This window comes from Sphaerodactylus townsendi, linkage group LG02 (assembly GCF_021028975.2).
Source record: "Sphaerodactylus townsendi isolate TG3544 linkage group LG02, MPM_Stown_v2.3, whole genome shotgun sequence".
Lineage (NCBI taxonomy): Eukaryota > Metazoa > Chordata > Lepidosauria > Squamata > Sphaerodactylidae > Sphaerodactylus > Sphaerodactylus townsendi.
Window position 1 is genome coordinate 152,094,921 of NC_059426.1, and position 101,356 is coordinate 152,196,276.

At 43.3% G+C, this 101,356-nt stretch overlaps 1 protein-coding gene, 1 long non-coding RNA gene and 1 other non-coding gene across 3 annotated transcripts; 1 reads left to right on the plus strand and 2 right to left on the minus strand.

The window, feature by feature from the left end:
• The first annotated feature begins 4,205 nt into the window (after positions 1-4,205).
• KCNK13 (potassium two pore domain channel subfamily K member 13) lies at positions 4,206-72,463 on the plus strand. Its single transcript, XM_048483262.1, has 2 exons — positions 4,206-4,548; positions 71,000-72,463. The coding sequence occupies exons 1-2, from the start codon at positions 4,206-4,208 to the stop codon at positions 71,890-71,892; spliced, it is 1,236 nt and encodes a 411-aa protein (XP_048339219.1). The 3' UTR covers positions 71,893-72,463.
• TRNAA-UGC lies at positions 35,508-35,575 on the minus strand. Its single transcript has one exon. It is a non-coding gene; the product is annotated as a tRNA-Ala (tRNA).
• LOC125425711 lies at positions 69,721-81,061 on the minus strand. The gene is made up of 3 exons (XR_007243435.1): positions 80,993-81,061; positions 72,923-73,008; positions 69,721-70,746 (listed from the first exon to the last, which is right to left on the minus strand). It is a non-coding gene; the product is annotated as an uncharacterized LOC125425711 (long non-coding RNA).
• Between the last annotated feature and the right edge of the window lie 20,295 nt (positions 81,062-101,356).

Here is a 101,356-nt window from a genome sequence, read left to right on the forward strand (position 1 = left end):
TCTGCCTAGTATGCTAAATATTTCTCCCAGGACCACTTGACATTTCCCAGTGCCATTGCTGCCGACAACCACCAAGACTGCTGACTTCTCCCCAGGAGCATCTCTCAACCTATCTGGACAGCATGTGATGTCCACAACCTTCTGAACATACCAGGAAGGCAAGTCACTACACAATCAAAACACCTGTCACACAACCCTTTATGTTTCTAATGATGAAATCACTCACTACCAAAGGCTTGCATTCTCCCAACCCCAGAGGTGATGGTATCCTTGGTACAAGAAGATATTGGTCTATCCCCCAAATAAGGGGTGCCTTCTAAGGGACCACAATCCTCCTCTGACTGATATCCTTCAACCTTGAGAGACTCACTCGCCACAACAGCAAAAGAGCTGTTAGCACAGGCGTGGGGCTGTTCTGGAGATGGACTGATGATGTGATTCAATATAAGGCAGCAGCTTGTGTGTTCAATGTGTAGTGGAACAAGTTCTAGCTAGGGAAGATCACGTAAATCAAAAGTTCTGCACTCTGGCTGTATTTAATTGGGAACAAAATGTAAGTGGTAGCAAGTACAGCAAGAAAATGATAGGATTTCCATTTAAATGATAGGATTTCCATTTAAAACAGCTTGAGGGTATAATATCTACAAGTGGTCTGTGATGGCTGGTTTCAAGATTTTAACACTCTGGATATGCTCAAACAATGGCAGGCAGAGTGATAGAATACCTGTTTTGGGAAAGTAGTTATGAGGAAAATCTCTTTCGCCCCTTGTATCAGGCACTCTCAACAAAAGGGTCTTGTTTAGATTGAACTCGATTAAAGTTTATTTAACGCATGCCCTTATTTTCCAGAGAATCACATATTCTAATGCACGTACTGTCCAAATGTCTAGGTATGATTAGACAAAAATTGTTATTTAAAAAAAGAGGAAGATACTTTGCTGCTGCTACATTTGATATTTTATTCATTAGTAATGTGGGATTTGCCCTGATCTGTATGGCCCAGGCTGGCCTGATCTGATTAAATCTTGGAAGGTAAGCAGGGTCGGCCCTGCTAAGTACCTGGATGGGAGACCACTAAAGAAGGTCAAAGTCACTACTCAGAGGCAGGCAATGGCAAACCACCTCTCTCTGTGTAAGTGGTTAAGAGTGGTGGACTCTAATGTGGAGAACCGGGTTTGATTCCCCACTCCTTCACATGAGCAGCGGACTCTTATCTGGTAAACTGTGTTCATTTTCCCTGCTCTTCCACAAGAAGCCTTCTGGGTGACCTTGGGTTAGTTACAGTTCTCTCAGAACTCTCCCAGTCTCACCTACCTCACAAGAAGTCTGTTGTGGGGAGAGGAAGGGAAGGAGTTTGTAAACCACTTTGAGATTCCTTACAGTAAAGGCAGGATATAAATCCAAATTCTTCTATTCTTCCCTTGAAACCCCCATGAGGGCTCGCCATAAGTCGGCTGCAACTTGGCAGTACTTCCCACCACCAGTGTGGGATGTTGTGCGTTTATCATTTTAATAATGTTAATTTTTATATATCAGAAACACAAGGTTCCTTGGAGGAAGAGGAGGGAAAAAAGTATTAATGTTAACTAGTTTGAAGCTCCATTTGGGGAAGATTAGAGAGAAGTCTCTAAAGCTAAATGATTACAACCACTCTGCAAGGTGGTGATGGCAGTGTTAGAAAATACCTTCAAGATACAGCTGATTCATTGCAACCCTGTAGCGTAATAGATTAAGGTAACAGATTAACAGAGGTGGCTTGCCATTGCTTGTATCTGCGGAGTGACACTGGTAGTTCTTGGTGGTCTTCCATCCAAATAGTAACTGGGGCCAACCCTGCTTCCACGCATGCATGTTAGGTAGATTCTAAGCCACCTACACTGCAACCATAAGCTAGTAAGCCCTTCAGAATTATTTGAAGTCAGTTAGAAGGGTATAACTGTGTTTAGGAGCGCACCATTAGTTAACTGATGGTAGCAGGGACACCATTCATCAAGTCACCCACAAAGTATCCTAATGTAAAAACACAGCAGTTGAGGCTCAATAGGACCAGGGTTCCTCGGCACTTATGGAAGACTAAAAGATCTTGTGGGAAAGGTCATGATAAATGTCAAGAAGGAATGTGTGGCAATTATTTTATCACAGCTTTTCCTGTCAATGCGCTGCTTAACCTGGTCTGGGAACTGAAAATTAAATGCAGTATATACACCTCCCTCGTAACTCATGTTTCTAAGAAACTTGTCCAGAAATGCTCCCCAAATCACACTCTAAATACATACTAATTAACAGGCAGTAGTCAGAACATTTATCCCAGTTCAGGCTTCACAGTCAAGGAATGGTAATTTCTGTCTTTTGAGGACCCTGATTTAGTAGGCATAAAGGGGGAACTCTGTCAACACATATCCTATATTCCTACAAAATTATTATTAAAGCCTCTGGATTTCATCCTTTCTTTGGCTGTCTTTTCCCCTGTATTTTCTCCTTTGCCAGTGGATTTTTTAAAATAATATTTTTTTTAAAAAAACTCTGCATATTTTGTTGAGGACAGTCAGCACCTCTCCACTCGCACTTTTTCACCCCTGGATGGGTGAACTGAATCATGTAACAAAAGAGTTCATTTTCGATTTATTGTCGAAGGCTTTCATGGCTGGATTCAACTGGTTGTGGTGGGTTTTCCGGGCTGAGTGGAAGATCCACCAGACCATGGCCACACAGCCCAGAAAACCCACCACAATCATTTTCGAAATCAGCAAATGAATATCAAAATAAAGAGAAGAAAGGGCATCACTTTCAAGTTGATCCCATGGGTGTGATTTTTTTTCTAATTAGAGATTTATACCGCAGACAACCCCGATCTTGGAAGCTAAGCAGGGTCCGGCTTAGTCTTTGGGTGGGAGATCTCCAAGAAATACCAAAGTCACTGACACAGAGACAGGCAACGGCAAACTGCCTCTGCACGTCTCTTGCTTTGAAAGATAGCTATTAACCCACGGCGACTTGACAGAATCCCCCCCCCCCCCCGTTTTCCCAGGCAGTGTCACTCCAGTTTAAGGCAAATGATTTGAATGCCAGTCTACTGGGCTGCCCTGGAGGAGTCAGACAGTTTCCCACCCTTCCCTTTGGGCTGCAGAAACAGGTGCGCTCTCCACGGACATTCGCAGTCCACTGAGGAAGTGAGTCGGGAGTCACTTCGCTTCGGGTGGAAAGAGGTCGGGCTTTGGCAGCAGCAGAGCGGCGCCGGGTCCAGACGGCGCCCTTTCCCTCCAAGGCGCGGGGGCGGCCAGGCGACGCCCGCAGCCTCGGACGCGCCTCCTCCGGGCTCAGCCTCCCCAGATCGACCACGGCAAGAAGGCGCGGTGGAGCTCGCCGGCACTTTCGACGACGGGGCTGTTGCAGGGAAAACAGCCTAAGAAGCTCCCAGGTGGGTTTCTGCCTGGCGCCGGGAAAGCTGTCAGCCAACAGCCCACTTGGCGAGCGAAGAAGAAGCCGCGGGGGGTGGGGTGGGGGGGGGTGGCTTTTTCTCCACACCGGAGAACCAGCTCCTGCTCGTGGTTCGGCTCTCCCAGCACCGGGGCAAAGTCGCCCGGTTCCTCTTTGCCTTGCCCAAAACGACTTCTGGGTCGGCGAGGGGGAGCCGGGGCTTGAAGGCGGCTGCCGAGGAGCCAAACGCCAGGCGGGCAGCCAGAGACCCACGTGCTGAACCGGGAAAGAGCCGGCAGCGCACCCGGGACGAGCGCAGCAAGATCAGCGCCGGAGGCAGTCGGTGCAGGAGGAGCGGGGCGCCAGTGCGGATCTCGGGGGAACAAGACTGGTTGCCTCCACTAAACCCGGGCAGGAAGCCACCATAACTGCAGTAGGAGGTTGCTGAAGAAGGAACGGGGAAAGACCCCCTTCTACTTGGAGAGGGTCCGGCGTCGAAGCCCGAAACGCACGCGGCACATGGGCAGAGGCACGCCTTAGCTGCCTTCGCCGCGGACGGGGGAAGACCGGCTGGCTCTCGCGCTCAACTCTGCCGAGTCAGTTTCGAAGAAAACCCGGGAAGGCTCCGCCACGTGGCCCATCCAGGCGGGACGGAGCGGGCCTGACATCTTGGACGGCGCGCCTGCAACGCGAGCCAGGCTCCCCCCGCCCCAACCCGGGCTTCTATGGAACTTGCGCGCGAGGAAGCCCACTCAGGCTCGCAACCTTGGCGGGTCCGGCGATGAGGCATGGGGTGCCGCGGGCTGTGCTGCTGCTGCTGCTGCTGCGGCGCCCTGAACGAGGACAACGCGCGCTTCGTGCTGCTGGCGGCGCTGATCGTGGCCTACATGCTGTGCGGGGCCGCCGTCTTCTCGGCCCTCGAGCTGCCCCGCGAGCGGGAGACGCAGCAGAGGTGGCAGGCCCGCCTGCAGGACTTCTCGCAGCGGCACAACCTCAGCCTGGCCGACCTGCGCGAGCTCCTGGGGGACTACGAGGGGGCCTACGTGGCCGGCGTCCGCGTGCACGACGTGCGCCCCCGCTGGGATTTCCCCGGCGCCTTTTACTTCGTTGGCACCGTCGTCTCCACCATCGGTGAGTCCGAAGGGGCCGCTCTGCCAGGTGCAATCCTGGGCACAATCGCTCCTGTCTCTTTCAACCCATTGAAACCAGTAGGCCTGGACCAGTGAGTCCCAAAGTGCGCGGTACTACCCTCTGGGTCTTTAGAGGGGCGCTAAAAGGCAGGGGTTGCTGGGGGTGGGCCCCTTCAATTGGGTGACCCTTCAGTTGTGTTGTTCACTTCTTTGCAACACATCAAGCTATGGAGCCATGCTGGCAAATCTGTTGAAAACTGTCAAGTTTTTTTTTCCTGACTTTGAAAAGCTGGGGTCGCAGGGTGAAGTTCATCAGTTTGGTTGAATAAATTAAATTAAAGGTTTAATTGGATGTGCAATTAATTGCTACTGTTTTAAATGTAGTTGTTATTAATGTCCCTAAAGAGTCATGCAAACCGCTATTTTGAATAATGCTTTTTGTAGGGATGGAGGCACTGAGGATGTGTTTGAGGAACTGAGGATCGGGCCCGAGGAATGTTTGGGAACCGCTGGCCTAAACTCTGCGCAGGATTGCGCTGTCAGTGGTTTTGCACTGCTGCCACATTGAAACAGTTGAGGGGTGTTTGTGTGTGTGTTGGAGGAGGCACGAAACACACAAATACAGACCTCTCTCTCACCAGGTGTGGCTATACCGAATGATGTGTGTGGTGGTGGCTACACTCTGTGTAGGTTCATGTTTTACATGCCCTGCAGTGTCCGCTTGTGACAACGTTCCTGACTGGAAAGATGTCTGCTAGCTTTCCTCTTTCAGCAGAACAAAGTATTTTATGCCAGATATTCCTTTGGATCTTTGAGGCTGCCTCCCCTCACCCCCCTCAAGCGACACTCGGGGCATGAGCCCCGTCATGTCCCACCCTAGTTACACCCTTGGGTCTTCCTCATCTGGTTGGCCACTCTGTGAAACTGGATGGTGGATTAGATAGACCCCTGGCCTGATCCAGCAGGGCAAAACTCATGTTTCTCACTGTAAGGTTATAGAGTACTAGAGATGAAAGGGAAGATCTAGTTGTGAACCTTTCTGTCTCCCCCCACCCACCCCCTCCAACAATGTACTTGCTTTCTTTAATATCTGCCCTGAAGTACCTTCTAGCACATCATGTTCTCTTTCTTCCTTTTCTTAACACTCATCTGCAGGAGTAGTTATTGAAAACTTTGAAGCACCTTTTCAGGCACATTACATTACATGTGTCTTCCAAGTCAGTTTTACTGCCTTGCATTGACAGAAGCTCAATTCTCCAGAGGTGTCAAGACTGAGAAGGAAAAAATATCCAACACTGAAAGAAAGGAGAGAAAAGAACACACTTCTTTGACTTTTTTTTCTCTTGACTGAAGAAAACATGTCACAATATAGCGACTTTTTAAAGCTGTCTGATGTGAAGAATCTTTGTACTAACCACATTTAGTAGATCCAGGTGACTTTGAAATCAGCACAGGTTGCCTGGCCCTCTGCTTTGGGCACTAAGCTCAAGCATTATGCGGTTTTTTTTATAGTTTCAATTCTTTGGAAGCGGGTGTGCCAAAGAGAAATTCAACTCCGGGCGCTTAAGTGTCAGGGGTTATTTTCGCACATGTGCTTCTTGCTTTTTCTTGCATTAAAAAAATCACAATATATCACAAAAAATCACAACTTCCTATTGTCTAGGATATAGAGTCTGTTTGGAAATTAGGCTATGAACCTTTTTGCCATATTTAATTATTTTAAATGCTTATTAGCTGCCTTTCCTCCTTACGCAGCTTACAGTATAAGAGAGGCTCTCTTGACTGTCCCAGACGCGGAGCGCTCGTAAGAACACGTGCGGTCACATGTCCCCGGGTGCACGGCAGCTGGTCATGTGGGTGGGGAGCAGAGAATTGCAAAAACAAAGAAGCAGCCTGGTGGGACCGGACTGAGGAGCGACCTGCAGCAGGCTCCCACCGGCTAGGGTAAGTGGGGGGGCCCCCAGAACAGGTGTTGCCCTGGGTGCCATTCCCTCCCATCAACCTAAGAAGCTCACTTCATGGCTATATGAGATAAGGCCTTTTCAGTGGCAGCCCCACAATTATAGAGGTGCCCCTAGCCCCCTCACTTCCAATCGGTAGAAAGCAGTTGACCATTTAGTCTCTCCCTGTGATCTTGATTCTGAGGCAGGAACATATGGGAGAAGATAGTCCTTCAGATAATCAAGCCGTGCAGGTCAAAACCAGCACCTTGAATTGGGCTTGGGAGTGGATCAGTAGTCCATGCAACATCAGAGGTTACAAGCTCCTGATAGCTGGCCTTGAGCCTCAGAGCTCTGCATTAGCTGCTGCTTTCAAACACTCTTCAAGGGTAGCCCCAAATAGAGTGCATTGCAGTGGTCTTGAATCCGCAAAATCTAAATATGTGAGTGAAAAGGCCATAAATGGAATATCTAGTGGAAAAAGAGGTATTTGTAGCTGCTAGTCCAAAGCATTAATCTGATGAGGGATGAAACCGGCAGCCTGAAGCTGTCTGCCAAGAGTACCCAACAAGGGTCCTCTCCCACTGAACCTTTGCGCCAGCCTGGCCAAACCTCAGCCCCAACAGCATTCCCTAGTACCCTTCTTGTGGCTACTGCACACTCCCAGTTCCAGCTGCTGTGATTCTTTAGCATATAGTTCAGGTATGCAGGTAGGGTTGTCAGCTACCTCCTCCCTCCCATTAGCACATGCTGTCAGGTATTGGTCCCTGGGGCACCTTCCAAAGCAGTGAGCTGACTAACTCGACAGTTGAACTAACACAGCTCCTGCAGAAAATCTTAGAATTGTCTTTGAGTGACAGATAGGAAAATGAACGTGTGCACTGGGATAAACCTGCAGGTGCCTTTTCTGAGGGTTAAACTTTCTCCTGGTTTCTCTGTTTTAATGAAACACCTAGAAATGGGCATTAAGCAAGGCAGGCTGTTGGCCTGGTTAGCCTAGTATTATCCAGTCTCCACAGTGGTTCTCCAAAGTCTCAGGCAGAGAAAGGGAGATCCATGGGATTACATTTGGGACCTGCAATATGCAATAATGTGCTCTGTATCTACAGCCCACTTCTGCCAGAGAGTTGCATGTTTGATCAGCTCTCAATAAGTTGCATGTGTGTGCTCCCTTAACTCTTTGTCCACAGGCTGTTTTTTTCTGCTTGAAAACTCCCCCTCTTTGTTTTTCCTCCATATTATGGATTCTTCCCCATCCACTTTAGAGCATGAGTAGCTTTTTCCTCCATATTATGGATTCTTCCCCATCCACTTTAGAGCATGAGTACCTTAAGGCAGCAATGAGAGCTGGTAAATGGGAGTCAACACAAGCCTTCCATTTGTGCCACTCATCTCCCACAATGCCTGCACAAGAGAGCAAAGCAGGGCTCTTGAACAGGCCCCTGAGACCACAGGGTGGGCCCTCTTGTGTACTTGCAAGGACCGGTTGAAAGGAAGGAAGAAGAGAACAGAAGTAAATGGGCAGCTCTTTCAATTGGTGTGGGGTGAGCAGTGAGGTGGCCAAGTTTGCAGATGACACTGAATTATTCAGGAGGATAAAGTCCAAAGTGAATCGTGAAGCTCTCAGAAAAGAGCCAGGTAAGAGGTCAACAACCTGGTGAATAAGCAACAACCTGACCAGGTACAGGAGATTTTATTTTAATGGGAATAAGTGGGGGTTGAGCCCTGATGACTGACCAGGAAAGAGATCTTGAGATGGTGGCAGATAACTCAATGAAGATGTCAACTTGCTTGCCAGAAGTGGTAAAAGGTGAATACTTTTGTGCAGGTACTGAGTGTTAGAAAAGAGACCAGAATCAAAACAACTAGAATTGTAATGCCTTTGCAGATGTTGGTGGTGTGGCCACATTTGGAGCGCTGCCACAGTTCTGGACTCATTGGGTGTAGCTCCAGAATTTTAAGTGATCACAGAAACAAACCTTAATGCTTAAAATCTTGAACCACTTTTCACAGCACTCTTGTTGATGTTAGGGGAGCAGGAGTTCTTCTCCAGTTCTCAAAGCAGCCCCTCCGAGCTTCTAATCAAATGTTTCAAAAGAGTGGAAGACTTTAATCCTGTAGAACGAGCTTTTGTACAGTTGTCCTCCATTGACCTTAGAGCCCATTTCTTAGACTACGGAACTTGTGATTAGTTCCTGTTCTCGACGGACCTCTCTCACTTCTTTCCCTGCCGTAGCTGCTTTAGGGGCAAAAAATCCAAACTTGATATACACGCTACAGGGGTCAGTGCTATCAGTCACAGACCAGGAAAGGGATTTAGGCGTCTTAGTTGATAGTTCCATGGGAATGTCAACTCAATGCATGGCAGCTGTGAAAAAGGCAAACTCTATGCTGGGGATCATTAGAAAAGGAATTGATAATAAAACTGCAAAGATTGTCATGCCCTTATATAAAGCAGTGGTGCGACCGCACTTGGAGTACTGTGTCCAGTTCTGGTCGCCGCATCTCAAAAAGGATATTGAGGAGATAGAAAAAGTGCAGAGAAGGGCAACAAGGATGATTGAGGGACTGGAGCACCTTCCCTATGAGGAGAGGCTGCAGCGTTTGGGACTCTTTAGTTTGGAGAGGAGACGTCTGAGGGGGGATATGATGGAAGTCTACAAAATTATGCATGGGGTAGAAAATGTTGACAGAGAGAAATTTTTCTCTCTTTCTCACAATACTAGAACCAGGGGGCATTCATTGAAAATGCTGGGGGGAAGAATTAGAACTAATAAAAGGAAACACTTCACGCAACGTGTGATTGGTGTTTGGAATATGCTGCCACAGGAGGTGGTGATGGCCATTAACCTGGATAGCTTTAAAAGGGGCTTGGACAGATTTATGGAGGAGAAGTTGATTTATGGCTACCAATCTTGATCCTCCTTGATCTGAGATTGCAAATGCCTTAACAGACCAGGTGATCGGGAGCAACAGCCGCAGAAGGCCATTGCGTTCACATCCTACATGTGAGCTCTCCAAGGCACCTGGTGGGCCACTGTGAGTAGCAGAGAGCTGGACTAGATGGACTTTGGTCTGATCCAGCTGGCTTGTTCTTATGTTCTTAGGTCCACAGTCTCCCTTCCTGATCCATTCGATTGATTTCCAACACTCATAACTGCACAGGCATGAAATTTGTCTTGAGAGAGATGGATCAGATGTTTTTGCTAATGAGAGGTTTTCCAAGAATAAGGTTGCTTGAGATATATTTTTTTCCTGTGAATAGTAAACCCTTCTAAATCCCACAGATGTCTTGGTAGACGAGACAGCCATTAGCTCAAGCTGGTGTATGGTTTTGTTTGGTTGATAATGAGAGATAATAAAAGCCAAATATTTGACAGAGTATCTGACAATAACCCGCTGAGCTGCTGCCAGGGTTGATCATTAAGGCCTCTAATTATGAGTTGTATTTATTTGTCTTGGGGGGCAAGAGAGCTTCCTAATAATTAAAGTTAAGTCCTGTCAATGTGTAGCCAGAAATCAATGCCACTGTGCTTAGAGGGACTTGTTCCCAAAACAAATATTCATAGCTTATGTGTGCATTTACATATCTTGAACAAACCAGGGTTTGTTCACGACAGTCATAAAGTGGGTTGATTTTCATGCTTGTGCATTCCAGAGTCCTCCACCAAAATCAAAGACTCATTTGACTGTATTGTCCAAATACAAGCTTTTCAGCAAACCAGAGCACGTTTGCCTTCCCACCTGGATCCTGGCTGGGGGCAGGGGGGCAGCCCTTATTTTAAATACACATTTTGCCACAAAGAAGGCCAAATCCCCACTGAAAATTTAATCTAGAGACAACCAAGTTTCAAAAGAATCAGCACCTTTTCATATAGGTTCCAACACCTCACTGCAGCATGTTTCTAGTGAAGATATCTAGGCTGCCCCTTTTGGGGGGTGCCTGCTGTCAGGGGTACAATTGTTAAGCTAGCAGCACCAACGTTTCAGAATATCTTTAGGAGACCCTCGTGATGATACGACCCAGGTTTTGTGAAGTTTGGTTCATGGGGGCCAAAGTTATGGACCCTCAAATGTGTAGCCCCCATGGGGGCCAAAGTTATGGACCCTCAAATGTGTAGCTCCCATCTCCTACTAGCTCCCATTGTCGAAGGCTTTCACGGCCACATTCAACTGGTTCTGGTGATTTTCCGGGCTGTACCAGACCACGGCCACACAGCCCAGAAAGCCCATCCCATTGGAGTATTTTTTTTCTAAAAGTTGCATATACAAGCAGGTCCAGGAAAATCCCATGATAAGGGGGGCGGGGAGCACCAGAAATGGGACTGATCTGTGTTCCACGGTTCGGCTGTGAGGAGATCTCGAGGGAATCTAGATATTTCGGGTGACTATTCCAGGATTAATCGCCAGTGAGGAAATCACCGAAGAGTTAAATGATTGGCATTGTGTGTAAGAGATAGAGGGAGGGATTGCAAAAGCCTGAAAATGAAAGGGTTGTGCTTATCACATAGTAACCTGGGTTTGTTTGTAATGTCTGAAGAGAGCCAGTGGCTACATTCACATATTGTAACAAACCCTTCTTCTAGGGCAGGGGTAGGGAACCTGCGGCTCTCCAGATGTTCAGGAACTACAATTCCCATCAGCCTCTGTCAGCATGGCCAACTCTCCACATCTGGAGAGCCGCAGGTTCCCTACCCCTGTTCTAGGGGATGCAAACATGTCTGTCTATTATGCTTGCCTACGCACTTAATCTTGCATGTCCATCTTCAGGGAAGTTTCTGGTCAGACTGTGGGCCCTAGGAAAGGATAACAAGGGAAGCCACATGAGCACAGGGTGAAGGTACATTTGTATCCAGAGATTTTTAATGAACGTCTGAGCAGGGCCAGTAACTTTGGGGGAGAAGAAAACGCAGTGATGTAATGTTATTGTGGTGATGTAATGTTGGTGATGTAATGTTGGCCTGTTAATTATACTATCTTGGGCCCTAAGACCCTGTTTCCCTCATGCTCCTCTCTGGCCACTATGGAGTCTTTCCTTCACTGCAAATCTCTCTTCATCATCCAGGAGCACTTCTGCATGCTGAAGGACTGCTGGAAGAACACGGATCTTGTACATAGAGTCATGCTTTTTGATTATTTTTAATTGATTTTATAACCCCTTACGTCCCGAGTCGTGCCCTCCGCTCTGTGGAGGCGAACTTACTGGTGGTCCCCAGTCCCTCTATGATGCGGCTAGCCTCCACGCAGGCCAGGGCGTTTACTGCCCTGGCCCCTGCCTGGTGGAACACCCTTCCTCCAGTTAGGGCCCTGTGGGACCTTGGAGAGTTCCGCAGGGCCTTTAAAACGGTGCTGTTCCACCAGGCTTTTGGGGGAGCCGGCCGCTGAGTCCACCCCTTGTCTTGTCCTGCACACTGGCTATTTATTGGACCATCTGCCAATCCCCTCCCTTCCCCGGGTTTGATCATTGGGGGTTGGGTGCCAGACGTCTTCTATTATTAATCAATTATTTATTGAAGGTTATTACTGCTGCCATAGTTTTATAGTTTTAAGGCTTTGCATTTTAACTGGGGTTATTCGATTTGTTTTATTGTATTGTTGTTTGTTGTGCACCGCCCTAAGCCCTTTGGGGGTAGGGCGGTGTACCAAATCAAATAAATAAATAAATAACAACAACAACAACAACAACAACATCTGTAGTACAAAGAGTAGTGCTAACAGGAGATTAAGCAAGCTGCTCAGCAGCTGGAGAGAAGTGCAAGGGGAACAGTGTCCCAGGACCCAAGGCAACGTATCGACAAATATTGAAGTCGAGTATTCAAGTTCAGAAGATGGATCAGCCAGCTTCATTCCACAGCAGTCTTGCAGTATTTGTGTGTTGCTTGCGTACGCACATCTTGATGAAGCGAGTTCTGCCCGATGAAAAGTCTGTGCTGTGCCTCTTTAATGTTCCACAAAGCTCTTTTTTGGATTTGCCAATGTATGAGCCCCATGGTGCAGAGTGTAAGCTGCAGTGCTTCTGTGAAAGCTCCGCTTACAACTTGAGTTCAATCCCGACTCCAGTCAGTTTCTGGTAGCTGGCTCAAGGTTGACTCAACCTTCCAGCCTTAACTCTCCATTAAAATCAAGGGGGAATTGCCAGCTCTTCACTTTGATGGGGTCATGCTCAAGTTAACTTTACAGTGTGTACATTAATTGCAAAAGACCTGGAAGGGTGGAAGGAACTCTATTTAAGATTCTTCTGCAAATTTGTCAAATGCATCTTTCATCTTTTTGGTCTTATTCCTTGTTAATGAATATCCTTTGTGGATTTTGACAGGAAATCACAGTGTTCAGCATATTTCACAATGCTAATTTAAACCAGTAATGTAATGAGCTGTTTGTAGGGGAGATGATGCTTGCCCAAACTTTTAATCTGGTATCCATTCTCAGCTTTAAAAAATGGGATTCACTATTGTACTTGGATATTTCAAGGCTAGGAGATTTTGTTGCCTACATAAAAATGGGTTTCCATGACACAAGGAAATGGCTTATCTCACTGGCATAAGGTACATATGGGGACCACTTCCTGATTCTGTTTGTACTACTCAGAAGGATAATAAATGGCGGTGGGAACTGTGTCAGCTTATGCCAATATTCCCTAGCCCTCATTCCAAGTTAATAAGATGCTAAAGGCAATGCCATTCTTTTGTCTCCCTGTCAATTTGTATTTCAGTGAGAATAAAAGGGTGCCCATCTTGCCGAAAATTATAAACAGGGGCATCAAGCAAATTTGATGGCCTTTACCTTGTGCCAGGAGACCAGCCAGGGGAGGAGGCTGACACAGAAACACCAGAGCGGGGAAATCAGGCCACAGATTTCTCAGGTCTTGATACATCAGGGGTGGGAAGCTGCCAGCCCAACTGCTGGCAGTGAACTCCCTAACCTACTTGTTTGGGGTTACAAGGAAAAGAGAACCAGTTGTAAGGCAAAAGGTGGAAGATGCTGTCTGTCCCTAGCTTCTTTGACGCATAGTCAGCATTATGGCATTGTAGATGGTTAGTGTGTTCCTAGATCTTTAAGAAGACCCCCCTCCCCACAAACATTTCCTTTTTGGAAATTTATACCTATAAGCCTACTCAGTGTCTAAATGCCATCTAGCTGTTGTGATGAAGTGGTGGTGGTGGTGTTTATACCCTGCTTTTCCTTGCATTTAAGGATTCTCAAAACAACTTCTCTTCCCTTCCCCACAACAGACACTTTGTGATGTAGGCAGGGCAGAGAGAGTTCTGAGAGAACTGTGACTAGCCCAAGGTCACCCAGCAGACTTCATGTGGACGAGTGATGAAAACAAATCCAATTCATCAGATTAGAGTCCACCGCTCATGTGGAGGACTAGAGAATCAAACCTGGTTCTTTAAATTAGAGTCCACTGCTCCTAACAACTACACTAGCAACAAAAGATTAAATCTGAGGGAGGGAAGGTGGGATTGCTGGCAGCAGAGAGGGCAGCCTCCTCTACATATCCTCTTTTAAAGACCTGACACAGATCAGAAGGAAGCCTCCTGGCCCCATAGCCCAGCCATCCCACAGCCAGCAGCCAGAAGATGGAGTGGAGCCACTGATGGCAGCTCAGGACTGTCAGACGATTGCTGCCAAGAAGTGGGGTGGAAAATTTTTCCATTGCTGTGTTTTCCCATATAAAATTTTCCATCCCACATATATAAATATATTCAACAGTTGCCAGGGCTATTGTGCTGCAGATCAGTCAAGTTCGATGAGTTAAATGTGGGTTATGAAGCATAGAGAAACCCCATTGCTCGTATACGATTCTGGCTTTCATTTTTACCTTCTTTCACTAACGTTATTTAAATTCTTTATTTGCATTTGAATGGGAATTTTTTTCTGATACAGATTTACCCAGAAAAGTCACATCATATTTCCATTCTAGATTATTGCGAGACTCAGATGAATGAGAGACCCAGAGAGAGGGAGAGAGATTGTGTCATAATTGCAAAAACCAGTGTGATATAGTAAGTCAGATGAGTATGTGGGAGATCCAACTATTTTTTTAGTTGTTAGCAGTGTTCTCTGTACAGTTTCACCATTGCAAAACTCTAAGAATTGAGTATGGGGTAGCAGCAACCTGCAGGAAGCTGGCCAGGATTTTAGGAAGCTGAAATCATAGGCCGCTTCTGCACACGCAAAATAATGCATTTTCAAACCACTTTCACAACTGTCTGCAAGTGGATTTTGCTATTCCGCACAGCTTCAAAGAGCACTGAAAGCAGTTTGAAAGTGCATTATTCTGCATGTGCGGAATGAGCCATAGTTTTTGATGACGAAAAAACATTTAGTTATGCAACTCAGATAAAGGAAAACAGAGAAAATGGAAATAATTCTTAACATTTCACTGTCCAGTCTGCAATGTGCATTCATTGCTTGCTTATTGATAATACAACATAATCCATTTTCCATTGTTTAATAGACAGTTTTTCAGGAATAAGTATTTCATCTATAGCTGTACACTGGGGTTGAGAGGAAATTGCCCAGAATTGAGTTAGAGAAAGTAGTCATGATTTTGATATGCTATCCGCTAATGAGCTACGTTCACCTTTACTCTGTTCGGATGCTCTTAAACACAACAATTATGACTTGTGGCAAAGTGTTTGTTGATGTTATGGTTTGATTTTATGATGCCATTTCTCCTTGTGCTTTCATCTGGCTGCTGCACTTGCTTCCCCTGCTGCTTCGACATTCACCAGTATTTTTCAAGGAGCCCCTTACATAAGGAAGAGCGTGATTCTATGCAGAGGAAGGCAATGGCAAACCACGTCTGTATGTCTCTTATCTTGAGAAGTCCAAGAGGGGTTGCTAGAAATCAAATATTGTTATGCAGGCAGAAATGCCAATAATAGAGGAACCAAGCACCACAGCAGAGGACAGACTTCACAGCAGCTGTAGCGAAGTGTGAAGGGAACGATGTCATAGCATTCAAGCCTATATTTTGTAACATGTATTGATTCTGTTTGGAGGTCTTAGGTGTTTGTTGACTATGCTTGTGGTTTGCAGATCTACCCCCAACCAATGTTGTAAGTGAAGTATTAAATGAGAGTTGGGGTGTTTCGCTAACGTGTCTAGTTATCCAGTTCTTTTCCCTATAATTTTCAATCCTATGGAGAGTCTGCTGAAAGTGAACATAGTACGTGAAGGAACGGTGACTAATCTGGAATCATCTGCTTTGCAGTATCCATAGTGTGGGCAGGGATCCCCAACCCTTTTCAGCCTGTTGGCCTTGGAATCCTGACATGGCATGCTGGGCGCAGCAACAAAATGACTTCTACAAAATGGCTGCTGCAGAAGGTGGAGCCAGCCACATCATTGCCACAGCTTAACTTCAGTAACATGGCGTAGATCATCATGCTGTGGTGGCTGCTGCTATCCAATTAATACTTTAAAAAATCTATCCAACCAGTCAAATCTCCAATAGTCAAAACCTTGTTGGGCAAAACCCCTACCTGGCCCCACCCACTTCCTAAAAACACTTTGTGGGCATCAGAAAAGCAGACTGTGTTAACAGGATCTCATGATTTAAACCTCCTTGCTCTGATCCAAAATGTGCAAAAATGGTTGGCAGGTGTGTCTTTAGAAAAAAATTGTCCTACATTTTTCCAGGTAGGTAGGTGCTGATCATCAGATCTGTGTCCCCCTCGTCAATGGCAGTCACACAATGAGATCGCCTGCAGTCACAGGTGGTACCTGGCTTCCCATTTGGCTTAGAATTTTGCTGTTATGCTTTATGAAGGGGTGAAAGTGCAGCACATCAACATCTGAGCTGGCGCTGGTGTTGGTGCTGTTACACCTTGTAACCACTGTCTTTTAGGGAACATCTTGACCTTGGTCATCTCGGTGGTCTCTCAAGGAAGATAAGTCACGGTGTTCCAGTTCGCTGGAAGATTAACCTGCAAGGGAGCGGATTGCAAAAAAGGAATGCAATAGTACAGATGCAAGCAGAAGTGACATCCAAATTATACCCCAGCAACATCTTTGAGAGGCCTGAAACACACAGCCTCAATAATGAATTCCCAGAGATGCACTTTGTTTTACTATTGAGATTCATTATTTAAAATTCATCCCAATTTTGAGCTCTCTTTGTGTTGCCAGGAAGTACACTTAAGAAATACAGTAGCAGTGCTTGGCAAAATCAGGCTTATTCAAGAACCAGGCTTGGCCTAATCTTCTGATCCTTTAGAATGCACTGCCACCTTACAATGATGTTGACCTGTCATATTTTATGTGCTGAGCAGTTAAGATCAAGAAGGTGACATTGACGTTGCAGGAAGAATACTTCTGAGCACACTTAGCATATCTTTCCTTCCACACTGCATGGCTATTGTCACCTCCCACCCCATGCATTTGATAGTTTAAGTTCCTTCTAGTCAGATACTTTGGCAGGATTATCACAGATAAAAGGTGATCATATGGCCAGTGTGGTCCTCCCTGTTGGTGGGGACCCATCTTCAGCTCCTTGTTGGTCTCATAGGCCTTAGAAGTAAGGGAGGAGGATTCACTGGCTGCCTCTCCATTGTGGCTTGGCAAGTTCCTCAATTCTGCATGGACAGCCAGCCAACAGCTTTCTCCTGCCTTACTTTTACGGGGATGGTCCTCCCCTGAGGCCCCAACCCCCCAACCAGGGCCTCTGGGTCTGGACCAAGCCCATCCTTCCCTGACCTTATGGGCTACCTGTGCTTCCTCTCCTTCTCAGACTGCCTTCCCCTAGACTTCCCTCAGGCCCTGCCTTGCTTGTCTCCACTGATGCTGAGTCTTGTTCCTGATTCCTTCCTGCCATATGTTTTGATTTGTTGTTCTTTTATATTTTAGTATGTATTTTAACTTGATTTTAAGTTTGTGTATGTTTTTGTTTTTATTATGTATTTTTAAAATCTTTTTGGCTGTGATGAAAGCAGGAAGGTGCGATAGCAATTTTGTTAATAACAACAATAATCAATCATAAACAGTGCAAAAGTGGAATTACAGAAGTTGAAAAACGTTCAGAAAGAACAAGATGATATATACAATATCAGTGGTGCAGACTACAATCCCTTTCCTTTTAATAAAGTGCCTCCCCCAGTTCTGCAATATTACAACTCAATTCCCTTTGTAGAAATTGCCATCCTGAGCAGTTCCATTATATACAGTTTGAGGAATGACAGAATGAGAACTTCCTAGCCTCCTCATATACCTCATACAATAATCCTGGGAAGGAAATAATGAGATCTGAAAGACCCTTTAACTAGAGGGAAGTATGTGTTTCAGCTCAATCAAGTATTCATATCTGGATGTTAACCAGGACTCTATACTGTGTGGGAACTACTGCAATTTTAATGGAAATTAGTTTACCTTGGTTTAGAAACCAACCCAAGACTGTGTTTGAATTCAAGAAAAGTGTAGGTGGAATTTAATACACAGCCCTTCACTAGGTACTTCAGTCTTTTGGAAAAATGCCTTACCAATTCTGAATCTCCTCCCCCATCTCTTGCAGATCTGATTAAATTACGCACATTAATTATGGCCACATGGAGCTGCCTTGAACCCCTAAAGAAGATGTGCAGGATATATCCCTTTGGCATTCAGAGGCCCAAATCAGCCACACATTTTGATAGTTTTGAGCACTTGCTTTCAACTTTCACTAAAAGGAACAAAGCTGGGAAACATAAAAAAGAAAAAAAATCAGTTTAGAAGTGTGGATTCATACCCCACCTTTCCCTCCTGTAAAGAGACTCAAGATGGCTTATAAACTCTGTCCCTTCCTCTCTTCACGTGACACACCTTGTGAGGTAGGTGGGACTGAGAGAGTTCCAAAGAATTGTAACTAGCCCAAGGTCTCCCAGCAAGCTGGGAAACAAATTCAGTTCACCAGATAAGCATCCACTGCTCATGTGAAGGAGTAGGAAATCAAACCTAGTTATCCAGATTAGAGTCCACTGTTCTTAACCATTACACCATTCTGGCTCTCAAAAAGCATGGGTAAAGAACTGATTGGAAAAAAATCTATTTAGAAAGTTAGATATAAGAAAAGAGCCTGTTCATACTTCCAAATGCTAATTTCACAGAATCAGAGGCCAAATTAGCGACAGTGTAGTGAAGCACTGTATTCTTTTGTCTGTCCTGAAGCTATTGCCCAATGACGTCATTGAGTGCCCCTCAGTTTTAGCATTATGGGAAAGGGAGGAAAAGGTTATCTCTATCCATTTTCTCTACCCTATGCATAATTTCATAAACCTCTGTCCCGTCCCCCACCCCTGGTATCTTTTCTCCTGAACTGTTTGTTAAAGCTTTTGAAGGAAGGATTGCCATTTTTACAGCCCTCATACAGCTCTTTGTATATTTCAGATGAAATTACATTTTTAGATCTCTTTTTCATTTTCTCTTCTACTCTTGGACTTTAGAGTGCTATTGTTACATTTGTCGCACCTGCTGCAGCAGTACCATCTGACTGTCAGCTCTCTGAGGACTTTAAACTGTCTATAATCTCATGCTCTTTGGGATGTGTTGACTTCACATTTGGTCTGTACCTTAATTTCTTGGTAAAGTTGCATTATTGAGGTGTTTCCCCCCCAACCCAGGGGGGTCCCTTTTTCCAAATGAGCTCTTCAAATGAGACTGTCTATTAATCATAAAAAGAGCATTTAGGATTACCAACAAAAAAAATCCCAGGCATGCTTTGATGCCTCTTAAAGTGCCTCAATTTGCATAACACGCCATGAAGGTAAAAAAATCTGCCACTGACAGAACATCAAGTGGCTGTTAAAGGCACAAGAGCTGCAGAAGTTGGCACCTCTAGGAATTGTTCAATAAATAAGCATATTCATTGGGAAATAGTCAGGTGATATTCCTGCACTGAGTAATCTCTTGGATTAAGGAAGGATAAATATGATATTCGAACCAGAACACCACCAAATGATCATTTATATTGTTTGTGACTGGGACTGAATCTTGTCTCTAGGACTTTTTGCACCTATGTCATCAAGGTAATTTGGTGTTCTAGCCGTAGCTTGAATGATTCTTTGACTATGTGCCAGAGATAATTTAAACTATGTTTACTTTGTATCAGACCATGTTAGAGCTGAGAGTTCAGACACACCCGATGAAGATCATGGATCTCTGTCTATAAAATGTAAATTGCAGCTGCACACGACCTCGGCTTCCCTTGGGGCCGTGCAGGGAAGGGCAAAGGTTTTTAACCTTTCAACCTCCACTTGGTTTCACTAATTGAAACCAGGCTCTCTTATTTTGTTTTTAGCAATTGTAATGGAAAAATCAGATGTGTTTTTTAAGGATGCTTTTTTTAAACTTTAAAATGTTAATAGCAGAGTGATAAGATGGTTTCAATGATGAAAACTGAGCCAAGATTAACCTTTTTGATCACTGAAACCACCTGGGACAAGCACATATCTGTTTTCTAGTCTCTTTTCAAAGTAATAATTCCAGAGGTATAGTCTTTGTTTTGCCTCCAAAAATGAACATGAGTTTGGGGACACCTTAAATAATGTACTTTTAAGCTGTAGTTTTCTTGATTATATTTGAATTTTATATAATTATATTTTTTCCTTGTACTTTCTACATTTCAGGGTCCTTTGTCCCCGCTGTTTAAAATATCCCCCCCTCTCCTTTATAAGTGCGTATATAAATATTACCTTACAGAGAACCCACTACACACATATGATAAAGTGGGCTCTGGTCCATAGAATAAAAACTAGTTAGTGTATTGTTGAAGGCTTCCACGGCCGGAATCATTAGTGATAGGTTGTTTCTGAGTTCTAGGGAAGTATTCTTCTCGATACCTCAGCCTTGTGGCTGGCATCTTCAGAGGGACCCTCTGAAGATGCCAGCCACAGATGCAGGCGAAACATCAGGAGAGAATGCTGCTAGAACACGGCCCTACAGCCCGGAAACAACACAGCATCCCAAAACTAGTTAAGTCTTTCAGGAGCTACCAGTTCATTTTTTCTGGTCAGTGTGCAGTTTTATATAGCCATATGCAGCATAAGGAATGTGACTGGTTTGTTACTTTTGCAAGCTGCCTTTATTAAAATAGTAGTTTTTTGACAAAAGAAAATATTTCTGGTTATGGGGTTGAAGGAAAGGAAGCATAAAACCTGTTTGGATTTTATCCCCCCCCCCCCCCCCACAAACATAAGTTCTGGTTTTACTTAAACGCAGTCTTTGTGAGTCAAGAGCACTTTTCCATGGGACTTATGCCTGGTTGTCAAACAGTTGCAAGTGAAATGCTGTTCCAGTTCAAATCCCACAGGTGGAGTTCTCTTTCCCTGCCAGTGCTGCATGCAAACCAGACCATGGCCCCTTTCACCAAGGAAAGCTTTTGAAAAACCCAAATAAAATTCAAACACATTTAGGTAATAAAATAAATAGTTAATTAGTATACTGCATAGTTATTAGTATTCTAAAATAACTTGCAGGCTTCCTTTCCCAGTCCTTTCTTTCTCCCCAAACCCCTATTTGCACAGTAGTTTCTCGCTTTCCTGTAACGATGGGTTTGAGGTGGCTGTCTTGAGATAGCTGAAAGTAAGTTTTCTTCCCTTCACTGTCATCTTCTCTTTAAATAGAATAATTTGACTTTTCTGAGCTGTACAGTAAAGAGTCCTTTGCATCAGTTTTTACAGCAGACATTTGTTTTGCAACAGAAATTTTTACAACAGACATTTGTAATTGAAGAAAACAGGTTTGCAGCAAATAAACAACTTTAACGGATAGTTGTAATATTCCCTAGAAAATTGCCAAGGTTCTATATGGAGGTAGTAAATATTTTAATAAGACCACAGATGTAAGAAAATAGCCACTCAAATACATAGTGAGCAGCCTTAGAAAGAGAAATGTAATTGCTGTGTTCCTTGTCTTGGCTGTCTCTCAGGCCTTCTAAATGCAACACCATATACATTGAAATTAACATTCAACTACCAGAAAATGCAACCTCCAGTTCATGCAGTGGGAAGGGGAAGGAAGTCAGTTTTGCTAGAGTGTTCAGATCGGGTCTGGGAGATCCAAGCTTGAATCCCCACTCTGCCATTGCTTGGAATGGGGGTATCTGAAGGACTTTCTTCTCCCATCCTGTCCTGCCCTGGAATTAAGATCACTGGGAGAGGCCTTCCTGGTTGGCTCACCAATCAAAGGACTTAATCTGGTGGATACATGAGAAGGGCCTCTTCAGTGGCAGTCCCAAAAAACAACCTCCCCAGGAAAGTGTGCCTGGCCTCCTCAATATGGATCTTCAGGAGGCAGCTGAAGACTATTTTAATAATTTATGACTATATTTGACTAATCTAGTTTTTATTTATTGGTGGTCTTTGTTGAGATTTTGCCCTGACCTGGATAGCTTAGGGTAGCCTGATTTTGGCAGATCTTGGAAGCTAAACAGGGGGGCCACTGGTTAGTAACTGAATGGGAAACCACCAAGGCGGACTAGGGTTGTTACACAGACAATGGCAAACCACTTCGGAATGTCAGTTGCCTTGGAAGCCCCTCTGGGATTGCTATTTGTCGGCTGCGACTTGACGGCATTTTTCACCACCGCTAATTGAGATTTTAAACTGTAGCTTTCCATGTGTTTTATAACCATTGGTTTATTTATATTGAAAGCAGCCTTGATTGCTGTAAGATAGAATAATAAATGTTTTCAACTGAATAAATAAAGGGAGTCTCATTTGATTGACCTTGGACCAGTCACCCTTTCACAGCTAACCCTATCTTCCCCAGCAGTTCTGGGGATAAAATGGAGGATGGGAGGAGGCTGTTGTAAGCTGATTTGGATCCCACTGAGGAGAAAAGCAGGGTATCAATATCTCAATAAAAAAAATCAACTCTTCCCCTTGGTACTGTTTTCCTTATTGATAATCTCCCTTTCCCTGACTGTTTTAAGCTGTAATATCTGGGAGTGGGTGGTGGGAGAAATACAGCCACAATACAAATACCTAGTTTTCTGACCTGGTCACACTGTACTACAGTGGTTCTCAACCTTCCTAATGCTGCGACCCTTTAATACAGTTCCTCATGTTGTGGTGACCCCCAACCCTAACATTTATCCATTTAACAGATGGAGAACACTGATGCAGAGAGTCTTAGGCGACCCCTGTGAAAGGGTCGTTCGACCCACAGGTTGAGAACCACTGCTGTACTGTGTCTTAAAGAAGCTGCAAGGAGAATTCTTGAATTAGGGCACTGGCATGGAAAGAAGTATCCCCGTCCCCCATCCCCCGACTACCCCAACACCCTGATCCAGACCCACTACCTTATCTGCCATGGCTATTTAGAGGTGGGAGGAGGGGTAAATGGCACATGGGCTTCTAATCACAGAATGATACTGTCTTATTTTAAAATCAGTGAATAAACCCAAGGACAACAGTACCACTCAAGGCCCGGTGTACACAGAGGCTGAGTCAGTGATGATGATTTCATACATTCCAATGAAATTCTTTCATTATTAGGAGAAGATGTTTATCACACTTAAACCTCACTCACCGATGCTTTCAATTAAAATTCCCTGTTATATTCTTTGGCTGCCAAGAAAATTTTTGTTGTGTCTGAAAATTAGGGGTTTTTTTTTAGCAATGTAACTTGTTTTTAGTGTGAAATATTTTATCAGTTATCTTTGCTCTGGTGAGATGAATAAATAAAACAAATAAAGAAAATGTGGGAACAACACGCTAAAAAACTATACAGAAGAGATGAAAAGAGGACATATTACTTTCAAGAGGAAACGTTTGAAGAAGAATTTTATTGTTTAAAGCCAAAGGCCACCACAATACAGAATTAAAAAAAAAACAATAAAGCAGAACAGAACAGGCACACAGCAAATATATAACATTTCATTCTATCTCAACAGCTGAACTCAAACACATGTTCTCTGATAACTGATGTTTGGCTTATATTTTCTTGTCAGCCAGGGCAAAAAGTGACAAGTTGTATGTAATCAGAGGATTGGTGTCTGTTAGGAGAAAGATGAGTTTATCCAAACTGGATGATAAATTCTGGTCCTTTATAAACGTATCCAAAAATTTAGCCCTAGGTTCCAAATTCAAATGTAGTGGGGTTAATCTTCCACTTTGGATTCTCTATATTTACAGAAACAATGCCATTGGAACTCAAGAGTAACAACCAGCTAATAGACCATTGGCATTGTCCGGAATTGTAGCTAAGTTCCATTCAAAACTTTTGAGCTGATATATGTGCCCGATAAGGAGATCTGGCTTGGTCTCTTTTAAAAAATTTGAACCAGCGGGCAAATTTAGACTGAGAGATTATGTACCTGTCATACAATGCATCACTTTTGTGCACCCAGTGTCATAAATTAGAGCCATCTATGTGAACCCTCGAAAGGTCATCCAGGATGGAATAGCACGCCACGATGGTATTATAGCAAGTGAGTTGTGTTACATCTTTGCTCAGAAACAACTCAAAATATAGAAGAGTAGAAGAAGAAGAGTTGGATTTATATCCCCCTTTCTCTCCTATAGCAAGAGAGAACAAACACCCTGAGAGATAGGTGGGGCTGAGGGAGCTCAGAAGAACTGTGACTAGCCCAAGGTCACCCAGCTGGCATGCGTTAGAGTGTACAGGCTAATCTGAATTCCCCAGATAAGCCTCCACAGCTCAGGTGGCAGAGCGGGGAATCAAACCCGGTTCCTTCAGATTAGAGTACACTTGCTCTTAACCACTATGGCACTAGATTAATAGATGAGTTGGCAGAGGTGTTGCTTTATTTGAGCCAGAATTTTATCTGACTGATTGATGGCAAGCCAAATTCTGTTCTCATTAGGGCTATGGGAGACGCTTTGGATAAAGCAGGTGTGCCTCTGAGGAAGTAGTTCTGTATTTATTCCAGTGTAGGAATTAGTTGGTCCTTCCAACCCCAGACTTGATTGCCATAAGGAAGATGAGAAAGGGTCTTCCACGTAAATAATTTAAGACAGCTCCCCTTGGTAAAGTGAAACTTAAGAATGACGCCAATTATTTTGAGGGTAGAGGATCTGATGGTAGCTAGGTGAGTACTCCAACTTAGGGTCTCATTAAAGGTCCGTCCTTGATTTCTAAAACAATTGAATTGTTCTATAGCTATTCCATGTATGGTATGTTCCATGTTTGCTTCAAGGATAAAAATGGTTGTGTGTCTGTTCTGGATCCAGTCCCTGTCTGAAAACCAGGAACTTCTATAATAAGGGATATCTCTTGGTTCAAGGGTTTTCCTCATTATCCACATATTTCTTTTACATAGTAGTTCTGCTGAGTCCTTCCAGATTTTCTGGTGAACAACAGCTCAGACCTTTTGCTGCTTCCCTGGTTAATGCAGTTCAAACAAAAGAGAAGGGGCCCTTGAGGTTGCGTTGATAGCTGCATTTGGTAGGAAAGAGAAGGAAAGCTAATTAAACAGGGCAGATTTTGACAATACACCTTTAGGCAGAGATACGTGTAGTTGGCTGTCATAATAAGTGTACTAATTAAGTACTGATCAGGTGCCTTAGACATTCAAAGAAGCAAAAGTTCCCGTTATCTAAAATGTTGACTTCTAAATGTTAAGTGGCCACATTTTCAAAAATTGGAAGAAAACTGCTGTATAGTAGCACATTGTTTAAAAGCCATTGATTCGTCACTCTGGATTTGTCAGAATGTCACTCATCCTTAAATTGGAAGTGACTTAAATCTCTGAATGTTCCCACAACAGTAAGTAAAAGAGAACGGTTTAAACTCAGGGTTAAATATTGGGCAAAGTATAGGGTTCAATGTTTGGTCATTTAGTGGGAAATTCAAGATATTAGGATGGGACTGGACTTATTTTAGGAGCTAAGACATAGCAAAGTCTTATACATATACTACTAATAAGCCTTACCTGGAACATTTAACAGTTATGTGAATCTACTCTTGGAAGACTCATGATGAAAGTAACCCTCTGTCTTAATTCCTGCTCCTCCATTGTAACGTACCTCATAAGAAGTATTTTATTTCCACACATTTCTGAAGAAATGAATAATGAGTCACAAAGGTTCATTCTAAGATATAATTGCCTAAGATTTGGAGCACATGGTGATGACACACACATACCCTGTCACCACACAGGACTCACTTCCAGCCAAGCTGTGTGTGACACTTGGCTGGAAGTGAGTCATGTGCAGTGATTGGCCACTGTCCCACAATGGCCCTGGCGCAGGATTAGTAGCCCCGCCAACAAACACCTCCGCTCATAGCCAGCCTGCCCGAAGGATGAGCACCCCGAACCCACCTTGTTGTAGTATTGGGAGGAAACAGGCTGACAAACGGAGGCCTTGGGTCAGAGTGGCGGATTGACACCAAGCAGAGTCAACTTGCAGCAAGCCCACCAGGCCGGCACAGGATGCAAGGCTCTGCCATGAAACTCTTCACCTAAGCTTCTGTGAGGAGATGGGGACAACAGAGCTGAAGATCCTTGAAAGAAAGGGAAGGGCATACAATGATGGCCCTCAGGTGTTGGGCCAGATGGAAAATGGGGAGTAGTCGGTGGGTGGGGGGAGATAGAGTTGGCATAGGGGCCAAGGGGGGGAAAGGCCTGAGGGGATGGTCTCCTCAGCAGGTGCCCTTGACCCACCAATTTTTGTAATGCCCATTGTATTTCTTCAGTCATTGGGCTTTACTGCTAGTATTGGAATAAATGGCAGCCTAGTGGTACTGGACTTATTTTATTTTGGAATTAAGGGAAGCACTCTGTGAGGACTGCAGCAGCTTTCTCCCTGAAAAGAATTTCTGCTTTCGAGCATACCCTGCTCACAGTACTGCACAGCTATCTTCATTCAGTGCCAACTTTACTAGTAGCTGCTATTGTTGCAAATGGTTTTTAAAAAAATCCTTGAGAAATTTTTGTATAGGAAAGCAATGTTCTCAGCTTCACCAGTTTGCCTTTTGAGTGAGTCACCCACATGAGCTGTTTAGTATTAAAGTTGGAGCTGATTTGTAGCACTAGGAGAAGCCAGAAGATTAAAAAAAAAGACTATGCAGTCATTGGTTGCTTTATAACAGGGGTAGGGAACCTTTAACACTCAAAGAGCCATTTGGACCCGTTTTCCGCGGGAAAAGAAAACACTTGGAGCCGCAAATAATTTTTGACATTTAAAATAAAGATAACACTGTATATATTGGGTTTTTTAACCTTTTACTCCACTCATTCTGAGAAGCGCATGGATGCGTCCGCCCTGCTGCCTGCAGGGCAGGCAAGGATGGGGCCAGCAGCTCGGCCTCGCTGGCCGCTGGGAGAACACGCCCACTCAAGCGGGCGGGATGCAGAGAGCCGCGAGTCGCGGCCCAGTCGGCCGCATGGGCAGTTGTCGCCGCCCTGCTACACCTGCAGGAGGGCAAGGATGGGGCCGGCAGCTCGGCTCGTGAAGCCACAGTGCAAGGGCAGAAGAGCCACAAGGGGCTCTCGAGCCGCAGGTTCCCTACCTCTGCTTTATAACATAAAGTTCATCTTTGTGGGTCTTTAGTCCAGAGCCACATTGGGAGTGCGCATGCACTGTCCCAGTGTGGCTCTGCGCAAAAGACCCACAAAGATGAACCACTGATACAGGTAAATGCAACATTGTTCTTACTGCCTTAAGGATGAGGTTCATTGGGTGAGGGAAATATATTTGAAAAAAAGTCAGAGGAAAAACATAGGAAAAACCATTTTTTAAACTTCAGTGTCTTCCCAATGCTGCTTGCCTATCATATTATTTGTTTGTTTATACTACACCTTTCTCAGTGGGGATCCAACGTAGCTCACATAATCCTCCTCCCTTTTATTCTCACAACAATCCTTTTAGATAAATTAGGCTAAGAGTGTGTGACTGGCCCAAGGTCATCCAGCAATTTTCCATGGCAGAATGGGAATTTGAACCTGGTCCTCTTAGATCCTAGTCTGGAACTCTAACTGCTGTACCACACCGGCTCAGTGTCTGTAATGCATCTGTAAGGCCCATCTTTTTCAATCACACATAACAGGCTTCAATGCATACCTAACAATGTAATGTATGAATACAACAAGCGTGTGTCATATAAATAGGCATGCTTATCAGAGAGCTATGACGTTCTGCAGTTTTTGTGGCGAAAACAGTCTTGCCTTTGTGGAATGTGAGCAGCTTGGTAATATTCTTTGCAGCAGATTAGAGGCATATTTTCAACGATGTTGGGTTTCATTCCCTTCCCTGCTGTGTTCGCTGACAACTAGATTTAGTGTTGCCTCTCAAGACCAGAGGAACATAATGATTTTTAAGAAGTAACAACTGGGTTTTGCAACAGCATTTCTGTGGTCTTAAGAAACCTTTTAAAAAACATGTGTTGAGGTTTTGCTAACGCCGGATGTCTTCAATCAGAAAGAGGAGAGTGTCATCCCTTCAGATTTTGTACACAAGGGGATGCTTCAAATGCTGCCCAATCATCTTATGAACAAACCCCTAAAAATAATTTTTGCTCTGAATGAGACTTCATACCTTGCTAAGGAGGTTATAGTGAAGGCGTGGAGGAGAACATGTGGAGAAGGGAGATCTGTGTGTCTCTTCAGAATATTGATAGACATTTCTTTTTTATGACCAGTTTTGGCTATGTGGACTTCTGTCTAAGGGTCTATCACAATGGCAGCCAGCATTTTTAGCAAATGTGGCTGCATCCACATGGGCATTTTCTCCACATGAACAGCAGGGGGCCCCCACAATAAAAGTGAGGATCCAGAAAGCACTGTGACCAATCTCTGTAACTTGTTGAGCTCCCATTCCTTCTCTTTTATTCCCGTGTAATTTGTTTGTGCAGTAAAGGAGGAATTGAGGGGTGATTAGGGTTCCTGTTTGCTCAGTTATGATGGAAGACCTCCAAATAATTAGAACCCTTGCCCTCCAGTACTTATCTGATTAGCAGGTACAAAGCACAGTTGTCCTGGGGAGAAAACAAGAAAAGAAAAATAAGACTTCATCTGCTTCTGACCATAGAGTTTCTGGCAATTCTTAGAGTTGCCCTTGTCACTTCCAGGTAGCTCTAAGTGTCACTAGGATCTCTGTTGTCAGGACTTCCTATTACAAGCCCTTTTTTTTTTCCTTTTAATTTTTCTTTTGAGATACCTCCTTTTCTGAAACTCTCCGGCTAGTTGCCAGGCACTCTGGCAACCTTAGAGGTGACTGAGGGTGGGGCAATGCCCTATAGCCATCATGAGGAGGAGGGGCAAAAGGACGCTTTCCATTTGTATCCTGCACTTCAGTCCTTTAAAGGACTGTTTTCATTTATTTACTGAGGCATGGTGTAGCACCACAGTAGAACTGGGACAAATAAAAGAAAAAATATTTTACAGGGAGGCTGTTTGGGGCAGGGGGCTATGCAACACAGAAGATATGATAGGAAGTTGTGAGACGCAGCAGCAAAGCAAGTGGTTTAGGAATGCGGTGTGTAGATTCCATTCCTATTCTGCTTGCTGCTGTTGGCTGAGATACATTTTTGCTTCCCTGCCTGAAAACCATGTGTGCATGTCACAAACAACATCTGAATTTGGGTGCTGTGTGGTTTCCGGGCTGTATGGCCGTGTTCTAGCAGCATTCTCTCCTGATGTTTCGCCTGCATCTGTGGCTGGCATCTTCAGAGGATCATCCTCTGAGATCCTCTGGCATCTGTGGCTGGCATCTTCAGAGGATCATCCTCTGAGATCCTCTGAAGATGCCAGCCACAGATGCAGGTGAAACGTCAGGAGAGAATGCTGCTAGAACACGGCCATACAGCCCGGAAACCACACAGCACCCAAGTGATTCTGGCCGTGAAAGCCTTCGACAATACATTGAACATCTGAATTATTAGTATGGCTTGAATGTTCACCATAGAATGTAGAGCCAAGGAATACCAGAGCCAAGCACTGACTTCTGTACGCCCATGATCTAGCCAGCTTTTCTCAGTCTCATACAACTCCACGCCGTATTACGGCCTCCATCCCACATGCTTTTATGCACACAGGTATCCTGATTGTCAGCATATCCATTCTCAGTGGTCAAAGAGGATGCCTCCTACCGTTTTCATCAGTAGAATTGGTTATTTCCCACCACATTGCCTCTTCACATTTGAGGTTTGAAAAGGTTCTTGAAAATGTTTGTGCCCCAGTTCGCTAGAAAGAGTAATAACATAATAGTCTCGTAGAAGCATTAGCCACAAACCTTCCATTTAGACCTCCCCTCCCTTCATTTTTTTTCTTTCACCCAGCATATGCTCTTAGCAACCTGGCAACATTATCCCATTATTTCTCATGACCCTTTCAATCCACTGGTCGGAGCTTGCTGCTCTAAAGGGACAATTAACTACTTAAAATTGTATTCCTGTATTCACGAGCATTATCTGTTTACATCTAAAGCTAACGCCCAATTATCACTAGGATTGAAAGCATACAAGAAGAAAAGGTATCTGGACCTAGTACTTTTGAGAGACCTTCAAATGGTTTGATTTGTTCTTTTTCCCCAAAGGAGACAGCAGTTCTAGGAAGGGCTAAGGAACTGCCAGGATTCTGAGGCTGTTTTTCCCACTTTTTAAAATTTGCATCTTTGAATAATATTTGGAGACAGAAATTATAGTTCTGTGGCTGTCTTGCTTCTCACTGTGGGGCACATATTTGGAAGCTGTCCTGGATTTTGCATAGAACTCCTTCCCACATAGGAACTACCAGGAGCTTTCAAGGGTTTGGGCATGGCTGCCCAGGATATGTGCAAAATTATGTTGAACAGTCTATCCCAGGACAGTTCCAAGATTGTTCTTCCCTAGGAAGCCATGTGATTTTGATTCACTTGACAACCTGGAATGGGTCCAGAGGTGGGTGATCAAAATGGTCAAACATCTGGATTCCATGCCCTTTGAGGAGTGGCTTAGGGAGCTGGGTATGTTAAGTTTGGAGAACGGTCCATTGGTAGACTTACCCTGAAGGGGCCTTCTCCTGGACGGCAACGAGGGCATTGCACTCCCTGCTCAGGCAGGAAACGAACTGGAGCAGAAAGGGCTCCCAATCCCAATCAGGATGCCCGAGGTTGCCTCCAGGAGAAGATAAGGTTAAGGAGTGACATAGTAGCCATGTTTAAATATTTGAAGGGATGTCATGTTGAAGATAGAGCAAGCTTGTTTTCTGCTGCTCCAGAGAGCAGGACATGAAGTAATGGATTCAAGGTACAGGCAAAGAAATTCCACCTAAACATTAAGAAGAATTTCCTGACAGTAAGGGCTATTTGACAGAAAAATGCACTGCTTCTGAGTATGGTAGAGTCTCCTTCTTTTGAGGTTTTTAAACAGAGGCTGGATGGCAGAGGCATATCTAGGGCAAATGGCACCCAGAGACAAATTATCTCTGGACGCTCCCCTACCTGGGGGCAGGGCCCCGCCCGCCACCCACATGACCAGGAAGATGGCAAGGCAGCAGGAAGTCCTGCTGTCTCGTCGTTTTGGGGCACCTGCTCCCCCCCATGCTCTCCCTGCTCCCAGCTGGGGCTCAGGGGTGGGACCATGCTCCCACGCCATCCCTGGGGGTGTGGCCATACTCAAGCCCTGCCCCCAACCTCAGTGCTTATAAAAGCAGCTCTCAGAGGACAAGAGACAGCAGTCACTTCTGGCTTCCTCAAAGGGGAGGGCAGAAGGGACTGCCAGCTGGGAGCCCAGCCGGGAGCAAGGGGGCGGGGGGAGCGCCTGGCAGCCAGGTGCCCTTGATCCTGCCCATGTCAATGATGACATGGGCGGGGTCGAGGGCACATGAAGACGATGAAGCAGCAGGAAGTCCTTGCCGTCTTCCTAGTCACCTGGGGGGGGGGGCGATTTGGCATGCCTCCCACAAGGATTCCCCTTGTCCCTGGGTAAATCACTACTGCTGGATGGCAATCTGTGAGGAGTGCCTTGATTGTGTACTGCTGTATGGCAGGGGGTTGGACTTGATGACCCTGTGGTCTCTTCCAGCTTGATGATTCTATGGCAGAACAGCATGAACTATCTTTGTTATAGCACTGAATCTGCATAACTGTCTTTCTCCCTTGAGGATTATCTGGTCACCTTTCTGTCTCTGTTTTAGTGCCAGGTGAAAATTTGGTAGTTCTACTTTTGAGTGAGTTGTTGTCACTTTGCCTCTGATTGTGAACTTATTATTACTCTTAGGACCAGTTGGTTCCCTTACGTTGCTTTTAAAAGGTCTAAATAGGCACCAATAGCTTTGAGCTTTTTTTTGTTCTATTTTAGTTTCCTTAAGTATTTCATTACTCTTTTTAATAAGTTTGTAAGCTTCTCCTAATACCAGAGCCAGTGTGGCGCAGTGGTTAAAGTGTTGGACTGGCTTCTGTAAGACCTGGGCTGAAATCTCTGTTTTGCTTGGTGACTTTGGACCAGTCACCCATTTTCAGCTCAGTCTATCTCAGAAGGTTATTGGGAGGATAAAATGGAGGAAAGGATAATAGTGTGAGTTCTTTGGCTCCCTACTGAAGAAGTACATGAAAAGCAAAAGCACAAATGTTTCAAATAGATTTGAAAAACTGTAAGTCAATAAAATAAGCTGAAGCGTCAGCCGACTAACAGAACTCGGCAGTCCAAAATCAACCTGTGCCATCCAGAACCACTAAATCTTGTACACTGGAAAAGAAGAAGCCACATGGGCCTCCATCAAAAGGGCCTTTCAGAGTCTAGGTGCCACCACCGAAAAATACTGAGATGGAGGAGGACCTCAGATTTTGATCCAAGAATTCACAAAATGTTAATAGAAAAGGAGACGGTTCCTCAAATATTTTGAAGCTAGACTTTTTTGCCATCAAATCACAGCCAATTTATGGTGACCCTTTAGGGTTTTAGAGGCAAGAGCCATTCAGAGGTGGCTTGTTATTGCTAGAGGTGGTTATTGTTATTGGAGAAGCAACTCTGCAGGTCTTCCATCCAAATACTGGCTGAGGCTGACCCTCCTCAGCGTCTGAGATCTCATGAGATCAGCCTAGTCTGGGCTAGACTCTTTAGGGTTTTAAATATCAAAATCAGCACCCTGGATAGAGCTTAGAAAGATACCGGCAAATGAAAATGACAGAAAATGGTATGGTGCTGGAGTTATACATGTCGTACGACAAACTACAGTTACAGTTCTGACAGCTGTGTTTTATATCAGTGGGAGCTTCCAGAATTCTTCAACATCAGCCTCATGTAGAACACATTAAAGTAGTCTAATCTGGATGTTACTAAAGCATGCATAAGAGCAGCCAGGTGAGGCTGACACAGTATTATTGTTAGCACATGAAACAATCATATCTGTTTCCTTCCAAGGCAGTAACAATGGCCAATTAAAATATAATCTTAAGAGCAAGAATTATTTCAGTACGTTAGGTTTGCCTTGTGTTTCATTTACTGTTCCTTTGGCCTTAGTGGAGGGATCAGCTTTCTTTGGCTTCTGTCCAATCATACAGAACTCAAATGCTAACTTCTCTATTTTACTGTCTAGTCTGACAGTCCTTCCCAACTAGTGGATTGATCATCCCTGGGGTTGTGGGACGTGCACAGAGGTAACAAAAGCACTGTAGCGAACAGAAGAAGGGGGAGTAAAAGCACTATAGTGAATAGAAGAAAGGGAGTAAAGTTGTTTCTTGTGTATTTTTTTGCAAACTGTGCTCCCCTGACAAAAGAAAGTGCCCCACATCTTATGATTCTTCCTTTGTGCAAGTCAGTCAGTCAGTTAGTCAACCTTTAAGGGTATAAGTCAAGTACAAAACTACCCTATGGGCCCAGATCCTCATGATTATAAGGAGAAATCTAGCAACCAAGCTGGTCATAGTTTGGATTCTGGTCAGACAGAAAAAGGATACCCATTTTCCAGCAGGGAACCCTGCCAGTTTATGAAGGAAAGGACTGATATAGAAAATCACATACATTAGCATGGTGAACACAGTCAAAGAGAACATGGCAGATAGAATCAATAGAATATTATTGCAAGGACAAATTCCTTCTAAATAGGAACTTTCTGAAATCTTCCTAAGGGAACAGCTGTAGGAAGTGCATTAAATCTGACCAGTATAAAAGCACATTGATAACTGTGGAGAAGCTAAGTGATAAAAATACAAAGCTATAGACCTCTGCTTTGGAATAATTCCAAAATGTAGTGATGAACAGGATTTCCTGACTGCAGAGCAGAGATTTTGTATTTCTAAATCTAAGAGTCTGAGTTTAATGTCTCAAAAGACTTTATATAAGTCCCAGGGGTTGGAAAGGGCCGTGAGAATAGCAGAGAAAAACTCATGTACCATCTCTGCTTACACAGTTGGATACAGGCTACTATCATATTTGACCAGTGAAATGAACCAACTCCTGAACTCCTTTTCTTCTCCTGTTCCTCCTTCCAGCCAGACCAGTAACTTGGCTAGCAGACCAGTTGAAGAGTGGAGTCATGGAGCCATTTCCCCAGCATTAGTTGCAAAAAAATTGCTTAATATCTAATCTCAAGTTCCTAATAGGCAATGTTGCTGATTCCCACCCCCACCCCCAGCACTTGAAATCTAAATGTCACTGAGCAATAGGAAAGTGTGGTAGTAACGAATTAACTAATTTCATCAGATCTTAGCAACAGACACTGTAGTTGATGGCTGATGATCACCTATTAGACTTCATAGTTTGGAAGTAGAAACCGTGACTCCCATGCCTTAGCAACGGAAATAATAATGGTTCCTCTCTTTTACCTTTTCTCCTGGTACTGTGCCTTTGGGGAAATAATCAGGGGAAATAGCCATAGTGTCCAGAGTAGGGTGTTTTATTGGCCTCAGATGCTTTCACCTGTGGAGCTTCTGGACCAGCGTGGTTTTACAAATTTCAGTCCCTTTGAAGACGTAGCAGCTCCCCAGGGCTATTTCAGGTTGGGAAGATGTCATGGAGAAAATCTTTGACTCTTCTTCCTACATACCATGATCCCAGCCTGAATCAGCCCTGGATCTGCCAGAGCTCAGCTTGTTGACAGGTCTAGAAAGGACACATAAGGCAATGGAAGGACTATGTAATGCATAGTTAGGCCCCAGCTGAGATAAGTAGACTTGTAGCAACTTTTATTGAAAGAAAGGTTATGACGGATTATAAAGACCCAGTCCCAGACACAGTCAGAGTTGCAAAAGATGATGATTCTTCAGGCTTTCTTTAAGACCAACACTAATTCCTTATGGGGAACAAAATTTTCATTATAATTTTACAAATCTCCACCTGATAGGACTAAACCACTCCATTTACATGCCATAGAGGGAAACAGCCTGTTCCACTTTAGACCACCAAAAACGCACTACAAAGCTAGTTCTCTTAAAAGATAGGGCCCAGATTAACATTCAGCTCTTGGGACTTACAGAATCTTAGAAAGGACCTGACAGCTGCTAAAGGAGGGGGCTGCAAACCCCTTTGGAGAGGAGTGGATGTGGTCAATTGAAAGACGCACTTTGTGGACTAGTCTTGGGTCTTGGGGTACATCCTATTGCATTACTACTTCTCGCTTCCTACCAGCTAAATTGGGCATGCTGGTAAGGAAGAGAAAGTGGTGGAGACTGCTCAGGACTGTGTCCCCACCAGCAAACAAACAAAGGACGCTTTATGCAAAGCTCCCTCATATTGAATCAAACATCAAGGACAGTATTGCCGACTTAGATGGGCAGTGGCTCCTGTAAGGGTGGGGGCTAGTGCGCTCACCCAGCCGACTCGTCCTTGGCACATTTCTCGTACTGGGCTTACTGCCCAGAGTATTGACCTTGCTATGCTTATGCTTATCATGTATGTTTGAAGCTCACTTTTGCTTTTCCTGTGTGAAACTTTGCTTGGGAACTGTGCAAGGGGGAGGGGCAGTGTCCTCGTCTGTAAAACGACAGTTCTAGCCGAGGGGGGTCAGTTCTCGCATGGCGTATATTGAGACCGTTGAAGTTTATGGAATAAACGAACTGATTTAAGTTGCTTTGTTTCAAGTCCTTCTGAAGTTCCTTACAGCTCCCCAGGGTCCTGGACAGAGGTCTTTCACATCACCTGTGACCTCATCTTTCATTGGAGATGCCAGGGATTGAACCTGGAACCTTCTGCATGCAAAGCAGAGGCTCTTCCACTGAGCTACACAGACGCACGCACACACCGCCCCAGTATTTTATTGTATCGAAAGGGCTTGTGTTAAACACTTGCCTGACTTCACTGAAAAGCTTTTTGCCAGAAAATGCGTTATTTAATTTGGAGAGATGTATTGGTTCTAGTCAGCCTCCTTCTTAATTGATTTTGCAAGCCAATTAATGTCACAGGTAGTGACTGCGCATGTTTTCTTAGGAGACAGTATTCTGCTAACAGCTTAAATGTTCCACTTGTATTAGTTTCCCTTCAGGGTTTTAATGAAGCAAAGCCTCTAAGGGAAAGAAAACTCTCCACAGTTCATTAATTTTTTTGCCTTATTTGTTCCTTTAGCAAAGGAGTCAAAATTATGCATGTTTGTAATGTTGCCGGATTAAAGGGGAGGAAAACCAATTTAAGGTGCCCCCAGAGATGCGACTGAACAGCGTGGATGGTTATACTCCAAACAGTATGCAGTATGCCGCTACTGTTTTCCATTTTAAATGGAAAGTCCCACTCACAACTGATGCTAAGACAACAGAAAATGATAAATGGGGGTCTCTGTTTCCTATAAGAGAGGTCCAGCAACTTCACTGTGTGTGGTACCTGCAATCCTAGGTTCACTGTCAATAAGCCAAGAACTGCTGAGAATATTACACTATACTCCGAAAACAGAATAATTAGAATGGATTTGGCTTTAAAGGAATAGGAGGATGGGACTCTGCTTAGACTGTCACTAATCGAGTCTCCTTGATACATCTGCAGATTTCTTCCAATGTTTCCTGCAGTTCTTAGACTAATCAGAAACAGAGAGAGAGAGAGAGAGAGAGAGAGAGAGAGAGAGAGAGAGAGAGAGAGAGCAGTACTGGAGTTAATCCAAGGTTTAGGTAGGGCTTTAGTTGTATCCCAAAAGATTGCTATAAAAGTGTACCTGTTTGTTAATTTAAGTGCCTTGTTTTGGTTCTTGGGACAATAAAAATGTCTAATTTTGTTCAAATTTGGTGGGGTTTTCCCCCGGAAGGGTTTTAGAGTTTCATGACAGATGTGGCAGTTATTTCAGGATTATTTTTTTTTTTTTTTTTTTTTTTTTTTTTAACTGAATGAAGGCTTAATATCAGCCATACTTTTGGTTCCTGGACTCACTCAAAGGAATCTCATTACGGAAGCAATCGAGATTTGATTCTCCTTGGCCTGTCAGGATGTAACAGCGTAAGGAGGAGGAGAATGGAAAAAGCTAGAGCCTGGAACGAATCTTAAAAGCGTAGGTGTTGGCTTGGATCCAACAGAACATTTCCATGTGTGGATGGATGTCTGAGCATGATCACAGAGCATGACTTGTCTCCCCCTCCAACTGAAGCCCAAAATGCCTCCAAATGCTACTGAAGAGGGTCCATGTAGGCAAATCCAACCATCCTCCATGGAGCCTTCCTTTAGCCCAAGGAGCTTTCCTCTAATTTTAGTGGCTCTTCCCACAACAAAAAAGCCAATTAAGTTGGGGAAAGGCTTCAAACTGAGCTAAAAGGAAATATTGGATATAAATATTTTAATAATATTTTTTATGGAAAATTTGGATAAAGGTCAGGTCCACTCTGTTATCCTGAAGAAGTGGCATTTTCTGGGGATTATTTTGGAAGGGAGAGATGAGAAAGTCACACTCTTTGACTGGAAATCCTTCTGCATGTAACTGCATCCCAGTTACAAACTGTAATTCAGGGGCAGTCAACAGGAGTGTGTTTTTGGAGACTGTTGCTTTCAGGGATAGAGATTTTACTGCCTGCTCTGTTCTCTTTCCTTCCTTGCTGGAATAGTTTGTAACTGCAAAGTAAATCTGTTGTATTTTTGTATGTAATTATGTATGGCCGGTAGGTTTTGTACATTGTATATTCTGCCTTGAGTCTCCACTCAGTGGAGAAAAGCAGGATGAATGTATCCAAAATAAATACACCTTTTTGAGTTCCAAAAAATCTGCAATAGGTACCTGTGTAGATATTGGTGTTCTGGGATCAAAGGACAGAGAATGTCTGTATTTGGCCAGACACTTCGGTAGCAAGGTGAACCTCATCAGCACTGTCTGTTCCTCAGGTTCTCGCTTTGATTCTTAGGACAAAGAACCATCCCTGCATGTTAAGCTAATCAGTGGTTCTCAACCTGGGGGTCGAATGACCCTTTCACAGGGATCGCCTAAGACTCTCTGCATCAATGTTCTCCATCTGTAACATGGACAAATGTTAGGGTTGGGGGTCACCACAACATGAGGAACTCTATTAAAGGGTCACGGCATTAGGAAGGTTGAGAGCCACTGAGCTAAATGATCTAACATGTTGCTGTTTGAAGGTTACCCCCTGAGGTACAAGTATGAAATTATGTTTTGGTGCAAGGAACAAACCATGGATGTTGGAGACCGTCAGCATTCCCAGGCCAGAGTTCTTGGAAGAGAAGGACTTTACAGTGTCTCTTCGTGTCAAACAAAACAGGAGATCTAGTAAGGTGCTTTGATTGGTTTCCTCTCTATCCTTCCTCTTGTCTGTTGTGCTGCTTTGTTTACTCTCAGAGACTTCCTTCCTTCTCCTTGTCTTTCTGTTTCTTTGTCTAACCTCCACGAGGGCAAGATATGCTCTCAGCATCTCTCTCCGTCCTAGCTTCGATAGTCAGCCATAACTTGCATTCTTCCTTTCCTCTCGTAGTGTAGAGTTTCTTAACAAAAAAGAACATCCACTTCTTTCTAAAAGCAAAAAAGCCTTTTGTTGACTTTATTGCCAAAGCAGCCTGCCCCTGCTGCTGTGGAAACCAGTTCTAAGAAATTTGATCATACCATGATTCATAAGCCACCAAATATCATGACTGTAATTTTTCCTTTCTTCCATGGTACCCTGATTCCAGATTTCCTAGTATGATTGATATAGTGTTGAGTAGACATAAACAGAATTTGTAGAATCTGTTGTCAGATATCCCCGGGGGGCAGCAGAAGAGAGCAATGTCATATGCCATCATCCCAAACACTCAGTTTTTCCATCAAATCTCTGCATAATTCTAGAGCGCCTACGGCCTTCCTCACAGCAAATGTATAATGAGTTGCAGTTGTGATAAAGGAACCTGTTTTCCTGTTCATGTGTGTTCTGTGCAGGCTGTGCTCACAATTGGAGGCCATGGAAACAATCTAGGTTGCTGTCACGCCTTCGTTTGGAGAGGCTTCTCTTGTTTTTTTTTATTGTCCTGCAACCCAACACATGTGCAGCTATGCAGGCAGTCTGAAAGGAATCCCCACAGCCATATCCATGTCCCACGATATGACTGGCTGCACCTGCGTAGCTACGCAGCTGCAAGCCGCAAAATAAAAAAAGGAAAAGGGGCTTAAAAAGCAGGTGGCTTCTCCCTGACCATGGAGGATGTGGTGGAGGAGAGGGAAATAAATCTCCTCCTGCCTGGCCCAGGAGCCACTTCAACTGGGATTTTTCAAAGGGATTGCTTGTTTAGCAGTTAAAAAAAACAGGTTAGAGGAAATAAAACAGGGCAGACTCATTTTGGGGGCTGGACCTATGTGAAGTCCTCCCCCCAAAAAACAGCATATATAGCATCCTGCACCCATGTTTTGTGACCTGTGCAGAATGGGTCCATGAGCTGTTGCAGGAAAACCAGTGTGGTATAGTGGTTAAGGGGAGGTGGATTCTAATCTGGAGAACCAGGTTTGATTCCCCACTCCTCCACCTGAGTGGTACAGGCTTATCCGGTGAACCAGATGAATTTTCCGCACTCCAACATTCCTGCTGGGTGACCTTGGGCTAGTCACAGTTCTTCAGAACTCTCTCAGCCCCACCTACCTCATAAGGTGCCTGTTGTGGGGAGGGGAAGGGAAAGGAGCTTGTAAGTCACCTTGAGTCTCCTTATAGGGGAGAAAGATGGGGTATAAATCCAAGCTCCTCCTCCTCTTCTTTCTTTCTTTTGGCAGAAGGAATACATAATGAATATCAGTCTGTCTAATTTAAGCTGAACATGGCCCACAAATTTGGACCTGCAAATCTGCAAAACAGGCCCGGGAAGCATTTTAATGGCTTTTTAAAGCAGTCACAAGCTTGTGTTTTGAAACCAGAAGCTGCTAGAGAGAACACACTGCTTGGCTTCCAAGGTGTGTCACACAGGTGTTCAATCTGGAGTGTGTCACACAGGGGACAATTCTGTAGTTATTGTAATGCATTTCCTCAATTCTTTACCTTGCTTGTTCTTATTTATTTGAAAATATTCAAATGCCCATTTTTCTCCTGGGAATCTCAAGACCCAAGCAACAGCATTGTAAAAGCAGCTCCTGTTTTGCAGCTTCATCAGAAAGCCAGAAGAGTAAGAGCCCCCTGACCAATTCTGGGAGGCTCTGACAGAGATATGGGGCAGCTACTGAAAAGCCACAAGCTTAGGCTGTTGCCAAATTTTCCTTGGGCAAGGGGAGTACCGAACAGTAGACCTGCTGGGAAGACTGAAGCACAGATGTTGGTCTTAGGTCATGAACAGCTTTAAAGGTAAGCTCCAGTATCTTGGACCAGGAAAATAATTGGCAGCCATTGAAGAAACATCAGGATAGGAATAATATGGCCCTAGTGGTTAGCCCCAGATAATAGGCTGCTTCATTTTGTATAATCTGCAGTTTCCAGATCATCTTCAAGGCAAGTCCCTGACAGAGTATGTTACAGTAATCTAGCCGTGAGGTTACTGAAGCATGGATTAGGGTATCCCGATTGGGGGTCTGCCAACAGGGAGCCAGATATTAACTAGATAACGATTGGAAAAAAGCATTTTTCGCTGTTGTGGGCCCGTTTCTCCAGCCGTAAAACTGGATCCAGCAAGTCTTTCAGTGAAGCCTGCACACCCTCAATAGTAGGAAGCACAATCCCATTAAAAGCAGTAGCCCTTACAGCCAGTATCAGCTGTGTCTTACTTGGATTCATATTCAGTCACTTGATACTTCCTTGATCTAAGCCTCTATTTAAGTTATTAACTATTCAATTATTTACTCATTTACTTAGTCCACCTTTCTTGTTGAGACCAAGGTTGAAAGAAAACAGTACAATGAAGACTAGTATATAGTATATAAAACAGCGCAGTGAATTGTTGGATTGTGCATCCAACTTTGTGCAATATCAGTTTTGGGACATTACTGTTTTATGGCCATCTTTTCTTCTTATTTGCCTAGCCAAGAGACCAGTCCTGACAACATCAGTGAAATTTAAGCCCACAAGGGTCATGATGTTCAATTCCTGGGCCTAGAAGCTAGCACTACATCAGTTGAGCCGGTTCACAGAGTAGTTCTCTGAAGTTGTCAAAGCTAATCCTTTGGATCCAGATTTTCCAGCTAATGTGTTAGGCCCCTTTCGCACACTGAAAATAACACGTTTTCAAACCACTTTCACAACTGTTTGCAAGTGGATTTTGCTATTCCGCACAGCTTCAAAGAGTGCTGAAAGCAGTTTGAAAGTGCATTATTCTGTATGTGCGGAACGAGCCTAAGATATTGTTTTTATATAACAGTGTAGTTAAGGCCATGATAAAAATGGCTACATATCAATGCATACTGAACACACCAGTGACCAATGTGAAGTCAATGTGACTCTTATAATTTTGGCAGAGGTTTCCAAACTCATAGTCCACCCACTCTGGAAGTACAACCTAAGAGCAGAATAGGACTAAATGGGTCGGAGGTCTGGCAGGGTTTGGCCAGAGCTTTTAAATAACTTCAGGTAAAATTAGTAATATATATTTTTTAAAGAAGGAAATCATTCATAACAAAAAAATATAGAAAACAACAGCTTCAGTGCAATCATGAGCGGAGTTGCATCCTTCTTAAGAAGAAGAGTTAGTTTTTATATCCTGCTTTTCTCTACTGCAAGGAGTCTCTAAGCAGCTTACAATCACAATCCCTTCCTCTCCCCACATCAGGCACTTATGAGGTAGATGGAGCTGGGAGAGTAGGGAGAGAACTGTGACTGGCCCAAGAACACCCAACAAGCTTCACAAGGAGGAGTGAGGAATCAAACCTGGGCCTCCAGTTTAGAATCTGCTGCTCTTAATTTCAGTACCATGCTGGCTTTCCCACTGATTTGAATAGATTTAAAAGAATGTACACTGCTTAACATAACACTATGTGGTATTGAGTTGGAGTGATATTGAATGCTTCTGAATGGAGAAGATTCTTAGATCGCTACTGGTTTGAAGAATGTTTATTTTAATGCATTGATCTGTCACAATTTGTGCATTCATTGCTGTTCTTGATAGGGTGTGCTACATTTCCAGAAAGTTTCAGCTTATTTAAAACGTTTTAGGCCTACCTTGGATCCCAGGAAACTGGGACGCAAGAAAGGCCCCAGGTTTTGAAGGTAAGCATCAGCACCTTGAAGGAAATATGAAGCTGTGTTGATAAAGAGAGAGATAATAGGCTGCACTGTACTCATTTCCCCCTTCTAGGATTTGTGGAAATATTTTGTTTGGATGGCATCTGTTTCTGGTATAAACTGTACCTGTGGAGATGATATAATGCTTCCTTTAGGGTCCTTTTAATTAATATCCCATATGCTACCAAATAATTTACGATCATTGTTCTTAGTGGTTATACAGCAGTTAGAGGAAATTAACTCTTCCTGACAGTGTTTTGCCTCTGCTGTTGCTGCCCTCTGCCAGTGCATGAAATGAGATAAGAATTGTTGCTGCCCTCTGCCAGTGCAGAAATGAGATAAGAATTAGAGATAAAACTTACTCCACTGTTTTCATGTCATATTGGCAGAAATACAGACCCTTAAGAAAAGCATGTGCAAGCTCTTAAACAGTAATTTTTTTAAAAAAAATGATTTTTGTTGTTGTTTAGGTTGACTTTATTTCCCTAATTTATGAGATTCAAGAACACCGCAGTTCACTTCGTATTATGCTTTGTCCTTTCTTGCATGATTGCAATGTGAAATCTTATTATTTTGTTCTGGTTCACCACAAACAACAACAAAACTCCTGCTTTGCCCAGGATGTTCTGTCATAGGAGATTTCAGTGTGAGAATTCAAGTCCGTTGGATTTAACTCAGTAAAAACGAAGAAAATTACTGCATTTTGCAAGTCAAACACAAGTTGTGAGTGTGTCTACGTAGGAGAACTAAACCTGAAATGAAATTGAAATCATTTGATATAGCCTTTTAAGGAGAAGTTGGTAAATTATATCATTGTACCCATACTTCGTAATAGGGAATGCCCCATTACTCTGTATGGGTGTGAAAGCTGAACAAAAGCTGCCAGAAAGAAAGTAAATTTTCTTGAAATGTGGTGTTGGAGGAGAGTGTTGTGGATACCATGGATTGCCAATAAAAAAAGTTCTAGATCAAATCAAACCCGAACTGTCCCTAGAACCTAAAATGACAAAACTGAGGCTATCATACTGTGGTCACCTAATGAGAAGACAAGAGTCAGTGGAAAAGGTAATCAGTCAGTCACAAGCCTTTATTGGCATAAAATAAACATACAAAATCAGCATACAAAATTTGCCCATTATTGCTCACAATTATAGACGCTGGTACTAAAATACTAAATACTAAAATATATACATGGTCCTTCTGTAACTATAGGACATTCCTTCAGCTAAGTTAACTCACTTAAACGTCATCGGATACTGTCAGAAGCTAGCAAAATTACTGCTGGCTATATGTGGTCATAATACATAGACATTGGTTGGTATTCATCTAGACTTACGTCTATTATTGTTAGCAGAAATTTTGCTACATTCTCACACACTGTGGGATCCATGTTGTTCAAAAGCATAGGTATCTTAAGAGCATCAGTTAGATTGTTATACAGAAATGGGATAAGTGCAGATTGTGACATTCTGATTTTTGCAAACCTTACACAATGAAAGAGGGTATGATCGAGTGTCTCCACCTGACCCATATTGCATGGACATAGCCTCCTCTGTTTATCAATTTGTTGATATCTGCCATAGAGCAGCATAGAAGGCATTAGATTGAAAATGATGCTAGGAAAGGTTGAAGGCAGAAGGAAAAGAGGAAGACCCAACATGAGATGAACTTACTGAATAAAAAAGCCACAGCCCTCAGTTTGCAAGGGCAAAGCTGGCCCTTTCCGCACATGCAGAATAATGCACATTCAATCCACTTTCACAATGGTTTGCAAGTGGATTTTGCTATTCCGCACAGTAAAATCCAGCTGCAAAGTGGACTGGCAGTGGATTGAAAGTGCATATTCTGGGAGGGAAGGAGAATTGGTTGGTATTAAGAGGGATTTGGGAAAGATTAAAGAATTACAGAATAAAAGGTGAATGTATTATGACACAATGGCTGAAAAGTCATGAAAAATTACAAGGAAAGATATTTGGATCAGTATATAACTATATGATGGAAGATAAGGAATTTATGACGAGAATGTTGAAACAAAAATGGGAGAAGGAAGAACTTTTTGATAACGAAAAAATAGAAAGAATTATAGATAGCATGAATAAGATAAAGTTAGAAAAATATGCAGAACTGGAGAGAAAGATAATTTTCAAATGGTATAGAACCCTAATACAGCTAGCCTATATGATTAAGGATTTATGCCCAAGATGTTGGTATTGTGGTGAACTGGGAGCATACTACACCCACATGTGGATTGAATGTAAGGAGGTAAAAAAGTTTTGGGAAAATATTTTGAAGGATATAGAAAAATTAGTAAAAATTAAAAGAATAATTTATTAATGGTAGGTCTAATTGAAGATAAAAAGGTGAATAGAAGTTATGGACCAATGTACAAAATTATGATTAGAGCTGCACACATGGTGATCGCATTAGGATGGAAAGATAAAAAGAAATGGACAATCTCAAAATGGTTGGAATATGTTTGGGAACAAATACAGTTAGAAATTTTTGAGATGATGTCAAAAAATATGTTATGGCAAGAAAAACTAAGAGACATTATGAAGATTTGGTTAACTTTTGAGAAATGGATGAGTTGAGAAATGGATGAGAGAAGCCGGGTTTAACAAAGGTCATCTCCACGCCGGCAAGAATTCTGCCGGCGTGGAGGCGGAGGCCGTTCGCATGCAAGCATGCAGACGGCCTCTGGAGAGGCCGGCAGGCGGCAGGCGGCTCCGCATGGAGCCGCCTCTTCCCCCCTCCCCGTCCCACTCACCATGTCCCCATCGTCGGCCTGCTGGCCTTCGAAGCCCCGCCCACGCTGCCCTCCGACCTCTAGGGGTCGGAGGACAGCGTGGGCTTGGCTTCGACGGCCACGTATCTGTTATATAACTATACTATACAATAAAAAAAATTAAAGTTCATTATTCTGCATGTGCGGAAGGGGCCAATGATAGAACATTTTGGAGGATATTGATTCATGGGTCGCCATGAGTTGGAAGCAACTTGATGGCACTTAACAAACACACATACACAGAGGATGTTTACCACCCAAACTGTATTCTAGCCAGGGAGGGTAGCCTGGTAAAGTATAGACATAACGGCAAAGCATTGGGTCCTTCCTTCCTCTGAGGGCAGTATATGGGGTTAAAACTTTGGTATGTGTGATCACTTATTTTGGGGCAAATTTTAAATCAATCTTTTACTCCACATTAATCTTTTTAAATTGTTCTGTAAAATTTGATGAGAAGAGGGTCTATTTTGGAGTTGCTCTCTATAAAGTTTCAGATGTGGATGCTCAGTAGGCAGAGAGATGGAGGGGCATAGTTTCCTTTCTGTGCTTAAGAGCAGGTGGATTTTAATATGGAGAACTGGGTTTGATTCCCCACTCCTCCACCTGAGTGGCACAGGCTTATCTGGTGAACCAGATGAATTTTCCACACTCCTACATTCCTTCTGGGTGACCTTGGGCTAGTCTCAGTTTTCTCTCAGAACTCTCTCAGACTCACCTATCCCACAAGGTGTCTGTTGTGGGGAGAGGAAGGGAAAGGAGCTTGTAAGCCACCTTGAGTCTCATTGCAGGAGGGAAAGGTGGGATATAAATCCAAACTCCTCCTCCCCCTCCTCCTTTTCGTTTTTCTCCAGTAGGGACACAAAGTGGCATTTTAATCCCCTCCCCCCCAGCCTGTGAGGTAGGTGAGGTTGAAGGTGTGTGTGACTATTCCCCAGCAAGCTCCCACTGCAAAGTGGGGATTTGAGCCTTGATCTCTCATGTCCTCATCCGACCCTCTAACTACTACACTACACTGACTCACTGTCCTTGTCTTCGTCATGTTGATTTCTAATTTGTGTGTGAAACTTATGCTGCATTTTCCCTACCTGTTCGTGTTCTCCATTCTCCAACTAGAGTGTAGTCCTTATGAGTGTGTGTGGGGGGGGGGGGGGCATGCTATGCACTTAGATGCTGTGCAGACAAGGCTGATGTAGTTCAATGAAGCGTAAAAAGCAGGGTTGAAAGGAGGCTGGAAGGCAAGTGGAGAAAGGGCAGCAGAGGAGAAAATATTCAGAAATGCTTTCTAGGCAGAATATTTTCTGGTGAGAACATTTCTCATGTTTTAATGAAATGCCAGCAGATTTTGTTAATGTCCTTTTAATGATGCTAGACAGTATGTTAGTATTGGAAGTCCAAAGTTCAAATTAACAAGGGGGAGGAGAACGTCTCTGAGAACATGAGTTGGGGATACATCATTTTGATTGTATCCACTAGAAAATGGAAGACACAGCTAAGTCTGCAAACCTTATGTGGAATCAATGGGTTTAGACATACTGTGCACAGGTTTGCATTATTTCAGGGGGAATTTGGACTTCAGAGGGAGGAAGAAAGGAAGTTGTATTCTTCCAAAAGAAATTCTTTCTTTTTATATAAATTCTCCAGTGGGTGTAACTTGGGGGTCTCTAGTATGGAGCCTGTGGATGCCATTGCACCCATCAACACCTTTTGTGGTGCCCATCAAGTATTTTTAGAAAGTGAGTGTGGAAAACCATACCTTAGGTAACATGTATATTACCTTGAACTCTTTGGAGAAATGAGAATCCTCATGTTTCAGAAGCCAGGCAGCACAGAAGCTTGAAGAACTGTTCCCAAGTTACAGTTTAGGTAGAGTGAATTCTCATAAGGTCACAATCCCCTGCCCTACTGTAGAGTAAACTGTAAATTGAAATCTTTTGCAAGTGTATTTGTTTGCATATGTGAATGGCAATCCAGGAAATGTAGGGCCCAGATCACATCCACATGTATATTCTATTTAGTTGTATAGATATACCTCTCTTTTCTCCCCAGTGCAGACCCAAAGCAACTTACTACATCATTCTTACATTCTCTGTTTTATCCTCACAACCCTGTGAAGGAGATTGGGTCTGTGAAGGTGTGACTGGCCCAAGATTACCCATCAAACTTCCATGGCAGGGTGGGGATTCAAACCTGGCTGTCCCAGATCCTAGCCTAACCGTTGCAACTATTCTGACTATCAGTAAGCCCTTAATCTCAGTTTATACTAAATACTCCCCTAGCCACGTGTATTTACTTTCCCAAAGTTGTATCAAGAACAGCCATTTCCCCCCCTTGAATATACTAATAACAAAACAGGGAGTTCCGTTTCAATTAGTAATACCAAGCAGGGGTTAGAGGGTTCATCCTGTCTCTCCTTCCCATATGGTCCCAGCTGGATTTGTGCCTGGGCCCTTGCAAATTAACTGTTAAAAACAGATGGATATTTTTGTCATGTCTGTGCCCTTACTTACCCCTTGGTGCAAGTTAAAGACCTCTTTGTGCTCGAAAGACTTATTTGGTTACTGTAAGTTTATGTTTGGTTACCGTAGCATGTGTGTTCTCTTTTAGTTGATTGTATGCCATTAAAGGTTCTTGACTTGGCTTGAGACTTCTTTGAGCTCTTTGAAAGTGTCCTTACGGTGACATCATTGAGACCGCACATACAACCAGTGCTCTCCCAGCTGCACTGCCTCTCAGTTGAGCACCAAATCAGGTTCAAGGTTTTGGCATTGACCTTCAAAGCCCTAAATCATCTGGAACTGTCATACCAGTGGGCAGCCTCTCCTGATATACCCCCCAGAGGGCATTATGCTCAACTGGTAAAAACCAACTCTAGAGACATCTGGCTGTCCTTAATCAGAGCTGAGCTGTATGGCCCATGCTAGTGTAACCTCTTTCTGTGGGTTCTGTTGGGCAGTACTTGGAAGGAGTTGCAAAGAACTAAATTTAAAACAAAGTTTACTTCTCTTAACAAATAACACTTTTAAAACATTTAACATTTACACTTTACAGTCCTGTTAAGTTTGCATTTTCAAGTCCTTATATTTACTGTCTACTGATATTGCCAAGTCCAATTCTTCTTTGCTGGTGGTTGGTTTTTGAAGACTTCAGAGGCTTGGTGAACGAGATTCAAGATGATGAATGTTCCCAGAAAACTCTCACCATTTACATACACAAAAACCCTGAAACAATAAATTCTAACATTTACAATATAGCAAAAACAAACAAACAAACCCCTCCCTTCCCACTAGTTCCCAACAACATTGCAGTTACTTTAAACAAGGTGTTAAGGGCTTAATAAAATCAATCAAGGTCCCAGCCTGGTAGCCTTGTTTCTTCCAACCTCATGAGTTCTGCAACATTCTGCTTCTTTTCAGACGCCACCCTTTCTGGGTCATCCCATTCTTACACAGGGGTTACACTAGCCCAATCTTGTCAGTCAGAGTCGGAGCCTTTTTGACTCTGGCCCCGCTGTTACCATACCACTCTGGCATAGTGTCTGTGTGGGGTGCTTCTCAGGTCTCCTTGCCCACATACTAGACTAGTAAAGTGACATTGGCTCTGCAGAGAGGCCTAAGGTATGGTTTTCCGGTTCTCACAGCTTGCATGTCATGTCAGCATATTTTCACAGCTTCACAGAAGAAAGTGTTCCCAAAAAGATACAGTATCCTAGCTGAATACAATACTCATTTCAGCCACAATACAATTGCTGATGTCATTCCCTTCCTGATTGTCGTAACCCAAAAATTTTCCCTCTTGTATGTAATGTCTTGTGACTACTTCACAGAACTCCATTTTTTTTCTCAACAACATCCACCCAGAACCCTCCCAAAGGCCGACCCACCAGCCCCTAGAAGTAGTCCTGCCACTCCAAAAGTTGAATCTTTACCATAAAAGCCTATGCCCACCCCCAAAAACCTTGTTCAGCACATTGACATCTCTCCGTCTTTGCTGTTGTTCCCAGGTGTGCAACAACCCCCAGAACCAAATGCTGGCCGTTTGGCTCTGAACCCTTGATCTTCACTTCACTATCAGGTTGTATCACCCAACTGCCTCATTTCTATTCCAAAATCTATTTTTCCAACCTATCTATATCTTAGGAACTCTGTGTGGGTGTTTGCTGAATTGAATCAGATGCTTGTGTAACCCCTTCTCCTTACAATAAAGATTATCAAATTTGTATCACATTCCTCTCTGTGGATTTTCTTCTGAGAGTTTCTCCCTGTGTACACAGGTATTAAAAGATCTCCTACCCAAGCCTCTTGCAACATTTTAACAGCAGTCTGTTCTAAACTAATTTCCCCACTATACTGAGAGACTGTGTCTCTACCTTGGGTAACACCGGCCTGTTGGAACACTGTTGAATAAGACCTGGGCCCTGTGGGATCTGGCCCTATTCCTCAGGGCCTGTATTACCAAGATGTTCTGCCATGTTTACGGTTGAGACATCATGTTAACTGACCTTGCTTCCCCGTCTTCTTTTTCTTCAGTTGTTTGGTTTTGGTTTTTGCTTTCCTTTTGTTGCTTTCCTTTATTTTTGTCACACCAACAGTACCATCCAAAGTAGAGTTGCATACTTCAAAATCCATCATCTTCAAGAGAAGGATATGAATTTTTCTCAACGGGAAAGTCTAGCTTCCCCCCAGGGAACAAGTCAACTTTCATCCTGCTTTATAGAATGCATGGCACAAGACACCACCGATTTTTCAGTGTCTTCCACTTGTTACGTTTCAAATCGCTGTCCTTCACTGGAATAGCTAATGAAGAATTGTTCCCACATTAATTGGATATTTGCATGCTGTGCTTAACTTCTTTGCTTGATTAAGGATCAGTTGCTGTGTGGGGACGGGTGGGATGGGGGAATTATTTCATCTCTGGTGGCAGAGAAGTTGAGAACATTGAGCTCTTTTGGCATGCTTTTTGCACTACCTACTTTGGCAAAGCCACCCGCTGCTGTGTAGCATTGCAGTAGGCAAATTCACCTAGGTGTTGCTACAGGCAACAAGCAGGATAAATGTGTGCTCTGGACTGAGAAAGCCACAGGGATGAAAACACAGAACAAGTAGCTCAGCAGGGCTAGGTCTCCAATGAATTTCAGTGCCTATTTCTTGCAGGCCAGTAGATTGAATTATAACACTCCCGTGATCTCGGGGGTTACAGTGCACTTTGTCAGCTGCCTTAATGTTTTCCTGATGTTTTGTGGAAAGGTGTTGGACATGAAGAGCAGAGGGAAACTAACATCTAGCTGATCAAAGCACAAAACTTGCCAAAGAAAAAATCTTGCCAGTTAGTGTCAACCAGTGCTTGGTTTGTGAAGAGAAAAACCTTGCCAGTACTTATATATAAGGTTGTACTGATTTCCACCAGCTTCCCCATCAGGACTTTGGAGGACTCCAAAAGAGTCTGGTACTTCATACCAGTGGGTATGGCCACACACAATCCCAGTGTTAACAGTAAGAACGCTTAGCATTTATAGCATGCCTTCAGTTAACGGAGGGCTCCACAGACACAATCACACTAACTTGTGTAACCACTGTAACTTTGTAAGTTAAGCTGATGTTATATATTGAGGTGAGCATTCAGATTTAGTCAAGCTGAAAACCTCCTGAAAAAAGCCATTTTGACCTTTTTCAGTTTTTTTCCCAGCTGAAAAATAGCAATGCTATCCTGATACAGCTGAATAGCCAAAGCCTAAAAATGTCAAAAAATGGTTTGACTCTTTCAGCTACTGTCAGGGCCCAGCAGACAGAGCTGTGTGTAGGGGTCGGCTCAGCCAATCCCTGCATTTGGCTCTGTGGCTCAGAATTTTTCAGGTTTGGTTTTAAAAGACCTGATTTTTTTTTTTGGAAAAGCCACAAAAGCTGGCATGGGGTTTTGGTATTTTTCAGCTTTTTAAACAACTTCTGGGTCTTTTAAAGCCTACCCCTCCCCCCCCGGAAACAATAAAAATAGTCCACTCTATGTGTTTAGCAATCAGTAATTCACTTTTCTCCATGCTTACAGCATCATTCTCCCCTCCTCCACTTTATCCTTGCAGTCCATGAGTTAGATTAGACTGAAAATGTGACTGGCTGCAAGAGCGGAGATTCGAACCTGGAATTCCCAGTTTCTTATCCAGCACTGTAGCCTCTTCACCACGCTGGCATATTTAATTATCCCCAGTTTGCCTGGTGGAGAGAGTGAGGCTGAAAGTATGTGGCATGCCCAAGATCCAAAATCCATTTTATTGCGAGGGAGAGTAAAAGAATATATTGTATGATAATTCAATGAGTATATGTGAATTTTTTTTACCACTGTCTACAATTAATTGGGTTTTGCACATGCAATATTGATTACAAAATTTGTATATTTTTGTTCACCAGCTGGCATTCATGAATGTTTTTCCCTATGCCAACACTACCTTTTTGTTTTGTTTTTTTATAAAAAGACTGGCAGTGAAGCCCATTTTATGAACAAAGAAAATGGACTCTAGACAACTGTGGATGGGTTAAGAATTGTTCCCGAATTAATTGGATATTTGCATGCTGCTCGCTTCGATAGTTAGCCAGAATTTGCATTCTTCCTTTCCTCTCATAGTGTAGAATTCCTTAACAAAAAAGAACATCCATTTCTTTCCAAAAGCAAAAAGCGTTTTGTTGACTTTATTGCCAAAGCAGCCTGCCCCTGCTGCTGTGGAAACCAGTTCTAAGAGATTTGATCATACCAGCAGTTGAAGCCATCACAGTAATGCGTTCAAACCCCCAAAGTAGCTCGCACTGGAGCTGTCGTGTACCTCACCGGTACATGGTGATTGGCTAGAAGTTTGTCGTCACCACCCAGCCAGGCTCTTACTCAATTATTTTATAGAGATAGAAATTGTACTAGAAGAGGTAATGATATCTAGCCTACAGAAATTATACTAAAAGGGATAATGATATCTAACCTACTCTTCTAACCCGCTTCTGGGGTCCATGGATTTGCCCCAACATCTCTTCATCTTAGACCAATCTCTTAAACCAAGCATGACAAACCATTTCGCTTGACACCCAGGGCCACTTAACGCACTAATGCACTAACACTAACACACACCCAGGGCCGCTAACACAGGGACACCCACTAACTCCACCCAAACAGCCACGCCCCTGCTGGTGTCAGCAGAACCAAGTATAATGTATGCCCAGACTCACCTCCCAGATCTCCCCAGCCAAGTCCAAGGCAATCCCTGAGATGTGAATGACATGTCAATGGGGCTTAGCATGCTTAAAGTGTGGTGTAGAAGTTAGTGTCAGACTAAGTCCCATGATGAACAAAGAGATGCTTTAAACAGTACAAGAAGTACCAAGAATACCATAGACGCGTGAATGAGTTGCACTTCCTAATTTTGCTGTAATGTGAACGTCTACTGCATGAGAATATACTTGATTGCCCCCACATCTGGAGCTCATGACCAGCTTCTTCAGATGGTGCGGTGGAAGCATGACAAGAGGGACTCAGAAGCACTTCTCTTTCAACACTTCATATAACAGAAGTATCCTGAAGGGTATCAGAAAAAATGCTGAATTTGTTTTTCGCCCATATTTGGAAAAAATCCAATGAGCTGATGTTGGTTACAAGAAGGCAGCTCCTAGTGACAGTTTTAGTGCAGCCTCTTGCAAATCTATCTGAAGACAATTACATTTGGTTTGCTTTGTCTGATCAGGGACTTTGGGTGTAAATATTTCTTTTCTTTTTCTGACACATGTCCAACAGAAACCATCCGGAGTGTGACACAGAGAAGATTTAGCAGGAGAATTTTGTCCACTTAAGGTAAAGGGCTAGAAAAATGGCATTAGACATGACACCAATTAGAACAACCCTTACTTAATCTTTCCAGCAAGAGGCTGCAGAGCAAACAGAACAAAAATGCATCTCTCTATGGCCTCATCCCTCAGTTTCATCCATTTTATACTATATGAAAAAATAATTTTCTGACCTTACTGGACTGAAAGTATACATCGTTGGTTCTGTAGTCAAAATCTTTCTTGCGACCCATAGCATATTTGCTAGCAGTTTCCCTGTCACTCAGTAATTATTCAAATTATTTGTATCTTTATGAGCCAGTAAGATTTTATTCTTGTGGGAGAGTAAGAGTATCACATTTTAACTTGCCAGACACATTCCTCTGTAGTCATAAGGATGTTGTCATGGACAAGGTTTTTAACAGTGGGATGCCATTGCTAGCCATACACCAGAAGTAGCCTAGGTCTGGAAATCCATTCCACCAAGGAAGATTCTCTGCCCTCATCTCAGATGGCAACAGCACAAGGGATAAAGTGGAAGAGGAATCAACATGTGGCTTGATTTGTAGAAACATGTATGGCTGTTGTATTTTCCTCTGGGCGACTGATCTTCATGTTGCAGTGGAACTGTACCTGACTTAGGGCTGTGCTCACTTTGCTTCATCCACAGCCACCATTTCTCCTTGAGAAAGTGTTGATTCCTACATACCCTTTCCATAATGCATAGCGTGTCACTAATTACACTATTGAAAAGGTGTCTGCCAGAATTATTTTATGGTGGGGGTCCTAGGACACAGAGTTTATGAAGGTTTTATGTACCATCATTCTTACCACAAGTTATTTTGAGGCCTGTGGTTAGTGCTAGAACTTCCTTAAAACATCTCTTCCCCAAATCAACAGCCAGTCCTGGCTTTCCCCTGCCATTTCACCATAGTAGGAGATGGTGTTGGCAGAGTAATTAACACACCAGAGCTGCACCATCTGATTAAAATGTAGATAAAGCTTTATACAGGAACTAACATTCGGGAACTGAAGCTTTATTCAGGAACTGATAGTGAAGAGAAGAGACAGGCAGGTTCTTAGCTACATCACTACCCTAAAGAGAGGGACAGAGATGAAGACTTCTAAGAAGAAACAAGATATTGCCTTAAGATTAGCAATCTGGAAACAGACAAGTAATTATACGTAACAGAAGAAAAGGTACTGACTAACTTTCTTCTTAATGCCCCCTGCTGGATCGTCTCCCTTCTGCATACACCAGACATTGCCTTTTCTAACAGGTGGTTCATAAAAGCTCAGGAAGCATTGTCTGAAGGAAGCACCCATTCAGAAAGACCTGCCTGTATCATAGGAGGAGGCTTGGCTTGAAACATCTTGACATTTTGAGGTTCCACAAAATGTCAGGATGTTCCAAGCCAAACCTTCTCCTGTGGTGAGGCAGTTAGTTTCTAGTTGGATTCATCTTCCCATATTTTGTGATTGGGTCAAACTTCAGGGCAGCCATTTTGTGATTGGTCACCTCCCACCAGCCATTTCGACACAGTGCCCACTATCTGTTCTCTGTGTTTTAAAGGTGCCCACTAATTTGTCAATATTGGGAACTCCTGGTATAAATGGTAGCTTACAGCGCAATCCAGATTTGGGAGGGGGGGGGTTGCTTCATTTTTCTAACGAAAGGATCTGTGTCAGATCCATTGGCTACAGAAAACTGTCTGAAAGCATAAGTTTTCTGAATCCAGGTTCTATTATGTACTGAAATCAATAACACAATCTATTTCCATTGTAATAGTACACAATGGGTTTATAATGGCTTTTTATATCCAGCTGGATACAGCAGTCTGCATTATTGTACAGAAAATAATTATGCAACGAAACTATTACATATATATCCCAGTTATTATTATTTTTATAACTCTTTATTTTGAATTTAGCTTATAATAACAAGAAGAAGAAAAGAAAAAAATCAACAGCATAAACATATTAGTATAGTTGTGATATTCCAGTACTTGGTCTATTGTATATTAATCCTTTTTGAGGAAATCATACCATTTGTTGTATTCACTTAGCAGTACTTAATAAATTCAAATCATACAATAGTTTCCTGGGATTTGGTTACTTCATGATGCCCCCGTTACATTCTGACATGCTTTATAGTACAAATTCTTCAAAGCTAAATTAGATAGATGGCTGAGTCCCAGGGCTGCATGGATGCATCTCAAGGACAATATTGTATAATAACTGTGTCTGTGGAAGGGCCTATCCCCAGTTCCAGTAGCCACCCCCAAGGGGAAAGCCAACTGACGGGGCTTCAGGAGTACCAAACCAAACTCACTGCATCTTCAGGGGTTCAGCAGAGGCCTCAGAAGACAAGCATAGCGGCATTCAGAGTTGCATAATGAAAGACAACCAGGAGGCCAGTGAAGAGGAGGTGAGTCTGCAAAAAGTCAGCCTGGCCCAACTGGCAGGAATTTCCTCCCTGGTAGACCTCTGGGTCAGCCATTCATGGGCTGATAGGCAGCCCCAGGAGGGACCTGTCACAGATAGGGTAGAGAGAAAGGAACCAGCTCATCCCTGCTCTGACAGGCTAGACCAGGGGTCTCCAATCTCTGACCCTCCAGATGTTCATGGCCAGTAGGCAGAGCTGATGGAATCATAGTCCATAAACATCTGGAAAGCCATAGGGCCTGGACAGATTTATGGAGGAGAAGTCAATCTATGGCTACCAATCTTGATCCTCCTTGATCTCAGATTGCAAATGCCTTAGCAGACCAGGTGCTCAGGAGCAGCAGCAGCAGCAGAAGGCCATTGCTTTCACATCCTGCATGTGAGCTCCCAAAGGCACCTGGTGGGCCACTGCGAGTAGCAGAATGCTGGACTAGATGGACTCTGGTCTGATCCAGCAGGCTAGTTCTTATGTTCTTATGTTCTTATCATGTAACTCCATGGTATAGCACCTGAGATTCAGTCCTTGGCACCTTCAAAACATACCATTAAAGGTCTGAAACAGACTTCTGTTTGATGCCTTGTAGAACTGCTGTCAGTGCAAATATTGAGCTAGCTCAAATATTGAGCTAGGTTGACCAAAATAAGAGGTCCAGCTCCCTGAGGGAAGTATCTCTCAATTTGACAGATGTTAGATTGATCTGGATTATGTGGTTTATTTGAGAATAATGTATACCATCATAAACAAGCCACAGGTGTACATGGCCAATAGAAAAGGTTATGGGAGCCTGTGCCAACAGCTTTCAAATACCAGTAATTAAAAGTCAGAAAGAAAATGGAACAATATTCAGCCTATTGACTGACAACAGGACAAAAAGCAAATTTGTTTGAATTGTATTATTATCAATTACTACTACTACTACTACTACCACCACTACTACTACTGCTGCTGCTGCTGCTGCTGCTGCTGTAATGATTACAGCTACTGGTAGTAGTAAGACTTTGTAAGGGTCTGGTACTCCAGTCAGTAACAAGACCTCCAGATAGGTTCAAGAGCTTTATTCAGAACTGTGTCAGCCCAATGGCCAGATAGCCGAAACTGAGGTTTGGCTCTCTGGCCTCCAGTATATACCTGTAAGTTACAGTTTGACTCAACCCAGAATCCCCCACCCTTGCATTCCCATAATATCAGCATGTGAAAGGACAGTGAGAAAGAGACATTGTTTTTGGGACAGGCAGGCTACTCCCTCAGGAAGACCGATAAGAAGTAGCAGTTGAGAACTATTGCTAGTTACTTGCAAGCAAAAGAAAGAGGCCCCCATGGCCTTGGGCAATGATAATAGTTGGGCCGTCTGCTCCAAGGCTGTATGTGTATGTGCAAGCTGCCAGGCCAAGCATGGTGCAGGCCTGACAGACTTCCAGGAGAAGAGAAATCCCATCCCCTATGCTGGCTCTCCACCTTCCCGTCACTCCCCATTGCCACTCTCTTCTCCCATTCTCTTCATCCCAAATTGCCATTCTCTTCTCCCAAATATGACTAGTCCAGACTAATTTTGGAGGGACTTTTCAGTGGAAGATGTTTTATTCCTTTTTTAAAGTTTAAAAATATTTTTAAAAATTCAGTAAATTACAAACCCAGGCATGTCAATCAAAAATACCTACCAAAATGTAAAAGCTAAAAGCTAGACAAAAACAGCTAAATGTAACAGCTGAAAGCTAGACAATGTATCATGTGCATCTATGAGAAATGCAAAGCACAGGAATGGAGGCAGGACCCCAGTAAACCCAGAAAAATATTGTGCAGCAATATTGTCTTCAGTTATCACATTTCATGAAGGATATGAACAATAAGTGTTTGAGGAAAGCCAGAGGCAATTGTGATTAGTTTTCAGGAGCAAATATTGAAAGGCAACATAGTGAGCATTTCTTCACCCCACAACAGGAGAGAAGGGCTTTAAAAACAACAACTAGCAATTGAATATAATTATAACATTATAAAAATATCTGTATCATGTTCTGCATTTAAATAAGTCTTAGCCTCTTTTGTTATTGAGAGGTAAGGAGAAAGTCATATCTCCTCAGTGAAAGAGATTACAGGCCTACTTTGTTAAAAATGAAAGCAAGGAGTTCAGAAACCCTGATATATAAATTTCTTATAATGTTATGACAATATACAATTGCCAATTTAAAAAACAAACTCAAAATGTCCTTGTAGAGTGGGACTTGGCCACTGCCAGGAGACTGGGGGGGGGGGGAATACGGGGAAATCTGGCATGTGGAAGCCACAGAAGCAAAGTACACAGGTGCCTAGAGATGGTGATGGATGGGGGCCAATTAACTCAAGCTCAATACAGATGAGACTGAGGTGTTGGTTGTCAGTGACAAAGCTGTTCGAGGACAGAGGAGTGGGAATTGTTCACAATAAACCTTATGAGTTGTCAGCCCTTAACCGAACAATTGGTGGGTGCTTATCTATTTTGATTTTAACTCAGTTTTCCCATGATAAGTTGTCTCCCGAAATAGCTCACAGGCATTAGCACCTAATACAAATGAGGGCTCAAGTGCAAGACAAGTGCAAGACAGAGCTGTTCCACCAGCTTATGGTTGAGGACAGCAACCCAGGCCTGTAAACCAACTAAACTAAAGTGTTCCTAGTGGAGCAAATTCTCTATTGTGCTGCTTCCAGGCATGACTGAGTGGGGTCTGGCTGCTGCCCCTACCTCATCAGCTACAGAACATGCTGTCAGATCTCTGGGCCCATGTGTAGAGCTGAAGGTCATTTCCAGTTGATAATGTACTGATCACTAATGTGCCTTCATTAAACTGGTTTTTTAGAAATAATAATGGGTAGAAAAGCTGTTCTTTGTAAAGGTGGGATGACACCACCACCCCTTTCCCATCCAGGGGCAACTCCTCCTCCCCCCACATTTACATGGCTGCCTGGGGTGGTTGAGAGAGCCACACCGCATCACTAGGAGGCTCCTTGCCCCTGATGACTGTCTGATGCAGTTCCTGGGCCAGCAGAGGTATGAGAGGGGCCAGAGAAACAATTGGCCAACCCACAAGGAAGCCATTAGTTGAATAGTGGCATGTTAAAGCATCCCATTCCTCCATTCAAGGCACATGTGTGTCTACTTGTCACCAGAACTGAGAGGGAGCATTGAAACCAATATAGCCCACCCAGGGCTATCATGAGGAACAGTTCTCCTTGAACAGCCAAGAAACCTGATTGAGATGGTACACAACTGGGAGCCTCTGGCTGAGCTGGCCTGATGCTGTTTGCCTGCATGGGAGCTTGTACCGTGTTTCCCCGAATATAAGACAGTGTCTTATATTAATTTTTGCTCCCAAAGATGTGCTATGTCTTATTTTCAGGGGATGTCTTATTTTTCTGTGTTCTGTTCATCGGGCGTGCTTCCAAACAAAAACTTTGCTACGTCTTACTTTCGGGGGATGCCTTATATTTTGCACGTCAGCAAAACCTCTACTACATCTTATTTTCAGGGGATGTCTTATATTCAGGGAAACAGGGTAGTAGACAGATCCAGTTGGGGAGGCGTGACTACACTGATCTGGAGCGTGAAGCCCCACTGGCAGCAAGTTGGCTTTACACTGAGTTGGAGGGAGGGCATGGCCACCATGGAGGTGGGGGAAACACAGAATCTGTCCAAGTGAAAGGTGTTTGCAGTCCCCTTGCAACAACTCCACGCCACCCCCAGGATCCCTGGCCCATTGGCTGGGAACCACTGATGCAGGGAAGAGCAATTCAATAGATAACATTTTTTTTCTTGAATCTACTGGAAAAGATGGCGCTAATTTGGAGCCAATTCTATTTCATTCCTCAAAGTGCAGATCAAAATCAAGCGTCTCTGTTGTCATGCGATGTTGCTATTTTGCAGTAACACGATAATGTGAATATAATTGCACTGCAGTTTTTCCAGCTGTGTGTTGCATTTTGCCTCATGTTTTAACTGGCTCAGTTTTGATTAAGGTAGGGGGACAAAGTATGTTTGTATTGGCAATAATTTATCTGTTGGTTCAGCTCTGCCGCTGGTTTGAAGGGATGTTGATTTTCCTCTTATGGAAGGTATTTCTATAATCATACTGGGTGGATTTTATTTATGTCAAATTAAAATGTCTCCACCTAGAAAAAATGGTAGTTTGCAAGCAAGTAAAACAAAAAACTAATGTAAAATTTCCTTTATCACAGCAGCCTGACTTTACAGTTTGTCTTCAGTAGAACAAAAATCAATGGTTTCACTATAATGGGCTAGTATGGTGTAGTGGTTAAGAGTGGTGGATTCTAATCTGGAGAACCAGGTTTTATTCCCCACTCCTCCACATTGGCAGCAGACTCGAATCTGGTAAACCAGGTTTGTTTCTCCACTCCTCCACATGAAGCCTGCTGGGTGACTTTGGGCTAGTCACAATTCTTCAAAACTCTCTCAGCCTCACCTCACAATGTGTCTGTGGTGGGAAGAGGAGGGGAAAGGAGTTTGTCAGCTGCTTTGAGCCTCCTTACAGGAGAGAAAAGTGGGGTATAAATCCAAACTTCTTCTTCTAGAAGTTCAAATCCCTACTCTGAAATGGAAGCTTGAAGGACTATACTGGGCCAGTGTCACTCTCTCAGCCTAACCTACCTCACATGGTTGGTGTGAGAATAAATATTATCCTAAATACCCCTGGCCCTTTAAATCTCCAACAATGGACAATGTAATATATACAATTTACAATGCATACTATATTCCAGTCTCCACAAATTAGTGTAATCCTAAGTAGCAGTTTCTAATAAATATATTCAAAATCCTTAATGAGTGCTACGTCTTATGTTTATGAGCTATCCAGGTGTAAATGCCCATTTCGTGCATCTCATCATGCTCTCCCTTGGAACCACTGATTGCTTGTTCTTTTATGACAATGTTTCTTCTGGGAGATCCTTATGCATTCAAGGATTCATACAACCCCCATCACTGCTCTAATCTGCTCTGTGAATCAGCTCTTTCCGGCAGCACAGCAGTCTGTCCTCTATAGAGATTACAATATATTATACATTAAAGGTTGTACATTGTATATTGTGCATTGTTGGAGATTTAAAGGGACAGTGGTATTTAGTATAATTGAGCACAATTGTAATAGTGATACAAAATGGTTATATTTAAAATAGCTTGATTGCATCATTTGCAATATTTGTTATCCTTGTGGGCAGTAATCCCCTTTTCTCTGGTAGTAAAGATAAAATAGAGCAGGAAGAAAAGATGTCAGCCACTCTGGGTGACAAGAAGTATATAAATATAATAATTATAATAGTTACAGCCAGTGCACAGGTACACTGGTCAACATCTCCTGTGAGGCAGAGTGGATCTAAAATTTTGCACAATGAAGCTGAAGATGGCTCTGCCCCAAAACCATCCTATCAGTGCCAGACAATTCCTAAAGCTGTGAGTGTGCTAGAACTGTTGTCAGGAAAGTGTTAGTCAAACATTCATAGATTCTTTCTGCACACGCAGAATAATGCACTTTCAATCCACTTTCACAATGGTTTGAAAGTAGGTTTTGCTGTTCCATACAGTAAAATCCAGCTGCAAAGTGCACTAAAAATAGATTGAAAGTGCATTATTCTGCATGTGCAGAAGAGGCCATAGAGTTGCTGTCCATAGCTTATATCAGCCACTAGGGCCGGGAAGCCTATAAATACTAAAGTGTCAAACACATAACATATGAGTTTTGCATGTCAGCCTTTTCATTACCTGAGACTAAAAGAAGGTGTTTGTGGATCTACCAGCTGACAAAAGTGAAGGTACAACTGTAGGGGAAGAAGCTGTGGATTATATCTAAAAGAAACTGGACTTCTGATTCTGTAGATTTTGCAGGCTACCTACTAGTTCTGCAGGTTGGTCTGAGGCAATGAATCTGACAAACAGTGTTATAAAGTGGTTAGGATGTCAAGCTAAGTCCTGGGTTCAAATCCCTGCTCAGTCAGGAAGTTCACTGACAGTGCCCTCCTGAGCAGAGTTACACCATTCTAAGTCAATTGCAATCAAGGGTATGACTCTGTTAGGATGGCAATTGGGCCAGTAACAGTCTCACCCTAGCCCCACTTTCACAATTTTTGCAAGTGGATTTTGCTATTCTGCACAGTGAAATCCAGCCGCAGAGGATTGAAAGTGCATTATTCTGCATGTGCGAAAGGGCCCTTAGTCTGCCTTGCAAGATTGTCTTGAGTATAAAGCACAGGAAGAAACCCACGTATACTAGTGAAGGCGCCCCGGAGAAAGGGCAGGGAATAAACATATAGTCCAATAGAAATTCATTTTCAGTTGAATCTGCATGTGAGATTGCAGAAGATGCATGGTGACTGCAAGTGTCGCTCTACAGGCTCATATTCCATACACATTAGTGGAATTAGCTAGGTGGTCCATCAGAAGTTCCTACGCAGTTGAGAAGCTTACATGCCCAAGATTCAGATATTAATATCTCAGGATTCTTATCCCAAGAAAACATCCTATATCTACAGCAAAAAAATGAATCATGGAACGTTTCAACCATGCATACTTCTTTATTGGCTACTTTGGGTCAGCCACAGCTCATAAGTGTAAACTCCTCTTACTAGAGATAACAGTTGTGCTGTCGTAGACCCATGATCATTTGGCCAAGGTTAAGGAGAGATGCTTGATTACAACTCCAGTTCACATCCTTGAATATGTCAGAAGCTGAATTCAGTGCAAGGGTCCCAGTATGATCAGTATTGTCCCCAGAGACTTGATTTTGGAATTACCATGTAAAGAGTGTGATATTCTCTTAGGAAGCACAAGGAATCACAATATAATTTTATTTTATAAAACCATAAACCCTTTTTCCCAGGATTCAAGGCTGTTTAACATATTGAATTGTATCCTACCACCATTTTGCAGAGAGGGGAAAGGTAATCTCATCCTTCGTATTACAGCCTCAAACCACCAGAGTCTCTTATTGATAAGAGCCATCCCCTTTCCCCATCAGTCCTGTTTCTGGGAGACATAGGAAGCTACCAGGGTAAGAGGAAGGCAGGGAACGATTTGTTTCCACCAGTAGAATGGTGATAATAAAGAACACAGTGTTATCAAAACACATTAAAATGCAGTTAAAACAGTTTAAAACCACTCACAGTCCTGGTAGGATAGATCATAATCTATCAATTCATCAGGTAAATAACATCCCAACTAGCACTGCCTGAAGTACACACTAGATGTGTCAGCATCCATGATGACACCGCTGCCATTTCAAAGTAATTTAGAAATGCTGTGAGGGCCCAAGTCGCCACATCTCCCCCACAGCCATTTTGGCACCTGAAAGGGGGTGAGGGAGTGCAAATGCTGTGCAGAGGACCTGGTTGGACCCTTGCAGCATTTTTAAATGACTTCAAAATAGTGGAAGTGTCCTCATGGGGGCCGCAAGGATTCCATCACAACTAGTTTGGCCCTCATTCTTCTCTGGATTCAGATTCGGTTTGTTCACCCTCATGCATCTTCTAGCCCAGGGGTCTGCAACCTGCGGCTCTCCAGATGTTCATGGACTACAATTCCCATCAGCCCCTGCCAGCATGCCCAATACTAAGCTAAAGTTCTGAATCAGTGGCTAGAACAGGGGTCTGCAACCTGTGGCTCTCCAGATGTTCATGGACTACAATTCCCATCAGCCCCTGCCAGCATGCCCAATACTAAGCTAAAGCTCTGAATCAGTGGCTAGAACAGGGGTCTGCAACCTGCGGCTCTCCAGATGTTTATTTATTTATTTTATTAAACTTATAGGCCGCCTATCCCCGAAGGGCTCAAGGCGGCTTCCAACATGGCTGTTACATAGACAGCAATCAACAACATAAAATACTAAAATCATTAAAACCTAAGAACTAAGCAGCAGTTTACTACAGAACTATAGGTTAAGCAACCCAGTTTTCGGATAAATGGCCTTCATTCAAGACATCAAGGCCATTAAAAGAAGAAAAAGGGGAGGGAGTAAGTAGGGCCTGGGATGGAATTTATAAGTAAGACAGGCCCAGCTTTAATAGAATGGAACGGCAGTCTCAGTTTTGATTTCAATTCCAGTGTCGATAATGGGGCATGCTGGCAGGGGCTGATGGGAATTGTAGTCCATGAACATCTGGAGAGCCGCAGGTTGCAGACCCCTGTTCTAGCCACTGATTCAGAGCTTTAGCTTAGTACACATTCCACTGTTGGCAGTGTAAAACCTGTGTGTTTCAGAAAGGGGACATGCCTTGGAAATGGCAGTGCATGTCTTCTTTCCACAATATATTCAATACTTTCCTTGCATCTCAATTTGCAGGTAACATCTGCAGCCCTCAAATTATTATTGATATTATTCATAACATAGTTTTCAAATGTAGGAGCTGCTTCAGGGGCTTTTTCAGCTTAGCACACAAGTACAGATGCTTCATGCTATGGCCACTTCATCCCATTCAAAGTGATTTCCTGAATTACTATGACTTGACAACCACAAACTAAAAGCAGTCAAGTAAAGTGGCAGGGAAGGTTTGAATTAAATGTGTTGTTTCCATCACTTTTCTTTCTCTTCTGATGGATTTTTTTAACACTCCTAATAACTTTGACTTTATTGGTGTCTTATAGCTGATAGACTGAAGAATGTTTTGTTAAATCTTAAAAGGATGCATATTACACACACACACACACACACAATCCACTTGTCTACCCCTGATTCTGTCTTCTACAGCCCTTCTGTGCCAATTCTTGAATAGCTGACATTAGTCACAAAATAATGACACAAAATTCACTGCAATTTTAGTATTTGTTGACCTGCCGAATTATAAATGTAATTCTTGGGTCTAGAAAAGCCCTTGGTGGATTGATAGGCAAGTTGTTTTCATTGAATATGCATCAGGGCTGTTCACTGGTGCCATTTTCAGAGCTTTCAATATCCTGTGATGTGTAGAACATTGAAGAGTAAACAGAGTATCAATATAGTTGTCAGGGTCATGGAAGTGAAACTTGCGATATATTGTTGTTTAATCTTCTGTGAGTTCATTTCCTTCCTTGTTGCATCGTTGTATCTGATATAATAACTATACTAATGTATCAATGATATCAGAAAGGTCAACCTTACAAAGCATGTCAAAATATGTAAATAATCTGCCTTGGAATTTATCATTCCAGTATGTCCTGAATTCTTTTCCCACGAGGTTGTTGACACATGCCTCATAATTGTTCTTCTATTTGTAACAATATGCTAGTTTTGTTAGATGGGGCACATTCTGAACTCCATTAAACAAATCTGTTACATATGAAGATACTTTCTCGCCGTCTCCCATAATACTGGAATTGATGTTAATAGGCAATAGATTCAATTTGGATAAAGAAGACAGTGATTTACTCAACCAGTAATTAAATTGTATGATTCACTGCCAGTGGACACAGTGATAAGCATAGATGGTGTTAAAGGGAATTGGATGGATTTACAAAAGGAAGGTCCATCAATGGTCATTAAGTGTGGTGACTAAAATAAACCACTATATTCAGAGGGGGGGGGCAACAAATACTGGAACTGGGAAGTAACTTGGTCTCTACCCTGCTGGCCCTCCAGTGCAACCTGTTGGCCACTGTGTGAAACACGTAAATAGATTAGATGGACCTCTGGACTCCAGCAGGGCCCTTGTGTCCTTACCTTTTTTCCCCTTTTGTGTTGACTGTGGTGCATATTGTTGCTATTATATTTTTTGTGCAGCTGCCTTTTTACCACAGGATCCCCCCCCCCCCGCCCCGAATTGATTCTGGAGTTGTCAGCACTGCTTCAGCAAATGCTGTGAGATTTTAGGAGCTGTAGCTGGGAATGGAGGAGTTTCAGAAGGCTGTGAGGTAACTTCAGGAGATGCTCAAGGAATTTCCTCTAATCTTTATGGAAAAGATGATAAGAGACATGGTAGTATTCCTATAATATTGGTATAGAGTAGTGATGGTGAACCTATGGCATGGGTGCCAGAGGTGGCACTAAGAGCCCTCTCTGTGGGCATGCGCACACAGAGTTGGTCATGTGGGGGGGAACCACTTCCCCACACACACACACACACACATCTAGGCTGGCCTGGCCCGCTGGCCTGATGTGAGTGCACCACGGTTTACTTCTATTTTGTGGTGGTGGGGTTTCAGAAAGCGAAAGTTTCACTTCCCTCTCCCCCCATATGCCTCCCACTTTTCCCACCAGGCCCCCAGTGTGAGAATAGTGTAATTATTTCAGGGAGATTATTAGCATTAAACCTAAGACCTAGTTTTGGGGAAGCAGTGTAGGTAACCCTGTTAAGTGCTGTTATACACCACTGTTTTTCATGGAAAGAATTAAAGTGTGATCCTTTACCTGGGAGTAAGCTTGTTGCTGGCAATGGGGCTTGCTTCTGAGTGAACCCTCCTAGGGTCATGATTCACCCATACGAAGCGTTGCACGGTTGCTTCACCAAGCTTACTCCTGAGTAACGTGCACCTCAGAGCCAACCGTTTTTTCTAAACAAAAACCTGAGTATTCAGGTTAGATTGCCATGTTGGCACTTTGTGATAAATTAAGTGGGTTTTGGGTTGCAATTTGGGCACACTGTCTCGAAAAGGTTCGCCATCACTGGTATAGAGGCCATGTTCTAACAATTTCTCCTGCTCCTCAATTTCTTGAGAATCAGCGACAGGGCCAAGAACAGGGGTTTGCCCATCATAGGTGGGCAATCCTAATTGATTCTTTGTTTCCTCTGTTGATTATGAATACATCTCAATATTATTCTTGTTGTTGCTGTTATTAAAACATCTTAATAATTTTTCCCCTGTAGACTCACTGTGGAAAGCTACATACAGTAACTTACCGCTTTAGTTTTCATTGTAATACTAGCCTGTGCATAGAGCAGTGACATTAAAGAAACACTTTTTAAAGTGCATGGATCAGAACTGATTCATACTGTAATACTTTTCTTCTCAATAATTAGTTAGAAATTGGTACAAAGGAACTAACATATGAAATAACTCCCGAGGTATTTCGTATACTAATTTATCAGTGTACCAGGAGCCCTCAATGGGGTAATAGTGTTAATATTCACAGGCAGACTGATGAGAAAGGAAGAGCAGACAGGCCCAGGCAGACTCTGTCTGGCTGAACTGCAGGACTCTAAGATCAGTCAAATGAATAGCTGTGTTCAAAAGGGCTTCCATACTAACTCACAGCTAGAAAACTATTCCTGATATGGATTTATTTCAATTTTGGGACTGGTTCACATTTGCTGGAGAATGAGGGAGCAGTGCCCTGAGGTGGTAGAATGAACTTTACCACCTCAGACTTCAGGTAGTAGATGTGAATGTTTTGAATGTTTTGTCATGTTAAAAAATCAATACAAAAAGGAGACTAGCACAGCAGAGAGACTGTTATAATTGTAGTTTAAGTTTTGTTGTTAGCTGCTTTGAATATTGTATATTGAAGTGATTAATAAATGTAGGTGTTGAATGCCTTCCCTCTGTACCCCTAACCTATGACATCCTTAAACAATAATTCAGACTCAAGGTTATTTTTTCAAGGTGCAGCTACCACATAATTACCCCTTTAAATCTCTCCACAGGGTGATTGTCACTGCATAATTCATATGCAGGAGGGTGAATGTATGAAACTGTTTATAACTAGCACACTTTCTTCTGCAATGCCAGCCGACAAGCAGTACTTTTCACTTGCTTGCAATGCAAAAAGGTGTCAGTAAAAAATCAGCCCAGTTGTACTTTGGACAGGGCACAGCCCAGTTGTACTTCGTGTGTATGCCCCTAAATCAAGGGGTTCCCAACCTTTTTGAGCCTGCAGGCACACTTGGAATTCTGACATGGCTTGGTGAGCGCAATAACAAAATGGCTGCCACATAATGGCTACTGCAGGAGGTGGAGCCAGCCACAAATGCAGCAAACCTCTGAATATCTGCATTAAGAGGCAACCTCAGGAGACCTTGGCCTCTGCATTCTGTTAGTTGATGCTTCAGGGCTGCTGGTTAGCAACTGTGAAACAGGATAGTGGACTTAACGGACCACTAGTGTAAATCATCTGATGTTCTTAAGACTGTAATTCAAATGAAGTCATTTTCTCGGGAAGAAAAAGAGCACAGCTTAACAGTAGCTATTATGTGTGCATGAAAAAGAAGGATGACTTCCCCTTTTTATTTTTTACCTTTAGAGAGTAAGATCTTTGCAGCCTCTCCAGACTGCCAGTTGACTTGATTTCCTTTTATTTCCATGCTTCTAATTTATCTGTGGGCTGACAAAGAGTAGAAATAAATAGGCAAGAGGGTTTTGTCCACTGCTGGAAGACTTTTGTTTGTTTGGGGTTTTTTGCTTCATTGAGCAGCTAATTAGGCAGTTGTCAAATGTCTCTGTGCCCTGTCCAAAGTACAACAGATGCTTACAACAAAGTACAACAGATGCCTTTGAAGCTCAGAATCTTTTTTTAAAAAATAGCTCATTATGTAAATGTCAGTGTGGTTTTCTTTACCTAAACAAAAGGATGAACGAGCACTTACATCATTGTGATGCAAACTTTGTCAGTGTCCTTTACAAGAGGCTATTAGAATGAATTAAAATAGTTACATTAATATGTTTTGATATGAGATGATTTGGTGATGGTTTATTGCTTTGAAAGGAAGGTCAGATCCCCATTTTCGGGGAGTGGTAGAAATTAGGGTGGGGAAGGTGTGAGATCTGGTTTCTTGTCATGAGAGAACACTGGAGAGCTACCTTGCAATATATGTCTTTTTAGTAGTGGAAAGTGCTGTCAAGTTGCAGCCAACTTATCATGACTGTAGAGGTTTACAAAGGTAGAGATGAGCAGATGTGTTTTGCCACTGCCTACTTCTGTGTAACAACACTGGACTTTCTTGGAGGTCTCCCATCCAACGATTAACCAGGGCTAACCCTGCTTAGCTTCCAAGATCTGTTAAGATTGGGCTAACCTGGGCCAACCAGATTAGGGTGTACGTGTCTTCTTACTAACATACAAACTGAGCTAACTGGAAGCAATTGCCGTCCGAGGGTGGGAACTCTCTCCCAAAACCCACACAACACTTCTGCTGGGATAAATCAATTGGGCATAGCCATTTTATTTTTAAAAAAACGGAAGTGTGAGGCCTAGCATGGGTCTTGATCTGATCGCGTCTGCATCATGGCGAAGCTCCCGCGGGCAGATGCCCCATACTGGAGCTTTGCTCCACTGAGGGGCTCTGCTGGGTGGGTGCTCCTGGCAAGAAGTGTTCCCCCTTTGCCCTGTTCGGCAGGACAGATGCCCCTTGCTGCTGTCAGCCACTCAAAAGTGTCTGTGTGTGTGGTGGTGCGGGGGAGAGATAGCTTCCTAGCTCCTTTCCCTTGGCCCTTCCAAATCACTACCCATGTGCCAACCGCCAATGGCTATGACAAGATAACATGCATTAACAAAACTTGTAAAGATAGGGAGAGGTGGGCGAGCAAATTGTCGGCTGGCCAAAGCACATGGCCGGCACAAAGGAGGGCTTGATCCTTTAAAGGCTTGGGCCAGCCCTCCCTCTTCCCGTGACCTAAGATGGCCAGGGCTCTGCTTCCGCCCTTACGTGGGCAGTAGCAGCCAGCTCAGCTCCACCTACCCACCCCGAGCAGCAACTGCAGCCCGTGATGATTCAAGCTGTCTTTATATCCTAAACTGACATTTAGATTTCATTTGTAGTTTTAAAGTGTAGTTTTAAAGTACAGTAAAATATAGGTCCTAATCCAATGATCATCTGTAAGTTTCCACTTGATATGCCCACAAATACAAACATAAGCAAAGTTACGAGTTTCTTCCGAGTCCACTGAAGTTATTTGTCCTAGAGGGGTATAACTCTGTTTAGGATTGTCACAATAATAAGGATCTGTAAGATGCATAAAAATTACAATATTACACATCCATCTGTTGTCCTTTTGTGACTTCTTCATGGTTTCTCACATCAGATCAAAGTTGGTTTTCAAAAGCCTGGAAAAACAGAAAGAAAAATGCAAAAAGACAGCAAATGGAAAAGGGGATTAGAGGGACCTCAGAAAAAAAAACCACAGCAAGCGAGCACTCAAATCGTAGGAAAACCTCTTTGTGAAAAGCCCCTTATTGTACTTATTGTTGCTTTCCAGCAAGCACAGTGACTAGTTTTAAAGTAAGAAAATCAGAAAAGCCTAGCTGAATCAGACCAGAAATCCATCTAGTCCAGAGAAAGTGTTAATCATTTTGGTTGCCCTCTTTTGCACTTTTCCCAAATCGCAATATGATTTTTTGAACTGCAGCAAGCTACAGTTGTACACTGCATTCAAAATGAAGCCACATCAATGACTGGTACAAAAGCATGATGATATTGGTTGTTTTATTTTCAATTCCTTTCCAAATCATCCCAAACATGAATTTTGACTTTTTCACTGCTGCCTTATTTTTATTGACATTTTAATTGAGTGGTCCATTACAACATCAGATCCTTTCCCTTAAGTCAGAACCATAGGCATAGCTGGGCCATACCGCCCCTGGTGCGCATTCTGCATTCCCCCCCCCTGCAGCCCCCCACGGCGCCCTGCACCCCTCCCCCCTTACCTTAGTTCAGCCTGAAAGTGCAGGCTGGAAAGAGTGGCCTGTTCACTTGAGGTTGAAAATGGCCTGGTGGGAACTATACTTCCCAGAAGACCTTGGGGCCATTTTCAGCCTCAAGTGAACCATCAGCCAGGCCATTTTCAGCCTCAAGTGAACAGGCCGCTTTTCCAGTCTCCACTTTCAGGCTGAACTAAGGTAACTGTGGGGCGGGAGGTGACCCCCTCCCCCCCGGGGCGCTCGCCCGGTGCAATGCGCACCTGCCCCTGCTCCCTGGTAGCTCCCTAACTTCTGGTCAGAACCCTAACTTCTCTCCTCCAAATTCAGGTCTTTATACAGAATTACTCTTCCAGAGAAAATTTCTTTTATTTGAGGTTAAAACAAGAATGGCATATACTGTGAAGATGAGATTTGAGAGGATTTGATTTTTTAGAAAAATGCATGAAGCACCGCAGGAGCAACTGAGACCTTTTAGGTCAGTGAATCAGCATAGCAAATGAACCAGAATAGTACATTCACATCAGCAACAGTGTTCCCTGAGGTAATAAGTAGCCCCATCCAAAGCCCTTGGTTGTGGGATGCAGTGCCACCCTGCCATTTTCAAGAGGGCTTTCCAGCAGCGTGGGAAGCAAAAAAATGAAACCACCACCACTGGAAAGCCCTCCATAGGACTTAGGCAGTGGTGGCGATTGTAGTCCATGAACATCTGGAGTGCCATAGGTTTGCCATCACTGGACTGGGGCTTCATGCTCTCAGCCCTAAATCCTGGATAGGAGTAATGTCAGCTCCACTCCTAGGAACGCCCCCCCCCCATGCTGGCATCAGACTTCTGGGTTGTGTAGAGGTGTGTCTGAGAGGCGGGTCGCCACCAGCACTTTCTCCACCAGGTTAATTGCCCTGGGGAGGACAAACGCTCCAGTGCAAGGCCAAGCCACTCCATCAAGCCCTTTCATCCCCCACCCCGCCCCGAATGGAACTGTGAGTTGTGTAGAACTTTAATGTTTAAAACATTGAGTTGGGCTGGAAAATTACTTAATAATAGACTCTTCCCTATGGTTGATTATGCCATAACCAATGCGTTCAGGGTCCTTGGAGTTCTCTGTTCCAATCTCAAGTAAACTATTTTTAGACTGTCTCTCAGACAGGGCCATTTTCAAGATATCTTGTCTCTTCAAATATGATGGTTTTGCCACCTTCCACCACAACTTGTTCCTGAAAAACACAATGGGGGTGGGGTCATGAAAAATCTACAGTTTACTGTGTTATAAAGTAAGTTATTATCACAATATTGCAGGTGTAAGTTTGAGCCCAAGAACATTTCTAAGTTCCCTGGGGATCTGAGATTTTAATAAACATCGTCTTGAATTATACACTACACCAGTTTTCTACGTTTTCTGTGTCTTGAAGCATACTACAGCATTAATGATTTTTTTACATGTCTTTTTCCTCAAATTTTGTCTTCCAGGTTTTGGTATGACCACACCGGCTACCATTGCAGGCAAGCTTTTCCTGATATTTTATGGCCTTGTAGGCTGTGCAGGGACCATTTTGTTCTTCAACCTGTTCCTGGAGCGCTTGATCACCATCATAGCATATGTCATGAAGTCCTGCCATGAGAGACAACTAAGGAGAAAGGGAGTCCTTCCCCAAGACACCCGTCAAACCTCTGGGAACCCTGAAGTGGACAGCTTAGCTGGATGGAAACCATCCGTGTACTACGTCATGCTTATCTTGTGCCTCGCATCCATCATCATTTCCTGTTGTGCCTCTGCTATGTACACACCCATTGAAGGGTGGAGTTACTTTGATTCCCTTTATTTTTGCTTTGTGGCCTTCAGCACTATTGGTTTTGGTGATCTGGTCAGTAGCCAGAATGCCCAGTATGACAGCCAGGGCCTTTACAGATTTGGCAATTTCATCTTCATACTCATGGGGGTATGCTGCATCTATTCCCTGTTCAATGTGATCTCTATTGTCATCAAACAGTCAATCAACTGGATACTAAAGAAACTGGAATGCAAGTTCTGCCAGAGATGCCAAAGAAAACTCTTCAGGTCGCAAAGGAACGTTGTTGTGCCAGGGACTGTTCCGAACCAGCGCAATGTGTCCATTGAGTCAGACGGTGTCATTGAGAGCGACACAGATGGACGTAGAATGTCTGGCGAGATGATCTCCATGAAAGACCTCTTGACTTCCAACAAAGTGTCATTAGCCATCATGCAGAAACAGTTGTCTGACACTGCCAATGGCTGTCCAAGACAAATGACTTCTGTTTCTAAGCCAAATGGATTTGCTGGTGGTGTTGGTGCTTTGGGGATTATGAATAACAGGCTGGCAGAAACGAGCACAGATAGGTAAACAGCAATACTTGGAATGACATCAGCAAGAAAAGGATAAGAGGTGATCAGAAGTTATTACAGAGTCATGACTAACACAGCAGGACACTTATTAGAAGAGGTAGCTCACTTAGTATTGCCAATCAATATGGATTATTGCTTTTTGCACTAAACCGCCTATCTGCACTCGTCTTGCAGCCTGTGAGAAAAAAAGTTTCTTGTGGTGTCATGTCACGTAACTACACTGACAAGCTTCTGCATTTAAGTTCAGATCTGAATGTGGAGAAAGCCACTGACCTGGGAAAAACCATGAGAAGCTAAAGCTAATTTCACTATACTGACAAACTAGTAAGATGATAGACATGCTTGTAGTTGCTAATCAGATCTAGTATAAAGGATACAATTGCCATCAATAGGAAAGAATTTGCCTCCTTATACAAATACCAGGATCTGACCCTTCCCTGCAACAGTCGCTGCCATTGAGACTTAACTCCTTCATTCAATTGGCTGCTTACCCAACCTTATCCTTTGAGTTCCTTATCACACCAGCCTCAGATTGCCCTACAGACAGTGGCATATCTGCCTAGGGATGGGGGTACCCTCTGCTCCCAGACGCCACTAATCTGGTCACATGGGGGGCACAAAACTGCCCCCCACGTGACCAGGAAGATAGCAAGGCAGCAGGAAGTCCTGCTGTCTTGTCTTCAGGCACCCTCCGCCCCGCCCATGTTGTCATTGACGTGGGCATGGCTAAGGAAGCCCGAGGACACTGCCCCCCCCCCCAAGCCTCGCTCCCTGCTCCCAGCTGGCAGTTCCTTCTGCTCTCACCTCTGGGGAGAGCAGAAGCAACTGAAAGGCTCCATCCTCGACTGCTTTGCTTTTATAAGCACGGTATAGCAGGGGGGCACCCAGAGAACAGCTGTCTCCAGGCACCATTTTCCCACCATATGCCCCTGCCTACAGACTTACTAACATTAATAGGTTTTGTGGAGCAGGCTAGCTCTCCTTGATCAAATTCAGGATGCTCCTTTGCAGGAAGTAGTGTTACCTACTGTTTTCAACGTGTCGAAACAAGATCAGATCCTCTGTGGGGATTCATATTGCATTCAGTTTATATTTCCTTGTCTCTTTTATGTCCCTTTTGAAAAAAAATCATAATTATCAAAACATATCAAAACATAAAATTAAACCGTTGTATCTTGGGTGCAAAAGAACAAGCAACTAATTACCGTTTATTTATATAAGTGAGAAACAACTTTCTCTAAGCCTTGTTTTTCAAATGCCGTATCTTAAAATTATATGTTTCCCAAGGTGAAAATTTAATGTAGCATTTCAACTGCATAGAAAACAGTACTCTGGGCTGGAAAGCACAGGAGGCAGCCACACAAACCAGCAGAGGATAGTTATTCACGTTGGTGGGCAGAACTTAACAGTTCAATCCAGACCCTCAGTCTATGCTGCAATAGCCAGAAGCAGCACAATGAAGGTGGTGCCGCACCGCCTCCAAACAGCTTTTCAGGGGCACAGAGAAGGAGGGAAAAAAACACCCTGCTGATAGAAAGCTCTCCATAGGGCCTAACATTTACACCACCCAAAAGGTCCAAGGGCTGGGGCCATGGTGCAACTGCAGTTAATTTTGGCTCCATCTCGAGAACACCCCGGCCTTCCCCCCCGCTCCCACACACACAAACATACCAGCATCTGATATGGACACCAGCGTACCTCTGCAGCAGCCCAGACTTCCAGGTTCACCTGCTGTGGAGCTGAGGGGTGGCCAGCCACTGGCCTGTTTTCTTTCTGTGCTGACAGGGTTGTCCCTTACATGGCGGAGGGGGGTAAATGCGTCGGCATGACCCTCCTCCACTCCCCTGTGAGTGTTCACTACCATCCCGTCTGGATGGAGGTGCCCAATTGCCATTTGGATCTAAGTTCATAAGTGACAAGCCTTTTTTTTTCCTACCAAAGGGATGCACAAAACCTCCTCAATTTTTGGGATCTAGATTTGTTTTGAACTATAAACCTTCCCCTCAGTTTCCAGGTGTTCTTCAGGTAGTTATATAGGCTTTGGGTTCACTGCTGTGAGGTAAGTTTTGGTGTGCATAAGGAGATTTGAAGCCAACTAAGATTTATTTATTTACAGGTTGATTTTAAAGGAACAAGCCAACAGTACATGCAGATAAAGGAGAAACCTGGCTGTGGCACAAAAAATTGAAACTGGTTATGGCCTTTTCTGCATATGCCATTTATGACATTTCAGGCTGGAAATAAAATGTTTCCTCCATACAATTCTGCATTGTTTTCCCCTGCCCCTTTTAGTTTGAGAAATGTTTCCAAAACAATTTTTTCTTTGTACCTGAAAACACTTTTAGGCCTTTTCCACACAAAAAAAAATATTACATTTCCTCTGTGAAGTTCCACATTGACACACACACTCCGCCCTTTGGTTCCAAAAACATTTCAAAGCAGCTCTTTCTCCATTGTTTCTGAAAACCCTTTTACAATTATTCTTTTTGCTGAAGCATTTCTAAATGAATTGATGAAGCATCATTTCATTGAAGAAGCAAAATTTAAAAACCTTCACTGTGGCTACCAGGCATTTTGGAGGAGATGAGTGCAGACAAACATGGTAAAGGTGGGGGGATTGAAAACATTTTGAAAACATTCTATGTGACTTATGCAGAAAACGCCTTGCAGCGTTTCTTTTTGCTGCAATGTTTCTTAGCCAGCTTCCCTCACAGTGTGATCATATTGAAATGCTTTATTTTTCCCACCCAAACCACAAGCTGTTTTCCAAGCCCTCTGTGGTTTTGGAAAACTTCCATTCTGGCACTTGCTCTGTCATGCTCTCGGATCCTTTGACTTTCTGCACACATCAGATATCTTCATTGTGTTGCATGTGGGGAAGACATTTCAGCAGATCTGTATGCAGTGACATCTTCTTGGGGTTCGCACATGGATTCATGACCCCACCTTACATGGTGTTAAACCACTAGACCAGGGGTCTGCAACCTGCGGCTCTTCAGATGTTCATGGACTACAGTTCCCATCAGCCCCTGCCAGAATGGCCAGTTGACCATGATGGCAGGGGCTGATGGGAATTGTAGTCCATGAACATCTGTAGAGCCGCAGGTTGCAGACTCCTGCACTAGACTAACAGCAGCTCACCAGAATCCCAAACAAAGTGGAGATGCCGGGGATTGAACCTGCAAACTTCTGCATTCTAAACATGCATCACTGAGCTATGACCTCTTCTTAGGGGTAAAGCTGAGAGACAGAAGCTTGCCTGAAGCCATCAAGTGAAGTCATGGCAGAAGTGAGATTTGGACTGAGGATGTTCTAGGTCACAGCTCAATCTCTTTGCCCCCGGACTACACCAATTCTTAGCGCATGAACAAAACCACTGTTTCCACACAAGAACAAGACAAAGCACACTTCTTTAGTAAAGTTCTGCTATCAGACACCCAATTATAAATCCAAATCTAAATCTGGCACCCCAGCTTTAAAACTGCAATGCCTACAAAGGTACCATTTTGAAAACTGGAACTATATTTATATATCATCCATTTCAATAGACCAATTGCTGAGGAAAGGCTGCTCTCTGAAACATAGTCCAAAGAAATCCCAATAAAACAACAATGAATCTGATCAAATGCATATCAAAGTTAGATTTATCATTTATGATATACGAGTATTTAACAGAGAAAGGTGCAGGAGAAATTAACGTGGGATCCAGATAACTCAAAGAGCTTCTTTTTAATTGTACTATGAATGGGGGAAATCTCAAATTATAGAGCCAGTGGTTCCTCAGGGATTGGGGGTTGTTTTCCAGTATATTTCCATTATTAACCATGCGTGGGAGTGTGTTGCTAGAATTCGAATATGACTCCCAAATTAGAAGCCAGTGTAAATCCAGTAAGGATAAAGAAATTATGCAGGATTAATTGGGTGACCTCTTGAATTGAGGTAATAAAAATGAAATGAAATTCAGCCTTGTAAAATGAAAGGTCATGTCTTTGGAAGTAAACAATAAAAGATTTTGTTACCAGTTTCTGGAGTCAATACCTAAAAACAGTTCATGAAGGAATAGATCTTGACCCATGACAGGCAAATGCAAGATTGAGGTATTATGTGAGACATATCTAGTAGATGAATTTTAGTAATGTTTATAAGCCTCTGGTGAGGCATCATTTTGTGTATCATTCCCTGTTTCCACTTCCCAAGTACAAAAGGTGCATAGAGGAAAAGGAAGAATATAATTTAAAGAATAGAAACCCTATGTGTGAAGAGCGTGTGGGTGATTTCATTTTGTCTATATGGATGCATCTACATTGGCATTTAAGTTATCTGCACAGGAGTCTGGGGCACACTTTCTTCCAGCAATCACCATTATACCTGCATTTTCCCTACCACCAACTCACCGGAGGACTGTCTGAGGGTTTGGGTTTTTTTTGCAAGGGGTGGGGAAACTACTGCGCTTTATCTCAAGAGTATTATAACAATCCTTGATCACCATCTATACATTCCTTTGAATTCCCAACTTTCATTTTTTTTTAAAAAAAAGTTGCTAGCCCTTTCAACGACAGTGAAAAGGACTGGAAACTACTTTTTTTTTTCAAAACATGAAAATTGAGAATTCAGGGAAGCTAATTGTAGTAGTTCAGCCAGCATGATATAATGGTTAACAACAATGGACTCTTGATCTGGAGAATTGATTTTGATTCCCCACTCCTGCACATGAAACCCGCTGAGTGACTTTGGGCCAGTCACAGTTCTCTCAGAACTCTCTCGGCCCATTTCCAAATGTCCTTTGGTTTAAAAACCCTAAGGGTCGCCATAAGTCAGCAGTGACTTGACAGCACTTTTCATTAAAGTAGATCATAGTCACATTTATTGCACCATCGCTATTTCCTTTAAAAAAATTAAAACTTTCCATGCTGTGGGAGAATAGATATCCAGGACCATAAGCAAGGCACATTTTCCTGTCAATGCAGTTGCTTATATGCTCCGAATCCATACTTTCGAAAAAGATTGTACCAAACCAGGTTTGAGAAAGAAGGTGCTGAAGATGGGGATAGCCTGGAAAGAGGATGATTACGAGATAACATCACATGGATCAGAAGTGTATCAAGGGGAAATGGCACCCGGGGGCAACACCTCCTCCAGGCGTTGCCCCGCACTCAGGGGCAAGGCTCAGACTGAGCCCTGCCTCTTTGCAGGCAGGCTCCTGCCGTCCCCAGTGTCTGGGGAGGGCAAAAGCCAGCCTGCATGGAGGCCAGGAGGGTGGGGCTCAGTGGCTGCGGGTGGTCCAGGCGGGCGCCACGGCTGCCTGCCACCGATCCCCACCCTCCTTGCAGGGGGCTGGGCTCAGTAGCATGTGGCTGGGGGCACACACTGTTTTGTCACGTGACCAAAAGGTGTGTACCCAAGGACACGAGTGTCCCTACAGGCCATGTGCCTCTGCGTGGATGTTCCCAATAAAGCCATAACACTGCAGTTCAAAAACTGAGGCAGAGAGAAACTTCTGTATGGATGCTGTCTACATTTGTTAGTTCTTTCCTGTAGAAACCAATTTGCAGGTGGTCCAGCCAAAACCAACTGAGCCTGTACAATAAATGGTTAACAAATGAATTCAATGCAAGAGAGGTTTCAACAAGGATATTTCAAGAGGCCTGCACAAGTAGCCTGGATGTAAAATGCATTGCAATTTCCTTTTCATCATTCATGTAACTTTAATGTTCTCCACCTGTTTCACAGCCTGTGGTGATTATAATGGCAAGGTTTTGATTAGGAAAGATGGACAGTCCTAATTTTACTAAATGAAATGACCCAAGTGCTCATAATGAACAGATGAAAACTTAAATGAGAACTGCATCATGGTAAGAGAAACAATGAAACAGGAAAGTGGGTGGATTAATAATAGCTGGAAGAGAGATTCTACAGTAAAACCTCAGTGTTGACTGAAAGGGGTGAGAGCCGTGGGGAGGGCAAATAATCAGAGCTGCAATCTGGCTCCATTTACTCCTATGAAAAGCAATTGAGTTAGATAATGTTTACATGACAGTTAATTGAGCATAAATTACATAAATAGGTGGTATCTTAATTAAATATATATATATTCCAATTGAATCTTGTGAGCACTAGAACCCACTGCAGATACAATGCAATGGCTATGCTTTCTTGGACTGGGACTCACGCTTGAAGAATTTACAACAGACATCCTTTGGAATTACAGTATCCACCCAGTGAAGTGGAGAAACTGAGCAACAGAGCCAGAGGGGTTCCCAAGAATAGCCTACTACAAGGCAAGCCTCAACAAGTTACCAGCAGAATATTATTGGTTGCCTCCTGCCATTTCCTTTTTGAACCAATGCCGTGTTTCATCCATGAGCAAAAGCCCATCCTGATTTCTCTCACACGGGTCTTGAGTGGCATAATTTCTTTTTGCCCCCTAACCTAAACACTCTCTTACCATTAACACTGGCCCACCAAACAAAGACACTAGCCCAGAGACAAGATCCTACAAGAAATTAGATTGCCAACTGTGGGCCCTTCCGCACGGGTCAATAAACACGGGTTAAGGACGATTAAAAAAAACCTGTTTGGGGGGTGGGACTTCGCATGGATCCCACCTCTAAAGCGAGTCTGCCCCGTGTTATTTTCCCCAAACTGGGTTTTTTGAGAATTGGCCATCCACAAGTCTTTTGAAAAATCCCGGGTCGCAGCCACTTGCAAGCGAATGGCTGGGTAGGAGGCACTTCATTCAGTTGCGCTTTCCTTTTAAAAATTTCCCAGCATATCCATGCAGATGCAAATGGTCATATCGTGGTACTGTGAGACTTCAGCGTGGCTGTGGGGGTTCACTTGTGCATACCTGCGTAGCTATATTGTTTGTTGTTGGTTTTATTGTGCACTGTCCTGAGCCCTTCAGGGGTAGGGTGGTCTATTACATTTAATAAATAATAATTTTAAAAATACACATCGGTGGGAGGTAAATTTTAAAAAGTAGACACACCTCCGTGTGAAGGCACGACAGCAACCCACATTGTTTTTCTGGGCTCCAATCACTGCCTGCATGGATGCATGCGAACAAGAAAGGGATTAATTTATCTCGACTGGAACCTGCTATACATTTGCTGTGTGGAAAGGGCCAGAGTCCCAAAATAAGGGTTGCCCAATCTTGTTGCACCAGTGAGCACATTTGAAATGTGAGAGGAGGTAATGGGCACCAAAACAAAATGGCTGACATTTAGTGGGTGAGTCCAATAAAGTGATTGCCATGAAGGCTATGTTCCATCCAGAGGTGGGATCCAACCAGTTCTGACCACTTCTCTAGAAGTGGTTACTAATTTTTTCTGAGTGCCGAGAAGGGGTTACTAAAGCAACCTCCCTGCCCAATAGGGACTGGAGGTGCGTGTGTGCGGCGGCGGCACTGTTTGAATCCCACCACCATCAGAACCTGTTATTAAAATTTTTGGATCCCACCACTGGTTCCATCTCAAAGCACTGCAACATTCCACAAAAAGTTAAGGCATCTCAAGTTTTGTCCTACAATAATGAAAAAGGAGAAGAAGAAGAAGAAGAGGAGGAGGAGGAGGAGGAGGAGGAGGAGTTTGGATTTATATCCCCCTTTCTCTCCTGCAGGAAACTCAAAGGGGCTTACAATCTCCTTACCCTTCCCCCCTCACAACAAACACCCTGTGGGGTGGGTGGGGCTGAGAGAGCTCAGAAGAACTGTGACTATCCCAAGGTCACCCAGCTGGCGTGTGTGGGAGTGTACAGGCTAATCTGAATTCCCCAGATAAGCCTCCGCAGCTCAGGCGGCAGAGCTGGGAATCAAATCCGGTTCCTCTAGATTAGATACACGAGCTCTTAACCTCCTACGCCACTGCTGTTTATGAATAGGTCCACAGTGCAAACACAAGGGTGATGCCTCCTGGGTTCTTCTTAAGCAGTTTTGGCTTCAGTGAAATGGAGGAAAGCCAGGACTGCCTCTTAGTCTTGTTAATGAGATGGTTTGAGACACCTATTAGTGGATCCTTTGTCACCAACAGGCACCTCACTGGGGAATTATTGTAATTTATTCTTTAACAACACTATTAGAAAACCTAACTATGTCAGTTCTACCATCTCTGGCTCATCTACTTGCTCATCTTCCAATGGGATACATACCATCATGTTCTATCAAGCATAAATTGATAGAAATCTGACATAGAAATGGCAATCTTCAAAAAGCAATGAGAGAACAATCCAAGATTTATAACATTCTATTGCTAATTTAAAATCCTTAAAGGAAGAATCCAGCACGGATTAGAATTCGAGTTCATTAAGAATTTGACACAAACTTTGTCCACACTGGAATAAGGAATTCTTGTGATTTCCTCATCACCATAGGAATTAACTGGGTAACCTTAGTATAACAGACTGTTTTTCCCCATTAGATTTGAATTTTACATGATGTGCAGTTCTTTCCTGCAAAAAAAATAATAAAAAGCTGCCCTTTGGAAAAGGATAGGGATTAAGAACATGAGCCTGTTGAGAAACTTTTACAATTAGACTGTATTTATTCTGTTATCTTGTTCTTGTTGCTTCAGCTAGCATGGGGGGAGGGGGGGTGGATCATGTTCTCCAACATGACTTTTTGTACCAGTAAAAAACAGTCAAAATTCATGCCTCCCCTACCTTAAATTGCTGTGTTTTATGTCCATTTCAAAAGCTCAGTTTGAAGAATCACTTTCTTTGTCTAGGGTTTTATAACAGTCAAATGGTTTTTATTATAAGAGTGTGGGATACAGCAGGGAAGCTGCTAATTGAATTTCAAAACATCATTTTCAAAAGGAGAAGGATAAGAAGTAATGAAAATATTTTGTTTTCATTGAACTTTTGAAAGGAGGCAGTTTTTAAAGTCTAGCAAATTTCATTAGGCCTTAAGGTTGCTAATTCCAGTTTCAGGAAATTCCTGGGCATTTGGAGGCAGTGTCTGAGGAGAGCGGGGTTTGAGGAGGAGAAATACTTTTGTTGGGTATAAACCATAGACCACCCTCCAACACTGCCATTTTCTCCAGGGAAACTGATCTCTGTAGTCTGGAGATCAGTTGTAATACTGGGAGATCTCTCAGAATTACCTGTAGGGTTGCCAGTCCCTGGGAGCATTGAAGTGGCAGAGAATTCTTGGAAGTTCCTGTCATGACACTCTAGGAATGAAAAAAAAATATTTTACCAGAGAGAGTTTTGAATTCATTGTGTTGTAATGCCACTTCCTGTTCTGAAAAAGAAAGTGAGTCTCGCATGCTGTTTCTCTCCCCTTTTGTTTTCCACTTGCTATTCCATTGAGTGAGGGCAAGGGGAGAGGAAACAACAGTTGGAGATCTGCCATTTCTGAGTAAGTGACAACCCTACTAGTCATAAGTTAGAGCAGTGGTAAATTGTCAATGAGCTTCCATTTACTAACAACAATTGCAGGAATCCAGCTTTCCCTGTAAGTACCAACTAGGAGCTCAGAATTACATCCTATCAACATTTCAGCTACTTTAGTCACATTCATGAGTGTTATTGTTCACATTGATGAGTGTTATTGTTATTGCTAGGGTGTGAAGACTTATTCCTATATGTTATGTATTGTAGGCAACATCTTTCTTACTAAATAATTTAGTAAAACGTCTAAGGGTCACCAGTACAAAAAGAAATATCTTCAGTGGACTGATCCAACCCACTATTATGCTATTGTTGGCAATAAAGAAAAACCAGTTTCTTACTCCCGGAAACTTAACTTTTAATATTAATAAAGAGCACAGAACAACAATTTCTGACAGTGTCTTCAGACATGCATAGCAAGAAACCATGATGAAAACTGAAATGAGCAAATGGGATTTTACCATACATGCCTAGAAGGATGCATTTATAACTGGGTTTCTGAATAAGATATTTAGAAGGACCTCAAAGAGCACCAGGGGGATGTTCTCATTCTGGCTAGAATGTTGCATCCTGACTAATTTCATTAAGATACACTAAAATAGCACAAGCAATGTTTACAGTTCTCTTTCAACATTTTAACGGTATTTAACACTTCTATTAATGGACATGCGTGTCGGAGATTAGGCACACCAAGGAAAGCTACATCTCGTGATTTCGTAACATAAATGAAATACTTGGGAACTTGCAAATTAGACTAAATGGGATCACTCTGAGGCAATCAGTTAATGCTGCATTTGAAAATTCATTTCAAGGAGAAAGATGCAAGCTGAGGTTTGCTTGAAGTTATTCATTTTAATTTCCAGAAGAAAAAAAGAACACTGCATTTTTTAAAAATACAAACTTTGTGATCAAGATAGCTGCTATGCAGTACGCATTTTCTGATGGCTCAATTATTATCGTTGGAATTTAACTGAAGGAAGGTTCATGCATTTGGGCATTTTGTTTCAACTCTCAACATTATTATTCCCATTTCCTTCGGAGCCCTTCGGGGATCGGGCGGTATAAAAGCCGAATTAATAAATAAATAAATAAATAAATAAACATTATGATGTGCCATTAGATGTTACTGCAGTGGTGAGGCAGCTGTTTTTCTCTACGTTCATCCCATGCTGCTACTACAACAGTGAAAGGCCTGCCACCACACTGGCTGGACCAATCTCATGGATCTTTTATCACGTAGTTATTACCTGGCCACAAAAATGACAGCCAGAAACCAATCCGTCAGGTAACTGAAAATAGGAATGGTTTCCCTCAGAGTATTGTGTTCACAGAAGTTTTTATCTGCTAATCACTGTAATGGTCCATTCACATAACCAAGGCTTCATCTGATGGTGCAGTCATTGGCTTGCACCCACATGGAAATTTTTGTCTAATTTGGTTCCCAAACTAGAACACTTTTTTGGAACTCCCACAAAATATTGGGCTGTAAATGTCCTTTTTCTCAGTTTTCTCCATCCTTAAAATGCTCTTTTGGAAACAATGCAATCCAAGAGCATTAATACATGAAGAAATTATGCACATTTTCCTGCCTCGCAAAGATCTTACTCACATCTGCACCATTTTGCCCTGTCAACCTTCCAATGACAACATTTTCCCATTTCCTACATACGACACTACCAAGGGCTTTAAAAAAAAAAGGTAATTGCAATAACACTATAATGACTGTTCAAAATCTGAAATTTATGAGTGGCAATAGATAATTATAGCAATATAGTTCTATGATCCAGTGCCACTTATAGCATACTTAATTGCTTTTCAGTAAAAAAGAAAGCTATTTCATTGCACGTCAAAAGGAAAACTTCATATCCCAAGTGGCTGTATAAACCCTGAGAAAAACATGGAGAATTGTCAAGCAGCAGTATACCTAAAACTTTTTAAATGTTCTGCTAGAAGCAAAAATGCAGGACAACCCCCAATTGGCCATGCTGGAAGGGGCTGATGGGAATTGTAGTCCATAACATCTGGAGTGCCAAAGGTTCGCCACCACAGACCTAGGGATAAGACAGGTCTTCTTGCAAATCTGAGAGAAACCCAAGGTTTGCAGAAAAATTTGCAATCTAAAAAACAAATAATTTGGGAAGTTTAAAGTCCCCCAAATAATAAAAGCAGCATGGGTACTTTGAGAAATTGATGCCCTCTGAGAATGGAGTGGCCATTATGGGAGTTGTTAGGCAACTGTAATTCTACTGCCAGCCTACTATTGCCAAACTTTGATTTCTGTCAGTAAAAAGGAAGGGACCGAGTCCTTTCCAAAGCTATTTTAGCCTCCCAGTCAACTTTCTTCCTCTCCATCCTGTCCTGAAGGGATGAATCATTGGAACCAGGCTCAGCAGCAACCACCAGAGAACTTGGTATCATGTCATTTATATTGGCTAACATTTAATGCCTCAGAACTTCCTGGTGCTCAGTGCTGACCTCCACACAACTTGCATGACATGGCCAGGCCCAACAATGGCCACCACACAGCTGCAGACATGCTTTGTCCTCAGTCTTCCTCCTGACAATAAAACATCAATATTATAGGCAGCTCTTTACATTGTGGTCTTCCTACCATCCTTGCCTTGCTGGTAAGTCCTTACTCACAAGTAGCATATTGCTCATGAGATAACCCCCTTCAGTTCAACTGCACTGGTCAACTGGAGAAGCTGAGGACTCCGTAGAAGGATACCATTTGCCAGCAAGCTCCTTTCCTGCTCTGCCGTTTGTCTTTACCCAAACTGCATAATTTCAGATGGCATTAGGGGAGGCAAGGGCCCCACCTGCCCCTGCATCATAGTGGTCCTGACTAGAATAGTGCCCCATGGCAGTGTTAAACTGAGTTTCCCAGAGTTCACTCTTAAAATTGGTGCATCCCCAGGATGAATGAGGGGATCACATATCCAGTTTGGACATTTTTTTACAGTATTCGGGGGATTTGACAAAGCAGATCACCATAACCTCAGAGAGAATAGAGACAGAGAATTTTGTCACAGTCTTACTGAACTGATGGACACTCTAAGGTAAAAACATCAGGTTTCTGGGGATTCTTAGACAGGTGTGACATCACTTCCAGGTTTTCCAGGGAAGTAATGTCAAGCCATCACTGACTGCTTTTTTAAACATAATTTTTCTCCTGGAGGCATCAGGAACTGTGGTGGAAAACAAGCTGGGAGCAGAGAATTTGCCATCCCCAGTAAGGACCCAAGAACCCAATATTAGTTCCATCTTTCACATCTGAGCAACACTGAGAGATAGTACAGTTGTGTTTTTTTAAAGGCAGCCAGTACAGCTGTCAAGTAACTATAGGGAATTTCATCGGTCTATATATGTGATCCTGCTAATCCTCTAATGTTATCCATAAATATGTGTGCCAGGTACAAAGAACTTTGTTACTAGTTCTGCATGCCTCTAACAGCTTTGGTTTTGTTTTCCAGACAGTCTCTCACCTCCTCCCCCTGAAGCACATAGCACCTGAAGGGGCTTTCAAAAGCATTTTTTGGTATGAAACAGAAGTCTGCTGTTCAAAGAAAATTCTCACTGTGCCCTCAGACATGACTTAGTAGCTCTTTGGCTGCTGGCCACAGAAACTGTGTATGTTTGTGTTGAATCCCATTCAGGGGCTGTTTTGCTTTTAACACTTTAAGGTTATTGTAGAACAGAATGTAAGCTCTGAGGCGAGCAGTTCTGAAGAATTTGCTTGCTCTTTTCTGTACATAGGCTTTGAATTTGATCCGTCTCAAGTCTGGAGGTCCAATTCTGCTTGTATACAAATCTACATGAGTCCGTACAGCATGTTTCAGAAGAACTACTAAAAATGATTAGCAGAAACCAATTATAAGATCTACTCTGAGCCACAAACTGCATAAATCATGCCATCAACCCAAATACTTTTATATGTAAGCACTGTTCCCAGCTATGCTTTGCATAAATAGCAGTGCAGTTCTTTTCCCCCATCTAGTAATCCTTAATTACATGAGATCCTTATTTCTTTACTTGCCAAAGAGGTATTTAGTATTCTCAAAGCTAATTTGGTTATTTAGTTTATTTTTATGCCACTCTAGCAACAAGGATCTCAACAATAATGCTTTATTTGTTTATTTTATTTCTTCATTTATTTCCTGTCTCCCAATGGAAACCCCCCCCACACACACACACACACACACAAAGTGTCTTACTTCAGTCTTGTCCCTTTCATTTTATTCTCAAGCAATCTTTTGAGGTAGACTAGGCTCAGAGAGCGTGACTGGCTTTGTGGCAGAGGGAACACTTGAACCTGCATCTTCGAACCAAGTCTGACATTCTAACCTGTCCAGGTGCCACTGAAGCAGACTAAGTGTAACCCCCATGCCCAGAATGGGTTGGCCCAGAATGGGTTGACCCAGTAAGGGGGTGGAGACTCAGGGCAGCAGAAAGGCTGCAAGAGCTCTTTGCCGAAGACAAGGGTACCAGACTCGGACCTTGATTTCTATAAGCCCTTAACACCTTGTTAAGGTAATTGCAATATTGTTGGGAACTACTGGGAAGGTAGTTGTTGTTTTTGCTATGTTGTAAATGTTGGAGTTTATTGTTTCAGGGTTTTCTTTTGTGGTTGTAATGGGTGAGAGTTCTCCTGGAGACCTTCATCATGTTGCAACCTGTTCATCAAGCCCTTGGAGTCTTCAGGAGCCAACCCACTTGCAAAGAAGAATTGGACTTGGCAATATCAGTAGACTGTAAATAGAAGGACTTGAAATGCAACCTGAACAGGACCTTGAATTGTAACGTTAAATGTTGATGTTTTAAAAGTGTTAATTGTAAAGAAAAGTAAACCATTTTGTTGTTTAAAAATTGTTGTTGCAACTCATTCCAAGTACTGCCCCACAGAACCCACAAGCTGAGGTTACATAAGTGCTCACCTATTCAGCATTATAAGCACAGTTCCAGCCCAGAGAAAGGGTCAAGCACACAGCTCCAGCTGTTCAACCTCTTCATTTCCATAAACAGACCGTCACATCCAATTGGATTTTGAATGGGTATCAATTGGTAAAAAAAAAAAAATTAAGTTCTCGATCTGTTTCAGCTGATTGGAAAGCCTATTGGAGTCTAGATTGACTTATTGTGCTTTTGTGGTTAGAACATGCCCTTTCTCAGAAAGTGCTTTCCTGTTAAGTGCCCTTGAGTCTTCAGAGAGTTGACTGTGGTTTCCTGTGCATCATTTCACATGCGTACACACACACACATTCTGCTTGTACACAAATCTACATGAGTCAGTACAGCATGCCTGGACACACACACAAAGTGTTGATCTACATAATGGCCTGGAGATCAAGGTTGCAGAGTCTGATCCATTTCCTTTAAGTAGACCCAATTAATTGACCAAGGGGTTACTGTGTAGCGAATGGAGTGAGAATAGAAACCAAACACAATAAGACACATCTCTTGCCAAGCAGATATTTTAGTTATACTGCAAATATTTGAAATGTATTAATTACTTGAAACCTCAATTTTGCCTGTGTATTGATCTTTGACAAGAGAGCAAAAATGAGGCTAAAACATTCTCATCTTCTCTTCTAAAAAAAGAGGGAATACACAGAGAAATCCGGCTCAGTCATTAAAGTTAAGGACAAGTGACAAGTTCAGTAACTTTGTAAGGGATGTAGCTTCATCATTTTCCGACAGGTAAATCATGAACCTTCCTGACCTAGGTGCTCCAGGTTAGCCTGATCATGTCAGATCTCAGAAGCTAAGCAGGGCCAGCCCTGCTTAGTGCTTGGCTGGGAGACCACCAAAGAAATCCAAAGAGGCAGATAATGGCAAACCACCTCTGTTCATCTCTTGCCTTGAAAATCCCATGGTGTCTTCATAAGTCAGCTGTGAAATGATGGCACTGTCCACCAATTAACTTGTCATTTCTCTGTTCTGCAGTAGCCACTTATCCTGCATCAAGTTCCAGTTGAGGATCCTTTCAGTTTCCAACTACTATTGCTGAAGCCATCAAAGAGGAGAAAGCAGATGGCCACCCCTCTATCATGCCTGGACCCCACCAGCTCCATATGTCAAGACTGCACTTTGACTTCTATATGTTATGAAGTTTCAATTCTTTATATAATCTGCTCTGACTTCTTAAGTTGAAAAGTAGTTTAGAAATATAAAATAAATGCATTTTATTATAGAGTGGGGTCTGTGTTGAGTGATACAAGTCCAATATGCTATCCTTTTCACCTCTTGTTTTCCAACCAAAGTCAGTTGCAGTATACAATTAAGAGCTCTTCCTTTTCATTATTGGTCTGTGGAACCTGATATATAGGAAAACACTGGCTCTGAATGTGGAGAGCCCATCTAGCTTTATGGCTAATAATGTTTGTTTAGATATTCATACCCCACTTTTATCTCCCTTTTGGACCTATAGTGGCTTATACCATTGTTCTTCTCCCCTCCTCCATTTTATCCTCACAGTAATGACCCCACGGGCTAATTTAGGCTGAGGGCCAAATTAGACATCGCAGCATCCTTATGGCCACCAGAAGGATGCCGCTGCCACTTCAAAGTGATTTTAAAATGTGGCAAGGGCCTGATTCTGATCAAGATGAGAGGTTCTTGTATCCCTCCACACACCTTGTTCCCATTCCCCCTGGCCATTTCAGCACTTGAAAAGGCATAGGACAGTGATGGCGAACCTTTTTGAGACTGAGTGCCCAAATTGCAACCCAAACCCCACTTATTTATCACAAAGTGCCAACCCGGCAATTTAACCTGAATGCTGAGGTTTTACTTTAGAAACAAACAGTTGTCTCCCTCTTCCTCCGCCCCACCTGCTCGAGCAGGGGCCAGCCTGCTGTAGCCTCCAGCAAGTCCTGCGTGCACCACTCTGTGCATCATTAGCATCTCTGCCTCCTCTGCGCCTCCCCCCCTCGGGCAGCAGAGGAGCACAGACACCAGGCCTGCCAGCCAAGTCCTCCCTGCTCACCGCAGTGCTTGCACATCGTGCTCAGTGGCCCAGGCCAGCCTAGATGTGTGTGTGTGGGGGGGTGATTTTCCACCCCCCACATGACGAACTCTGTGTGCACGTGCCCACAGAGAGGGCTCCGAGTGCCACCTCTGGCACCCATGCCATGGGTTCGCCATCACTGGCATAGGAGGAATGAAGTTTCACAACATCTTAAAATCCCTTTCAAATGGTGATGGAAGCCAGAAGTCACTCAGCAAATTTCATGTGGAAATGAAATGGCCTCTAGGAAAGGGGGCAAAGAAGCTTTTCCCCAGCAACAGGCTTTCCCCATGCCCTCCCCCCCCACTGGTTCAGTGGAATTGATAAGGCTGTTGCAGCAATCTATCATTAGGCAAAAGGCACACACCCCCAGGCAACTTCCCAAATGGAGGTTGCAAGGCAACAACAAAGAGGCGAAGGGTGGGGGAAATGGTGGATTGGCTAAAGTAGGGAAACCAAAAAAAATGCAAGGGAAAAAAAAGAATGGTGTAAACAGGGCAACCCTATTGTGGAGCAAAGTTAGAGAACTGACTGCTTCTTAGAATGCATAAATGGCCCATACTTTTCCTCTTGTATCCCACAGATGTTGCCAGTAAACAACAATGTACACACACAATCACTGCCACCTCACATGGAAACCGTATGGCAGGCAGAAGGTACATAGTTATTCTCACCACAGTTTTGTCAAACCTTCACCTATCCTCAGTGTATGTTCATTTAATTTGAAAACAATTTAATTTGAAACCACGACTCTCCATCATAAACAGAATTTTTAAACTCTCACTATTTTCTTCTTCAATCCCTCCTTCCTAATTAATTTGAAAGATAACTATTTTGATGGTGGGAGTTTGACGGTATTTACTATGCTCTACCAGTCTACTATACAGTTTTCAAACACCCTTTGATTTTGAATGTCAGGCTTAATTGTGTTTTTGATGCATCTTTTACAGAGGGCGGTCTAGTTTCCAATAAATTGTGTTAGGGTCAAAAGTAAAATTAATTTGGTGTATCGCCTATAACAGTGATGGCAAACCTTTTTGAGACCGAGTGCCCAAATTGCAACCCAAACCGCACTTATTTATCACAAAATGCCAACCTGGCAATTTAACCTGAATGCTGAGGTTTAAGTTTAGAAAAAACCGGTTGGTTCCCTCTTCCTCCGCCCCACCTGCTCGAGCAGGGGCTAGCCTGCTCTAGCCTCCAGCAAGTCTGGTGCGCACTGCTCTGTGCCTTTCTAGCATCTCTGTCTCTTCTGCGCCCCCCCCCCCCTCGGGCAGCAGCCACCTGGAGCACAGGCACCAGGCCCGCCAGCCGAGTCCTCCTTCCTCACCGCAGTGCGCGCATGTCGTGCTCAGTGGCCCAGGCCAGCCTAGATGTGTGTGTGTGTGGGGGGGTGATTTTCCACCCCCCACATGATGAACTCTGTGTGCGTGTGCCCACAGAGAGGGCTCCGAGTGCCACCTCTGGCACCTGTGCCATAGGTTCGTCATCACTGGCATAGGAGGAATGAAGCTTCACAACATCTTAAAATCACTTTCAAATGGTGATGGAAGCCAGAAGTCACTCAGCAAATTTCATATTAGAGTTGGGGGATTCAAATTTGGAGCTCCCGGATCCTAATCTGACACATTATGCCACATTATGACCCTAATAATGATGATAGACTATTCCTCAGTGATTTTTCCCCCCTAACCCCTATTTAAAGCAATGTGAGCCAGTAGCCTTCACCACGTCTTCCAATGATAAATTTCCAAAGGCAATTATGGATGATGGGAAGAAATATTTTTCTTTCATCTGTCCATTTGCTGAACTTAATTAAAGCAATTAAAAGTGTTGCTAACCCAGTCCAATAGGGATCTAACCAGTTTTTTAAAAAAAATTATATTGTTTTATAATTCACCTGGAATGCCCATGAGACTAGGAAGGCATTAAATAAATATTAAGTAAACTTTGTAGGGTTGTTGTAAAGATTACAGCCCCCTCTTGGACAAACGCCTTAATGAGGTGAGGGCATCTGTGTGCACAGCAAAGCTAAGAGTAATATTATCAGGGGGCTAAACTCTGTCAAGAGGCTTAACTCCTAGTACAGTTACTCAAGGCAGAATGGTCACAGCTGGGACTTCACAATATTCTCCACTACTAATGTACAGGTGTGAAAGTTGGACAATGAAGAAAGCTGACAGGAAGCAGGTTGATTCATTTGAATTGTGGACTCAAAGGAAAGTTTTTCAGGTAATGTGAACTGCCAAAAAGACAAATAAGTGTGTTCTAGATCAAATCAAATATGAACTGTTCCTTGAGGCTAAAATGACTAAACTGAGGCTATAGTACTTTGTTCACATTATGGGACAAGACCCACTGGAAAAGGCAATAATGCTTGGAAGTTGAAGACAGTAGGAAAAGAGGAAGGCCCAACATGAGATGGATTGACTCTATAAAGGAAGCCAAGGCCCTCAGCTTGCAAGACCTGAGCAATGCTGTGAATTATAGGATCTTCTGGAGGATGTTAATTCATAGGGTCACCATAAGACAGAAACAACTTGATGGCACAATGCACACAAAATACACACACATATATATATACACACATACACATACACATATACATATACATACATACGTGGCCTGGGGTCTTACGTGGCCTGTGGCCTTCGTATCTTCGGGACTGCCTTACCCCATATGTCCCTACACGGTCTCTGCATTCGGCAGAGGCCAATTTGCTGGTAGCCCCCGGCCCCTTGATGATGTGGCTGGCCTCCACCCGGGCCAGGGCCTTTACAACCCTGGCCCCTGCCTGGTGGAACACACTGAAGTCGCTTTACATCTTAATTGGGGAGATCAGCAGGGTATAAATAAATAATGACAGAAGACCATATGGATGCCCGGTGATCACAAGAAAGGCACTTGGGCCTTTCAAAACAGCTTTGCAGAAATACAGCAGATGGAGGTGAGCATTTTCACTAGCTAGAAGGTCAAGTTGTTGTTCAAGACACAAGAACAAATGCTGTAAAGAGTTGGCACCCCCCCTTGCCTTTTATTGGTGATAACTGTTTGTCCCTTTTTTGTCCCATTATAGGACCTTCCTGACTGACTCACAGCTCTTAATCACCAGCTCTTGCGGTCATGACAATTCAGACCTACTCATTGCTGATGAAAATGACAGGGATGCAGCTTTGTCATCCCTCAGACATCACTCGGAGGTGACGATGGAAGAAACCCCATTCCAGACACAATGGACCTTGGGCACTTAGGCTGATGAATATTCATGGGCACTCCTGAAAATTTGCCACTTAGTCTCCTGGCATTGTCTGGAACCTTTTGCCCTATTTCTCCTTAGTTCACAGCAAATATAGTCTTTATCAGTTAATTATCTGATGCACAGCAGCCAAATGAGTTTTCATGCCTTTACCATGACCACAGTGACTTCCTTTAAGATTAAAATGTCTGATTGGAACTGCAATGATTGTAGGTTTTGGCTCTGTCTGATTGTGGTGGATTGAAGTCTGAAGAACTCATTTAAACTGAATTTGTAATATGATAGTGGAAAGTTTACTTACATGAAAAACAAACTTTTTGCTTTTCTTTTTTATTTGGAAATTAATATGTGTTGCTTTCTACAGTAACCATTTAAAACAGTGATTTTTAGATTCTGTTTCAATAAATCACAAAATATTTCCTTTCAGCTGGATTTTTCCTTGTTGGAAGAACAACTGCTATGGAAGAGTGTTCTGGTGTCATTCAAACATGTCTTAAACAACATGAGGAAAAGCTGAGGGACTTGCCATGTTTAGTCTGAAGAAGAGGAGATTGGGTGGTGGAGAGACATGATTGCTTTCTTGAAAGGCTGTCAGAGGAGGGAAGGGAGTTATTCTTGTTGGTAAGAGAGGATAGGGTTTAAATTAGGGGCTACTGGATATTAGGGGAAATATTTTACAATAAGACTTGTTCATCAGTGGAATTGGCTGCCTAGGGAGATGATGAGCTCCCCCTCACTGGCAATTTTTAAGCAGTGACTGGACAAACATTTGTCTGGTATGCTCAGGCTGATCCTTCATTGAACGGGGGGTTGAAGACCTGTATGGCCCCTTCCAACTCTATTATTCTAACCACCTTACTCCATAGGAGCATGCAGACATTCAGGGCTCTTTCATTTGGCTCTTTAGGCTGTCTTCAGTTATCCTCCATCTTGTGCCCCACCATCTGAACTATAATAGGTATTCTTGCATGTTAGGGTCTTCTCTTCTACCTATGCCATTTTCCTGACCCCAAACAATTCCCTCTGGGCAAACATATACATTTGACCTCAATGGGGTTGACCTCAATGGAGAAAACTGCAGGTGAAGAGCTTGGAAGTAAGGCAAATGACATGGAGGAAGAGTTACTCCCCCTCCAGATTAGATACATGAGCTCTTAACCTCCTACGCCACTGCTGCTCCTGAACCACTGATCTAGCATCTCAACAGATTTGACCCTGAGATTAGCTATTCTTCTAGACTTATCTGGACATTCATCTAACTTAATTATGCCTTCTCCAGATCAGCATATTGAATGGCTGCACAGTATTGCTCCAATACTGATAACTGTCTAGGCAATTTTACCTTTTTCAAATCACATCACGGAGATAAGTGGCATCCTCTTTTATTGAAAAAGTTCTGACCTGTCTACTGCTGGCCTCATGCCTTTTATTTAGCATAAGGCTTTGAAGAATTCAGATGTAAAGATTAGTTTTTTGTGTATATTTATTCCATTGCTGATTTAAAGTAGAACTTCAATGTTAAAATTTGCCATCCATGCAATCAAATCCACAGCTTTGTGAGTTGCCAGTAATTTCTTTGGGTCAAAATACTTTTGATGTTATCCTACTGACTCTCCATTGTGTGTTTGTTTTTTTCTGATTTCATGCATAAAGGTCACAGCATATCAGAATTTATTGAATGTAACAAAAATTGAAATTTCAAGAGGAAAGAATATTGGTCTTCCATTGCTCAAAGATCCATACACAGATGTCGACCACATACAGTAGATACAACTGATAGTTCCAATGCCATCAACCATTCTATCTGCCTCTGAAATGATTTTTAAAATTTTATTTTTCATTTATTTCTTAGAGTGACTCAAAGTGGATTACACCTAGTGAGTCAGTGCAGTCAACAAAAATGGGACATTCAACAAACAATGCATTAGGATTTTAGAACCACTGGAAAGAACTGAAGCGTAGCATAGGCATTAACATGACACATTAAACAGTATAGAAATTACATGTTTATTTTTTATTTTATTCAATTTATACTCCACCCTTTCCCAACCATGCCAGGCTCAGGGTAACTTCCAACAATAATACATTACAGCATACATACACACACAGTTAGAAACCACAAATCCTAATTTCACTTAACAGATGGCATTCAAATTACATCCTTACTATATAATAGTAATCTCAGTGGTGAGTTGGTTCACAGTGATTGTATGTAACCCGTGATCAACAATAACTTAGAACAAGGTCCTCCAAAGGGTGGAGACAGGGAGAGAAAAAAGGAAGGGGGAGAAAGGTAATAAAGGGAGGAAAGGGAAAGGAGATAGGCTAATCGCAGAGGCCAATCTGCCCTGGACCGCAAGAGGGCTCGAGCCCCAGGGGCCACTCAAATTGGACACGAGAAGGCCGCATTCGGCTGCTTGCTCCCTGCCCACTTCCTCTAGGAAACAGCCTCTGGGCTAAACCTCACCACCCTCTGCTGCCTGCTCAAAAAGCCTAGTTCCACACCAAAGACTCCAGGGCATATTTAGAACTCACAGAATGACAGTAGCTTTTCTCTTCTGGATTGGTAACTCGTTTGGAAACAGAAAGTAGAGGACAGGAAAAATGTCATTTTTCACAACGGAAGGATGTAAGCAGCTGGATCTCTCAAGTACTGGAACTGTCTATTGAACTTATTCAAAAATGATCCGGAGTTTATCCTGAAAATAAAACATCCAGAATCCCAATGCCCTTACATAAATATATGGTAATATATGGTATATTTGAAATATAACTGCCACGGACACACTCTCACTGCCACCACTTATATAATAACAGTCACTAAACACCGCTGAGCCTTGGGCCACCAATACATATACATACTGGACACTGGCCCACCAACACCTCCCCCTTCTACACTCCCAAAGAGTGTAAACACCAGAGCCTCTAACAAAAATGGAGGGAAACTCTGTCAGAGAGGGTTTTGGCTTGAACGCAGACAGGCACTACCCCTTGTAGGCTCACAGAGACAGACTGGCACTTTTGGTAACATGAAATCAGGTTTCAAGTTTAACAGAAAGGAAGGCTTCTCAGTTGGTTTAGAGAGGTTTTAACGCTTGCGGTTACAGAAAGTTAGAGCTTATTCTTGAGCGGTTGTTTCAGTCAGTGTCTTTACAAAGCTTGGTCACACGCAGGTGGTCCCTTCACTCTCTCTCTTAAACAGTTTTCAGATACTTCAGCTTTCACCCACACACAGGTTTCTGGCTTCTTAGCTGTTAAACAAACAGTTTCTAGCTCCTATAGCTTTTCCACATACAGACACTAGTTCCTTAACTGATCCACACACCCTTCTGTTTCCACACTCTCCACATCTAAGTCTGGAAGGACCCTGGCATACACAAGCCTCCTTCTTATAGTCCCCTGATAGGCCTCACTGCCCCTTTGGACTAGACTTCCCAGACTGGATTTGGAACTGGGGTTGGTCAGACACTAGGTCTGGACAGACAAGCTGTCTAGCCACTGACTGACGGGTCACTTTCCACCAAACTCAGGGCCACCACGCTCTAACAAGCCTCCTCAGTTTAATAGAGCTGTCTAACTCCTGTCAGCACACCAGCTGAGTCAGAAAGATCAGAATAGAATAATCCTGTCACAGGCTTCTCCCTGCCTTTATATATCCAGCCCCTATGGCTCCCTCTACCTGAGGCACTAGGCGAACTGCACCTTCTGCCAGCCAATCAGGTAGGACCTCCTTATATGGAGTGTGCTGTTGACTCTCTCTGGCTTCTGCTAAGGCCTGTCTCACTGGGCCTTACAAAAAAAACACACACCAGCCCTTCAGGGTGTGCAAACCCATCACAATAACCATGTGAAAAAGAGGTCTATATTATTGGAATTTATAAAGTCTGATCAGCTCATTCTGACCAGCTCCATGTTTCTAACCTCCCATTCCCACAATCCATTCTCAAGTTTTCAGATATGTGTCAATATTTAATTTCCTTTGTGGCTCATAGTTTGTCATTGGATTGTAGAAGCTTCAGTCACTCCCTTATCCTGATAGGCAATTGCTGCTAACTCAGGTTTAAATAGGCACTTTAAAGGAATTTGCCAAGGAATTAGACAGATTCTTGGAGGAGAGGTCTATCTGTGGCCACTTGCCCTAGTTTCTAAAGCTTTGAATACCAGTGTGAGGAGGCAACATGGAGGGAAAACTATTGGTCTGATCCAGTAGGACTCTTCTGACATTGTTATCAGGAGAAAGCCTCAGCCTCCAAGGTTTGTTGTAGGCCCCTCAGAGGAACTGGCTGGCCATTGTGTGAGGAAAGATGCTGGACTAGATGGGCCACTGCCCTGATCCAGCAGGGCTCTTTTTATTGTTTTTAACTATTGCTTATTATGCTAGATTCCTGAATCTCATTTTGAGGACCCATTCTCTCATGAAAAGGTCACTTTGATCTCATCACAGATCAATTTGGTCAGTGAGAACAGGGAATATGTATTTATTTATTTATTTATTTATTATATTTGTATACCGCCCTCCCCGAAGGCTCAGGGCGGTTTCCAACAACATAAAAATTTAAAACATCATAAATATAAGTTAATTAAAATACATAAAATATTAAACTAGAGATGGCTTCAACTATTCTATTCTATTCCCCCTTTTATGAACCCACGGGAGGCCAGATGTTTACTTATTATTGCGGTTGATATCATCCCGGCTGGCCAAACGCCTGGCGGAACAGGTCCGTTTTACAGGCCCTGCGGAAACTTTGTAAATCCCGCAGGGCCCTGATCTCACCTGGAAGCCTGTTCCACCAGGTAGGGGCCAGAGGAAACCGTAAAAGCCCTGGCCCTTGTAGAGGCCAGCCGGATCGCCTTGGGGCCAGGGATCACCAGTAGGTCCGCCTCCGATGAACGGAGGGGCCTAGAAGGGCGATATAGGGAGAGACGGTCCCTTAGATATGCAGGGCCAAGGCCGCGAATGGCTTTAATTATATGTAGGTATAAGAAAAGGAGTGTGACTTGTATTTTTGAGCTAATGTTGTCTAAAATGTTGGATATTGGATGTGGTGGGACTCAGTTTCACTCCACCATTTTCTGTAGATATGCCCCTGGCCAGCTGGTCTACTTAACCATTGCTGTCTCAACCATATACCTGATAGAACATCTTTATCTTACAAGCAATGGTGGGATCCAAAAATTTTAATAACAGGTTCCGATAGTGGTGGGATTCAAACAGTGGCGCTGCTGCACACACGCACCTCCGGTCCCTATTGGGCAGGGAGGTTGCTTTAGTAACCCCTTCTCGGCACTCAGAAAAAATTAGTAACCACTTCTAGAGAAGTGGTGAGAACTGATTGGATCCCACCTCTGCTTACAAGCCCTGTGGAACTGAGCTAAATTCCACAGGACACAGATCTCATTAGACAGAGAGTTTTACCAGGCAGGGACCATAGCCGAAAAGGCCCTAGCCCTGGTTGAGGACAGCCAAGAACCACCAGTAACTTATTTCCTCGGTAGTGAAAAGCCCTCAAGGGGGTATACCAGGAAAGGCAGTCCTACAAATATAAAGGTCCCAGACCATTCAGAGCTTAAAAAGTCAATATCAAACCTTGAGATTGATCCAGCACTTAGTCTGGAGCCAGTGCAGCTGGCAAAGCACAGGTCCTATGGAGCACAGGTTCTATGGAGCACAGGCCCTATGGAGCACAGGTTCTATGGAGTCCCTGTAAGGACCTGGAGCAGGACAATTTGGGCCAGTTGCAATTTCTGGAGCAATTTGAAGAGCAGCTATATGTGCAGCAAGTTACAGTAGTTCAGTCTGAAGGTGACTGTTGCATGGATCACTGGATCACTGATGGAGATAGAAAACTGCAGTCTTAGCTGTATTTGTGATCTGGATCTCCAACAAAAGGGAGGTATCCAAGATCAAACCCAAACTTTTGGCGGTGGGAGCTGGTATCTGTTGTGTCCCATCAAGAGTGGGGAGTTGAATCTCTTTATCTGAGCCACCCCTGCCCAGTCATAGGACCTCCATCTTTGATAGTTCCGTTTTAGGCAGCTCTGCTTCAATAACTGTACCTTAGCTTCCAGGCACCTGGACAGATCTTCTGGGACAGTATCTGGCCATCCATCTATCAATATACCGAGGAGCTACGCCATATGAAACGGGAGCTCAGACGGCTAGAGCGAGTGTGGAAGAAATCTCGTGACGGAGCTGCGCAACATCTTATAGGATGTTTATGAAAGCCTATGAGATGGCGACGAAGGAGGCGAAGAGAGCTTTCTTCTCCTCTTCTCTCGCATCTGCTAGCTCTCGCCCGGCTCAATTGTTTCGTTTGGTTCAGTCTTTGACCTCATTATCTAGAGGTTCTACAAATTCTCAATTGGCGATCAGCTGTGAGGCATTTATGAGCTTTTTTGCAGATAAAGTTGCGTCGCTCCGCCAAGACCTTCCGGCCATGTTGACTACAATTAGCGAACTAGAGGCTCCCTTGCCGTCTTCTGGCCCTTGTTTGGCTAGATTTTCCCTGCTCTAGGAAGCCCCATGTTGACAGGGTACTGGCTGCTGTTAGAGGCCTACTACCTGTCCTCTGGATCCGTGCCCCTCCTGGCTTATTAAAGCTTGCCAGGGAAGCTACGACCTCACCTGTTGAGAAATCATCAATGGCTCCCTTGAGCAAGGAGTCTTTCCGGGTGGAGTTGGAAAGGAGGCAGTGGTCCGCCCACTCTTAGAAAAGACCATCGTTAAGATCCAGCAGATCTGGCCAATTACCCGACCGTTTCGAATCTTTTTCGTTTCTGGGGAAGGTAATTGAGAAGAGTGATGTTGGAGCAGCTTCAGGAGCTTTCCTGGAGGACACCGCGGAGAACTTCGATCCCCTTCCAGTCCGGCTTCTGTGCTGGGCATGGGACGGAGGCTATCCTGCGTCGCTGTCACAGATACGCTCTGCATACAACTTGGCCGAGCCGGATCGGCGCTGCTGGTATTATTGGATCTTACCATAGCGTTTGATATGCCAGTGCGATCCGCGACCTTTTGGCCCACCGCCTGGCTGCTTCCGGGGTCGCGGGGCACTGTTCTTCAGTGGATTGTCACCGATTTCTCGGGACCGGAGTCAACAGGGTGGCGAATGCGAGGGATCAAGCCTCCCAGAAGTGCCCGCTTCATTGCGGTGTGCCTCAGGGAGCGCTGTTGTCCCCACTGTTGTTTAACATCTATATGCGACCCCTTGCTCAGTTGGTGCGGAGCTTTGGGCTGATTTGTCACCAGTACGCTGATGACACTCAGCTCATTCTGTTGATGGAGGGGGGGGGCAGTCATCGCCCCAGCAGCTCTACAGCACTGTTTGGAGGAGGTTGCTGGATGGTTACAACAGAGCAGGTTAAAACTGAATCCATCAAAGACGGAGATCCTCTGGCTGGGCCGCAGGGGGGAGGTGGGGGATTTCCAACTGCCGGAGGTGGGAGAGGGCTTTGTTGGCACCGGCCTCCTCCCGTTCGCAGCCTGGGGAGTCCACCTGGATTAGGTCTCTTTCAATGGAGACCCAGGTGGCCCATATAACCCAGGATTGCGTTTTTCCATCTTCGAGCAAGGCCCGGCCGTTTGGCCCCTTTCCTCTCCCAGGCCGGATCTGTACCAGCCAGTCCAGCCATGCAGCGGTCACCTCTAGGTTAGACTATTGCTGCTTCCGCTCTGTCACGAGGCTCCCCTTACGTCTGCTTCGGAAGCTTGAAGCTGATCCAGCATGCTTGTAGCGTGTTCTCACAGGTGGTGCCTTTAGAGAACATATCCAACCTGTGCTGCGCCGCCTGCACTGGCTTCCAGTTGAGTTCCGAATCATTCATAAGGTATGGGTGCTTACCTTTAAGGCCTTACGCGGCCTGGGACCTTCGTACCTTCGGGACCGTCTTACCCCATATGTCCCTACACGGCCTCTACGTTCGTTAGAGGCCAATTTACTGGTGGTCCCTGGCCCCTCGATGATGCGGCTGGCCTCTACCCGGGCCAGGGCTTTTACAGCCCTGGCCCCTGCCTGGTGGAACACGTTACCACCAACTATCCGGGCCCTGCGGGATCTTGGAGAGTTCCGCAGGGCCTGTAAGACCGAATTGTTCCACCGGGCGTTTGGAGGGGCCGGCCGCTGATGCCCCCTCCCCTTTCCCCCTCCTTTTCTTTACATTCTGGGTTCTCCGCTTCTCTGTTTTATTTTCCAGGGTGGATCTATGAAGTTCTGTTTTTATGATTGGATGCCAATATAATATTATTGATTGTTGTTTTAATGGGGTTTTTATTGTAACTATTGTTTTATTGTGTTGTTCACCGCCCAGAGCCCTTCGGGGGAGGGGCGGTATATAAAACTAATTATAGATAGATAGATAGATAGATAGATAGATAGATAGATAGATAGATAGATAGATAGATAGATAGATAGATAGATAGATAGATAGATAGATAGATAGATAGATAGATAGATAGATAGATAGATAGATAGATAGATAGATAGATAGATAGATAGATAGATAGATAGATAGATAGATAGATAGATAGATAGATAGATAGATAGATAGATAGATAGATAGATAGATAGATAGATAGATAGATAGAGCTGGGTGTAATCTGTATATTGATGTCAACCCATCCCGAAATTCCTGACTAGGTGGGCAAGGGGTCACATATAGATGTTAAAGAGCATTGGGGAGAGGATCACCGCTTGCAGGACCCCTCACACCAAAAGGTGTTGTGATGAGATCCTCTCCCCCTACTTTGTGATATTTTGAATCATATGGAAGGAATGACCATGGATTTTACATATTTTGTTTATTTGGGGACTAAAGTGTATTTCTAACTGTAAAAATTATGTATTAGGAGTTTTCAAGCAAGACAAAATAAAGACAAAAGCAAAAACCAAACAAATTAAAGGAAAACATATATCAAAGAAAGTACCGGTAATTAATATAAGCCAATAAATATGAGTATTAAAGTACTGCTAAGTGAATCATATACATATGAATAAAAAACTAGACATAAGCTATAATTTTAATTTAAAATACACATCTAAAACACCCTTTTGAACACTTACTTTTGCTAATTAATAAGAACAGCATCTGTCCAAAAAAGAATTTACCTTTTGAAAAAGTTTAGAACAAGAATTTTGGCCATTTTTTCAGTGAATTTATCAGAACCTTTCAGGCATCATAAATTAAAAGTTAACTTCTTCATCCAATGCTGACTTCATCCTAACCTATCTTGAGGCCCAGTACTTATTGGAGAAAGGGCAGTGTATAAATATTTTTGTAAATCATAAATAAGCAGTGTAAAGCTGTACGAAAAACATGGGTAAAATAATTTGATCCCTAATGAGTTGCAATTGAATACTGTTGTGATAATTTTCCTCCCATTACCCAATAATGGCAGTTTACAGCCCCTTTGAACTGAGCTGACCTGCATGAACAGGCAGCTAGCCAGAGAATGGTGGATATGCAAACAAAGCCTGTTGGATTTGAGACAGAAAAAGGCCTTGAACTGATCTAAATGCTGACTAACAATTGCTAGTCATCCACCAGCTGTGGAACAAACTAGATGTGACAGCATCCTAATGGACCCACAAGGAAACAGTTGCCATTTTAAAGGCACTCTTGTTCCACCTCTAGTTTGCCTTATCAGACTCTGAAATGTCCCCTGCAGCACCTGAAAAGGTGTGTGGGGTGGAGGCAAGAGCGCTACATGGATCAGAAATTTTTAAATGACTTTAAAACAACAGTTCCTTCCTTGTGGAAGCCATAAGGACACCATTATATCTAATATGGCCCTGAATTTGACATTATATAACC

Excerpts from the sequence above, each read along its gene's own strand:
- KCNK13 (XM_048483262.1), top strand. The coding sequence starts at position 4,206 with ATGGGGTGCCGCGGGCTGTGCTGCTGCTGCTGCTGCTGCGGCGCCCTG. Across the intron at positions 4,549-70,999 it reads CACCGTCGTCTCCACCATCG|GTTTTGGTATGACCACACCG; the intron begins GTGAGTCCGAAG and ends TTTGTCTTCCAG.